Genomic DNA, 141,814 nt, shown 5'->3' with positions numbered 1-141,814 from the left:
TAAGCCAAAATCAGTGTTTTTCAACCTTTTAGATCAGTATTGCGTAATTGTACTGCGAACTAATTGTTTATAATGTACATTTTTTGAAGCTTTGACAAATGGTGATAAGAAACCATTAAAAATATAAGATTTCGAAAAGGTAAAAATATGAGTTTTTTTTTCACTACACTAAGACTTCACTTATTCCTACCATGACCGGTCAAATGATCATAGAATGTACATAATAGCCAAATAATAGTGAACAAATATAATTCCTTTTATTTTGTTTTTCTTTTCGCATTTATTTTTACAAATAAGTTTCTGGATTGCACATTTTCCATATACATATTTTTTTTACATTTTAGACAGATTTTGTTAGTTTTCTTCCCCCAATTGAAATACAAATGATCATAGAATACATAATAGTACATAATAGCTAATTAATGGTGAACACATATAGTTCCTTTTATTTAGAAATAAATAATGTACATTATACGTTTTTCTTTTCGCATTTATATTTACAAATGAGTTTCTGAATTTCACATTTTCTATATACGTATTTTTTTACATTTTAGACAGATTTTGTTAGTGTTCTTCTCCCAATTGAAATAAAAATTCTTGTGGTTTCTTTATACAAAACCAGGCTAAGTTTTTGATAATGAAAAATATCTGTAAAGGACATCTTCGAGATTTAAATTTTACCGTCTATTTTCTAGTCATCTGGTCGGTCACATCTACATCTGATTTGCTGTTATTATATAATCTAATTATCTCAACCTTTTTGACAAGTACTGCTTAATTGTACTGCGAACTAATTGTTTATAATGTACAATTTTTGAAGCTTTGACAAATGGTGATAAGAAACCATTAAAATGTAAGATTTCGAAAAGGTAAAAATATCAATTTTTTCTAAACACTAAAACTTCACTTATTCCTACCATGACCGGTCAAATGATCATAGAATGTACATAATAGCCAAATAATAGTGAACACATATAGTTCCTTTTATTTAGAAATAAATAATATACATTATACGTTTTTCTTTTCGCATTTATTTTTACAAATAAGTTTCTGGATTGCACATTTTCCATATACATATTTTTTTTACATTTTAGACAGATTTTGTTAGTCTTCTTCTCCCAATTGAAATAAAAAAAATTGTGGTTTCTTTATACAAAACCAGGCTAAGTCTTTGATATTGAAAAATATCTGTAAAGGACATCTTTGAGATTTAAAATTTACCGTCTATTTTCTAGTCATCTGGTCGGTCACATCTACATCTGATTTGCTGTTATTATATAATCTAATTATCTCAACCTTTTTGATGAATACTGCTTAATTGTACTGCGAACTAATTGTTTATAATGTACATTTTTTGAAGCTTTGACAAATGGTGATAAGAAACCATTAAAAATGTAAGATTTCGAAAAGGTAAAAATATCAGTTTTTTTTTCACTACACTAAAACTTCACTTATTCCTACCATGACCGGTCAAATGATCATAGAATGTACATAATAGCCAAATAATAGTGAACAAATATAATTCCTTTTATTTAGAAATAAATAATGTACATTATACGTTTTTTTTTTTATTTATTTTTACAAAAAAGTTTCTGGATTGCACATTTTCCATATACATATTTTTTTTACATTTTAGACAGATTTTGTTAGTTTTCTTCTCCCAATTGAAATAAAAATTCTTGTGGTTTCTTTATACAAAACCAGGTTAAGTTTTTGATAATGAAAAATATCTGTAAAGGACATCTTTGAGATTTAAAATTTACTGTCTATTTTCTAGTCATGTGGTCGATCACATCTACATCTGATTTGGTGCTATTATATAATCTAATTACCTCCGTTATACGGGCATCAACTTTTTAGGAATTATGTTTTCAATACAAGAATCGGTAGTTTTTTTATTTGGTTTAGTTTTGTAAATTGTCAGAGTGCAATTATTTGAACGATATAACTTTATTGAGAAACGTGTCCTTTTTTTGTTTCGCCAATTTCTTTAGCTCGCTTCCATTTGGACAAATTATTCCAACAATTCCTATCGTAGTTTTCTTTGCTGAAAGTTTCAAAATTAAGTCTTCGATAGAATTTTTATAAAAAGATATAAAACGATCAATCGTCCAAATGACCGGTAGTGGTAGGTAAGACTGTACATATTGAAATATATGTTGTACGTATATTATATGAAGTTTGAAGGCAATGCAATTACGTTAAATTCTAATCGAAATTTAATAAACTATCATTTGACCGGTCGTGGTAGGTTTAGTATTAAATATCCTAGTTTACTATTGTTGTAGAAGTTAGTGAATGAAGTTAATGCAATAATTGAGTTTGGAAATATGTGTAATTTGGTATATTCGACTTTTTGTTAATATAATTCAATTTTTGTTAATTTCATATTGAAACATGTTGTAAAAAAATTGTAATTAAAAAAAAAATGTTTATGAATTGAGCTGTAGAAAGTAATATTAGTGTGCGCTATATATTTTTTTAAGAGCTTGTACGCGCGTTTGTACGTGAAACCTTTTAGAGCACATCTACAATATTTACGAAATACAATAATGCAACTAACGCAAATATGATTTTCGGGATGCGCTTCGTGATGAAAAGGATGGAGAATTAAAGAAAAAAAAACAAGATTGAAACGTGCACGGAATTAAAATCGTACTGATGGAGATGACAAGTCTGGGTGTGTTGTAGGAAGGGGTGCACCGCTGTCGGATGGCAGCAGATCAGGATCGGAGGCGGCTGCTCCGGCGGTTGTTGGAAAGGGGTGTGGGTTGGAGGATGGCGTTTGATGTGGCAAAACGCGCGGGGCTTTCGGAGAGTCGAAGTGGGCCGTTGAGTGGTTGCGTCAGCCGCAGGGTTCCAAGTACCTTCTCCCGTAGGATAGGTACGAACCCGCGTACAAAAACTGAAACCACTCGGAAGAGTCGACGATGATGATGATGAGGATGAGGCAATCCTTGCTCACACATCAACACACCCGGAAGGTTTAGAGAGACAGACGACACGCATTGTCTTTTGATTGTTGGGATTATTGGGTTAAGTGATTCCCTTTCATCGCGTCAGAAACTAATATCAATACGCGTAATAAGGGATGAAAACGGAGAAAATTTGCAATTAGCCCTACTACATACACGACCTCTGCACTCTGCTGTTGCGACTCTGTTCTTATAATCGAATCAAAACCCATCGTGCGCCCATCGATTGATCTCAAGTATGAATGTATTCAGAACCTCCAATCCCTCCTCCCCCTAGGGTTTATGGATGTTCCAGCAAAACTAACGGCAACTTTATTGGACGACGTGGCATTTCCTTAACGCTGCTGCCAAATGTCGTCGTTACTGCACACATTACGCAAATACCAAATTTTATATACTCCAATACAAATAAAAAATAAGGAAATTTATCATAATACAACACAGAATTTTAAACAGTTTAAATCCAACATTTTTAAAGCATTATTTAGTTTATTCTCTTAAATCTTTCAGATATTTATATTTATATATGAGATAGCAATATTTATCAGTAGGCTGTAAAAAAATAAACAAGAAACTACTTTGGAAAATTCAAATTTCATGAAAAGAATGAACTAATGAAAGTAAAATAATTGAAGCTGCTTCATTTGACAGTAGGCTACGTGTTACGTCATACGATCTGTCAATTTGAAATTAAATGGTTGATTTTCTATACTTTTCTCAAAACACTTCTTATTACAAATTTTAGGAATACTACTAAAATATTTAAAATCATTCAATAAATGGTAAATATAATGAAATAAGCAACTACTTTGGAATAGTTAATTTTAATGAAAATATTGAACTAATGGAAGTAAAATAATTGAAGCTGTTTCATTTGAACAAAAACTATTACGAAATAAAAAGAAAACTTGGAAATAATGCAATATTCATTCTTTGAAATCGTTATAGAAATTGAAACTCTTTCATTTGACAGTAGGCTTTGTATTATGTCATACTTCAACTTCTTATGTCAAAATAGTGTCAGTGTCAAAAACATAACATATTCGTATCTATTAATTATATAAGTATTTTAGTTCAACTTTTTGTTCATTTGTCCAAAGCAATTTTGAATTTGATGGTAATTTGGAAGTCACAGGTAAATTTAAATTTTAGAAATCACATAGAAATAGCTTAGAAACTTTATCTTATAGAAATCCTTTAGAAATGGCATAAAAATCACTTAGAATATCATTAGAAATCCATGAGAAATTTCGTAAAAATCTCTTAGAAATATCTTAGAAGTCTCACAAAAATCTCATAAATCTTATAAAATGCAATTGCTCAGAAGTACCAACTACTGTTACGTTAATCCAATTTGGTGTTATCTAACCTCACATTAATAATTAGCAGTTGACAGAATCGACAGACGTCAAAATCTTATGTCAATTAAGTCAATCGATTTAATTGCTTTGAAATATTTGCAAGTTTCTTACAAACAAATATTTTTATTTTGATATATTTCAATTCTATAGAAATTCTACAATATGTATGCTGTCTCCAGAGTATTAAACCATTTAAAGCTTATTTAAGTTTAATAAGTGAAATCAATAAATCCCGGAAATGTTACACGAATCAAAAGGGGAACTTTCTGGTCCTCTCCCCTATCCGACACTTCGTAACTCCAAAGGTCAATTCTGAAGGATGATGCCTCGAGCTAGAAGTGCGGAACAACACTAGATAAACCATCCAAAATATAAACTGTAAAGTCTGCACGATTATAGCAAATAGTAATAATAAAACTGAAAATAACCAAAAAGAGCCTAACAAAAAAGTTCGGCTGCAATCCTATAAAAACGACATTGATTTCGCATAAAATATTTGTTGCACTTCTGAAAGTAATCCCGTGGGAACGTTGGGGGCAGATCCGAACAATTAGCTAATAAAACAGGATGTTTCATTATATATATATTTTTTCTTCTTTTGTTGAAAAATGTATATGAAAAAATATCGAAATCCCAACAACAATAATAATCCCGACAGTATCTTTTATTAATTGATGTCGGGATTTTGATTGCCACCGAATATAGATATATTTATTTACTTTAGAATAGTGAAATTTCCTGAAAATTAAGGATTTCAAAGTAAAAGTTATTTTTTGAAAATACAAAAGTACCAAATCGCAGCTTTTGTAGAAATTCTGTAAATATAATTGGAAAAGTTCTTGTATATTAATCCTAAAACAATTTTATATGAAAATATATGAAAGTAAACACGTGCAATCGATTCCACATTAGGTTTATTCCATTACTGTAGCTGTCGTTCCATTTTGAAGGGCTGGCGTCGGGGGTGTATGGTCTCGTAATGACGATGAGCATTAATCGAAGCAAACTGTGGAAAACATACGAACAAAAGGGTTTTAGAGAAAGAGAGAATGATGGTGTAACCGTAATAATAATAATAAATAAAAACTGGGTCGAAACTCTGTTTCTGATTAATTCAATGCGATAAAAGGAAGCGTTACGTAAACCTATCCGTCCACCTACGCACACCTCTTCCTCCTACACCCACCCCCCACAATATAATCCGACCCTTCGTAAACGTCGACTGGATTCGTGCATCGGACACATTTAATTGAAACAATTACGCAAAACCGAGAGCTCTTGATGCGTTTATTGTATTCGGATTACGTAAATTATACTCATTTCAACAACAACAGCGATGAAAACAGTAAATAAATGTATAAATAAAAGAAGGTGGAATGTGTATGTCTCTCGGTTTTTTTTTTGCCCTTTAGGCCCTTTCCGAAATGCACGGACGTAAGCGACGTTGATATTTCTCAAATGTCAATTACCATGAGCAGCGAGTGAGAAGCTCAGAAACGCGTACTTAATGCATCGATCAAAAATTCATACGCAGGGAGACCCACATTTACATTTGAATATATCAACGTTTCCCAACAGAAGGAGAAAAAAACATATATATATTTATATGTGTATGGGTGAAAAAGGATTTCAGAATGGGTTTTTGATACGTGTAATTCAATCATGAACACATTTAATCATGAATATGATGAACATTAAGTACTTGATGGAAATTATTCACAAGTAAATATTACTTTGGAATAGTTAAATTTCATGAAAATAATGAACTAATTGAAGCTGGTTTTTTCGAACTAAAACTAGTAACAAATTGAAAACAATCATTGAAATAATGCACAAAACTCTTTGTAATCTTTTATAGAAATTGAAACTATTTCATTTGAACTACAGTAATGTTGAAGGTCTTTAATGAAGTTATAAAAAAATATACTTTTTTGATATATTCAATTTTTTTTGATAAATTTATTAATCATTAGAAGATATTCAAAAAACTTATACATTTCAATATTCAGTTACTTTAGAATAGTCAAATTTCATGAAAAAATATGGATTTTAATATGAAATATTTAAAGATGTTTCATTTAAATTAATGTACAAAATCATAGCTTTTGTAGAAATTATGTAAATATAATGGTAACAGTTCTTATATTTGAATACTGAAACATGAAATTATGAACAACACTTTAGAAATGTTAATGTAATTGAACTGTAGTAATCAATAAAGTTTCAAAATAAGGTTGAAAGTAATGGACAGTCAAGTCCATTACTTTCCATTACATTACAAATTGTAGAAATTGTAGAAACAAATATAAAATTGTTTAATAAATAGTAAATATTAGTCAAACTTCATGAAATTAATGAACTAATTCGATTCATTCGAAATAAACTTTTTGGAATCTTTTATAGAAATTGAAACTATTTCAGTTGAACTACAGTAATGTTGAACAGGAAGGTCTTTAAAATGAAGTTAGAATTATAAAAATTCTATACTGATTCAATATAATCATTTTTTTGATAATTTTACAAATTAAAAAGTAAATATATTTCAGTTTAAATTTCGTGAAAATTATAGATTTTGAAATAAAATCGTTAAAAATATTTCATTTCAATCAATTTATTGAAAAAAGAAATGTACAGAATCACAGATTTTGTAGCAAATATGTAAATGTAATGGTAACAGTTCTTATATTTGAATACTGAAACATGAAATTATTAACAAGACTTTGGAAATGTTAATGTAATTGAACTGTAATAATAAATAAAGTTTCAAAATAAGATTGAAAGTAATGAACTTGACTGCACATAATCAATTATTACGAATTGTAGAAATTCAAGAAAAAAATATAAAACTCTTTAATAAATAGTAAATATTAGTCAAACTTCAAAAAAATAAAGAACTAATTCGATTCATTCGAACTAAAACTATTAAGAAATTTAAAAGAATAATGTAAATAATGCACAAAACAAACGGAATCTTTTATAGAAATTGACACTATTTCATTTGAAGTACAGTAATGTTAAACAGAAGTGTCTTTAAAATAAAGTTAAAATTATAAAAATTCTATACTGATTCGATATAATCATTTTTTTTTTGATAATTTTACAAATTAAAAAGTAAATATATTTCAGTGAAATTTCGTGAAAATTATGGATTTTGAAGTAAAATCGTTAAAAATGTTTCATTTCAACCAATTTATTTTCTGAAAACAATGAATATGTGCACAGCTTTTATAGAAATTATGTAAATATACTTTGAAAAGTTCTTGTATTTTAATCCTAAAATAATATTTTTTAAATATTGATAAAAACAGAAACAAAGCTTTATTATTTTTTATTCATTACATTATTTAATTACTTTAGCTTTATGTATGCTTTAAATTATAACTAATTACATTAATTATCATACTATTAACTAAATATAACTTGATTTTTACTATGATGAAAGACTTTCATTTCATAATTGTATGGTTATACTAAAAAAAATCTTTGGTATAAAGTCGGAGCGTTCTTTTGAGACACTTGTATTAAGTGATATTCTAAGAGACAAACCAGGAATAAAAAAAAATACATCAAAAGGAAAAACCGTCTGAAGGACCAGAATAAATCAACGTGAACAGTCCACATTTATCTGTAATCCACTTAAAGTCATAAACAATTTAACTCTGCCTGTTAATATAATTCCCTGTATTTCTTATCCATTCCTTTACAGAATACGTTTTTCTACTTTTATTAACTTAAATACAATATATATTTACTATAAAGTCCGATATAAAGGTGGATTTGTATCGGATTTTGTAGTTACAACTTTAATTTCATTTGACTGCTCGAAAAGGTAGTGTCTTCGTATTTTAATGATTTTCTCAGAAACTATAATAGATAGAATGAATCCAAAAGATGCATATGAAAGCTGAATGTTTGGGTAATGTAGCAAGTATTGATATATTACTGTGGTTTTATCCTTATGGCTGTAATTCAAAATTGCAGAAACGATAATTTAAGCAGTGTTTTCAAATTTCATTGATTTTCTCAGAAACTATAATAGATAGAAAAAGTTGCATATGAAACTGTGGTTACATCCGTTTGGCTGTAATTTGTTACTTCAAGAATTAAGTAACACTGTCATATAAGACTAATTTATTTGGTATAACTTTGAAACTCACCACCTTTGTATCGGATTTTGTAGTCACAACTTCAAGTTACAACGACAACTACAAACTGTATTTTTGTGTATGAAGGACTGCTTAAGTTGGTACACCTGTCAAAAGTTGTGAAAGTTGACGTCAATTCCTCAGTAACTAAATATAAAAATTTTGTGTTTCATATTTAAAAAAAATGTTTTTTTTAAAAACGTGGCAGACGATTGTTTTCAAATGATATGAAATGTGCATAGATTTTGCATTTTAATTTGAAACCAATTCCATCCCAGCCCGCAACGTGCAGCATTGTTGCGGAGCGCCGCACGTAAAACGCCTGTAATGCATAAAACATACAAATCCAATACGGGCAAGTTTCATATTTTTGGAGAACGCAACAGAACAAAAAAAAAACTAATAATACTAAAACAAACAATAAAAAAAAAAGTTAACGCACACAGCGCGAATTGTTATGCGCCGAGCGAACATCCAATTCGACGTGTGTTTATATTATTTATCCTGCATTCCCCGGTTATTATTGAACGGGAATTGGATGCAAAAAAAAGGAAAACCAGTCGAAGGAAGCACTGGTAAATTGAGAAAATAGAATTGCCGTGAAACGCTGAGAGTAAGAAAAAAAAAGTAATTAAAAGGAATATCCAAGTTATAATTCGAAGTAAAAAGGATAATCCACTTTTTACCCGGCGTCGGAGGATACGGATATTACCTGCATTCGCCTCTTCCATCCGACCCTCCTCCACCGTATATTTAATCAGCTTTGTGAAATGCGAATGGAAATTTCATTGGGAATCGATTGGATTCGAGACATTGCTTCGAGCATACAGGCATTTCATAATAATGTCGACATCCGCATGTCGCTTCTATTTTTTTGATTAATTTTTAGAATATATTGTACTTTTATCATGGAGAAAGAACATCCGGTGATAAGTTCTTGTTTTTTGTTATAATTGTAGCCTCAACACTGGATATACTGACGCCCCCTGACGCAGTTTTGCAACAAACAACTTCGTTTATGTAATTTAATTGAAGCGGAGAGACTTTATCTGCAACTGATTGGGAAATTATTTTACTAAATTGCTTTTGTGCGGAGGACGAGAAGGAACAAAGCGAAATCTCGACTATTTCATGAAAAAAAAAAACACTCAACAACAACAACAAAAAAATGTATTAATAAATTGCAGACAGATTCCATTTTGAACGGATTCGCAATTTTAAACAATATTTTACTGCGGTTTACTTTTCGTTCTACTTGTAATTGGATGCAACATAAAAACCTCCGCATTTTCATTTACTCGATTCAAACAAAACGTATTTAATTTTCATATATCTTCCATCAGTAATAATGTTTGTATTTTTTTTTGTTTTCCAAACTTTAGCCCAAAAATATTGTTTCAATTTTGTGAACTCAAATATTAGAAAATTTAATTAATAATTTGGATGTAAAAAAAATACCGCACTGTTTGAATCTGGACTAATCAAGGGGATTAAATTAAATCATCCACTTGGACCTATTTTTTTTAAACTTATCTAAGAAACAGATTTGAAGTTGTATTTCTTTTAAAGATACCGCACTGTTTTAAACTGGACTAATCGAGGAGTTTAAATTAAATTATCTAACGTTCGTCAACAAAGTGTACTTGGACCTATTTTTTAAACTTATCTAAGCAACAGATTTGAAGTTATATTTTTTTAAAATTTTATTGAAACAAAAACTTCTATAAATTAAAATTTTAATGTCAAAAGATACCGCACTATTTGAAACAGGACTATTCGAGGACTTTAAATTAAATTATATGACGTTCCTCAAGCAATAGTACTTGGAACTTCTTTCTAAACTTATCTAAGAAACAGATTTGAAGTTGTAATTTTTTTATTGTTAATGAAACAAAAACTTCTACAAATTAAAAAATGTATGTCAAAAGATACCGCACTGTTTGAAACCGGACTAATCGAGGATTTCAAATTAAATTATCTGACGTTCCTCAAGCAAGTGTACTTGGGCCTATTTTTTTAAACTTATCTAAGCAACAGATTCGAAGTTGTATTTTTTTTTAAATTTTATTGAAACAAAAACTACTATAAATTGAAATTTTATTGACAAAAAATACCGCACTGTTTGTAACTGGACTAATCGAGGACTTTAAAAAACGTCTTAAAATAAATACACAAAAAATGACTTTATACATACATTTTTTTAAGAATTTATTTAAATTGTTCTCAACTAAAATTTAGTATTTTTAGAAACTTTCAACACGCACTGATTGAAGCCGCATGAGAGGTATTTCCACATTTTGAAATCTACTACAAATTTAAGTGAATTTTGTTTAAATCTTACTTATTATAGTAAAAAATATTTCTGAGTTATTACATTTTTTGTGTGTTTATAATTTGAATCCAATAAAAAAATAGTTTATATATAAATTATTTATGTAATATAATCATTTCAGGTTAATGCGTGTACGTATTGATTTCGTACGAATTGTAGCATTCAATTATTCATTATTCACAGATAAAATTGTACTCATTTGTGTCATAATATGTATAATAAAGCAAAAAATTATTAAAAATAAAAGGACATAATGCATTTTAAATTACAGCATATAAAAAAACTTAATATTTTTATGCAATATTTCTGTATCGACAAAAATCTTAATTGATTAAATCTTCTTTTATATTTACTAATTCATTTAATTAACTAAATATTCTACAAGAAGTATAATTAATTTATTTAGTTTTTGCTCAAACAATAATAAAATGTAATTTATTTGTTTATTTCCAAAATAATTACAGAAATAAATTAAATAATCGTTATGATTTTATTTTGATTAAAAATTTTAATTAATCTTACATAAAGCACTAAACAAATTTTACTATTTCTATAAGTTTCCATAGAAATGCAATTAACTACACATTTGTTACACATTCTCCACTTTCTAAGAAAGAATAAAACGAATCAACAATCAAATTTTATTAGTAAATATTAAAATAAATAATTGAAGCATTGTAATTTTAATTATTCTTTAAGAAACTTTCGTTTTGCATTCAAGAAAGGTGAATATCCCACGATTCTCGTAATACCCACAGTTACACGCACTAATTTACAATGTATTTTTAGTTAAAAACCAGTTTCAAATAGGGTGCAAAACACGTTCAAACTAACGACTTGCAAAAAAAAACCTAAACTCTTTCTTATTATTTTTTTTTTATTTACATAATATTTCCAGTAGGAAAACTTAAATTCGTACGTTTTAATGATATAATCGATAACGAATTTGTTTGGTGAGTGCAGTTTGCTTAAGAGATTAAAAATTAAATAACTTAATTAATCGATAATACTTAGCCAGTCGGTTGTATAGTTTCTTTTTCTACAACGAATGTAATTACAGACTTTTTTTTTATATTTGTACAAAAAATTGAGATATTCTACCACAACAAAATATAGTTCTTATTGTTTCTATGGAAACTAGAATCACAAAACCTTTACTTTTCTGAAAACAACTGTTGTTACTATGGAAACAAGTTTTTTTTGTTGATTTTTGGAATTAACGCAATAATAATTGTCAATTTTGACAGATTTATGACAATCTGTCAAAATTGACAGACGTCTTCATAACAACGCATACTTTGTTATGTTGGTTGTTACGTAATTAACTTTTTCTCAAAACATTTATAAATCAGAGTTAATATTTTCATTTTGCCACTGAGTTTTCAGTGTCGGAGAAGACGATATCAAACTTCATAAAGTCTACTCTTGCTGCGAATAACCATGGTGTATTTCTTTCCATGGCTAGATTGAAATGAGCAAATCTGTCCCTTTCCTTCTCTGTTTTCATATATGAATACGTGTGTTGGGAGTAGAGTGAGAGAGAGAGAGAGAAAGGAAAGCGTGAAAATCTTGTGAGCTTTCGAGGGGCGGACGGGTTGAGCAAACATTAATTTTGCGAATTAAATTTCGTTTCCGCGTCGCAGAGACGATTATCGCGAAGGCGTCACGTTTTAATAAACGGATTATTTGCACCGGATTATTAATTGAATGAATGATTTTTCGAAAAATAATTGACTGCGGATGACGACGGTGCTCTGCATTTCTGTACAAGAGTTTTGTGGGTGTGTGTTTCTGCACATTAAATTTTTTTTTTGCTTTCTTTTCCTTCGTTCTTCCCTTCCAAGTTCAGCAGAGTTTTTGTTTCGCGACGCATACACACGTCTGTGATTCCATTATTACGTAATCGCGTCTGGCCGTCTGAAGATTAATATTCCAGTTTCAAACCCCCTTTTTCTACACTTTCCTCATTCTCAATCTCTCTCTCTCTCTCTCTTTCTATCACACATACCCTTTCCTTTTTTTTCAATTCAATAAACCAGAGTAGAATTTTCATTGAAACATTCAAATTTTCTTAGTTCTTATTTATTTCCTTATATTTAGTAAATTATATTTTACACTTTCCTCATTCTCTCTCTTTTTCTTTCTCTTTTCGTTATTTTTGTTCTCTCTTCATTCACATTTCAATAAACCTTACAACAATTTCCTTACATATTTCCTTATAAATCGTTCACTATTTCCTTATTTTTTATGTGTGACTCTTTTCTTTTTTCATAAACTAGAAGAAATTTTTCAACGAACTTTACTTTACTTGCTATAAAAAAATGGTTAAATATTACAAAAATTTCTATTTCTTATTTATTAATTTTTAAATCGTCCCATATATTCAAAATGTATTATTGATAAGTATTATTTAGTATTAATATTTAACTATTATTATAATGCCCATTACATTAGTTCACATATCTAATTTCATAAAGTAATTGAAATTTTGAAAAACTACAGGAAATTAGAAAAATAAGATATGAAAAATTCCAATCTAATTAACAATTATTGAAAATGATATAAAATTAATTGAACAAAAAAAGTATTAAAAAAAATATTTAACAAAATAGTTCATATTATTAATTTTTATAATAATGTTCAAAATCTGAATTGTTTTCTTTTAAATCTTTCACTAACCCAACGAAATTCTTATAAACTAATTAATATAAACAAAATTTATAATTTGATTATTTAAAATGCACAAAATATTTATATTTTAAGTTTTCAAATATTTAATCTGATAAATTAAAAGAGTCAAAATTTTCATCTTGTCACAGAGATTTTATGTGGAGATGAAGAAACACGATATCAAATTTTGCAAAATTTTGTTGACATAATCAAAGTTATTTAAAATGGTAAGAATTATGAATATTATAAAATAATTATAAAAAAATACATATTCTATTAGTAATTGGTTAAAAAAAAGTTGTTATTAACAAAAATACTTTATTGAATTTTTCAAATTATTATATGAAAATTGATGATTTTTTGAGTTATTAGAATAGTTTATCTTATGAACAATAAATTACAGTTTCTATTAGAATAGAAAACATAATTTCTTCATTTCATTAAAAACAAAAATGAGAAATAAAAGTTATGAGAAATGAATGTTATTTTTATTTTCAATTTGAGGGTTTTGCGAAAATATTAATTAATTATATTTAGCAAAAAAAAACAGCAGGAAGTAAAGACCCTCCCAATATGCTTCCTGTCGACAAAATTTGAACGCAATTAGCATAAACGGATGAAACATTGGAGCGAAGCGTGGGGTGAAAAATCGCTGTGGGGGAGGTGGTGAAATGGGGTTGTTGGTTTTCCAATTCGAATCCCGGCAATAAAAATGACGTTGCATGTATACAAAAAAACATGTTTGAGTGGATGATGTGTGTATATGTATGTATGTATGGATATGTGCAGAGTGCAGAGAGAGGCCGTGCATATTGGAGTGAGTAGCAGATACTTGACAAATCACGGGATCAATTAATTTTAATTGAACTCTTTCCAATTGATTATTGTCCCAACTTGTCACTGGCAGATGGAAAATATTAAATCGAATGATTCCCGTCCGCTCCAAAACTCATCTACACACATATATGTAATATACATGCATGCATATACACGTACGAAGCATTTGAATGCGAAGACCACAAAGGCACTACAAAACTCATAACCGACCTAAATAACTTGTAATCCCAACCGAATTGACCCCCCTAATCATCAATCGCTTTACCTTACATTCAAACTCGTAGGAGGCGCACATAAAAAAAACTGATGCACTGAAACTCAATCCCAGCTAAAAACTAAGTGCATCAATCTGGGTGTATTATAGATTAGGTGCGTAATTAGAGGCAGTTGGTTTGGAAATTCTATAGCGATGGGTGTTGTTATGCATGCACGTTATGTATGTCTTCTCCTCTGTGAATCATTGCGCGCGCAATGCTCTCGGAACATTTAAATACCACCGAATTGGAGCGCGTTTATTCAGTGTACGATCCGCGTCGCTTCAGTGATTTCAGTTCTTTCAGTGCGCTACAACAGTCCGTCCATGCTCAACAACCACCCAACTTCGAACATGGTAAGAGAACACCATTATCAATCATCGTTGATGATCTCTCTCTGAGAGAGAAATATGCGAACGGGCGGAGAAGACGTCCAGCTGAAGCATATACTTCAATTTACTCCAATTGAACTCGCTTATTTATTATCCGGCCGGGCTTAATTGGAAACACATGTTCTGGCTCTATGGAGATGTAATTCCTCTTTATTAAAATACACCCATATTTAATTTACATCTATTATTCACGAAACCAGACATATTTTCGAAACGTTTATTTGAATTGTTAACGTATCAATTTCCAATTTGATTATTTAGCAGTTTTTTTTATAAATTTCTATTATTTATTTCTGAAATAATTTATACAAATTATTAACACACAAATTTTCAATTGATTCAATTTTACTACTAAATTATTTTATATACTGATCATTTTTTAAACTATTGTCAATATTTATTCAAATTGTTACATCATCAATTTCCAATTTGACTAAAGCAAAATTGACGTAGAAAACTGATGAAATTTATTATTTTTCTTTAAATATTACTGAAATGATTTAAGCTCTAAAAAAAATGTTAATAAAAATGTTAGTTATAGTATAGTATGTAATATATTTTGAATATTTGTTCAAATTCTTAACACATCAATTTCCGATTTGGTTAAAACACATTTTTTGAATAATTAATGAAATAATTTATATATTGAAATAAAAATTATAGCCCTGAACATAATTGTTAATTTTTTGAAACTATTATCAAGAAATGAAACATATTTTCAATATTTATTCAAATTCTTAACACATAATTTTTTTAATTTCATTGAAAACTTGACAAAATTTCTTCTTTCTTTTAAATAATTATTGAAATAATTTCTCGAATCAAATATAAATTGAAACTCTTGAAATAATTGTTAACTTTTTAAACTATTGTCAAAAAATTAAACATATTTTCAATATTTATTCAAATTGTTAATACATAAATTCCCAATTTCATTAAAACAATCTATTTTTTCAATGATATTATGAAACTTGAAGATTTTCTTATCCATTTTTAAATAATTAAGGAAATAGTTTATATAATGAACCATAAATTACAGCTCTTAAAATAATTGTTATTTTTTTTAAACTATTTTTGAAAAACGAAACATATTTTACATATTTACACATAAAATAATCTATTTTGCAATTATATTATGAAACTTGAACATTTTTTATCAAGAAACGAAACATATTTTTAAAGTTCTATTAAAAAAAAACATATATTTTTTGTTTACAATTATGATAATTTCTAGAAATGTTAATTTAAAAAATGCTTTATTTTATTGAATTATTACATGAAAATTGATGATTTTTTACTAAACTTTAAATAATTCCTATAATATTTTATATTATGAACAATAAATTACGGCTTCTAACAGAATTGTTCATTTTATTACTATTTTTAAAAAACGAAACATAATTTCTTCATCTAGACTAATTGTTAACAAATTATGAGCACAGCATGAAAAAAGATACAAATTTTATTAATTTTATTAATAAACGTATTCAAACTCTAAAATAATAAATAAAAATAATAAATTTCTCGAGAATTTCTATAAATTTTATAAGAAAAATAATTTCCCCAATTTTTTAAAGATAAATATTTTTTATGAAACTTAACAAATTTCATATTTTCTATTATTTCATGATTAAAATTGAAAATTTATACAGAAATTAGCGTTATAATTAATATATATATATTTTCTAATTACAAAATATGCAAAACTAACATTAGAAAATACTTAATAAGTTTCTTATTAGAAAAAACAATGTTAATATTACAAGTTTATATATCACAGTTTAAGTTACATAAGAGACACTCAATACAAAAATTAATCATTGAGATGGAGTTGCGTAAGTTGAAATATGCATAGGCAATTTGCTCCAGTAAAATAGATTGTCGATCGCAATAAATTATCTTTGGATGTGCGCTTCGTGGAACTTAAACTAGCAATTATATGAGTTTTAAGTGTAACGAAAGAAAGAAAAAATGAGTAATAATATTCCGAGTGTATTTTGAACCTTCGCATTTACGCCTTTATTGCTTTCTATTTATCAGTTTTCTGATTATCTTTACTATTTCATTCCAATAATTATTTGTTATTGTGTTGTTTCTATATTTCTAATTAATAATTGCAATTTTTATCTATATTTCTTGTTATATTCATTGTTAATGATAATATAATTCTTAATTGTTTTGTTGTGAAAGAAAGTTTTAATTCATTCATTTTGTGTACGCAATATTTGCAATAAGGCATGATTAATTTATATTTTTTGGAAAAATCATTCATTTATTAGAAGAGATTACGTAAATTGGAGTAATTGAATGCGAAATCGTCAATTTCCATTCGAACGCAATTACGTTTCGGTTTTGTGGCGTTATACGAAATATGTTTGGGCGTTTACAGTGTGTGTTTATTGCATTTTATCAGTGTGAGCGGGGGATGGCCTTGCTTCCCTCGTGTAAAATTGGATTAAGGATGCCGTGATAAGATGAGGAAGTTCCTGCTTCGAACGTTTTTCCTTCAATTCCTCAGCAAATCGCATTTGCTCATCTCGCAGAGAGTTCCGCAAACTTCTCTCCGCTGCTGCACGTTATTATTTATTCATCCAATTGATATAACGCGATCTCCGTTCGATCTGACCAGAAAAAAGGAAAAATTAAAGAGTTTTCTTCAATTACATCATTCTTACTTACCAAAAACTTTGTTGATAATTGATAAACGCACTTAAAGAAACTTATGTAATAGTTATTAAGATAAATTCATATAGAAAACAATCCAATTTAGTAAACTTTACAATTTTAAATGTTCTCTCATATTTCAATTACTTATTTTGATGTCATATTTCACGTTTTATTAACAAAAAATTGGTTTGACAAATTATTTCTATGAAATATTTAATTTTATTTATTAAATCTTTGCAATTATTTCGTTTTATTAATAATAAAATCAACAAATTATTTTCAATTATGAAATTGTTAAATAATTATTGATATATTTGTAATTTATATTCTAAATTTTGAAGTTACTAAAATCTTCCATTTTTTCCAAATAAACATTTTTATTACAATTTCGTATAGTAAAGATAATTTTATATATAAGAAACAATTATTTCTATTGACTTTTCTACATTACCACAAAATATTTGCAATTTTCAATCAATTATTGATAACTTTGTCCAAACGTTTCAATTAAAATTATTGAGTTGAGTTCAGAGTCAAAGTTTTTAGTTAACTTTGCCGTTACAACGATTTATCTAAACGAAATGCGTAACAGAAAGTATTTTAATTAAGCCAATGCGTTTTGAGAGAATCCTTTTGATCGCCTTCTAATCCGATTTCGGATTAAGGTAATTGATTTAAACGCGATTTTCGCTGTTATTTCTCGTTCATATCGGTTTCTTCCCCCTTTTTTTTATTCTGTACTGTTATGGTTTGTTTGACGAGAGGGTGAATTCGAAACAAACAACCGCGGAAGCCGTAAAACCGATTGAGAGAAGTTTTCGTTTTCCGGATGTAACGTAAAACTTCGTGCGGCGAAGCCACACCTAAGCACATACGGTGTCCGAGCTTCGTTTTTGGTGTGGGTTTTGCAAAGACAACAACGATGGGATTAAATTTCCAACATTTGATTTTGCGTAAGTGGTAATGAATATCGGATTTTAGACGGTTTGATAATTATCTTAAAGTGCATTGGATGAGGAAAATTAAATTCTTAATAAAGTTCGGCGTTCTTGGCACACTTGATGTGGGTTCCTGCTGACATGTGCCCTTGCTTTTCCACCGCTTCGTCCTGAACTTTATTGGATTAATCGTAAATTTCGCGAGTCGTCTAATAGGTGTCGACGGTGGCCCGTCACATTTTTCCTTTCCCCATTTCGAAGGAGGAAAGGAAAGAGGAAGGACGACGCGTCGCAACGATCGAATCCTTCGATGCAAAACACTCTTGCATAATGTCGAGACATCATCGTGCTCTTCGTATCTTTTAACGACTCTGTTTTTCGCAGCTCGCAATTGCAATTATCGCTCGTTATGTTTCAACGTTACGCAATAGCGTTCATTTCTTCAAACAAGAAAATTTATCTCCTGAAATTAGATCGCATTTCATCAAAATGAAACGAACACAACAAGGATTCTTTCAATCTTGACTCTTGCTAACGTATTCACAGCAGAAGTCACATCCTGGAAATATATACAAAATAAAGACATTTTTCAGTTTAGATTCATTTGATTCACAATTATCACTCGTTCATTTCACTGTTTTTAACTTTCATTTCTTCAAACAACAAAATGTATGTCCTTAAATTGGATCGCATCTCATCAAAATAAAACAAACACAATAAGGATTCTTCCAATAAATTCACAATCTTCGACTCACAGCACAAGTCACACCCTGAAAATATATGCAGAATCAAGACAGTTTTCAATTTTGAATCATTTAAATACAATTATCATGTTTTTAACGTTATGCAACAACGTTCATTTCTTCAAACAAGAAAATGTATCTCCTGAAATTGGATCGCTTTTCACCAAAATAAGGCAAACAAACACAACAAGGATTCTTTCAATAAATTCACAATCTTTGATCCTTACGTAGTCACTCACAGCAGAAGTCACACACCCTGAAAATATACACAGAATCAATACAGTTTTCAGTTTTGAATCATTAAATTCTTTGCTTCTTTAATATTTTTCTTAAAAAATGAAGATACCAAAAGAAGTTTTATTTTCAAATTAGATAGAAATAAACTTTTTCAACGTTACAAATAAAATCATTTCTATTCTTGTATTGAAAAAACAATGTTTTGATTAACAACAAATTTCTTCATTTTTATCTAATTAACTATATTTTTTTTTTATAATTAGTCAAGTATAACGAAAAATACATTACAAATAATTTAGTTCACTTATTGTAAGTATTAGTCAAATAAATAAAATAAAATTTGTACAATTTTTTTTTAACAAATTTTTTAAATTTACATAAAATTTTTCATTTTTTATAGAAAATAACATTACAATTTATTATATACATATAACAAATTATATTTCTTTGTTTGTTAGCTTAATTGTTACATTAAAATTATTGTTTTGTTGGTTTTAATGTGATAAAAATAAAAAACCGACATTTGTCGGTGAAATATTATATTTCTTTAATTGCTTGTCGAAAGTAGTTTTAAATGGTTAAAGTAGAAATTATAAGATTTATATCTTTATTTAAGTAATAGTTAAATTACAATATTTTATATATAAAACATTTTTGTTTGTCACTAATAAAACTGAAAATTTTCTTTTAACTTTTATAATTTGTATATTTTTTTCAAATTGAAATGAAACATAACAGTTTATATATTTCTTGAATGAGAATGATAGAGTTCAGTTTATTGAAATTGATGAAATCCACTGAAAAAACTGATTGAAATATTTTGCTAAACTTATTGCAATTGAGCGAATTTATATAAATATTTTCTTTAATCTTTTTAAAATTTCTATTTTTCTTTTCTATAATTATAATTAGAAACTTAGATTAATCATTCAATTAGCAGATAATTATTTATAGAACAATAAATGAGAGTAGAAATCAATAATAATGAGACGAATTAAAAATACAGCAGAATACGAAGACGGTCGTGCGTCACGTCCTGAAACCTGAAGCCCTGATGTTATGACATAAAAATGGCTTCTCGGAGGTATCTTCTTATTTCTCCACTTGCGTATCCCTCTTTCACTCGATAATGTATACTATATACTACACTGCAACGATGAAACAAACATGCGGCATAAATTCGAGCCCCTTTTCCCAGTCGAATGGAAAGAAAAGCTAGAAGACTCTTTCACTATTTCCTCCTTTTTCGATATCATCCATTGTTGCGTCAGTTCGCTTCTTCGCGTATTGCTGCTTTCAAAAGCTTAACGTATTCAACCGTGTTTGCATAACATATTAAAAAAAAGAAAAGTAATTTCGATGTTAATCGAATTGGAATTAAATTACATTTTGATTGCTATGATTCTATTAGTAATTTAATTGAATTCACTTCCAAGTATTTGTAAATAGATGCAATTATTTGAGAAATTGCCGTAATTCATTTTATATAAAGGTCAAATAAGGGTGTGACATTTCCATTTTTATATTTACTTGTAAAAATGTAGAACGCGGATCAATATTCAATCAATTTTTAAACTAAAATCGTTATGTTGGTATAATTATATTTGTCAAATTTGTCGTATTTTACGTTGAAGAATTGTAAAACAGAATAAGAAATTGAAAATTTAAAAAAATAAACTGAAATTTGTTGATGTTGTGAGATTTCATTTGAGACTGTGTCCCGGTCAGCGTGAAAAATCGTGAAACGAAAGCTGGAACACGAACGACAATAAACGTCGAAATTTTTATCGTCGTCGAAAAGAGCGGTTTTTCGCAGAACGCGAACCGAGGAGAGAGAGAGACGTGGGAGACATTTCGCCCTTTGTGCATAATTCAGTCTCTGGAAGCGTGAAGCAAGCTCACTTCCAACTGGAAAAAAAAATGTATATGTATAGAAAGGATATGTAATAGGAACCGAGTGATTTATACTTCCAACGTTTCAAATGATAAAAATAAACGAAAAAACCGACATTTGTCGGTGTTGAAATATTATATGTTTCTTTAGTTGCATTTCCAATGCTGTTTAATAGAAAATGAAGAAATAAATGTAATATTTGTGTCTTTATTTCAGTAATAGTTACATTAAAAATAGTTTTTTTTTTGGGTTTAAAGTGATAAAAATTTAAAAAACCCACATTTGTCGGTGAAATTTAAACTTAATTTGTAATAAGAACATTTGTATCTTTATTTAAATAATAATTAAATTAAAATGTGAGTTTTTCTGGTTTTAAAGTTATAAAAATCAAAAACCGACATTTTTCGGTGAAATATTATATTTCTATAGTTGTTTATTATTATACATCTTTATTTGAAGAAAAAATGTTATTTTTCTTTATTTCAATTTAAACTTAAGTAGTAATAAGAACATTTGTATCTTTATTTAAGTAATAGTTAAATTAAAATGTGAGTTTTTCTGGTTTTAAAGTGATAAAAATCAAAAACCGACATTTGTCGGTGAAATATTATATTTCTATAGTTGTTTATTATTATTCATCTTTATTTTAAGAAAAAATGTTATTTTTCTTTATTTCAATTTAAACTTAATTAGTAAAAAGAACATTTGTATCTTTATTTAAGTAATAGTTAAATTAAAATGTGAGTTTTTCTGGTTTTAACGTGATAAAAATGAAAAACCACATTTGTCGGTGAAATATTATATTTCTATAGTTGCTTATTATTATACATCTTTATTTGAAGAAAAAATGTTATTTTTCTTTATTTCAATTTAAACTTAATTAGTAAAAAGAACATTTATATCTTTGTTTAAGTAATAGTTAAATTAAAATGTGAGTTTTTCTGGTTTTAAAGTGATAAAAATAAAAAACCGACATTTTTCGGTGAAATATTATATTTCTTAAATTGCTTGTCGAATGAAGTTTAAAGTAGTGATTATAAGATTTGCATCTTTATATAAGTTAAATTTGCAGGGTGAGTTTCTTGGTAATTTGAATGTGATGGGAATACGCCCACTGTTCAGTGAGTGGAAATAAGTTTATTCTATATACAATTTTTAACATCATGATGTTTTTTTCTTCTCTCTGATGAAGAAGGGCGATGAGTATATTTTCCGGTGGAGGAAATTAAAGGGAGGAGTGGAAAAGTCGCAGGGGCGACGCGAATCTAATTTTTGCGCCACGTTTCGCGCAATCTTATCCCTATTAGATGCTTAATGCGAAAACCGAACCCCTCGCAAACCACCTCCACAATTCGACGACGTCTGAAGAGGAAGTACGGAAATTTCAGCGCCTCCAGGGAAAATTCGGTTTATCACTTTAAAAAAAAAAGCCCATCGGTGGAGGAAAAGGATGTACAGATGAGGAGACCGCAAGGGATATAGGAATGAAGCAGCTGTCCGTCCGGTGACTCACTCAACCTGGGTGTGATGTGTCCTCTAGTGTCATCACAACCTCCTTGAGTGAGCGACCGGGTGGGCATCATCTACATACTAAAACAAAAGGCGACGCACTCGACGAACTACCAAGGGTGAAACCCTTCACGAACCCTACAACTCCCAACAAGTCTAACCCTCTTCGCAATCTCTTAGACACGCGGATGCGGAGGGTGTGTGTGTATCCGTCGTAGCAAAACAATGCAACAGCAGCAGCAACAACAACAATTGCAAGAGCATAAAAAAAAAACTCTCTTACACTGCACAAAACATCTTTCCCGGAGAGCGTAGAACGGTTTGCGATGGAATTTGATTTAGTTAACATGTGTAAGATGTCTGGTGTAATTAGATAGAACTCCTACATCCGAGGACAACGATTGCGGCGGCGACAAAGCTGCGAGATCTGCCATCATCCGACAATCTCAATCCCCGAAACAAAACATCCAATTTACATACGAAATTGTTTTCACTCCAACATCAAGTCACTTTTGTCAAGAGATGCAACCTCTTCAACATCATTTACCTTAATAAAATATCCAATTTTATATCAAAAAAAAATAAATAAATTTGATTCTTAATTTGTTTATATAAAATAATATATTTTGACCATGTATTGAAAACTGAATGTTAAGTAAGTAAAAACTTATATCAATAGACTTAAAAATTCAAAGGTTTACGACAATCGATAACCATTTAGGTGTAGAATACATACATATAGCGTTTTCATTTACTTAAAAAAACTGGAGTTCCATTACAAACTAATAACACTCAAAGTTGATTGTTTTGAAAGTATTTATTAATATTATACGTTGTCTAATGATAATGTTCTTACTATACAATAATAAATAAAGAAGCTTTGGAAACTTTGGGATTTTGGCTTAGAAAAAATGATAGATATAGATAGATTAAACAAATTATGGTAAAAATTTAAAAAATACAGTCTAATGTTCAACGCTTTTAAATTCCTTACATCAGTCTTCATAACTGAAGATAATAGCAAAACCATTTAGAAACCTAAAGTTATTTTTACTAACTAGATGATAATTTTGTCAAATTATTTAAACAGACTGTCTCATTAGAAACAAAACATGAATTGTCTGTATGGAAACAGTGTCCATAGTAACAAAACAAAAGTGTATAGCAAAAAGACAACTTAATAACAAAGTTTAACAACTATCACATGAGTAAAGAAATAATTTTGTTTCATTTAAATTAAATTATTTACATGTCTGCATTTTATTCAACGAAAAATGAATATTATATACATATTTTTACTGTTCGTGATTCAAAGCCTTCCATGAATAATTAAAAGTGAAGTGAGCAATCTGAAAAATAAATAAAAATGAACAAGAATATAATAAATAAATGAAAAGCAGAACCGGAAATATATTTTATTTTCGCATATTTCTGCGTATTAAATTACATTTTTTTTTTATCAGCGAACGGATAAAAATGCATGTGCTGTTTATCAAAACGCATTTCTAAATAATCAATTCCAGAGAACGGAGTATGATTTATGACCAGCTGGCGTTTCATAATTTTTATTTTGTTTCGTCGTAGTCCTGTTTTCCTACCCTATCCCATCGTGCACTTGTTATCATAGCGTGCGCATTATTATTTCGTTTTCTTTACGCGCTGTTTGTTTTTCTCTTGTATTTCGTGAGTGTTGTGCATGTAAATGGTCGATAGGCTCGAGTAAACCAAAAAAAAAAAAGAAAATGATAAAACGGAAGGCCATTACCCTTGTTGAAATGTCGGAGGTTCGTCTTTGATGTTTAATGTACGTTGGAAACATTTAGAAAGGGTCACACACACACGTCCGACCTACGCCCTCAAAATACACGTTCCAAAGAGACAGAGACACCCTTTGACGTGGTAGACCAGATCACCTAAACGACACTTAATTACATGAAGATATCCGACATTTATATGCGTTTATTTATAAGCTCTATATAGAAATCCCGACAATCAAATTCCAGACATTCGAAATCTCGACATTATCAAAATTCTTACAAGCATAATACCGACAGTATCGAAATCTCTGTAAGCATAATCCCGACATTATCAAAATCCCGACAACAATAAATTGTTATTATTTTATTTGATTTTGTTGAATTATTAATAATATACCGTAACAATAAGATTGTTAATAACAATATATTATTGTATATGTTTTCATTGAGTTTAACGATAACAGGATTTTGATGCAGTCGTGATTTCGATCGACAACGGTTTCATTTTTATTCTGCATTTCCAGAAAGTCGAATAATTTAGTTAAATTTATGTTTTTCTTCTATTTTCCAGTTTGCAGAGCTTGAATTTACGCCACCTGAATCCGTACGAAGTGAGGGTGGTGATTTCGAAGGCGCTGGATGTTTGGAGCAAACATTCAAAGCTCACCTTCACCGAGGGCAACAGCACCAAAGCGGATATTCTAATTTACTTTCACAGGTAAAACAAACAAAAATTACTTAAATATGTATTGAATAATAACATTGATATTGAAATATATAAAGTAATGTGTAAGTTTAGAGAAGCAGCACATCTCTGATAATTGAGCGAGTCGCAAACAACAAGAATATCCTATTAGTGAGAGCGCCATAAAAGCGGAGCAAATATTGTTTTTAGTCATGCAACATTTAACGAGCGCTCTCGGAAGTTGGATGAGAAAGAAAAGAAAAATGGAATGAGTGGATGAAAAGAAATATAACAGTTTGGGGGGTAGGACTTAACAGAAATCTGTTTGTTTTAGCGGTGAGCACGGAGACAACTTCGCCTTCGATGGTAAAGGTCAGGTTCTGGCTCATGCATTCTTCCCAGGAAGCGGGCGCGGAGGAGACGCTCATTTCGATCTGGACGAGACTTGGCTCACGCGAGAGAATCAGGATGAGGATGGAGGTAAAAAGAAAAAACTAATGCCTAGTACTTCTATTTAATGTCAATGAGGGGAAAGACAGATTCAAATCCTCAACGCTTTTGTCACAATTTAAACTACGTCTGTGGAATCCTAACGGAATAATGAATTGCGCGGAGGAGGATGCTTCCAAATTTGCCACAAGATAAGCTCGTATCTAAGAGCTGCAGTCTTCCTGCGTTCACGATAACAAACGCATCCGTTTTTATCTAGAATCCAGAACAATTCCAACATTATTTTAAAAAATATTTTCACAAAAATTGCAACAAACATTAATCAAGAAACTAACTATTTTTAGTTACTTCCAGTATATGATGAATTTCCATTAACAATAATGAAGGCAATTCATATAATTACTTTCATTTGATGTAATTAAATTGAAAAAAAAAAAAGGTTAATTACATGTTTTTCATTAGATTGCAAAAGTTTTCGTTATGGTAAAAATAATTTTATATATGCGGCTTTGCAACTCCGGAATAGGGCTTAAATGAAAAGTTTCCGTTGTCCGCCGATGAATGAAAAGCAGATTATTTTTGCATTGTTTTAATGTGAAGCGTGCAAATCACTCCAAATGGGTCAGCTTTTCAAATGCAAAGTTTACAAAATATATTTGTTTTTCATCTTGGGTCAATTTTATTTGTATATTTCGTTAATTAGTGTTATCATATTATTTGACAATTTTGAAGAAATTAATTAATTAAATGACTTTTTTCTCTAGTTACAAATGCTAACTTTTTTCATGATAACAAAACTAATTTCGTAAATTATAATTATCAGATTGTTTGTGAACAATTGAGAATTTTGATGAACTTTATTAAATAATTAAACTTTATTAAAATTTAATGATTTTAGTTACGAAATTAAGATTTGATAACTTTTCAAAATATAAGTAATAATGAAATAAAAAAAGACTCAATTTGTTTTCTAGTTACAAATTATTACATATAAAGCAAACTTTTTGATAAGACTGCTAAATTTAAAACATTCTTAACTTTAAAATGTCTATATAAATTTATTAAAGAAATTGTAAATTTGAAGGATAAATTGAATAATAGGTGTATGAAGCGTGTCGTAAAGTATTTTTTGGCAAGTAGTTTGATGCGGAAACGCACGTACGTACGTAGTGCCTAAATTAGTGTTGAGCTAATTTTAAAATGCAGTCGTGAATTCGCGAACGTCGGATGCGGTGCGATGGAGTTCCTGGTGTTTCTAGGTACGATCATCCGAATGTAATTGATGGAAATTCGAAGTTCTGAGGCGGTTAGAGGAAAAATGAAGGAAGGATATAATATTAAAGCGCACAAAGTTCTCTCTCTGTCTCTGTCTTTATCTGAGAAGGTTGGATGGGAGAAAACGGCCTTTGCCCTTTCGCTCGGCGGATTTCAGATTTAGTTCGCAAGTAATTAATCATTGCACGGACGTTCACTACTCGTACACACTCACACAGAGGTTCATACTTACTTTGGGAAATATCTGCACAAGTTGATTAAGTTTCCTTTATTTTCATAAATGGGTGGGGAAGTAAGGAAAGTGGTGAAAAGGGAACAGGGGATGGGTTGTTTATCGACTTTCGTTCTAATTCATATTTTGCACGTGCCTATTGCAGGCACCAGTCTGTTTCACGTGGCGGCTCACGAGTTTGGACACTCGTTAGGACTTCAGCACTCGTCCGTCGAAGGAGCTCTCATGTATCCATGGTACCAAGGGATTCAAAACGGTTTCGATTATGAACTGCCCGAGGACGACAGATTGGCCATACAGAGTTTATACGGTAATCCATCTGTTATTGACACTGATGAACTTGATAATCTTATCCTATATGTTTTATAGGTACCCATCAGACTAAGCAATGGGATCGGATACCGGTGTACCATCCGCAGCAGCCGCAGACTCCTCCAACTAGAAGACACACCACTACCACAACCACCACGACCACAACTACCACGACAACCACTACCACTACCCCGAGACCAAGATGGGAGCATCGACCAAAAACGTACAGACCTAGAAAACCAATGCATCCGGATCACAAGAAGGATTACTACCCGCACAAACATCCAAGCAGATACCCACCGATCAGGCACCACAACGACAAGTATCCCAGGTACCATCCCACCATGCCGAAGACGACTACAACCACAACATCCACGACCACCACGCAGAAACCGACGAGGAGACATACGTGGTACAAGGAGTCGACGAACAAGCATCGTCCACCGGACACGTGCAACACCAGCTACGATTCCATCGCCGTTATCCGCAACGAAGTATTCATCTTCAAAGACGCTGTAAGAACTATTAAACTTATAAATAACTTCAGAATTACGTAGCAACCGTTCCATTTATTGATAATTGTTGCTAAGTGATTTATTTCAACTTGTTTTCAAGTACTTTTGAATAAACAAAATATTGTTTTTCTTTTTCAGTATTTCTGGAGAATCGGAAACAATGGTTTACACTCAAATTATCCGGCTTTGATAAAGATGATGTGGCACGGATTGCCGGATGATTTCAGCCATGTGGATGCAGTGTACGAGCGGCCGGACAGCAAGATAGTGTTCTTCATAGGAAGAAACTATTACGTGTTCAATGGTACAACGATGGACAAGTACTATCCCAGATTGATACGGGATATGGGTCTGCCGGAGAGCCTCGAGAGAATCGACGGTGCGACGATCTGGGGTCACAACGGTAAAACGTTCTTCTTCAGCGGCAACGAATATTGGCGCTTCGACGAGGAATCGAAACGCGTCGAATTGGATTACCCGAGGAGCATGTCGATGTGGGCCGGCGTTGAACCCAACATCGACGCCGTTTTCCAATGGAAAGACGGTTAGTTAGTTATTTATTTAAAATGTGAAATTATTGTTGATTGAACTGTTGATGCGTTTCAGGGAAGACGTACTTCTTCAAGGGCACCGGCTACTGGGAATTCAACGATCTCAGGATGAGAGTGGAGACGACAGAGCAGATCGCCTCGGGACCACAATGGATGGGCTGCACCAAAAACCTCCAGAATCCGGGATTTAAGGCTCCCTACACCGACAAATCCGACGCCCTTGGGATCGCATCCCATCGTTTACCAGCACTGACCGTACTGACGACTTTTTTTGTCATACTTTTATACAACTTATAATACTTAGAATTTACTTTAATACTATTATAAGACTCATTTTATTCACCATTTTATTAAAGAGGGTCAGACTTAGGTTCGTCCCTCCCTTTCCTAAATACAAAGAGACATTGTTTAGAAAAGGGAGGGATCATTCTTAAATATTAAAACGAAACAAAAATCGGCCATCCACATAAATGTTTTCTTTAATATATCTTCGACTCTAACTTATCCATGGACCACAACACAACAATCACTCAAATCAATCAATTTACACGAGAAATTCTACATACTTTTCCAAACAAAATACAATCGGATTCTGCTTCAATGTTTGCAAGAAAGTGTCGAATACTCCTCAACCCCATCCCTTCTAACTTTTTATATATTTATACCAAACTTTACCCAGATGGTTCTTTCTCACGGAAAGAATTTGTATTCTTGGACATTAGTCAGCAACTCTTCTTTATGTAATATATCAAAAAAAAAGTAATTAATCATAAAGCTAAATCAGAACCAACATATAACTTTATCTTAACGTAAAGTTAAATTTCAGTTGAAAAAATATATCCTTTTTTTATAACGTTATTGTTTTCAGTATTATATCTTATTAAGCTGCACTAATCATTAACATACAAATCCGAGCGTACTAATTAAATATTAATCGACTAAATTGTACATTTATGTATCTTCATCTGTGATAGTCCGGTCGTTTCAACCGGATTTGCAATTCCCCGTTTGATCAAAACAAAAACATGTTTTTCGTTGCCGCAGCAACGCAGTTTGAATCAGTCGTTGCCAATAGTGCTTTTTGTCATGTTTATACATTTGTTTATCTGAACAATATTGTGATGTTATGCGACTGCCTGTCTATTTATACTGCTCATCTTTGATGTAAAATATATATATATAAATATTATTAATTAATTTGACAAGAAATGAGAGAAACAAACAAGAAATATATGTATTGCAAATATAAATTAACTTTGAATATAAACCATTTTCGAGATGATGCAGACCTCCAAATCCCCATTTAAAATGTATGTTTAGAATTGTTTAATTTTTTCTTTTGGATTGTACCAAATTTCAATTGTTTGTATTAAAAGCAAGGCAAGTATCGATTTTATTATTACCATTTACTCTTTATTAACAGGTTTAACGAATTTCCATGAATTATATAACATTAACAATTAAGTAAAAGACAATTAAAGAACGCACATTCTGTTAAACAGGAAATCCAATTAAAATTCAAATTAAAATAATCTTAATTGGAACAGCGCAGAAATAGCTGAACTATAATCTTTGCTCGATTGCCAAGAGATGGCTGATTTTGATTCTACCAAAAATTTGCAAAAATCTATGCTATGATAAATTCTAAAAGTCTATCGTTATTAATTTACATTTTTAATTGATTTATTTACATTTTATATTTGTAATTAATAATTAGAACAAAGAAATGAAACAAACATTATTCAAATTATTAATAAGTTTATTATGCAACTAACACTAAGAATATTACTAATAATTAATATTAAAATGATACATTAATAAAAATTAAAGTTTAGTACACACCATCAAATTGTTATGTATGCAACCAAACATACATGTATTAAAAGTTTTTTTAAATCAATTTAACCTCTGTTTATTTTCTTCATCTGTTCTGTGTTACTATAACCTCAATAAATATTAACATTCAAAACATTAAGATAAAATGAAGAAGTGCATTATTTGCAAGGTACAAGATGGTATATACAAATGTCCAACATGTTTAATCTATTAGTAAGTATTTTAATGATTGTTATTTCTTTAATATATGAATTAATTTAACATTTGTGTATGTTTTAGCTGCAGTGTAGTTTGCTGCAAGAAACATCGAGAGTCAAACTGTGAAGTTAATTCAGTTCCACCGGTGGAGGATGTGAATAGACAAGATTTTATTACGAATGATACAGTACCTGAAGACAAGCTGCTTTTGCTGAAAGGCAACGAAGAGCTGAAAGATATGCTTAAAAATAAGCATTTGAGAGATCTGTTAGTAGCCGTAGATAATTCGAAGGATGCTGAAGCTGTTATGTCAAAGGCAATGTTGGAGCCAATATTTGTTGAATTCGCTGATGAATGTTTGAAAGTTGTCGAGCCACAAGAAGATTAAATCAAGCTGTAATATTTAAATTTTGTAAGATATTAATAAATAAGCAAAGACTGTGTGTTTTCATGTTTATTTTTCTGGTAAAAGTCCTGGACAAGTACAGTTTATTTTTACCAAACACAAAATTAAGAAGACTTACATTATTTAAAAAAAAAAAACAAAAGAATAATAATAATATTTAGGGGAGGAAACAAACAAGAAGAAGGAAATTAAAGAAACAACAGTGGAGAGAAATCAATTAGTTACAGATTTTAAACTTATATTAACAATAGAAAGTGGGGAAGGAAAGAAAGAAACACTTAAAAAGACTTAAATCTAAAGAAAACTTGGATGTTTCAACGAGACCGCACGAGACGTCTCGACATCAAGTGATCAGGCGTCAAGTCAAATTTGGACTCTGACCGCACCTTCAGCTGACTAACTGCTGTTAATGTATACAATACCTTAGCTTACAGAGAAAACAAATTGAAGGAAGAAAAGAAAAAAACAAACTTACAATTAACAAAAAAAATTATAGAACATCGGGACACATTTAGTCGAAGTATTTATATATATATACGTATATAAATTAAGAAATCTTCCAACAGAATGCCCACACTCACTTAGAATCCACTAAAAGTATTGTATGCTTAACACTAAATATAATCTATTTTACTTAAACGCTAATTATAATGGAGGAAAGAACAAAACAAAAAAAATTCTTAAATTAGTCCAAAGATGACTCAAAGGAAATTCTTAAACTTACTGGCTAACTACAAACACTATGTTAAATTCAGTTTTTTTTTTTTGTTTTTCTTTTTTTGCAAGTATTTTTCAATCGTTTTTCGTCCTCGTTCGTCCTTAAATTTTAAGTTTCTTATACCATGTAGAGTGTAAAGCTTACGAACTAAAGAAGCCTAATTCAATCGCTAGAAGCCACCTATAATAAGTACCTAAGACCTAGAAAACTTTTTACAATCCACTCGGAACGACGCATAATAGATACACGTCGCCGTGACTTGAATAGGGTAGGTTCCAACCGATTCTTAATAATTGTAATGGTCTAAAAAATAGTTCCCCTTTTTCATCCCATCGTGAATATACGTTTACGGTATTAATAAGAAAATAAACAGCTTTGACTTCTCTCTCTCTCTCTTCTCTCCTCTCTTTTTTTTTCTGTCTCTCTATCGTCCTCTCAGTTATATAACACGTGTAAAAATCTCTTCTTCTTCTTCTTCACTTTTTGCACTCTTCCGACCAATAAGTGCACCGTCTCAATAAATACACTCCTCCCATTCCCTTCATCCTGTCATGCTTCTTTCTTCTGCTTTTTTTTGTTTGTTTTTTTTTTTGCAATTACTCATTTTCATTTTGGTTTTCAGAAATTTCCGGCTTCACTTCCGCATTTTATGGGAATTCCAAAATCAAGAAAACCGAAAACGACAATCGCCGGAGACGTCCGGGCGTCCCGAAAAAAAAAAACAAAAGAGAATCAAATAACAAACGAAAAAAAGATAAACAATCTCTTTTTTTCCTAACAACGCTACTTCCGGTTTATCTTGGATAGCACACAAAAGAACGGGTCCGGGGAGATTTATAGTTTCAATCATTTCTCTTTCAAATATTTTCTTTTACATATATATAAATATTAGTATTATTATTATATTCTTTCAAATCTTGTCTTAATCGGAGCTGAAGAATCCTCGAAGAAAGTCGCTCTTTTAACAGCGCAAATTTCCATCCAGATTCCTCAGCGTCATCGTTTCGCAAACAGTGGAGAAAAAACGAAAACCGTACAAACTAAACAAAGTAAAATAAATAAATCCAACTATTTCGAACTTCATTTAGAAAGTCAATAATTTCGTCTCTGTTTTACATCTCGTTTCTTATTAATGTCATCATTATTAATCATTACGTTTTTTTTCTTTCTTATTATTTTCTTTTCTTTAAATATTACTTCTTTTTTTTTCGTCGGCTTTTCACAATTACGCCGAGCTTTAAAAAAATATATTAAAATATTTTCAGTAGATCCCTGTCTGGACTAATCTGAAAAGGCACGGTACATTTTTTTTTCTTTCTTCTTTTAAACGTGTAGCACTCCAAAAAACCTGGCTTCCCCCAACAAAACACGAATATACATTTTCAAAATAAAAATTCAAAACACGAAGAATCTCTCTTCGAAAATACCCACGCAGGATTTTTGGTAAAAAATAAATTATATATGACTAGATTCAAAAAGAAAACGAAACAATTCAGTTACAATTTATGTTGATTTTTTTTTCATTTAATTTTTTTGAAATTTAAAGAGATTTCGCGAAACAACAAATTACCATGAATGATTACAATGTTTGTGTTTTTTTTTGTATTACTCTCGAACCTCGCCAGGCCTCTCTAGCCTCTTTCATCCCTTCAAATTGTTCTGTTTACTTATCAATATATAAAGTGCTTTTCTCGAAACTCAATCCAATCTTCGATTCGCGCCCGAAGCCGCGCGCTCTCTCTCCCAACATCTCGGGTATCCAAAAAGAAAGAACGAAGCAATAAAAAAAAATAAAGGCGTCTCTCTCTCAAATTCCGCCCACTCTTTTCACCCCCACGACCAATGAGAAACGCGCAGCCTTATCTTAACTTTTTGCACAATCGTTCGGCGAATCGCGAATTGTTAGTGTTTCGATAAATTTTACAAATCCTATCCTCAATCAAATACGCGCTACTTCTTAAGTAAGCGAGCATCATCGCAACAACACTCCCCCCCACACGTCTTGGAAACAAATCTAAATCTGCAAGTTTACATAGAGGTCAGTCCGTTTATAAAGATTCCCATAAAATTGAAAACATGAAGTGAACAGAAAACATGAATTGCACGCGAAACAAGATCGATAAATAGTTGTAGTTTGTTTTTTTTTAAGTAAAAGTACAAGAAAATGTGTAAATCTATATGCAAAACTGTACAAAAACAAATCTTGTTCAATGAAAGCATTAATAGTAATAACTATAGAGAGAAAACAAACTGTGGAATGTCGATAAAGAAAAGTAATTTAAGGAAAATAAACAATAATAGCATTTTTTTTTTCTTTCCTGTTCTCAATTCATTAGTTTTTTTTCTTCTTCATATATAAGGGCTTGTGACGATGACAGTAACTGTTACAAAATCTCCTAAACTCCTCCACGATTAATCTACGATTAAAATTGCATGTATAAAAGTTCAGTCGTTTGTTTTTTTTTTTCATTAAATACTTTGTTTTTCTTACTATACGAACCGCCCCCATGTATAAGAGGCGGTTTCATTAATAGGCGAAGACTCCTCTCGTTTCTCAACACAAAAACAAAACGCTCACGCCCACCTTTGCAAATTGCAGTGTTAAAGAGGCGGGCAGCGGCGTCTTATCATCAATTTCTCGTTTAAACCGATACAAAATTCATAAAAATCATAGTTAAGTAAGTAATAATAATCACGAAAAAGTTGTGTAACCAGTCGAATTACGGTAATAATGCTCTCTGTTGCAGCGAGAATCGCATTCAGTTGGTGTAAGAAATTTGAAGAAGTCAAAACAAAAGTCGTGTGGGAGTGGCCGATGAAACTCCGCCCTCGAGTGTGTGTGTGTATGTGTGTTTTGATTGGTTAAGTGTGTAACAAAACAAAAACAATTGTTGTTAATCAAGGGAAACGATTGGGGGGTTTTGAACAAAAAAAAATAAAATAATAATAAAATAAAAAAAAGAGTTACGTTTGCAAGAAAAAAATAAAGACATATATTAAGTAAAATATTCCTACACCAACAAATGCTGTGCTCAAAAAAAAATAATAATAATTAATAAATATATATATATTTAAAAAAAATATATATATTCCTTTCTTTTTTTTTTACTTGAATAAAAAAAAATTAATTACAGGTATTGTCTGCTTTCATTATTTACCAAAAAAACACATTAAAACCAAAAAAAAAAAAGAACGAAATAGACTAGTTGTTCGACGAATAAATAAAAAATAAATAAAACGAATTCAGTTAAATAAAACAAAAATATTAATTTTAAAGAAGTACATACAGTTTTGGAAGTTCGTTTTTTATTATATATCTCCTTATTACTCTCAAGTTTATCTTTATTTTTTTTTAGTTTAAAAATTAATATATGCTTATTTCGTTTTTCTTTTCTCTCATTTCTCTCTTTAATTAATTAATTAACCTTCATCATCAGTTTTTTTTTTATCAACATTGATTTTTTCTTCTTAATGCATTTTAGAGATTATTCTTTCTTTTTAATAATATTCAGGAAAAAAATGTAATTTGATTTTAAAATTATTAATTTTGTGAGCATATTTCCTCTCTCTCTCTCTCTCTCTAACATTCACTTTCTTCCATGCAAACCTGGCACGCTTTTAGAATCATCTCTTGCACGCACACAATTTTCCATCTTTTTTTTTTTAATTTAATTTTTATTCCTCTCTCTCTCTTTCTCTCTCTGTACCTCACATTTCAAGAAACCTTCGTTCACAAAAAGAAAACTTCTGCTACCTCCTCACACGTGGTTCATCATTCGCATCATGCTTTCCATTTTTGTTTGTTTTTTTTTTTATCATTATACTTCTCAAAAAATAAAATATACCTAAATTTACCTAAGCCTAAATCTGGGAAGATCCTTCTATATTTATTATTTTTTGTTTGTTTAATTAATGTGTTTATTTGTTGTTGCTTGCTGTTGTTATTTTTCATATTATTTGTTTTGTCAAAGAACTGGGCTGGCGGCTGGCAGCGTCGAACCGTGCTCCAGAATTTAAATATATATATTAAAAAGAGAAAACATATCGAAACATAATGAAACGCTAAATTTCACAAAAAGAAGAATAAAGTGTTTAATGAAAACTTACGAACTACTCAAATATGTATATAAAGATATAATCTCAACAACGCAACAGCGAGGAATACAAATCGCTCGCGAAAAAATCTTTAGCACAAAAATGTTTTAATCTCAATGTTAAAAAATCGCTCTCGTTCCTAGCCTACCTATTTACAGTAACCACTCTCCGCCGTCCATATTTTGTTTGATTTCATTTTTTTTTCCATAAAAAATAAATTCTCTCTCTCTCTCTCGACCAAAAAAAAAATGATATAATCCTACGCTTCAAATATATAAATATATGTGTAAATATATCAAACGAACAAATAAATTTGATGAAGGTATTTTCCCCGCTGAGAGCACGGTTGAACTCTACATGCCAGCCAGTTACTGCTTATTACTTCTTTCCTCTTTTTTTCCTCATCATCTTCTCTTCAATAAGTTAACGGATACTAACTTAATAAATTACTTAAAAACAAGAATGCCAACAGTATAACTAAGTGTTGTTGAAAACCATAGCGCGCCCAATGTTGTTGTGGTTGTTGTTTTTGTTTATGTATCTTGTTGGCACGAAATGTGTTTTTTTTGTTGTTGTTGTTTTATAAATTACTTGTGTGGGTCTACTTAGGGGGGTTCTGGGGGTAAGCCTGATAGGGGTCATCCGGACTTGCGGCGTTGGAGGTGTGCTCCGAGTCTCCCATGGGCATGGTGTGTATGATCTGAGGCGTGTAGTAGGGTGCGTAGGGGGCCTGAGAGATGTACGGTGCTGAGCCCAGCTGCATAGCACCCATCTGAGCAGAAAGCTGTGGATCGAATCAAAATCAATTGCATGGCATGGGTGGGACGAACGGCCAGCTCACCTGAGACATCATCGGATTAAAAGGAACTTCGGACATGATGACGGATATATTCCGGGGGGTCTGTCCGTCCCCTTTGTAGGAAGAGCCCATGTGGTTGGCCGAAATGTTGTAGCTGTCCTCCACGGAAGGCATGGCCGCCTGCGACTGGAGCATGTACGGAGTAATCCATGGGGTACTGTGCATTGCAAAGCCACCAGGCATCTAACAAATCCGAAATTAATTTAGAACCAATCGTCGTCAACGCACGAGCTCATAGCGTGTTTAGAAATAAAAGAATTTACCTGCTGATGGAAGGGGTGTCTGAAATTCGGATGCGTGGCTGGCATCACCTGCTGGGAGGCGAGGCCGTTCTGCGCCAACGGATTTGGATCGTAGGCGACTGCGGACATCGCGTCGGCCCCGTCCCTCCACATCTTATTGTTATCATTGTTCTTATAAAGACTTTTCTTCTTGTTGCCTCCATCGGCGAACTTCACGAGGAGCTGATCCTTGCTACCAGGCAGGATGGTTCCGTTGAAGTTGTTGATGATTTGCTCGCACTTCTCCTTGGACTCCATGCGAGCGAATCCGACTCCCTTTGATATTCCCACGGAGTCCCGCAGGATACGCGTCGATATCACCTGACCGAACTTCTGGAGTAGTTGATCCACGTCCGCCTCCTTAAAGTTAGGGGGCAGATTCGCCAAATACAGATTTGTCGGATCCTGTTCCTGTTGCTAAAGTGAAATCCAACCGGAAAAAAGAAAATAAAAAAATATCCACATCATTCCAATGAACTTTAAACTAGGCGACAGCTTAAACATTAAATTTCAAATAACTCCTTCTCCTCATCATCATTATAATTATTAATAATACGGCACTTGTTGCTGTTAGTAGAATACTCTTCGCAAATGTTTTCGCAAACTATTATTTTACAGGATTAGTGAGAGATATATATATATAATACCGGTTTTTACTTTGTCTTCATTCTAATCAAACTGTACATTTTATACAGCATGCACCAAATCATGTAACGTTTATCAAAAGAATTACATACTCTCCCGCCAAACTCTAAACATCATCATCGCGATATTATAACCATATATAATCAGCATCAAAGTACACTAAATTTCAAGAGTTCATATAATAAGACAGATATATATAGCGCTAATTTAAGATACACATTTAATTAAATCTCCACAAATCTCTCCAGCATCATTCAAATTATCCAAGAATAAGTGCATTATTTGAATTAAAATCGATTAATTAATTAATTCTATCTGTACTCATATCGATAATTGATTAAAAAACGTTGAATTTTATCAAGTTATTTGTTAATTTAGTTTGAAAAAAAAAAGAGATAATGCTTGTTATTGAGAATCATTCGCTACATGCCCATTCTTGCAATAATAAGATTTTCGATATTGAAAAGTACCGAGGATTTGTAAAGAATTAACAGAGAAACATCGATTCTTTAGGCACTACAATGCACTGAAGCTCCTCTTTTTCTTTAAATCAAGTTCATCAAATCAAAATCTGTTTTTTTTTCTTTAGTTGTTGTGTATAGATCAAATTGTTCATGCATCTACCGCCTTTTTCCATAACAACTACAAGTTATTTCATTTAACTAAACTCAAATCTCGGGACCCCCGAGCAAATCTAGAGGGGTTTTCGGGGACGCGGGCCCATCGCAATAGATTTGCTTTGAGTTACATGTTCAAATTCGCAACTGTTTTCTTTTTTTTTTTTTTTGCCTGACTGTATATGTAATAAATGAATGTACAAACTGTAATAAGATATTTGTGTGATTCTGGATGCTGCGAATTTAAAGTATGTCGGGATTTTGGTAGATAAGCTAGGTATTACTTGCATGCAAACGTACAGTGGGCCTACGATGTAACCAATTACCCACTTTGGCCATTTGTGCCTGAACGTTCTTCGCAGTCAGTGCCTTGACTGCGTTCTCTGCTGACGCCGGACTTTCAAAGTCCACGAAACCGTATCCTACAAAATTAAAATTCGTTGCATTAAAAAAGAAATTTCAATATAAAATCCAGGTAATCCTGGTCGTCTATTCACCTCTGCACTTATTTGTATTCTTATCTAGGATGGCTTTGGTTGAGATAATTGTGCCGAATCTGTAATGGAAGAGAGAGAAAAAAAAAACAGAATTAATTAATTGTTGCTGAATTTGTGAAGCAGCAAAACGTTTGGTCATTTTTTTGCAAGGACTTACTGAGAACACATAGATACGAGGTCCTTGTCGGTGGTATTGGGTGAGAGGCCACGTATATACAGATTGGTCTTGGACAACTGTTCGCCACTGCTGCTCTCAACATTATTGCTCAAAGAAGTAGTGACGGTACCGCTTTGGCTGCCCGTGTGACTACTGGAACTGCTGGTGTTGCTGGGCGATGCAGCTGTTGGCACTCTCTGGCTTCCATACTGAAAACACACAGATTATCAAAATCTATTTGATTTGAAGATGCAGAGAACTCTTACGCTCGCATATCTCATAACTCTGGACATGATAAAAACAATGAATGCACTTTAACTGCGACGAGTACAAAAAGGGAAAATTATAGACTATGCTTATCTAGACTGGCACAGGAAAATATGTTTCGCGATAACGTACATACAGAGATAATGTAACTCTCCTATCGATATTGCTGATTAAAGGACAATGCTAACATTTATTTTTTTTGTTTGGAATGTTAGTGTATTTCGAATATGCATTTTCAGGGCCTACAAGATAGCATTGTGCTATTATCTTTCCTACCCGGCGCATCCGGTTTATTTATTCCTATCTTTTATTAATTTTTAAAATATTCCTGTTGCTTACCGAATTAGATCCAGAGGTGTAGTTCCCGGTGCTATTAGGGGTGTTGTATTGTGTTGGGTAACGATAGAAGTTGGGTGGTTGGTTGGGCCATTGGGCACGAAAGCCAGTCTGGTGTTGGGTAGCCATTGGAGGCTTGACGCCGCCTGGGAACGGCGCTCTCGTGCCTCCGTTACTACTCTGCAAATTACACAAAAACAAATTGCTATTAGATACTTTTGAACACTTTAGAATCACCGAAGAGAACATCAAGAAACACCTCAACTAAACCATGCACATGAATCATTCCGTCGACTGACGAACCAATAACGAATGTATCGGTTGTACCACAGCAATCCTCCTGAACCGATCGTCTTTATTTACAAACAAAGCCGTTTCGGACCAGCTGCGCAATCGAGCGAACCATTAACTAACAAATGCGAAAAGTGAAAACAGATAAAGAGCAGTAGCTGCCCGTTCGACCTATAGTTTCCTATATACACGACCATAATCATTCGACAATCGCAATACTCGCGAGATTTACATAACAGTCGCGCGAAAGTCGCTCGCTCTTTCCTTCCTCCCAATCCGCAGCAGAAACTTATCATCAACACACTAATAAAAGTAAATGCCTTTGTTTAATAATAGATAAACCGAATTGAGATACTGATCCGTTTAAAAATAGCAGCACCGATTACATAATCCACAATTCATTCAAGAAACTGTCGAAGAGTATTCACAAATAATAAATTAAAAACAATTTAAATACCTTGACTAAAATACTAGCGAGTGTTGCTAGTGTTATTACTCAACAGCGCGATGCACACTAATCACTTGGAATATTAATAATAATAAGCTGCTCTTTTCGGTTGCTCAACACTGGTGTCTCTTTGATAACAGAGATGATTGTGACTGCTCAGGCGAATGACGAATGGGGCCTTGGAAGAATGCAGTCACAAACCGGGATTATCACGAAAAAAAAAATAGAAGAGGAGAGGTGGGAGTCAGTCACTAGCAGACGGAGTCCAAGAGATAAGATAGAGTGATAGAATGATTCACTACAGTCGCCCGAAGGATACTGATGTCAATATGCGTTAGCAATCCGGGTGCGCTTTGCTAATGTCGTTTGAAATGGTGGGGGAGGGTGGTTGTCGAAGTCCCCCCATTTTTTGGGGGCAGAACTTTCCAGGAAAAAAAGAAAACTGGTTGTTTGCAATTAGGAAAATGGTCATAAAATCACGTTCGCATGAATGGACGGTTCGACTAAACCAAATCCTTGCCTTGCGCGCGGGGCATAGATTACATTGAAACTACCTACCGAACAAATTGTCTTTAAATGACCTGCTGAATACTAGGAAAATATTTTCGGTCCAAAAACGAGTTTTCACCGTCTTGATAATAACCGCTGTTTACTTGTTTTGTACTAACGGTCGGTCGTCCAACCGAATATCATGAAAATATTTTTAGCGAATTTCCCGGAAAACGGGTCCCTGCAGTAAAACCTTTACAAATTGCTCCTGCAGCAATATCTTCCATCCGCACCAAAAGAGCAAATAAACACGAAAATTGCTTTCTAATTTCATCAGCAAATAGAGAGAGATTTAACAACAAGTTTACTAATCCACATACAAACATATTTTTAATCAAATATTAATATTACAACAATTACAGTGTTGTTATAGATTTTTGTGTTTGTGCAAATTTCAGTAAAATTGAGATTAATCACAAAAAAAAACATGCAACAATAATCGTCGCATTCATATAAATAATATTTGTACATGCTAATCGAGAATTCTTCGAAATTTTCACTCAAACCAAATGTTCAATTAAAAATCGCAAACCCAAACCTAATTCAACATTTCCATGGGCTCAATTCGAAATTTAAAAAAAAGAAAAACGAAAATCTACGAAAAACTCGAATATAATAAATTTTAATACTTGCCATAAAATGATTCTTAAAATCCTTTTGCGCATCGAGTGAACAAACAAAATATTAAAACATTAATATACACATATTATAAAAATGAACACAATTATCACAATGTTTAAAATAAAAACAAAAAATGCATTTCTATGGGGATTTGTTCAATGATGTGTAAGTAGGTACAATTGAGTAATTTTTTTAAATTATAATATTGATTAAACTAAGTGCGAGCGTGCATTTAATCGATATAATCAGATAGATTGCAATATCCGCAATGACTCAATTTGTTAACGGAACTAGGGAGTAGTCATCATTAATAATATTGGAGATCTTGCGAAATTGGCAATTGTATACGTTTAACCGTAATCCAATTTAAACTGGACCGGAACTTGGTGGACCATCAACGAAATTTGTTTTTGTAAATAAAAAGAAGCAATGTGTGAATATGAGAGAAGTTGATTCGCGGAGAATGAGCGATGAACCGAGGAGGACGTGGAAAGAAGAAGGTAGGAGAGGGATGTAAAAGAAAATATGTGTCTTGAGGAAGTTGCAAGTGAAGTAAACGAGTGAGAGGATGCGGAATGGTGTAAGCGACCTCAGATAACCTACATATTAGCGGCATTGAAGGCATTCTTACACGGACACGGCCTTTATGGACAGTCAGGGTCATGTAAAACGTTCATAAAAGAAAAACTATCTGAGAGGCACCATTTCATGAGCAAAGAGAAAAAAAAAAACTAATTCCAAAATTATAATTATACATTTGATTATTGCCTATTTGCCTCACACGTACAAGAATTGGAATTTCTATTACTATGCATTTCTTTTACACAACAGAAAAGAACAAAAATATGTAAATTTGTGTAGTTATTTGGAGCTCGTTAAAGTCAACATAAAATTTAATGAAGTTCGTCGTAATGCACGCAATAAATCATATTTTAGTTTACATATAATTACTAATAACTGCTTTTTGCTTATTAATTTCGAAAAACGTTTAATAACTATGCCTTTTCTGTTATTATTATATATATAAGTTCAAACTCAAGTCATTCTGTAATGCTGTATATCAATGCTGCTTTCAAATCAATTTCAATAATTAGGTTTTTCATTGAGATTATCAATAATGGCTTGTGGATCCGGTCTAGAGTTGTTGTAACGTTATTATTGGGGAACGTTAATTGATTTAGCAAGAGCAATCGAAGAAACAATTTAAAAATATCTGAATGATACGAGTCGATTGTTCAAAAGAAGAAACAGTTATATTTGAGGCAACTAGAAATGAAGAAAAAAACAAGACGATGTAAAACCGCAATGGTATTTAATGTAGCTTTCATTGAAATCGTGACGCTGACCACGACCATCCTAGATTCTCGGGATTTAATTGGGATGTAATGAATGGACACCGAGAACTTGAAGAGTCGTCGTCTTTTCTCTTTAGCGAGGAATCTCCATCCTCGCGCGCACGGCAACGACGACGACGACGAAGACGAAGAGATGAAGAAATAGCCGCCGATTGGCACTAATCCAAAGCGGCGTGAAAGCTGCGGAATTAGTTTGCGCGAATATGTGTGTCTCTTTGGAAGCGCCTACATCCAAGTCGTTGACCTTACCAAGGTCGCGGACCAGGACGTGAAGCGCGCGATTCGCGCCTCTTCTCTTCCGTTCCTCGAGCTGCACTTGCTCCACATTCCGCGAACCTTCGTACTCTCGAGGCTGCAGCACCGCACACGACACGACCATCACCATATTTCCATCCAATACACATACATTCTTCATCAATCCATCCATCCATCCATGATGCACATGCATCCAACGAACGAGAGCAACAAAAATCGAACATTTAGAAATTCAATTAGAAAGTTATATTGTTCATCGAGTACCGAGAGCAGAAAGAGACCTCCGAAGCTATTGTTTGAAAGTTCGTACCCTATAAAGTATCGAGCCAATTAATCTTTGACCTATAAGTTCTATCGGGATCAAATTCCGAAACAAACACACACAAATTGCAACAACGTCCATCATAATTATGCAACGGCGTATGCACATGTAATTCTAACTGAAGCAAAAAGAGAGAAGATGGTAACAGTATCGAACACGCCAATTAGGGTCCAATTTCGTGACTTTTTTTTAGTGACATTCATTGCACTAATTACCCCCAATTAGTGGCGTCTAGACGTCTGCCCGATCTAAATCGAATATCAATCTATACTTTATACAAGACAACTGAAAACTTGGCTTGATTTGGAACGGGAACGTTGCCCCCGATACTTGCTCAGGTGTATCTCTCTCAATCACAAGGTGCACCTTTCTAAATTTCCCATACTCAACTAATTACCAAAGGAAGAACCAATTAAGTATCGCAGGAACAACAAACAGCTATTACGAGTTTACTTAATGCCATATTCATAAGCTCATGTTCTAAAACTCACATCAATTCATATTCAATTTAGGAATTTTCAATAAACAAAAAAAAAGTAATTACGCAATAATGACTTTAAAACTACCAAATAATTTCAGAGCTAAAGCAATTATCTTCCGATTGTAGTGTAATTAATATTCATTAATCAGCAACTGAGCTGTCAGTGTTAATGATCAAATTACAAATCAGGTTCGCTCAAACAATGATCGCTCAATTAATATCAATTGCCCGAAGGTCGTACCCTGTGTCTCCTCTTTAAACTTTAGAAAAGATCGAAGCTCTCTATACGGTTCAATCACTAATAATAACTCGTGGCAATACCGACAAATAGTTGTAAATTAGCGGCGAACTAACCTGTTCCTAGTAAGATCGAGGACAATGATATAATCCTTGTTGCTGTTGTTTATTTATTTTTGTTTATTATTTGGATTTAGCACGTGTCACAGGAATGTCGTTCGAAGGGAAAACCGTGTTGAAAACTGATAAGGGCCTATTGTTGCCACATAGCACGGATTTCGGAGAGTCACTGCACATATCCGTAGAAGAGAACTCGTAATGCGAGAATGGGTGGGAAGAGGCCGCGGTGAAAGAAGAAATGGTACGTGATTTAAATAAAATTTACGTGTTGCTGCTGCTGCTACTACTATTATAGTCAAGCATGATGTTGATGATGATGAAGCACGAACGAGATGCAACTGACTGGGGCAAGAAGAGATCTCGCAGCAAGAGAAGAGAAGGATTGTAGATACAAAAAGGAATTCCGTTCGCTCAATTACGATCCATTCACGTGCGAACTGAGCGACGGAAGGAAGGAAAAACTGTGTTGTCGTGCGATGCCATCAAGTAAAACGGATTTACTCCACAGGACAATGGATTGCGGATTCCTGTGATGCGATTCAATTGGATCGCACTGGGTAAGGTCATAGAGAGACGAGGGATAGTTTTTCCCAATAAACAATTAAAAATCAGGTAAAAGAATCCATTTTGAGACGTGATTCATGCGCAGGTGTACAATGACACCGAAAGCGGGGAACAATGGCGCATAGCTGTTTAATTAATAATCGAGGCAACAACAATTTTGGACCTTGATTGGTTTCATTTGTGCGCAAAAAAAAAACTCTTATAACGTGCATATTTCATTATGAACGCATCGGTTTTAAAGGAAGGCACGAGGAAGAAGAAATACACACATTCGATTCCCCAAGTTGATATTCCAAGCGTCTATAATGTATGTGATTTCCGGCGCAGAAGGAAGCAAAGCATTTACATTTAAAAATGCAGCCACGAATATTATAAATACCCGAAACTAATTAAAAACATTCCTGATGCAAGTCAACTTTCAATCCGTTACTAAACATACTCAAGAGTAATTACTGCAGAGCTCATCAAACATTTTCAAATTGAAATTACAACTTTGGGTGTGCTTTGGAAAATGGAAAAGAAGATGTTGGAATGGGTAAATACAAACCGAATTGGATGCGCAAAAAGTATACCTAACATAATCCTAACAATAGTTTAACACCTGACCAACGACCCTGAGGTTTGTACCGAGAATTTTGTATTTAGTATTAAAAACTTGTCACTGTTGCAAATCTTCTCCGTACCTTTCTATTATTCACGAGCCAACAAAGAGGACCTGTAATCTTCTCATTCAGGTGTGCATTACTTCCCAAGAACACCACCGACGTTATTTTTATTTATAACAATATTTTAAATTGAAAAAAATGCACTCAACATTTCGGATTATAAATAATTAAGCACAGATCCAGTTATTTGTTAGTTGATAAATATTTATTAATGCTTTACACAAAAAAAAATATTTATAGAAAGATAAGGCAGATGTCCATAGTTCGTAGTTGGAAAATTAACCTTGAGAGATTACACAGAAGAGAACATATAAACTTTGTACGCGCAATTGTGTGTGTGTATTTATATAAATTCTTGCGATGATTGTGTGTATGCTCCGCTATGTTTAGAGATGATTCTTTTTTTTTTTATTTGGGAAAGTGAGAGAGGATCTAGAGATGGATTTCGGAGAGGAGAAAGGATTTTCGAGTTTTCAGAAAGCCTCGCAAAATAAGAAGGAGGAGGAGGATCGAGCGCGAGGCGTCCCAGAAAACGTGCAAATCATCACCATGATCGCCATCAGGCCAATCTAAAATTAGCAGAAGAAAACAGCTGCGTGCGTAAAGTAAATGGTATAAATGGGGTCGAGGGGGCACGCGCCCCCCAAACCGAAGGAAAGCGCATCCTAGAAGGGGGCTTCGAACGGGGCCAAATCCATTCCGCATGCATCCGGGTCAATCTCTTTTTCGCAATACATACTCACTCTCTTTCTGTCTCTCTCGCACTCACTCGCTCAAACGTACACTCTTCTCTGTGTTTCTCTCTTCAGCACGCGCGCGCTCTCTTTCTTTCTCTCTCTCTCTGCTGCTCTTTTTCTTTTCTGCACATCATTTATACACAACAAACTCTTTGCTTTTCCTCTTCCTCCGGCACTCTTCTCTCACCGTGCAGAATGTGCAACGGCAGCAGCAGCAGCACCAGCGCCGGAGATTCTCGCGAAACCGGTTCACCTTGCAATCACCACGGAGAGCCAGAATGTCGGTGAAGGAAGAATCATTATAAATAGAAGCAATTAGGTGCACGCTTTTTTTTTAAACTCTCCTACACCACAATGGAAACAATTCCATTTACACACACTGACTCTGAACAATCCTCGCACGGATTTCGGATGTCCAATTTGCACATCAATCAGTGATCATCTACAATTTTTTTGACTTCCCCTAAATTCTCCCATTAAAAGCTAATAGTTTTTAACTACCATTTCATTAACTCTTAAACACACTCAATTCTAGAATCAATTGTTTCTTGCTTTCACTTCATTTCGTTAAACCATTAACTAAAAACATAAAGTTACAAGCTTTTTTTATAAAATTACATAATTCCATAGTTACATGTTTTTAACTAAGTCATTACATAAAATGAGTAAACATTCGATTTTGCAGTCAAGTTTCCATTAACAATCAATCAATAGTTTTTTGTTTGAAACAGTTAAACTATAATTACAACAACATTTTTCAAAACTATTTTAAGAAATAAATTGAATGAAAAAAAAAACTTATTTCCTCGCTCGACTATTTCAAGTCGAATGTCTGCATACAACATTTTCCTATTAGTTTTTCCCCAAATGCAATTTGAAAATCGTTTAATATTATTTGTCTTGCTCGCAAGTAAACAAAATCAATACGTTCGAAGCGTTCTTGTATCTTTGACACGTGAAATAATCGCAGTTTGCATTGTCAATTCGTAAACATTTCTGCAAATGACCTCAATTCAAATACAAAACATATTTGCATTCAATTATTTATATCTACTGGACGTCAACAGGCGAAATTATGCAACAAAAGTTGATTAATTTACATATAAATTAAATTTAATACTTATTATTGAAAAGTGTATATTATCATAATTTAATAAATGCTTAATTTTTTTGAAAAACATGTTTAATAGTAAAATGTATTAACAGAAATAAAATTGTGTGCTTGCAAAACTGTTACACTTATCAATATTTACTTAACAAAGCGAACCTAATTAAGTATTTGATTAACAATTACATTTAAATAAATAAATGGAAATATTTTAGAATTGTTTAACTGTAATTTCGAGGATACGTTTTCAATAACAAATTTAATAATTTGTAATAGATATTATCATTATCTGCGTAATTCAATTGAATTTGCAAATACAAAAAACAATGTTTAAAAGCTTAAGTAACAATAACTTAATTAAGTTCAAATGCTGTTTGGATTACAAATTATTTAATAATGAAGGTTTTATGTATTAAATTCACATATTGCTTGAATTATTATGATAATCATGTGAATGTGAATTATCTCTACAATTCGTGATAACAAATGGGAAAAATATATAAATAAATTTTGCATCAAAACAGAAATTATTACCAAATCATTGTAATAAAGTTATTCGAATTATATAATCAACAAATACAAAATTTGATCGAAGATATTTTGTGTCAATTTTTAATAAAAATATGACTGAAAACAGACGATTTTATGAATATTAATAATCTAGTAAACTTGCGATAAAAGTTTAAATGTAAGAAATAAAGAAATAAATAAGTATAAATCGATTTAAAAGAATACTATTTGAGTTTGTGAAACGAAACGAAAATTATGGCAAATTAATCAAAATTTCTATTATATGCAATTAGAAAATGTATTGAAGTTATCTTCAAAATATTTTAAGTGTGAAGGAAAATACTGAATACTGAAAAAGTACAAAATATATTTTTGTCTTTGATGAAATAATTTCTAATTTGAATATCATTTTAAGCTAAATACATTTGTTTCTAAAGTACAGTGGAACTTCGTTTAATGAGTAAAATTTATTGTAAGAAAAATGACTCGCTAAACGAACGATGTTTCGCATAATGATGAGAAGAGAAGTCCTGGATTGCGCGCCTGCTACATCAATTTTAAAACTTGTGTGTATTTTTGTATATGTTTCATTATACGAGTAAAAATCCGAAAATTCTGGAACGTATTAAACTCGTTAAGTGATATATTCATTTAGTAATAAATTGCAAATGATTTAAAAAGTTTAGGTTTAAACAATGATCAAGTGTGTAAATTGGAAAATGAACAAATGAAAAAAAAAAGAAGAAATTCTTTGTTTTCATGAATGCGTATCGAAATGATTACGTTGTTATTCGGCATCGGCGTTTATTATACAATAGGCGTTGTTTAAATTGAAACATCCATGTCGCGAAAACGATCATGAGACCGAATAAACACAAAAGGTTATCGACACAATAACACCCAGATTAATTTGAATTTTGCGCCGTATTCCGAGTTTTCTCTTCATCTGTTGGAAGCAAAAAGCCGGCCGTATTTTCCTTTTTGAATCGAAAGAAAAATTCAGTTCACCTTCGTTTCCCAAGAACGCGCATAAAATACATTTCCATAAATATGATCGAGGCCCGCGGGCAGAGCGCACGGAGGTCGTTACTTAATAAGAAATTATTCTCATTACTCATTGGACACGTCCTCACGAATGCATCCGATGACTTCAATACTTCCCTTCGATTCCAGGAATCGCAAATGCAAAAATAGATGGATGAGAAGGAAAGCAGAGAGAGAGAGTCTGGATATCGATCAGTGCGCGAGGTAATGAGACTTGGCACAAGAAAAACGCACCGTAACGATTCGCAAAGTTGGAATGGTTATGGCCATATCTTCAGCTGCTATACTAACCTTTAGATCTTCGCGGTTAAAGAATTCGTCGCAATTGTAGATGATGGATTCGCGCGTCATTTGAAGTCGAACCCGAAATTTCGTAACCTTTTTCTTCCCTTATTTTTCAAATTTATTCGCACACTGTTGATCCGGTGTTTGAGCGCACTTAAGGGTGGTTGTTTTAGAAAGAAAAAAATTGGGTGAAGCACACGCAAAGTTAAGAATAAGTATGTATGTGGATGGTATGAGGAGTGCGAACGCGAGTGGTGCTCGCTACAGCCGACTCGACGGATCAAAGACTACTGACTATGGGCTGCGGCTACGTCACTACGACTTCCGGCTTCGAGGGGCGTAGACGTCTGCTCACTTCGATTTCCGATACAGCGAAGCCCACACGTACACATCTACACACACACACACATATATATATATAAACATATGGCTTATCATCATCGAGAGGGGCGGATTCGCAGGGCGCATCAACATCATCGCTTCCGAAGATGAAAGCTGCAGCTGCAACGACACTTCTTCTACAATTTGTTGCTAACAAACTCGCAACAATCGTGTGAATCATCTTGTGCTGGCTATAATCGGCCGTGACGCAACTCCGATAAATATATTATGGAATGATTAACTGATACTGCACATACTAAACTTGCAAGAACATCACTGTTAAATAATGAATCAATTTATGTAGCAAACCAACAACAGTTAATTACTTTCCAGAATTACTTATTTGCGTAATCATAACATTATAATTATTAATTGGTTCTATTTGTACTGAAATTTACGATATACCATTTTTCAATCTATAATATTTTCATTAAGACAAACCTCTGATTTTCTCTACATTTACAACTTTGTTGAAAAAAAAATAATTTTTAAATTTTGTTTGTCAATATTTTGTTTTAAATTAATTCCAAAAACTACTTAATTTGTTGATTAAACAAAAAAACACATACAAATGTTTTAATACAAATAGGATCAAGTAACAAATTTTGAACAACTAATTAAATTTGTTTAGATTTTTTTGTTTGATTAAATAAGAAGCATTCGAAAACATTTGAAAAATTTACAGAAGAATTGACATCAACAGATCGTAAATATATTTTTGTATTTGATGAAATAATTTCTAATTTGAATATCATTTGAAGCTAAATACATTTGTTTCTAAAGTACAGTGGAACTTCGCTTAATGAGCAAAATTAATTGTAAGAAAAATGACTCGCTAAATACAAATAGTATCAAGTAACAAATTTTGAACAACTGATTAATTTTTTTTAGATTTTTTTTGTTTGATTAAATAAGAAGCATTCGAAAACATTTGAAAAATTTACAGAAGAATTGACAATCAACAGATCGTAAATAACTCAAAACAGAATCATCAAAACAGAAATTATTACCAAATCATTGTAATAAAGTTATTCATACTATTTAATCAACAAATACAAAATTATATGACTGAAAATAGACGATTTTATGAATATTAATACTTTAGTAACGTTGGGTTGAAAGTTTAAATGTAAGAAAGAAATAAATAAGAATAAATCAATTTAAAAGAAAACTATTTGAGTTTTCTTTTGAGTTTGTGAAACGAAACGAAAATTATGGCAAATTAATCAAAATTTCTGTTATATGAAATTAGAAAATGTATCGAAGTTATCTTCAAAATATTTTAACTGTGAAGGAAAATACGACTGAAAAAGTGCAAAATATATTTTTGTATTTGATGAAATAATTTCTAATTTGAATATCATTTGAAGCTAAACACATTTGTTTCTAAAGTACAGTGGAACTTCGCTTAATGAGCAAAATTAATTGTAAGAAAAATGACTCGCTAAACACAAATAGGATCAAGTAACAAATTTTGAACAACTTATTAATTTTGTTTAGATTTTTTTTGTTTGATTAAATAAGAAGCATTCGAAAACATTTGAAAAATTTACAGAAGAATTGACAATCAACAGATCGTAAATAACTCAAAACAGAAATTATTACCAAATCATTGTAATAAAGTTATTCAAATTAATTAATCAACAAATACAAAATTATATGACTGAAAATAGACGATTTTATGAATATTAATACTCTAGTAACGTTGGGTTGAAAGTTTAAATGTAAGAAAGAAATAAATAAGAATAAATCGATTTAAAAGAAAACTATTTGAGTTTTCTTTTGAGTTTGTGAAACAAAACGAAAATTATGACAAATTAATCAAAATTTCTGTTATATGCAATTAGAAAATGTATCGAAGTTATCTTCAAAATATTTTAACTGTGAAGGAAAATACGACTGAAAAGGACAAAATATATTTTTGTATTTGATGAAATAATTTCTAATTTGAATATCATTGTAAGCTAAATATATTTGTTTCTAAAGTACAGTGGAACTTCGCTTAATGAGCAAAATTAAATGTAAGAAAAATGACTCGCTAAACACAAATAGGATCAAGTAACAAATTTTGAACAACTTATTAATTTTGTTTAGATTTTTTTGTTTGATTAAATAAGAAGCATTCGAAAACATTTGAAAAATTTACAGAAGAATTGACAATCAACAGATCGTAAATAACTCAAAACAGAATCATCAAAACAGAAATTATTACCAAATCATTGTAATAAAGTTATTCAAATTATATAATCAACAAATACAAAATTATATGACTGAAAATAGACGATTTTATGAATATTAATACTCTAGTAACGTTAGGTTGAAAGTTTAAATGTAAGAAAGAAATAAATAAGAATAAATCGATTTAATCGAGTTTGTGAAACAAAACGAAAATTATGACAAATTAATCAAAATTTCTGTTATATGAAATTAGAAAATGTATCGAAGTTATCTTCAAAATATTTTAACTGTGAAGGAAAATACGACTGAAAAAGTACAAAATATATTTTTGTATTTGATGAAATAATTTGTAATTTGAATATCATTTGAAGCTAAATACATTTGTTTCTAAAGTACAGTGGAAAAATGACTCGCTAAACACAAATAGGATCAAGTAACAAATTTTGAACAACTTATTAATTTTGTTTAGATTTTTTTGTTTGATTAAATAAGAAGCATTCGAAAACATTTGAAAAATTTACAGAAGAATTGACAATCAACAGATTGTAAATAACTCAAATAATCATAAAATGTGAACAAATTATCAAGCAGAGCGCACAAAACACAAATATTTGAACATTGTGTTGAAAAGATACGTTCACATAAATATTTACAAGTAAACATTGCTTTGAATATGTTCGAAATACAACAATTTATTGAATTAAATAATATTCAACAAATAAGATATGATTACAAATGTAATTGAAAATATTTGCTTTGTTTTTAATTTTTAGAAAAATGTGTTACAGAAATGTAGCCTTGTGACAAATACCTAGGTCAACTCATTTTTTTGTAAATCTCCACATTTGCAGCCTCAATTCAGACCTTTTAGATTATTTCTATAATATAACATCTTTATCTAACATTTCGATATAGACGATTTGTAACGAAACTCACTGAAATTTACAAATTTATAAACGATTAAACACGTCGAGACGCATCAAATTTATGTAAATTAATTAATTTATGACATTTAAAAACGTCACATGAAAGGCGTACGGTTAATTGACGCAATAAAACAACCGAACACGTTAATTACACTGAACGCAATTAGCGAAATGACAATATTTAAAAATAAACAAACATTTATGATTATATAGTAAACAAATAGATTCCAGTCATACTAAAATCTTAATCATCACTATAACAATTATCAAAACTAAAGTGCCCAATTTACATGGATCACGGATATTTTCCATAAATGAAATTGCAGTTTGGGTGTAATTGCAGTTCTGGCAATTCGGTGTAGAGTGGCCATTTGCGATGCTATTGCGGTCAACGTCGTTCATAATACAGCAGTTTGTGAAATAGCCTAAGCACTTCGAGTGCTCGAGAAGATAAGGAATTATATTTCCTGTTCTGTTACAATCGCACATTGATTTGATTATACTTGCTTTTTTTTTAAGGAAATAACTTGATGGTATTGGGTAGCAGCTATTAGCTAACAATCAATATTTTGCAATAAGTTGACACTAGAAGCCTGTAGGGTGCATTTACTTAACCATAAAACACACAGAGGGGGTGCCTATCTCCGGATCTCTAACCAACCCTTATCCAAAACGCGATCACCGTGGAATAACCCAACAATCCAATGAATATGCCAGTTCATTTTTACATTTAATTACTTAACACGATAAAAAAAACACAATAATTCCTAAAACGTTTACGTTTCGTTCAGTTTCCAACATACTGTTTTGTAAACAAAGTCGTAAACAGGAAATATCAAATTGTTTAAACTATAATAGTTTATGTATCTATGCTAATATTACTAATACTGTTTACATTTTGTTTCTATTAAAGTGAACAGAAGAACTTAGGTAAAACCAATTTGCTGTCACCTTAATACTTATGATATTAGCATAAAACCAAGTCTTGACACGACTAATGTTATAATCTGAATTAATATCGAAATGGAAAGAAACCAAGAGCAATTTGTCTTTTCAAATGGGACTTTTAAGGTAATTAAGTTGCGTTTTTTGCATGTCGGTCTGCATTTAGGGTAGGCCACACGTCGTTCAAGTATTTATCGGTTCTTAAAATGCAACCCTCAAACTTACTTCAAGGTAATTATTTCTCGTAAAGCAGAGATTTTAACAATAATCTAAACTTTCAGGAAAACTTTAAACAAAGGTTTGTATTTTTTTGTTCTCGATGTCCTACGATGTAATTCCGAGAAACAATTTGCTATAATTAGGCCTCAGACCGCGATAACGTTTCATTTATCGCCAAACTCTGCATACACATTTTATTTTCCTCACCAGATAAGAGAAGCAGACAGCGAATGTTGCTTTGAACCCCAAACGAACATTTAGTATGAAATTAATGTAAATTTGTTCACGCTTAGAAAACATGTTTCTCAGTAAGAAAACAAAAACATTAAAATTAAGATGCTTTTCGAAATTGCACTTCTTATTATGAAGAAGCGCGTTGACTGAAAAGAGAAACAAAACGTTTCATTGCTGCGCGCCCGTCGCTTAATTAAGTTTATATAATTTATTTTCGGCCGACGAGTGAAAATATTCGCCAAGGGCGAAAGGTCGCAAGGGTTACTCGAACGCGCAAAAAAAAAATAATGAAACAACAACGAGGAGGTTCATCAAACCCGCATGAAAACAATTAACAGCAGTTTAACCATCGGTTTGGGTTGCAGTTAAGTTGCTAATATAATTGAATATAACTAGAGAAAGAACGATCTCCGGGATTTCCTGTTACGCTTCCTACAATTTTAGATTTGCATTTACAATTATACGTGTGTGCACGTATTTATAGATTTGGCTAAAAACCTAATAACTATGACCTTTCGCGCACCGGCAAATACGTAATTTGTTATTAAAATGATTTCCACAAAAAAAAAACAGATTTTTCTAATATTTCCTTTACATTTTCGTTATGAATAAACATGTACATTTCAAATGAAAATTTACAATGATTAAACATATTTCATATTCATAGAAATCAATAATAATAAAGTAACCATAATTTATCGAATTAAAATTTAAATGAAATTATAAAAAAAAACTTCTGTTTTTGCACTTGGTAAAAATTGTTTTGAATATCTTTAAATTATAGATTTTACATAGTATAAAAATGGGATTTTTTTAAAACCCAAATGTTTTAAGTGCGGGTTTTCACACTTACTAAACATTTCTTCTCCAAACCAAATTTCACCTTTCAATAATAATTAGCACGTTATTTCCTTGGAAACAGAATGAAATCAATAGTGATGAATGGACAATTTATAGCTATTACATTTTCTCACTGCAAATAGAAAACAGTGCTAATTAATTAAACAAAGCAAACTTCTATTTCCATTTATCATTGAAATTTTATATTAATATTTGTGTCCATTTCATACTTTTTATATCTTAGCTAGTAAACTTGCTAGTTTATAGATTAATTCTTTGTACCCATACTTCTGTTATATGTAAATTATTTATTGATAATTTGACCATTAATTGTTTTGAAAGTCTTAATTAGTGAAATGGCAATAGTTATATATTGATATACAGACAGACAGAATGTTTCAATTTTGCAATTATATTAGTAAAATTGCATTTGGCTGGTCACCCCTGTTCTGTTTGAACGTATGCGTATAGTGCACGTAGATCACTAATTTCCATTTGGATCTGAAAAGGGGGTAGCATGTTAATTGATGACCCTTCGGTGTTGTGAGGCCTCAAGGGTGGGTTGGTTTCGGTGGCTGGTGAAAGAACAATGGTTTTAAATATCAATACAGCGGCGGAGGCGGCAGCAGAATATATATATATATATATTCCGAATATATTGCAATGGCAGTGAACTGATATTCTGAAGTCTTGCATTTCCCCGCGCGCTGATTACAAAATCAATAATATGCACGTCACGCAACCGAAACCAAAAAGCAACAACAAGAACGGTATTCAACAAAAAAAAAAGAATGAAAGAAACGAGACGTTGGTGTTGAGGAAGAGTGTGTGTAAGAGAGAAGGAAGGATTCGGGAGAGGCGTCGCGACGGCTATTTGCGTGCATGTGTGCGCCGGGTAACGGCCACATGAATGGGATTGACCTTGGGGGGCCGAGGGTGGCCGGACTCCGTGGACATGAAGAACATGCACGAACGTTGGGGGGATTGAACAAGAAGGGCGTAAGGCGTGGAGAAAATGGGGGTTATGCAATTGGGTGCGTGCGTGCAAATGTGGGGCCTGGCGGCGGGGGCGGTTCATTGACCCCCCCCCGTAAGATTCGGGCATGCGAAAAAAATAAAAACAATAATATAATAACAATAATGGTGAGAAGGGGTGTAAATGCGTTAGTAAACTAAACTAAAAATGAAACAATGGAAGAGCGTTGTCCTGGGGATTTGGGGGGCGGTGGCGACAAAGAAATAAATAAAAATGAAGTGCGAAAAAAAACAATGGTTCCGGTGATAAAGATGGTGATATTCTGGGCAACTAGACTTACAGTCATTTTGTAGTTAAATTTCCTATTGGCGGCGTTTTCCATACGAACGGCCATAGTTATATTATCACAGACAGTTGACAACTATAATGGGGTGTGTCCTATCTAAAACGTCATGGCACTAATGTGTTTAATGTCATATCACGGCACCTCGACGAGTGCTGCTACTGTATACTCTCTGATGCGACTCTCTTCTCTCTCGCGGAAAACAGGGCCACCACCGAACGAACGGATGGAGGATCTTTGGGGAAATCTGCGAATTTCTATGGAAACACGACTCTCACGACTTTGTCACGTTCTGAGCGAGCGGCTCTTCTCCTCCGTGCGGAATTGCAGGTGCGCACCGGCCGGTCGGTAGTTCTGCACTTTCGGGCGTCTGACAGCAGATTCTGCAGCAGACACGGAATTTCCAGATACAAATTCGTCCTCCCGTGTGCACCTTTTCTCTGCCTGCCTTTATTATTCTACTCTCTCTCTCGCTATCTCTTCTTCCCGATTCTTAACTCAGTTCTACTCTTTCTCTCCTCTTTAGGTTTCTTCGGTTTTTTTTTTTTTTGGTTTCGTGGTCTACATGCAGTGTTACCCCAAACTGTGCTAAAAACTGCCACTCCCCGCACTCGCACACTACTCGGACACCATCTTGCCTGTCATCGGGTTCGCGAATTACCCACGAGAGGCGCCCTCGTCCCGGACGCAGAGTGCGGTCGCGCCGCGCCGCCGCCCCGACCTTTTCAAATTTCGCACACTGCCGCCACCGACGCCCGCCGCCTCCTCCTCACCCTTCACCGCGACGCGTCATCGTCCGCTTCCCTCTCCGTCTTCCAACCGGTCACAACCATCTCGTCCTTTTGTCTTTCATCCTTGTCCTCTATCCTTGCACTTCTTACTTCAAACGTGTGAATATTCTATACTTAGACTCGACGGCGGCGGCGATTCCGCCCATGCCCACTCAATAAATAAATCAACCCCATTCATGCAAACTTAACCAATAGACTAATATATTTCTCTATGAGGCGCAGAGACAAAGACAACACCGCAAGGACACTGACATTGATCCTCAAAAATAATATTACTTCTTCAAACTTAATCAAAACTCGAAAATAGTTCTATATACTTTACAAAGAAAACAAGGACACTGAAAGACAAAAGAATAATCAATTGTTCATTAAATGGAAAAACTGAATTTTATACTTTTTTGCATTTTCTTCTAATTGTAGACTAATATATTTCTATAAGATGCGCAGAGACAAAGACAAAACCGCAAGGACACTGACATTGATCCTCAAAAATAATATTACTTCTTTAAACTTAATCAAAACTCAAAAATAGTTCTATATACTTTACTTCTATATACTTTACAAAGAAAACAAGGACAACGAAAAACAAAGTGATGATCAATTGTTCATTAAATGGAAGTACTGAATTATATACTTTTTTGCATTTTCTTCTAATTGTAGTAGATATTATTTATCCAATAAACTTAATAAATTAATCAATCTCATTCATGCAAACTTAACCAACAGACTAATATATTTCTCTAGGAGGCGCAGAGACAAAGACAACACCACAAGGACACTAACATTGATCCTCAAAAATAATATTACTTCTTGAAACTTAATCAAAACTCGAAAATACTTCTATATACTTTGCAAAGAAAACAAGGACACCGAAAGACAAAAGGAAGATCAATTCTTTTTTGATCAATGATTTTTTTTCTAATTGTAGTAGATATTATTTGTCCAATAAACTCAATAAACAAATCAATCCCATTCATGCAAATTTAACCAACAGACTAATATATTTCTCTAGGAGGCNAAATAGTTCTATATACTTTACAAAGAAAACAAGGACACCGAAAGAAAAAAGGATAATCAATTGTTCATTAAATGGAAGAACTGAATTATATACTTTTTTGCATTTTCTTCTAATTGTAGTAGATATAATTAGTCCAATAAACTCAATAAATCAATCCCATTCATGCAAATTTAACCAACAGACTAATATATTTCTCTAAGATGCGCAGAGACAAAGACAAGACCGCAAGGACACTGACATTGATCCTTAAAAATAATATAACTTCTTATTAGTATCTTCAAACTACTCTTGAAACTTAATCAAAAGTCGGATACAGTTCTATATACTTTACAAAGAAAATAAGGACACCGAAAGTCAAAACGAAGATCAATTTGTTCATTAAATTAACGAACTGATTTATATCCTTTTTTGCATTGATTTCTTCTTGTTGTGTGTCTAATAAACTCAATAAATAAATCAACCCCCATTAATACAAACTTCACTAACAGACTAATATAATTCTGTATACAATACAAAGAAAACAAGGACATCGAAAGAAGGAATGAATAAAAGTTTATTTCTTAAAATTAATGACTCGAATCCTTTTATCATTGAAATTAATATACTGCTATATTATCCTTTTTATTGCGATTTAGAGCAAAAACATTAATTTCTCGTAACTTAATCAAATATATTTATCAAATCTAAACAAAGAAAACTACAAAAAATCAATAAGAAATTTGTGAAATTTGTAAAATTGCGAATCAGCAACATAAATAGTATTGAAATGTAAAAAGTAGTACAATTTATTTTAGCAATTTACGGTTTCGATCAATAATGAAGAGTATTGAAATTTACGTACATTTATAAAGAAAAGCAAACAAAAAATTGTAATAAACTATCTGACGAAAATAAATAAAACTTTACTCTGTAATCTTTTTGCTATTACATCTCACTGCTTTTCAAGTATATTTGTTTATTTATTAAAAAAATAACATTCAATAGCTGAGAATCCTACGTTTTGAAATTCAACTTTTTTTTCTGTTGCAGATGACAATGCTGAAAGCAATATGCATATATCGAACGAATATCTACGAGCATATTGCATTTTTTTTACCCTCCGTCGAAGAATTCCGAGTTCATCCATATAGAAAATGCATTATTATTATATCACAGCAGCTGCATTCCTGTCGCGGGTCGCGTGCACGAAAATGAAGGAAGGAATTTGCATAGAAAGTTGACTAATTATCGAAAATTGTCAGTATGCTAATCTCCGCTTTTGACTAGGAAACGCGGTGCATGTATGGATGGATTATTAGTATTGGCCACGTGCTGGATGCAGTGCGTGCCGCACTCGCAATCATTTCGAAATACGCACACTTTAATTAGCGAAACACTCGTGACGTAATTAGCATTAGACACACAGAGAGAGAGAGAAAAGCCTCTACACGCATATCATAACAATGATTCGATGCGAGTCGTCGATATTTGCGACGATCATTTCGTTATTCGTTTGTGGATCATGTTGCAGGCTAAAAAATTGGTATATAATCCGGGATAAAATCAACATGGATAAATCCCGTTTTGCATGTAATGAACGAGTGAGAGAGCTCAAAGGTTCCGATGATTACTATGTACTACTCGTTCAAGCGAATTGTTTGCTCGTCGTTGTCATTGGGACGGAATTTGTTGACACTTGTTGTTTATATATGGGTTTTGGAGCCCAGCATTCACGCGACTTCTATAACGAAAGGCCTGAACAGAAACCACCCATTTCCATTTTAACGAATCATCAAAGTTACTTTGAAGCGTATTTCAAAAGAATGTTATTTCCGTTTCCCTACATATTCAATGATATCACATGTATTATACACCCAGTCAATGTCTACATTACACAAATTACTGTTACCTAACTGATTTTACCAATGATTTAAAAAAAATTGTCCCAATATTTTATTAGAAAATCGAAATTTAAATCACATTTTTCACAGTTTCAGTCATATACTTAAACTATCCCATTTTATTTAATCCAATTTTATAAACTGGATCATTGAATTCCGATGCGTTTTTTAAATTTGAAAACAAAAATCCGGTGGTTTTCATATGAAAAATGCCCATAGCCGAGGGACAATCGATCGTTTTCAATGTGCAAAACACATTTTCACAGAACGTACGTGACTAAAAGTACGTACACACAAAATGATTATGGTGTAAACTGTGCCAAAGCGAAAACAATTCACTGTTCGGAAAAATAATTAAAAAAAGCATCCACGCGGTTTCATTCATAACATTTTTTTTTGTTGTTTGAATGAGTATTTTTCGGGTATTTTCATGCCAGTCATTTCAATTACTAATATTTACATGAAAAAAAAACACAAACATATACTGCGAATTGTGACTGGACATTAATTAAAAACTTAGTTTGATTTAATTAAATATTATTTATTAGAAAATCGATTTATTGATTGATAGAACGACCAAAATGATTCATATTTGTCTTGTAAGAAGTTAAACAATTTCTAACTACAAATTTTCAAAACTAACTTAGTTAAATTAATATAGTTGTTAGAAAGAATACAAGAAGTATTAATGGAATTGTAGGTTTATGTATGAATGTAGAAAATTTCTTTGATTTATTTAAGTATTATTTATCAGAAAATTGGTTTATAGATTGACCAACGACCAAAATGATTCATATTTGTCTTATAAGAAGTTAAACAATTTCTAACTAAAGATTTTCAAAACTAACTTAGTTAAATTAATATAGTTGTTAGAAAGAATACAAGAAGTATTAATGGAATTGTAGGTTTATGTATGAATGTAGAAAATTTCTTTGATTTAATCAAGTATTATTTATTAGAAAATAAATTTATAGATTGACCAACGACCAAAATGATTCATACGTATCTTGTAAGAAGTTAAAAAATTTCTAACTAGAGATTTTTTTTCTTAGAATTTGTGTTTAGTCAACAATTTAGAAATCGGGAATTTTATATTATTTACATTGAGTAAGGATAATTTTAATGATCATTAAAACTAAAACATTTTAATTGTTTACTTTCTATTTTCGTTTTTAATTGAAATCAACGTTTAAATTCAACAAATCAAATTCAATTTAACAAATCTAATCGTGAAAGATTTATACAATTTCAGTTAAAGGGAAAATCTAAACTGTTTGTCTTATGAAGATTAACGCAATTAACTCATGAATGTTAGAAACAAATAAAACAATGTTTCCAAATCATGTAATCAATGATGATTGATATTGATGGACAAATTAGTGATGTTGTTAGTGAGTGAGTAATGTGACATCATTTGTATCAGATTTATCAAATTTGTTACATAAATTCAGAAGAAATTTACTAAAACAATTGAAAAAAAAGATCGTAATTTATTTCTTAATAAACATCTAGTTTGCATTGAAAATAATGAATTTTATGTTAAACTTAATATCTAAATACGTTTTCAACTATGAAATTTTTCCATAAATCAAGGGATGAGATAAGAAATTTGATGTATAAAGTATGGTTGAAGATCAAGAAGAAAAAAAAAATGTAAGAATTAAGACTGAAATTTCCGTGGAGACAGTTTACAACTGGATGCAGATGCAAGCAAAGCGATCTATTTTTAAACGTTTCTCATCCCCTTCAAGGTGATATTAGGCGAACGCGAGGCTCGGACCATTAATCAGTTGTCGCGTCAGAGAGGAAGATGTTTTTCGGGGATGTTTCGGAAACGCAGCATCTGTCCGTCCCACGAATCGCCATTTTGGGGGAAGAATCTCGCGAATGCAAGACTATTTTTAAATGCACGTATTCCATTGAAATTGTCATTATCTGCGAGAGCAGAGGAGAGAACTCTATAAAGTAAACAATAAGGAGATCGCGGAATGCGCGGCTTGTGTCAAGATCAAAGTCATGTGACACCTACGCACCGAAAGAGAAAGAGACGAAGCGAGTACCGAGATGAAGAGAGGACCGAGACGGGACAATGTATGTAAACATTATTTATGAGCTTTGTCGGGAATAATAATGATTTATAAAAACATCTCGGGAACGCGTTATAACAATTAATTAAATCCGGCGAGACCGTGCAGAGAGGAGATGCCCGCTCGATAAACCGGGAGGGTTAGATCTTCACGTGTGTTGAAAGAAAAGAGCAAGAACGAAAAGAGCGAGAGGAGGAAGAGGAGGAGAAAAAAAAACATGCACACCGGCTGAAAGGAAATCTTTGGGGGTTTTCGAAGGGTGCAGGCAGCGAAGAGTTTACGTGAGTTTACAATCCGGTCCGTCTGGATGGGACGGTGAAAGAAGAAAAAAAAAAAGGAAAGGAAAGAGGATGAGAGACGTCTGGAAGATGTCTCCTCTCTCACAGTCGCGCTAAGCGGGTTATTACTACGAACGTCGCGAATTCGCGGAGATCGCAATAATCTTCGTGCATTCGGCGCATTATTGAAAATAGCTTTCCCAACCACCTCCTCCCATCCATCCGCTCGATTCGATTAGTAATTAAAACCTGAGGAATTCTTATCATTCCGACCTACCAGCTCTTTTCCACCGGTCTCCTTCGATCGGCGCGACAGACGATTTCGAACCAACCTGAAAAACGAAATTACATTTTCAAATTAATTAAAGAGAACGATCCATCGCGTACGGTACAACAGTAGCGACAAGCGGGCTTTATGAAAATGAAAAATAAATGAACTCTGCTGCTCTTCGTTTGCTGCTGCTGCTGACGCTTTTGCAAAGGGTCAAAGTTGTGTTTGTTTCAAAGACGACTAAGAGCAGTAAACGAAAGATATTGAATAAAAGGGGGTGATATTGATGATGCGTGGGGTAGGTAGGTGTAGTATGGATATCATTATAATGAGGATAATAGTTTCGGCTAGACGGAACTGATTTATCTCCTCGCGTTTGCCATATTGATTTTCAGCAACGGTTCGCAGGCATGCGTGTCGGAACAGGGGGGGGCCCTTCACAGAATGCAAACCGCAAAGTACTTTTCCTACTACTACTACTACAACTACTACTACCCAGTCTACACAGCACGCTCTGCTACAACTCTCCTCCGCACTGCACAAAAAGGGAGCAGGCGGGCGGGTCGTTATCCTGGTAAATTCATTTTGCAAGCGAGGAGAGCAAAAGGACAATTTCTTCTACGCTCGAGCAACGCTTTTAACAATAATTAAATAAAAGTGCACTCATCTATCTTATTCTTCGTTTAAAAAAATTGTATTTTTTTAATTAACTTCACCGTTGCCTCGATAATTACATTAATATCTACATTTCTTTACTTAAGAGCATTACTTGTATAAAAATTGCATTAATTTTGAACAATGTAGGCAGAAAGACTTCGACCAATTACATAACAAAACGTCAATTTCGATTATAATAAATGGTTTTGTCGGTCTACGACATTGTCTACAAATGCGTATTACGTAAACGGAATCATTATAAAATATAAATAACGTTGCCTGCACGTGATGTTGACGTTGATGACTTTAATGCGAATTGGATTTTACGTAACTCGGATGTTAGGGTTAACGCGATCGTTAAACCGAACCTAAACATACCTGACCTAACCAGACTTGACCTGACTTAACTTTGCTATTACAGTATATTTCTTTGGACGAATACTCTTTACACAATATTTGCCAATTAATTTAAATGAATATTACTTGCATTATTATCATTACTCAAGTAACTTTTAAGGCTTTGACATACAATACTTGTAAAGTAATTCTGACGGCAGTCTAGTAAGCAGTTTTTTAACAAAAGTGTAGCCAGTAATTCAAGCTAAAGTTCTCAAGTTATGTGAAAAAATTGTCAGAAAGTATGGAATAATATAAAGACATTTAATGCAAATCATGGTATCAGCGCATTAGTTTTGAAAAAAATAGTCAAATTAAACACTGACTTTTTTGTATTTCTTTAGTATTTCCTCAATTATTTACTTATTTTTCGTTACATAACTTATATTTTATACGTATGTCGAAGTGTTAAATTTATGTAGATTCATTATAAAATGTAATTATATCAATAATTAATGATTTTCAAAAGTAACTTAGTTAAATTAATATAGTTGTTAGAAAGAATACTTGTTGTTGTTTTGTTATGATTTCTCAAGAAGTATTAATGCAATTGTAGGTTTATGTATGAATGTAGATTAATTACACAATGTAAATATATCAATAATGGGTGATAATCGTAAAACGATAGCAAAAGATTCACAGTATTTGAGGATGACAAAGTAAATAAGTACTTGGAAAATAAATAAACACTTTGTTTGCCGCGCCCGATAAGTCCAGACGAAACTACAAATATTATTGTAGTCGGATACGAAAACCGTAAATAATAATAATACGTAGAATTTAAATAAGTGCATGTTATTGTTCGCAGCCGAAATTCCGTGTGCGTCCGACGTCGGTCAAGTTCCCGTATTTGGTTATAACATAATACTCTTCGCTTCTCTTCGGTTATGGAAGGAGGCGGCGGTTGCGACGGCGACGGCCACGTCTGAAGGGCGTCGCACCCGAAGACCGGGGGCGGCTGCGGCGTCGGCGGCGGCAGCAGAAGTTTTGAAACTAATCGTTTTTCGGAAACGCCACACCCCACACACCGCAGCGAAGCTCCGAAACTTTCAATTCACCACACAGAAAATCGAAACAAAGAAGCAACGAAAATGAATGGAGAATTGAATCCAGAGTGGTTAATCTGTTTAAAAAAAAAGTAATGAAAATAAATAAAATTAAAAAGAAAAAGCACTGATTGTGCTTTGATGCAATGGGGGTCTCTATGTATTGAATCCAGCTTTTCTGGATGCAATTTAACGATTGCATTCAAGAGCCCGAAGAAGCCCACATAATCGATATTAGTTTGATTAAACTGTCGTTTATCGTTAAGGAGAGATGGCCCAGACCGTGCGCCTCTTGTATACTACTGTAATCCCAACATTGAATGGAGCCTTTTCATAAATACCCAAAAAAAAAATATTTTTCTTCTCTGAATGCGTGTGTTATGTAAGTTAAAAATGTGATTGAGAGGGAAAAGAACCAAAAAAAAAGGCGTTCGGAAATTGGCCCAATTCCCCCTAATAACTGGATAAGGTCGTTAAACCTGAGCTAATTTTATCTCGCTGTAAACCAAGACTTCCGCAATGCCACCACCCCCTGCTGATCTTCGACTGTTTTTGTTTTTCATGCTTCCTTAACTTCACACTTGATATTTATATAAATGCAGCTAGTATTTAGACACGTGTCGTGTCTACCTGAGGGGTTGTGTGTCCCACATGTGCCACCGCCGTCTTTGGTATTAATAGTAACCACCCTAAATGAAGCGGCATGGGGGAGAATCCACCGTCTAGACTGCGCTACTCCCTCCGGTGCTGCTGCTGCTGCTTCTTCTTACCCCACACACCAATAAAAAAACCCGACTTTTAACCCTGAAGATTACGGATATCCTCAAGATCATAATCAAGAGAAAAAAAGAAGTCTAGATCTCAACAAACAATCAATCGATCCTCAACTTTCACCGCCGCAACCAGTGTTTTGTTTTTCGCGCACAGCCAGTGGGATTTATATTAAATTTTGTGAGAGGCATTTCCTACGTTTCAGCGTTTTTCCGCCGTATCCCAACGGGCGTCGACGGAGCTTTCGCGCGAACACCCCCCCGCGTCGCGGCGCATCCGCCTTTCGAACTTTAGCAACCCCCCAGCGGCAGCCTCTCTCTTTCAACGTTTCTCTCCCTCTCGCACACACTGCATTTGTGTGTGTCTCGTCCTCTCCTGTGCCTTTGTCCTTTGCCGGTCGCGAATTGGGAGAGAACGCCGTTTATTTCTGTCTGATTCCCCAAAGTCTGGTCATCGACCTCGCAATGTACAACAACGCTCCATCCTCCTATATACCCTGATCTTGTACATGGAGAAAGCTGAATGGGATATGCTAGGTCACGTCGTAGCCCCATTCCATAGACCGTGCCTCTCTCTAATGTCATCTCATCTATTTACTATCATTATTATCATCATCATCATAGTCATTACATTACTACCATCGAAATAAAGGTGCATTACGCGCTGCTACTTCACAGAATCCGCCCTTTTCAACTCTTCACCGCACGTTGCCATCAAATTAAAACAATTGCATCCGCCAACTATTCGTTTTAATTGATGCAGCACAATGCAAAATTCGCCCTTTCCGCACTCTAAATTTATGATTAAAACAATTGCTTCGACACATCCGTCATGGTTACATAACAGAACTATCTCATTCTATCTTCATCATACAAACTTATATAATATGCACACATATTTCAATACGATTCAGTCTTGATAGTAAAATCATATATGCAGCGAATATCCACGGAAACAAATTCAGGGCATGAGGAATACTTTGCACACACTGTAGTGCACAAATTTTCAAAGTCTGCTCGTTAAAAAGCAAACACGAATAATAAAACTGAACCCAATTGCTTTTGCCCGAAATCATACAAGTTAATTATAATTTTGATACCGAAGTTTAAGAAAACTACTCGAGCTAACTTTAGCTTTCCAATACTTCATGATATACAAAATAAATTAGTGAAGTGCCATGTATACTTTATAATCAATATTTTATATTTATCATTGATTTATATATAAAAAACTTCTTTTAATTTTATAGAAACATGATTTGACTAATACTTAAAGTTATTACGATTTTCATTGAATATATACTAAATTAAGCAATGATGTTTAGAATGTTTTTATTTATGATTAACAGTTAATTGTAATTTGTATACCAAAGTTTAAGCAAACTATTATAGCTTTTCAATATTTCATAAAACACAACATGAATTATTAACGTGTATTTATAGAAATCAAGAATGTTGAAAACGTGTGTATTTATGATTAGTCTGCTTTTGGAATGTGTCAACATTCCTAAATACAATATTACAAAACAATAGATACGATTCGTTTACTTAATGCGTAGAGTAGTACAGATAACAACAATATTTGCTTTGCATTATTTGCATGAACAATAAACGTTTAGCAAATAATAAAATAATTTAAACAATAATTTAATTGCATTCAAACAAATCCCTTAAAAAAGATGCCAAGAGATGTATAGGCGTTTGTAAGTTTAGTTTCATTAAATCATGGCCACCTGGGATCCTATGACAGTTGAGGAATATGGAAAGACAGTTGAGGAACGTTACTATTGCGTTTATGTTTACGTCGGTGATCTCACGTTCGAAATCGGATGTACAGAAATAGAACTGAAATGGGGTGAGATCTGCCACCGATAATCGGGATGTTCCTACTCAGATGGTTACCACCTGTTCAGGTCACTCTCTGTGCGTCAATCGTAGAAATTTTTCAATTCCCACATGAAAAATCTGAATTTAACTGAAAACATTAACAGTATTTCAATTGTCTGATTCATGGTTGTATTGTTGTCTGATTATTCCTGAAATTGAGAAACAATTACGCAAATAGTAATAATAATGCTGGAGGGACAAAGAAGAGTTGTGTAAAGTAAGGCATAAATACCGAATGATTCATGCGTTTCATATATACACATGCATTGGGTATAAATAAAATGTACGTATCTCGCACTTCAGTTCCAGTTCCTCCTCTCTTATCACGCGATTATTATGACTAATTTCCACATAGTTTAGTACCCAAGGTAGTTGATTTAAGAAAACAACATTTGCAAAAAAAAACAAGAACAATACATAGATTTTTCCGATATTTCTCAATAAATTAAATTAACGTTTTCTCGAAATGATAATATTGAACTGTAATTATATATACAGCAAAAATAAACCTATTATCACAAACAGTTTCTGTACGAAAACGGTTTCATGTTTCTCCACGTACGCGCAAGGACAAAAATCTGTTTTCATGTTTATGAGAATTCGATATTATTATTAGTGTCTGTTTCCTTTAGTACTTATATCCAATTATGAAAAATAATACCATGACTTGTGTGTGTGTTCGTTTATTTTTCGAGCGCTTCAAGTTTTCAGCCCAACATTCGTTTTACAAAATAAAGAAAAAACTTACGTAATTTTTAAATTCTCAAGACCAATGAAACTTTGCAGCTCTAGTATCTATAATTCTTAAGCTGTTTCCATCACAAGTCTTCGTTCATTATTAAATGAATCAATTTAGTGAATTGAAATAACTTTTCACAGGTAAATTGTGTTCATTTTATTTGTCCTAAGTTCATTTTATTTACTTAATATTTTTTTTACAATTTTGAACGTTTTGAAGAAATTTAGCTAATAAAATACATCAGTTTAGTGAATATACAAAATGTACATCAATTTTATTTATCCTAAGTTCTTAAAGATATTTCTTCTCTATTTAATATATTTATAAAAGCAAACAAAAAGGATTTGGAATATTTCTCAAGTTGAAAATTTTGGAGAAAAAAAAAACTCTTGATTACATTAATTGTAGCAAATACACATAACTCGTTATACTTATTCATTTCAACTAATCTACTCTTCAAACGGAAGTTACGGATATTAATATTTTTTTGTATTCACACAACACGTTCGTCCATATTATATATTTTTTCGTTTGCAATTCTTCGTCCGAAGGCTGCACGAGCACAAAAAAAATATTCGATGACGCAATAACCACTGCACAAATTATGTATTCCAATTTCACAGTCGCTAGTGCGAGTAAACGTAAATCGGGATTCCATAGATTTCGAAAACATTCAGATTTCAATTTTATCCAAAAGAAAATCAATTGCATTAAACATTCTCATTTTTATATTCTCGAGAGAAAAATCAATATCGTCTGCATGGAAAAGAAGCTGTGTTTTCCACCAATTACTTTTAATAACTGAAATGATGCAATTATACACATTGTAAATTGAATTAAACATCTTTTTTGTAGTTTTTAAAGAGAACAATCAAGGAAGATACAGCAATTAGTTACTTGTGATGTAAGTAACTTATTATTGAAGTCGATTTATACATTAAATACGGAATGAGAATAGCAAGTAACACGTTGTAGAAAGTTGATCTCCGCAAGGATAGACCTGATTTAGTGGATGCCGTGCATTGTGAATGTAGGAAGGATGTCTCTCGGACCGAAGCAATTAGAAGCAAAATAGTTTTGCAAAAAAAAGAAAAAATTTACTGCTGCTGCTGCTCTTTCTCTAAAGATGGACACACACAGAACTGATGGAATTCCAACAGTTTTGCGGTGGCGGTGCGGCATAAGTCGCTGGCATGTTGTTACCTTCAAATTGGCGACCTTCGAGGAATACATTGCGAACGCGCAGACGGTGCACATTATATATATAGACATACACATGCAGATATAAATGTATATAAAATACATATATTAATTAAGTATTTATGAATTCGCGCCTCGGAAGGCAAAGGAATTGAATCGCATAGACCTCGTCGTTGTTATCGATTAATGCGATAGGGGATGCGATAGGTTGGGAAAGATTTTTTTTTGTAGAATGCACGGTAATATGGGTTTCTGCTTGCGTGTCAGGCGGCAGTGAAAATTGCGAAAATAGCGCTGGGAAAACGCGGATCGGGTTGAGGTAGGACACGGCGAAGGAAGGCTGGCTGCAAGTTTACCTTTTAGAACCCGGCGACTTTTCCTCTTCTCACCAAATGCGTGCACATTTATTTTAAAAGAAGGCACTCGATTTCTATTTTTGTTTTAGTCTTTTCCCAAGTGGATGAGATATATGTATGTGTATTTCGAGAAATGAAAGTCGACGACAAAGTAAAATAATACGGAATGAAAGGAGCGAAGTCGAAGAGATCAGCTGACACCGCCCTCCGTTCAGGGAGAAAAACCGAATCGAAAACGGTAACGAATACGAGAAAATCTATCGAAAATACACGTACACAATGCAATACAGTCGACGGGACGCAACAATAACCGAAATGCGACCGTACTTTTCGTGTGAAGAAAAAAAATTTACACACTTCGTCGTGGCCAAAAATTCCGCTCTGCCAGGAGATACCACCGTGTGTCTCTCCACCGCTCTCTCTAAACTACTTTTATACCTAAATCTGCCTTTTTCGATTCGTACTCCTGAGTGTCTGCGTGTGTAAAGCTGCTGCGATTCTCTTTTACATCCGAAAACGTTCCGTGATTTACTAAACTTTTTTTTCAATAATAAACACTAAGCGCAAAATATTCACGTCTGCTACGCGAATACACCGACTAATGTCAAGTCAACTTGACGTCAGTGCACAACATAGATCTACCAGTGCAGCGCAACCTAAAAAAAGAAGCAACAAAAGTAGAACCAGAGTAAAAATTATAAGCAAATCGCTGGAAAAATACGCGAAATTTGTCTGGCTTAAGCTACAGGTTAAATGCGAACGTAATTTCACCTAAAATCCCATGGGAAAAAAGTTTTTTTTCCAACCCCCACATGGATGTGGAAAAGTCGAACTAATACCCTAACACAGCTAGCTCCATCTGTAGAAATCATACAAAAACTTAATTTAAATTTAAAATTATTAAAAAAAAACACCTAATTACTAAATTCACTTAATTAACCAATAGAATTGTTATTAATACTTCTTATTGTTCTTAAAGATTCTTTACTTGCAGATAATTGATTCATTTCCTTAAAAACCAACAGTAAGTAAATAACATAACCTTAAATTGCAGAAAATTTGTGAGATGAATAAAATTCGTGGGTATTTGTTGAATGCGGCGAAAAATAAGAAGATAGAAATAACTGAAAGTCTCGTCAACATTCCGGACGATAAGAATTTGAAGTTGTCTCAAGCTAATAACAAATTAATTTTAATTTTGAAGGATTCCTCTGATACCACACTCAATGGTTATGCTTTGATCCCCAAGAAGGAATACAAATTGAGCGATGGCGATCTCATTAAAATTGACGAGAACATCACGTACTCTGTGTTCTATGAGCAAGGTAAAAGGAAATCCTTGGATAATCCTCCAGATCAAGCAAACAAGAAGATGAAAATAGCCTCAATCTTTAAAACTGCAAAAGCTTCACCTGCAATCAAAACTGCTGCTAAGCAAGGTGATGGTGTTTGGAAGAAGCTAAGACCTAATGTGATTGCATACATTCCTGAGAATATCAAGGAAACCAGTAAAGTGGCCAGCTTTGATTTGGATGGTACTTTAATTAAAACCAAGTCTGGCAAGAGGTTCCCAGTGGATGAGAATGATTGGGTTTTGCTGTTCCCAAATATCACAGAGAAACTGAAAGAAATCAGTGAGGATTTCAAGTTGGTCTTGTTCACAAACCAGAGGGGTCTTCACAATGCAGATGATAAAGTGAATGCATTCAAAGTTAAGGTTACCAATATCTTGGAGAAGTTGGGTTTGACTTTCCTGGTGTTCATCTCAACTGATTCTGATAAGTACAGGAAACCGTCACCTGGCATGTGGGATTTGCTCAAGAATGTAACTGAAGCTGATGTTGAGGAATCTTTTTATGTGGGCGACGCTGCTGGAAGACCCGGAAACAAGAAATTGAAAATAAACAAAGATCATTCTTTAGCTGATCGATTGTTCGCTCAGAACGTTGGGTTGAAATTTTATACGCCGGAGGAATACTTTTTGGATGCACCGAAATCCACCTACGATCCGCCGAAATTCGATCCATCTAAGGTAGAAACGGGCGTTTATACTATTGATCTACCCAAAACTCCAGAGATGATTCTGATGGTTGGAAGCCCCGCATCAGGAAAGTCGACATTCTGCAAGAAGGTCCTGATACCAGCAGGATACGTTTACGTGAATAGGGATACCCTGAAGACCGCACAAGCATGCTTGAATGCGGTGAAGAAAGCGTTGCAGGAAAAGAAATCAGTTGTGGTGGATAATACAAATCCAAGTGAAGAAGCCCGAAAGCAGTTTGTGCTTTGCGCAAAGAACTTCAAAGTGCCTTGCAGGGCTTTCGTGATGGACGTAAATACGGATATGGCGAGGCACAATAACAAATTCCGGCAGTTTACCGAAAACACTCATCAGCAGGTCAACGATATCATCATCTATACTTATTTCAAAAATTTCGTACAGCCTGAAAAGAAGGAGGGAATCGATGAGATCAAGAAAATCGAATTCAAATTGGACTTCGAGAATTCAGATGTTGGAAAATACTATAGAAAGTTTTTCCTAGAAAAGTAAAACTTAATAATTCCAACCATATAGTTGTTTCAATTACCTTTAAGTTATTACAAAATTGTAACAGTACAAATAAATACAATAAGAAAACTTATTAAATCCATATTAGAAGTATTTTAATTACAAAAATTCAAGCAATTTCGAAAAATAAATTTATTGTAATATATGCAACTTTATTTGCAGTAGTTCAAATGCATGAACTACGAACATATGTTTTTCATAATAATGTGAAATATCCTGACGTGAACCAAATAAGTAATAAAGGTGTAGTAATAATATGGATTATCTACTGCAAAATGGCTCTATTTTTAAAGTAATTATAGCTATAATATACATTTTTTCTATTTGTTAATATATTAATTGCAGAATCCGAATAGATTACCTTTAAATGAATTAAACTTGGAAATCAAATGTTGCAAGAAGAAAAAAAAGGTTGACAAGAATCAGGTAGTTATGTTACATCAAATCTGTCCATTGCATCCTTATTGTCAGGATGTATCATTTCTTTTTTTAATAGTTGTAGTCTCAATGATTTATTATAGAATTTATAATGTTTTGCAGGATTTGGAGAAACTGAAAGATAATTTGAACAAAAACTATGATGTTTATGTGGAAAAGAGACCAGCTTTGGTAAAATGAACAATATTTATGAATGTTTATCAATGTATTAACACTTGTCTTTTAGCACAAAAGTTGGCTTCAGCAAAGGACTTATGTGTTCTTCCAACCATATTACACAGATGTTCCACCAGAAGAAAACGTGGAATTTGGTAAAAACTCGCAGTATATAGCATGCTTGGATTTCCTTCTGCAATGCACTTACCAGCAGTTCTGGTGTTACGTAATTCACGATCCGCAAGTGAAGATTATGTTGGAAAGCTTCCTAGTTGACGCACTTGACTGGTACGAATTGAAAGAACTGAAACGCGATCATCTGGAAATGTACGAGGATATTTACTTTAAAGTCGCGCAGATCTATGGGAGAATGTTGACGTACAAAGAAACTGAGGTGAATTAAACGTAGATTTATTTTTGAAAATGTAATACATCTTCTGTTCTTTAGATGGAATATATGTCAGAGAGCACTGTCCATAAGCTGCTGAAAGAACAGCAATTGTTGTCATTTTTCACAGTTCTTCAGATAATTTGGGTATACAAATACTCCAATGATAACTTGGTGAAAGATGTAATCAAATTTTACTTCGCCGACAACAACAAGAAAACTTATGAGACTAAGTTGGACGATTTCGTGAACTACACAAGATCTGTAATGTATTTAAAAGTTTGAATGTTACTATTTGTTAATTAATATAATTTTAGGTGTTGGAAACTATCGGTGGTGTAATCTGCGGTTTCGACGGTAAAGATATTCTAATTCAACTGTCGATTGGGCCTAAGCCTTCCGTGTTTGATCCAACCTGGTACGAAGAGATGATCAATTACATAATGCACACCGTCGGTTATTTCAAATCGTTGATGACAGTCTGCGATCCGGCGATTGTTCATTCCTTGAAAGCAGGCATACCTTACAGGTTGACCTATTTCTACAATCGGGTATTTCCGACAATCTATCGGTTGGTAGAGAAATCCGGTTCGGCAAAAGAGAAGTTGACGGATCGAATCAATTTGGCCTCTTCGGAGATCTTGAGTTGCTTCCACGTTTACGTAACACATTTAACCGATGAAATATTGCAGTGCCAGTAAGTTGATTTTGTAATAATAGAAATGTAAGAGAAATTCATTTAATTATAACGTTGTAGACAGAACCCAATGAAACAAGATGCATACATGGAGCAGTTACTGCAACTGTTGTCGGCTACTTTGGAGGATGACTTCTTCGTTATTGATTACCACAACAGTTACCCTATTGATGAGCAATTGCAAATAATCTCAAGTTTCTATCCGGAATTGTAAATTAGCTAATTAATTTAATGTAATTAGTATTAACATTTGCTGTTTTAGAGATACAATGCGATCCGATTACATTTTAGAATGTTTAAGTACTTTACCAACGTTGAACGATATCCGAGCGAAACTTAAAGAGAAAACTCCTCCCGTTTCAAAGAATGTCACGATTAAGGAGGAAAGAGCTACTACGAGTAGTCATGAGGAAAAATTGAGCGAAACTGAAATTGAGCAGAGGATTGCTTCTGTGCTTGACATGCTTCCAGATCTTGGCGATGAATTTATCCTGAGGTGCTTGGAATTCTACAACTATGACTCGATGGAGGTGATCAGTGCTATATTGGATGATAACTTATCGCCCAATTTGCAAGATTTACCTAGGGACATGATTAGAGTACCTCCAGAACCTAAACCCGAGCAGCCGATTCTTGCTTATCGCGGAAAGAAACCCACCTACCACGACGCTAAAGATATGTTGAATGATAAGTCTAACCTGAAGGAGATTCGAGATTTCGTCCTGAAATCATCGAACGTAACGTACGATATGTATGATGATGAATACGATGATAGGGACGACGTGGAAGGTGTCAGAACTTTAGTTAACGAAGAGGACAAGTATATGGAAAATCGGTTCGAAGGCTACGATTTAGTAAGCGATCCCAGCTCAAGCGAGGACGAAGAAACGCCTAAACCCAATAAAAACTTCTGCGAAGATCCTGCTCTTATTAGGTACAGCAATCATCACTATTATTACTATCTAATCAAAGTCAGAGCTAAATGAAATATTTAATTTTGTGTATTTAGGGAAAGAAGGGAAGCTGCAAGGAGACAAACAGCCTCAAGAGGTCGTAGAGGCGGTGATGTGGTGGGAAAAGCTAAAGGACAAGGACAGGATAAGTCAGTTGTACAAAATCGCGACAAAAAGAACACGAATAAAAGTTCACGCGCTAATCACAATCGTAAAGGCGGAGCGCAATTCAAACGCAACAAGGGAATGATTCCATCTTAAATTTACTTCTGTTTTTCTTTTGCCAAATAAATGGTAATTTATTAACTAAATTTTTGCATGTATCTATACATTTTAAATCCATCATGTTCCCTAACTGCATTCCACTCCTGTGATTGTGTGGCAGCAGAGCAAGTGTATTCTGGCAATGTCTTGTGTCTGATGAAGTTCTCCAATTTAGGTTCTTTATCCTTCAGAGGTAAAGGTCCTCTGGCAGGATGAGCTATTACCTGTTCAGGTTTTGAGCAGACTGGAATCAGTTCTTTGTAAATGGCACGATCACAAGGAAAGTTCATTCTCTTTGATATCTGCAAATTAAACAAATCGTTATGTTAACTTTAATGTTTATGGTATAACAAAAGCAAACCTCATCTTGCAAAGCCAAATTACTTTCTTGGACTTTCCTCTGCTGCACACTCTCCACTGTTTTCATTGTTTTAACTAAATTTTTGCTGGAATTGATCGCCGGTAAACCCAGATTCAAAGTCTTCTTTTCTTTAGCCATGATCTGCTTGTCTTCTTTTCTGGAAGCATTGCCACTGGTCTTTGTTGTCACCACAGCTTTCGGTAGACTTTGCGTGGTGTTTCTCACCAGCGTTTTCTTAAAATCCGCTTTGGTAGATTTACTCATTTTAAACAACACATAAAAAAATAACTCAATAAAAATAACAACTAATTTTATTTACAACACAAAACCTTTACAATTTATTTTGAATTTTGACAGTTACACTTTTGAACTATTTTGTAAGAAGTTCTAATAAAAAAAAAATAAGTTTATCTTAAAAAGTTTAAAAGATATTATCAATCAAGTATGTATATTATCTGTGATTATATAAGTTATTTATGGATGCATTAAACACTTTTGAAATAGATAAGAGATTTTGATGTGACAGATGAAACAGGATGGAACGTCAAAGTTGTCAAAGTGACGTTTGGTGACATTTCCTATTGGTCTTATAGGTTATCAAATTTAGCAAACAAATAGTATCATAGTTTCACAGTTAGTTTGAAAAATAATAAATTTCTCTTTATGAGTTTGTAGATACAAGCGGTTCTTGTAGTTTAATGAGCGTAGTGAGCATCAACGATTACTGTAATTACATAATATGGAGGTTTGATTGATGCTAAGTAATTTTTTTTAGTGTCATTTTCAAGTTAGATAAATATGGAAGGTGTTGAGGAAAACGTCGAGGAGAAGAGTGTCGGTAAGTACAGTCTATTGAAGCATTGACTTTAATTTATTAATTGCTACTAAATTGTTTATAGAAGATGGAATAGTTAAATTGGCACAAGAGACAAAGAAGATGCGGGTGGAGTTTGATTGTCAGAGGGCTAAGATGAAAGAATTGTTTTTACAAAAAGAAGGTAATTATTGTTTAATTGTATTTAATTTGATTCTAATAATGTATGTGTTTTACACAGATGAATTGAACAAAAATAAAATGGAAACTGATAATTTAATTAAAGAACTGGAGAAAGTAAAAGCTGAATTGAATGAGTATCAAAGCAGATTGCTTGTAGCTGACATGCAATTGGAATCTAATGTGGAAAATGAGAAAAGAAAAGCTGCAGAGGAAATAGCTACTCTTCAGCAATTGGTGCATGGTAATATATAAATTTGCTCATTTTTCATTTACAAGATATATTTTTGTCTTTTTATTAGAAACCGTAGAGGAATCTAGTTCTACTAGATATATTTATGGTTCTGAAGTGAGCAGACTGCAGGTGATTATTAAGAATTTAGAGACTGAGAATACAGAACTGAAAACTGAGAAGCAGCAATCTCCACATCACACAGTTCAGGTAATTGAATAAAATGTTGTTTGATTGAACGAAAAATTAATGGAAGCAATTTAGGAGACGTCTAGTTTAGCGCCCAGCGTGATGCTGAGTGCAGTAACGAAGAAATTAGTCAAGAAATTGGGTGCTGACGCTTTCACATCACAGGACGATGACCATAAAGAAGATGAATTGCTGAAGTCTTTGCTGGGGCCGCTCGAGGAAGAAATTAAAGCTTTAAAGGATAAATTACGGTCAACGGATGATCAATTGCAGAAGTGCAAACAGTGCTGCACACCGGATCATGAAGTAGTTTATAAAACAAATAATTTATTTAATTAATTATGGATGTTTTAGAGTTCGTTAATGGATAAATCTCCGGTGCATAATATGGCAGCAGCGACTAATACTTCGTTTGATGGAAAGCTAGAGTTGAGGGCGTGCGATATGTGCAGCAATTACGAAGCCCAATTGGTTAATGAGCAGAAGAGAGCGTCGAGCATGGAACAGAAAGTGACCAACATGGAAAAGTTGTTGGAAAGGCAGAAGGAGGATCTGTTGAAGGAAATCGCTTTCAGGAAGGACATGGAAGAAAAATGGAATGAGAAACGAGAGGAGTATAAGAAGGAAACCGGAGAGTTGAGCACGAAGATGGAATGTTGCGAGCAAGATTTGAAGGAATTGCAAGAGATGTTCAATCAAAGCACCGATGAGATGAAGGAGAATCTAATGTTCGTTACTAAAGATAGGGAAATGATTCAGCAAGAACTCGACAGATTGCAAAAACAAAACGATAATTTGGTTGGGAAATACACTGCCCACTCGGAGCAGCTGCAGAGTGAATTCATCAATTTACCAAGTGTCGTCGATGAGTTGCAAGAGCTTTTGTTGAAATCTCACCAGGATTTGATTATTGCGAAAATTGGAAAGGAAGCCGCTGAAGAGGTGACAAACAGTTTGAGATCGGAGATTATGTTGTTGAAAGATCAAATAGAAAGCGATCAAATGAATACGCGTCAATTGGAAAACAGTCTTGTAGCTGAGTTGGATCAAGTGAAGTGAGTATGGAAATAAATGTTATGATTCATAAATTTAATTTTCGTTTCCAAGGCATACCAATATGAAGCTGGAAGAAGACAGAGGTAGGTATTTGGAGAATTTGGATAGGTTGAAGAAGAAAATATCTTTGGCGCAAGAGAGAATTGCAGCAGCGGAAAAAGAGTCCGAGGAATTAAAGAAACTGAAGGTAAGAATCTGAAGTTTAAGGAAAAAATTGAGTTTTTATGAATATGTTATTTGTAGAAAAGCGTCGATGATAAAAACGCAGAATTGAAGTCTCGTGTGGCGTCGCTTCAACAAGAGTTGGATAACAGCGAAGCCGTTCAAAAGGATTTCGTGCGTTTATCGCAGAGTCTGCAAGTGCAACTTCAGAAGATCAGAGATTCCGATGCACAAGTTCGGTGGCAGCACGACGAAGACGTCGACGATTGCCCTTCCTGCAGGTCCGGATTCACGTCTCATAAGAGAAAAGAACACTGCAAGCATTGCGGGCAGATATTCTGTTCGATTTGCTTAAACCGTGAAGTCCCATCTGGACCGCACATGAGACCTTCGAAGGTCTGCGACGTATGCCACACGCTTCTAGTCAAATCGTCTGCTCCATACTTTAGCAAAGAAGCACCGCACTCGCCGGATTAAGGAAGGGCGGTAGTTATTGAGGAATAAATTGTAGTCCAATAATGATTTCTTAATTTGTAAAACGAAAACGTTGATGATTAGATATTGTGATTTTTGAACGAGGCGGTATTTTATTACATTAGATCGAAAACATGTGGAGAAGGGTTTACTGTTTCTTTTTTAAGTGTTATACAAAAGTTTTTAAAGAGTTCTAGGTCGAAACAGGAAAAAAAAAAAACGAGTGTGTTGTAAAAGTTATAAGAAATCGTTACGGTTGTTTTCCTCGATATTTGTTTGTTGCGATGGTAACCAAAATGGCGCAAATATAAATATTTATATATTATTACTACTAGATTTGAAATATTTTATATTACATTTGTATTCTATTATTTTTTTTAAAACTTGTTGGTTTCTTTTTTCTATGTAAATATACTTCTAATATGGAATGGAAATAAATTGATTATAGATAGTGCAATACATATATATTATATATAAATTGCATTTCGATTTTTCACTTATCTCTCTCTCGATTAATAAATAATTCAATGTTTCTCTTTACACTTTCATTCGAACTTCAGTCTTCCTCGTATCTAGTTTAAAAAAAAAATGGAGATTGTCTTAATCTTCGTTTGCAGGATTTGGTTAAAATTAACGTAAAAATGCGAATATTTGTCAATTTATTTTTATTTACAATCGAACATTGAATAGACTCGATGAAGTAACTAAATCTAAGCCAAAAAACATTCATGTACGAATCGAGTCTACATCTACTTAGCTTTGCGCTGTTTTCTAAAAAAATATTTGTATTTGGTGACGAATTTCGGACATTTAATCTGTTAATAAATAATAAATCAAATTCTGTTATTAGTTCATTTTCAGTCTCATTTCGAAGAAATTTTTGTAATTGAGATTAAAAAGGCCAAACAATGCGAGTACTAAACGCAATAATTTATTAATTAAGAACAAATTTATATATGCATATTTCATCAAAATATATATATGCGAAATATATTTTTTTATATATATATTTAATTGTATACTTTATATATATATATATATATAAATAAAAAAAGTGTTAAATATATTTAAATAAATAAATGCCATTATTTAAACTATTACGTAATTGTATTGTAGAATAAAAAAATATGTAATTGAACTAAATATGTAAATCGAAAACAATTTTAACTGATCAACAGTAAAACAGAGGGTGTGTGTCAAGAAAGTAATGAGCTTATATTTATCAAGATTTCTTTTTCTGCGTGACGAGCCCAGCCATTTTGGTAGAATCTATTCCCAAGGCGGTCGAAAGCAGCGTGACGACGCTCTTCGTCTCGGTGTTTTCGTAGTCGTCGGACGTAATCTCCTTCTCCAGCTTAAGCTTCTCCTGCGTCAGATTCCACATGCCGTCTTCGATGGTGTCTTTGGAGATCAGTCTGTAGACCGTCACTGGTTTGGTCTGACCCATCCTGTGGCAGCGATCCTCGGCCTGACGATCGTTGTACGGATTGAAATCGATATCGTGAATGATGACGGTGTCTGCGGCGGTTAAATTGATACCGAGACCTCCAGCTCTCGTGCTCAGCAGGAATATGAAAATGTTTGGATCGGACGAGTATTGATCGATCAGCTCCTGCCGCAATGTGACCGCGGTGTTGCCGTCGAGACGTAAATAGGAATGATCGCGAATGTCCAAATATTCCTCTAAAACGTTAAGCATTATCACATATTGACTGAAAATCAGCACTCTGTGTCCGCCTTTCTTCAGCTCGGCCAGCTTCTCGTCCAGGAAGCTGAACTTTCCGGAGACGGTGATCAACTCGTCCGGAAGCTGGAACTTCTTCAGGCAGGCGAAGTCTTTGGACATCGTGTGGATCTCGAAATCCGACATGCAAGCGAGATCGTCCACAATATAATCGACAACAGTATCCTTGTAACCAGGATCTGCTGCCAATTTTCTAGCGATGTTTGGCAAATCCTCATACTTATAGTGGTATCTTAGCAAAAGCGGATGATTGGCAAGCTTCCTCAAGTCGGACATCATCGTCATACCATTATATTTACCTCCCTCCTCCTAAAAAAAACACACCGGTCAAAACACAAGTAAAAATTACAACACAAAAACCTAAACCTTTGTTCCAGCTTCTTGGAACGCAGTAATCAACTCCATATATTTCGTTTCTTGCGAAGGCACCATAGCAACGTTCAATTTCAAATCCGTCTTTTTGGGCAAATCCTTAAGCACGTCACGTTTTAACCGTCTCAGCACGAACGGCTTCATGATTCTCTTAGCCTGTTCCACCTGATCCTTCTCAAATGTCGGAATATCATCATCACTATCCTTATCTTTCTTCTACAAATCAAAATTATTAATACTAAACCAACATACAAAAGAAACGTTGTTTCTCTTACATTGTTCTTCTGGAAAAGGCTTTTCAGATCATCCGCCTTCTCCGAAAATATATTAGGCATGACGAATATCAAGAGAGACATTAACTCCAGCAAGTTGTTCTGGAGAGGAGTTCCAGTCAACAAGATACGTTTGGCTGCTTTGATCCTGGCCAATGTTTCGTAACGTTGCGTGTTCATGTTCTTCAACATGTGCGCTTCGTCAAATATTACGTAATGCATCGGAGTCACCCTGAACATCTTCCGTTCCTCCGGACTGCTACTCACCATATTATAACTAAAATTTACAACGATTTACATAAACATTTCAACTAAATTCAAAACCAATAGTTACGTAGTTAAAACGACATCGAAGTCTTTGTGCTTCCCCTCGGCGAACATAAATCTATAGCTCCTACGTTCCTCTGCGCTTCCATAGTAAAGCAATACTCTTAATTCAGGGCACCATCTTCCAAACTCGTTCATCCAATTTTCTTAAAATCGAATAATTTCAAATAAAAACAAAACTCAATTTTTAAATTATTAAATAAATTACCTAGAGTAGATGCTGGAACAACCACCAAGTGCGTGGTGATAGCTGCTTTCGTTTCCTTCAGATGCGCCAGAAATGAGATCACCTGAACAGTTTTACCCAATCCCATCTCATCCGCCAAAATACCATTCACGCCCTGCTGATGCAAAACAGCGAACCAATTTAACCCGACCATTTGGTAATTTGTTAACTTCAATCTACACACAAACAAAAAATTAAAAAAATAAACAAATAAATCCAAGAGAATTATATCTTACGATGAGGACAGATTAGAAGGTTGCCTCTTAACGCCTCCTTCATTCTTGATTGCACATTCCAATTGCGACGCAATACTTGCGCATTTCTTCATCAGCTGCCTAATATTATTTCTGGTTATTAAAACACGTTGCGCCGCGTTCAGAATATCTCCGCTGAGATTCTTATTTTCTTCCAGCTTTTTCACCTGTCGACGGAATTAATGAAATTTGCAAATTGATATAATTTTTCTTTGCGTCACTCACCAAGTCGATCCAACCGGTAAACGGTCTACTTGCGATAATCGCATCCACTTTCTTTTTAGAGCAGTTAGACATCAATTGCAGCTCGTTGGGTTTCGCCGTTTGCATGAACTCGAGAACTCTCTTTTTGTCACCAGTCAACTCGTTTGATACTTCGACATCGGAATCTTCGTCACTGTAAATTTTCATCGATTTATCACAATAACGCATTATTTTTATTTTATTTTATTACCTGTCAAAAACTCTATTATCTTTGAAATCTTTAATGCTATCATTACTGTCCTCATCATGATGATCAATTCTGCGTTTCTTGGCTATATTAAAATTATAGATATTAATTCAGTTTTGAATGAAATTAGATGAAGTGAAAGTATGAGGATTAGAAAAACAAACAAAATTGTTGTTACCTTTGCTTTGTTTCACTATGTGCTCAATTCTCTCCCGCTTTAAAATAGGCCTGAACTGTTTCACTGGCGATTCCTCTTTCCAATCTTTATAATCAATGATATCAACACCCTTCTCTAATGTCAGCTTAAGTTCATTAACAGCAACTTCCAGGTCAAAATTAACCTTGGAAATCAGTTCATAAATTTCCTGCAAACAGTTTACATTTAGTGTGAAGAACAATGAGTGGGCAGATGGTTAATTTACGAATGATTGAACATGGGGGAAGTTCTTGATGAGGTAGCGGACCTGGCGTTCTCTCTCCAGAACCTTGTCTGACTTCTTCTGGACAGGCCTGCTGCTGCAGCTGACAGAAGGCTTGTGGGCCCCGTTCGCGTGCATCTCGGAGTCCTCAGAGTCCGAATCTAAAATAGGAACTATTCTACGTCTAATAGGCGTTTTAACTGGGCTAACCTCGGTCGCTGCAATTTACCAAGCTTTGTAAGTAAACGAAAAACAAAAAAATTGACACTTACAATAAAATCAAGAGGCGGCTTAGCGAAACGAAATCTAAATGTACACTTACATGAGTTCAGTAGACCATTGCTGCTGGGTTTGTTGTGGGACAAAACTGGTTTCTTTTGCATGCGAAATTCGCGCAAATTGGTGGGACTGGAGCCTTCGTCTTGGGACATCCTCGGCAGCTTTTCTAAATCGAATTCAAGTGCGATAGGTCTTTTCACATGACATACAGCGAAAATATGAATCCCAATTATCGTGACGGCATGGACTCCTGTGCACTTTAATAATGAAGTCTACAAATGGCTACTAGCTGCTGTCACCTGCTCCTTGCAGGTTATACCGCCAAATTATCACACGCTCAGTGCGTTTCGTTCTTACACAAGGCTGAAGATATGTTCCATCTCGCTTTAAGTCGATTGATCTTAAAGAAATTTGCAGCCTCCTGTCGGATTTCGTAATGAATTATTTAAAATATCCTCCACCGTTGCCTTTCAATTCTAACTGTAATAATTCATTAAAATTGTTATTAATTAAAAAAAAACCTAGTAATTAACAAGGTATAAATAAATTAGCATCGAAATATTAGGAAATGTTAATAGATGAAGAAGTTTTCCTGTTAGTTATATTGTTATTTTTTTTTTATAAATTTGGCATCACCTAATTTCTTTGGTACGTTCAAACCACAGGGGGCGCCAGGGTCTGTTTCGACCATATTATTACATGAAAATACGGTGTGTGGAAAAGTGAGTGAAAATGGCAGGAATCGCGAAAAATATCCGCGCTTTGACGAGGCAGGCTGTGGTGCTGCGATCCTTCGCCCTGAGGCCCGCAACAGTCGCCGTTCACAAATGCTTAAAATCATCAAATAGCCTCGTTGCCAGTAACCAATTCCTCATTAGCAATCAGGTAAAATCACTAAGAAAAACATTTCCCCCTTAGTAGTTGAAAGTAAAACTTGGGACAAGCCCTTCGTATTCATCGAAATTGCGCACTTGGCAAATCGTAAATATCAATCGATTTCCACCGAAAGTTACATAATTTTTCCTAACCTACAAAAAAAATGGCGTTCCATGATCGCCCGTTTGTAATCAAAGTTGCTTTCCACCATTCAGATTCAAGCTCGTCTGTATGCGAGTCAGCCCAAGTCTAAGCTGACAGAGGAAGAGATCAAAGAGCGCGTACTGAAAGTGTGCGCCTCGTACGATAAAGTCACAGCGGACAAGGTATTTCAATTGTGTTCTTCTCTTGTACATTGCAGAGACTCGTGTCACCAGTAGAGCGGTGTTACAGCTCCAAGCCTCCGCTATCACTGAAATTAATCACTGACCGGGTGCTCTTGGTCCTTAAGCTTTATGACAAAGTCAATCCTGAAAAGGTATGGTAACATTTGCATTCACTTAATTATCACATCTATTGGTGACACTAGCTCTGCTTTTTATATTGAATGGAAGAGAGAAAAAAAAGAAGCTTTAACTGTTCTTTGTGTTGATTGTAGCTCACACTGGAGAGTCACTTCATCAATGACCTGGGCTTGGATTCCTTGGATCATGTTGAGGTCATAATGGCCATGGAGGATGAGTTTGGTTTTGAAATCCCAGATATGGATGCTGAGAAGCTGCTAAAGCCTAAAGACATAGTCAGATACGTCGCTGATAAGGAAGATATTTATGAATGAAGTCACCTTTGAAATTTGTAGCTTTAGCAAACATTGATTATTAATAAGAGTACATGTATAAAAAAAAAAAAATATAAAAACAAAACACGATGATACATATTGTAATTAATAGTTAAATAAAGTGTATTCGCTCTGTATTATTCCCGGTTTTTATTAAACAATAAAAAGCTACTGTTTTCATTAAATTCTTCCCATTACAATCAATTTTTTTTTCCTAAGCTTAATTAATATTTGAAATAAATCCCAGTTACAATAATGACAAACAAATAACAATTTAATCATTACTACAATTAGCTGAAACAATGAGATTTTACTAAGTCTATGCAAGTTTAGTTATACGTTATATAGATTATTTATTACACATAGTATCATCTTATTACTTTCTACAAGATATTAAGAATTGAATTGCGTAACATATTATGTGATTATAATTAATATTCCTAAACGTACGATTATTTCTTAAACAAATTTGTTGGGTTCTACTACACCTAAATGCAAATTATCCATTAATATTATTTTAAAGCGGCTTCCAAATTAATACATTTATAAAGATTTGTATATACAAACAATAACAATTTCGAATTAATAAAGAAAAAAAATGTAAAAAAGAAGCCCTTCTACTGGCTAAAAATTAATGTGTTGTTTTTGGATCAACCAATCCTTGGATTATACATATTTTCTTTTTTTTTAAAGTATTCGAATGCGATAGATTCGTTATTTTAATCAGAGCTGGAGCTGTCCTCATCTACCAACCTTCTTCTACGTCTACGTTCATCAAATAAGTAATTGAATCCAAATATCGGATCGTTGTCGTCGTCAGAATAGAGATTTATGGTCTCTTCGGCTTCTCGAGACAGCTGATGCTGTAGGAAATGCAGAAGCGAATGTTCCTTTGTCTTCGCCTCGTCCAAGAATTCTGCTTGGGTCATTACCTGCTTGGAGCCTCCAGACTCGATGACAACGCATTTGCAGCTCTTACGTCTCTTTATCCTTTTCTTAGCGTGCGACGGTCCAATGTAAATTCCCCATTTATCGACTTTAACCTTCTTCCGTTTACCCTCGCTATCGAGCGACAAAACCACCTCATCCTCTAAAGTCAGCTGCTCAGTTTGCTCGATGTCTGAAACACACAGAAAACGATTAACTTTTGATGTCCTAGGAAGTTATTAGTATAGCTACAATCTTTCCTTGGGGTCAACCAAAAGAAATCTTTCTGGCAGAGCATGGAGAGACCGGGGACTTCGAAGAAGCTGTTAGTCAATTCCGTGTTTCTAGAGATCTTATTGAGAGCGGTCAATTGCAAAGAAGGCTTCAACTTTTTAGCGCAAGTCAGTCGAACAGCGGATTGGGCAGCGGTCGAGCAAACCGTCGGAATCAACTTGTGTTCCTTCAAACCATTGAACGCAATACCCAACGGCTTTCTGTTCAAGTAATATTCAATGGTTCCACGGCACATGTCAACGTACATCCCAACCAAACTGCCCAATCCAAACTGCTTGCTGTACTTGCGCGTCAGCCCATAATAATGCAAATGACCACTGTATGAGTATCCCCAAGACTTATCATCATGGCCCAACATGCTGCAGAACTTTAACTGATACTTCTTGAAGTTGACATCAGGAGTTACCACACCAACCATCTGCAGGAAGCAAGAAACATATCTTTATTACAAAAAACATGTAAACATTTAACATGTAAACTTACAACATCAGTCCCATACAGAGTTGTTAGAATCTTCACCTCAAAATAGTAATGGAAATTTTTCTCAAAGACTTGGTCACCTCGAATTATGGCTGTACCAGAGCTGTAAACTGGATGAAACAACACCTCACATTTATTCTGCTTAGCAATAACGCAATCACTGCCTTCGCAAGATTCATCCCAGAGCCAATCTAAGGTTCCATTGCCTTCGCCACAATCGCAGCATAATTTTCCTGCGTACATACTCTCGCCGCAGCATTTGCTGCAGCACAGCGAATCTGCATTCCTCAAATTTATTTCTTTAGTTCTGCTATCAGTGGTGACGCTCATTACTCTCCTAGTGAACACCATTGTCACCGGTTCCTCTTCGGTCCAGTTGGAACTAGAGGCAGCTGAATTTGTAGCGAACACTGAAATATCGATTTTACGCTTGTTGCTGAAAAATAATACTAAACAAAACAACCGCACGAACTAAATGCATAATGACATATTTGAAATGATGCCAACGTAAAAGTTGCATATGTTACTTATGCAATGCAACCAGCATAACACTTGTGACCAACGTTACAAAATTCTTCGTCGTTTATATTAACCTCAATACAGGTAAATCCAATTTGATCCTATCCATTATCCATGGTAAAAGGTGATTTGTGCTTGCAGTGAAAACATATCACACCCATTTAATCCTACCTATTAATGAGAGCGAGTTTTGTAAGTGGTTTTGGTACTTGGTATGCGCATAACAACAGACTGTGTACATTTGCTACCAAGTATAATTTAATTCAAATATGATTGACGTACGTGAAGTGTCAGTGTCAAATCAAAGTTTATTTGTTTATGCGAGTTGTGTGCTTGGTGCAGAAGTTATGATGAAAAAATTGTAGTATTGCAGCTTTGGTGATGATAGGGTCGAGCTGATTGGGCGAGAAGTTGGAAATTTTACAATAGAAATCGGAACGTCCGAAGGAAGGAAGGGAAGATTCGCGAAAAATGGTGACCGCCGAGTTCATCAAATCGGAATACCCATTGCACTGGTTCGTGTGGTACAATGATTTCACGAAACTGGAAGAGGAGCTCCACATCAACGCCGTGAGTAAATCAGATAATTTCGGTCCCATTACAAAAGAGGAGAACAGCTTATAGGTCATAGTTTATTGATTTTTCACTCCTCCTGATAACAATTTGTTAATGTGTCATAATCCATCATTATCTGGGACAATTACTTAGTCATACTCTTTGATTGGTTGGTCAGAAGCCATAATTTAATAATTTAATTTAAAGCAGATGTGCAGAAGCCTTCTTAATGTTGTATTGATTCTAAAAATATGCATGATGTCAAGTTGGAGTTTACTGTTTGCAGTTTGAGCTCGAGTCAAGGGACAATCGTGGCAGGACACCATTGATGTTGGCTGTGACCCTGGGTCATTTGGAAGTTGTCAGAGTTCTATTGAATCATCATGCAAATGTCAACTGTGAGAATCCAGATGGATGGACTGGTGAATACAATATAGCTAACATGGATTAGTACAATTTTTAATTTACATATGATTTAAGTGGTGCAAGAGGCTGTCTCCACTGGGGATCCAGAACTGCTGCATATGGTCCTTCAGCGACGAGATTTCCAAAGATATTCGAATCGCATGGCCGGCATTCCTGAGCTGTTGCAGAAGCTGAAAGAAGCGCCAGATTTTTACGTTGAAATGAAGTGGGAATTTACAAGCTGGGGTATGTCCAACTTCAATTTAATTATTGAATAAGTTAATAATTGTTTTAAATTCTAGTTCCTTTGATATCGAGGATGTGCCCAAGCGATACATACAAGGTATATAAGCAAGGCTCGAATGTTAGGATAGATACAACGTTGTTGGGATTCGATCACACGAGCTGGCAACGCGGAAACAGGAGCTACATTTTCCAGGGTCACGGTAGGTGCAAAACCATAGCGTTAATTGCGAGATTATCATTAATGATTTAATTAGTCATACAAATTTGCGAGGCGATCAGAGGAAACCGGAGTTATATTTATTCGTTAGAGAAAACTGAGGGGAACGGTAAAATCATAAACGCTTTGCTAAGCTAGCACACACTTTGCAAGCTACTTCTTAAACGCAGTTATACTTTGTCCAATGTGTGATAACATCATTTAGATTAGTTGGATGAATGATAGCTGTGTTTCAATTATTATAAGACAAGGTACTATACAATATCAACACGTAGGATGTGGCTGTACAATAATTTTTTTTCTTATACTTTTAAGTTCGCTTATGATGTAATTGGGCTCGAAACTGAACATATTTGTAAATTATCTTAAAGTCTGAAATCTTATAGGAATCGAGTAATTTTACATGCAGAGCTTAACGTTTATTCATGTTGAGCTCTGGTTTTAGTTGTAGCTTTGATTAAGATGTTTTAAGTGTATGTTGATTTGTAGATGGTGGTGCTACGATGATGGAGGTTGATCATGAAGCGAAGCAGGTGTTTTGCGAGCAGATGCGAGCGCCGGACGAGGCCCAAGGTTTGCTCTCGCCGTCCGAAGAAGCTTTGTCTCAAAGACTCACCACTCCAATAGTTACGACTTACGTAGACACCGATAAGATTAGCTTCGAGAGGTAATTAATCTTCAATTAGTTTTAAATGTATTTCAATGCATTTCGATGTAGGAACAAAGCTGGTATGTGGGGTTGGAGGTCTGATAAGCAGGAGGCAATCAATGGGTACGAATGCAAAGTCTTCGGGGCCAGCAACGTGGAACTGGTGACCAAGACCAGAACCGAGCATCTAACTGAGACGGATAAGGCTATAGCCAAATCGAAAACGACCAAAACGCCGTTGCAGAACTTCTTGGGAATCGCGGAAGTCGAGGAAAAACAGGCGGCCGCTGCGCGAAATGTAAATAATTACTCTAAATGAAGAAATATCAATATCAATGTTATTTTTTTTTTTATAAAGGAGGAATATTCCAATGCCGGTAATCCATGCAACATAACGCCGGAGGAGTATTTCGATGAGAATGTTAACTTGAACGGTAGGGATATAGGTAGGCCGAAGGAGGTGTACACGAAGATACAGAAATTTAAGGCTACGCTGTGGCTATCGGAGAACTACCCGCTCTCGCTTCCAGAGCAGATACTGCCCATCGTCGATCTGATGGCGATCTCCAGTTCTCACTTTGCGAAACTCAGGAACTTTATACAAATGCAACTGCCATCAGGTTTTCCTGTCAAAATAGGTATGCACATACTTGAAAACTAGGAAACATTATTTTATTTTCACGTTTACACTCTCTTCCATCTATTTTTAATTATTCTCATTGCTAATTTCGTATTTGTTCGTATTAGAAATTCCATTATTTCATGTGATTAATGCCCGCATTACATTTGGAAATATATTCGGTATGGATATGGATATTCCCTATGTAACTAGGATAGAAGAAGAGGATAGGTTAACTTGCGCCCTCGACGACGTCATCTTCCAAAGCCCACCCGGATACACGCAGCTCGGTAATGGTAATACACGAACACTGAGTTTTCTTTTTTTGTTTTCCAACGATTTCTTTAATTTACACATTGAGATACTTTCCACTATTTTCCTCCATTTTTTTTACTAATGGTTTATGATAATTTGGTTAGTCGGGGCCGACGGTCGTAGACAGTACAGCATCGAAGAAGAGGATGACTTATTGCAATTCGCGATCCAGCAAAGTTTGATTGACGCAGGAACTGAAAAGGAAGAGGTTGGTATCTTCATATTGTTAAGAAAACTCTAGTAATCTTGGAATTGTTGTAATTTTGCAGGTGGACATATGGGAAGCATTGAAAGCCAAAAAACCGTCTCGTCCAACCACACCGAATTTCATTGGTGAAGAGGAGAGGCAATTACAAAAGTGAGTAATCCATTTGTTTTTTTTTTAATGTTGTTTTGATATAGTGAGAGCCCTCATTAATTGAACTGATTGATATTGATGCAAACAGGAAACGTTTATCATTCGCGCCGGAAGCCGTTTCTGATGATGTCGTCAAGACTGTTACAAGGAAGAAAAAGTTTTCAATTTAATTCGCTTTCAAATTAGGCTAACGTAGTTGAAATTTGAGTCATATATATATATAGTGTATATCATTCGGGATTTGTCCATCACCGTTCTTGCTTCCATCCGTCACGCATTTATACATATATTATAATCTGTCCAACTGCTCACCGTCCGCTTGATCTTAACTAATCTTTGGATTTTGTATTTCTAGAGCAATACAAGCTAGTCTAGCATTATACCAAAACCCTGGCCAGGTCCTTGTAGATTCTAGCCCAGACACCGATTCCGAGCTGAACATGGCTCTGCTGCTGTCAGAGCAGCAGAGAGAACAGGAAGAGGAACAGCGGCTCGAGGAGCAACGCATGCTCGAAGAAGTTTTGCAATTATCATTAACCGATAAATAGGGAATTTTAATTGAACGAAGGGAACTCAAAAAAAACATCAACGGTATTTTAGTTAAACTTATCAACTAATTTATCAAGTCATATTTATTTTGTTGATGTGAAAGCAACATTCGTTTATTTCATTGGTATGGTTATTAATCGGTATATGTGTATATACAAGACATATACACAAACGTATTTTGTTTGATTATTGAAAATTTTTATTAGCTTATATATGTCTTATGTTAAATTTATTACTTAAAAAAAAAATTATAACAATAACGAAGAAAACAATGATTTATTTATTAATTTTATTTTACAACAACAATTAGAGCACTGTATGCATTTTGGTTCCTAAATTACTGCTGATTTTTTAATTAATTTCACGATCCGAAAATACAATCAAGTTATTTTTCAATTATATTATTTTTAATTAATTTAAACTAGACAATTCTATCTTCCAAATATATATAATATATGTACTTCTCAATGTAATCAATTGAAAATTTACCGAATTGAAGAAAAAAAAAGAAAAAATAACTTGAATAGAAACTTTATTATTATTATTTACTTACTATAAAATCTATACAGTAACAAAAAGTGTTTGATTTATTCACCCATGATACTTTCCTGAGCCCTGAAATTAAATAAACATAATTATTATGTTTATTTTTACTTGATTTTTTTATTTACCTTGAATATATCGATTGCAAAATGTGTTTGCTCATTGCATATCTCTCCTCATTCTTGGCTGCTGTCAAGAACCATTTCTTCTTTATTTTATTCCACCTTTGCAGATGTTCCTTCAGAAGTTGATGCTTCAAAATCACTGGTTTCTCCTCACTGTTGGATTTATCAACTGGCTCTGTTTTTACCATCTGTTCTGGTATTGGTGAAGGCACTCTGCTCACAAAAGGTTTGCTTGGTGGAGGCAAGTGGTAAGTGTCACTATCACCTGAAGCACTCCAAGAAGCCTGAGGTTCAGGAGATGATAATCTTCTCCTAAAATTACAATTTTGATATAATACTGATTAATTAACATTGAATAATTATATAAAATTACTTGATGACAGTTTGTGTTTTCTTGTTGTTATTTGCTATCCAAGCCCTGCAGATTGGGTACAGTGGTGTGTCTTCTTCAAATCTTGCCAAATCAACACTCCTATCATACAGCTTCATTAAGTATGTGCTTCGTACAGCAACATCAGCCTTCTTCCTTGCCAACTCTTGACTAGGAAACAAAAATAATGTAAGTATCATGTCTTATCTGCAAGTTTTGTTAACTTACTGCTTCCTATGCTTGTAACTTCTATTTTCCTCTTCAGAATCCTCACTCTCAGACTCTGACTGTTCAGTGAGCTGTTTCAGAACCCCCTGAAGTCTTCCTTTGGCCATCAAATAGTCATTTCCCAAAGTGTTTTCTTCCTTCACCTCCACTTTAATCATGGTTGGGCTACTATCGGTTTTCCTTCTCTTGGCTGAATCCTCCATGTCCACTAAATTATTCGCTCACCAATGTTGTTTACACACAAATATGTTTGATAGCGAATTTCAGACTTCTTAAGCAGCTCAAATTTTGAAATGAATGAAGTTATCTACGAATAATTTAACGTTAAACACTATGGGTTGACCATTATATAAATAGATGGCAGCATATTTAACTTAATTTTTAGATGAATATTCGATGTTATGAATAAAAATCATAAACACTATTGTTTGTAAATGGATAAAGGCTTTTAATTGTATAATCATTATTTAAAAATGTATCTATATTTATAAAATAAAAGTAAATAGTTCTGACAAGCATGTAACAGGTGTGGAAATGGAATGTAAATATTAAAAATGGTGTTGTGGTTCTGATGGTGTTTTGTCTTTTTTGTGTGTAGAAAAGTAGTAGTGAATCGAATTTTAACCATTGGTAAGTCTATTTCTTCTTTTTGCCCTTCTTGCCTTTCTTTCCTTTCTTCTTCTTGTCACCTCCGGCCACCCAGTTTTCGAAAATAGCCATGAACAGGTCTTCGCTAGCTGCATCAGCCAATGGAAACATGTACACTTTATTCTCCAGAATCCTTCTCCTCTCTGCCTCCAGCAGAGCCTCCTCCTGTCGTTTCCGAGCTAACTCCTCCTTGGTCATCTTCTTGGGTTTCTCTTTCTTCGCCTTCTTCCCTTTCTTGGATTTCTTATCCTTCTTTTTACGTTTCGGAGACTTTGATTTCTTCCTCTTCTCCTTCTTCCCTTTAGCCTTCTTCTCCTTTTTCACTGGGGAAGCTTTTGGCCTCTTGAAATCTTGCTTGATGATTTTTGGTGTGTGCCACTTCTCGTTTAATTTTTGTGTAATCAGATTTGGTGTTGACCGAAAAGCCAACTTGATTAGAGTGAAATGGAAGTTCTCATAAAAACTGCAATTGAAATTGAATATAAACATTTGACAAGACTGTGAGAAACTTAAATTACTATTCGAAGACAAAGTCAATTATAGCTTTCATCATCTTAAACATTAACTCAATGCTATCATCCTCTGGATCTTGCTCAGTTCCTGCAGTGGAATAACTCCTGATGGATTCTGTCTCTTCAGCAACCTCTTCCTCATGTTCTTTTAGAAACGAAGTCCAAGGTACCCAACCGACGCCAGGATTATCCATGTCCATTCCTCTTTGTTCCATCAGTTTGAAATAGGCCCATTCTTTAAGGACTTGTATATCGCTTTCGTGTTCACCCAAATCTTCAGAGTTTAATTCCAACTCGGTTTTAATCGAAGCCTTATGAGTCAAATAATCTATGATCATTTTCGATTCGGATTTATCGTGCACAGCTAGTGGTACTACTTCCAACTTGCTTTGCTCCAAATTTACACTCGATGGAGTCTTGTAATCTAAAGGATCCAATCTAAATGAATCCCAATACTCCCCCGAGCAAGACGAATCATCCACCCAGCTCTTCGGATATTTACATTGACACGTATCTATAAATCCAACGAATCCTTGGTAGCTAGACCTAAATCTGGGTGGTGTTATTGTGTCCGGTTTATAAAACGAGGTGCTGCTGAAATCGCGATCCAAATTATTATCAACTTGCTCCTCGTCGCTTATTTCCAACGTCTCAAAGTATTCATCGGAATGCGAATTAACTGAAAGTTTAATAGTAAATTTTAGTTTAAAGAAATTTACTTTTCCGAACCTACACAGATTGTTTAAAGGATTGTGCGTTTTCAAAGCTTTAATATGCTCTTGTATATTGAAGTTTGGCACGATTTTCAGATTGTTTTTGGTAAATGAAGACATTGTCGTCTCCGAACACGAAGAATCGTCGTCGGATTCGCTTTCATCATCTACATCTTCGACATCATTGAAGCATTCGTTCACCATTTCATGGATCATATCAGTTGTAGGAAAAGATTCGCAATGCTTTGAAATTTCCCCGTACATTCTCACGATTATGAGTTTGAAGATTTTCAGGAAGCCTTTTCGAGTAATGTTTAGGCTTTTATCTGTAATTGTAATTTTGAGGGATAATGAGTGAAAAAAAATACAATTTGTTTAATAACCGGCTATAATCTTGAAGATTTCGGTCACCCATTTGAGGATGATTTTCTGCTCGATGGATGTGAATTGGAAGATGTCTTGGGCTTTCCACATGCAGTCGGTGAGTATGTCGAGGAACCAGAACTGTATCAAATCGTATTCGTAGTTGTCGCATCCCAATCGTCTACCTAGATTTTCTATGGTGAACTTGATGCCCTCTTCTTGCACTTCAGGGATTTCATCTATTTGACCGACGTTTATCACCGGGATCTCCAAGTTCCGCTCGAAATCCATGTCGTAGGATGGAGTCGGCGGTGGGACTTTGCTTCTGCCCTTCTTGGGTTTTGTGTAGAAATAAATTGCTTCATCCCCCAAATATTTCACCTCTAATTCGGGGTTTTCGGGTTGCTGCACACCGGCGTCTGACATTTTTTTTTTCGTAAAAATCGTTTTGTCAATTTATTTACAGTAAAATAAAATAAAAGTAGATCAACGTTTTGGGTATAAATAAATTAATTTTTTGTTTGTACATATTGTATACAAAAGGATTCAGTCGTAGATTTTGTCCCAAGCCGGGTAGCAGTTCGAGTCGACGCTCCAGAACTTTTGCAGATCCTTGTAGACCTTCGGTTGCTTCTTGTTGTAGTTCATCGCTTCGCAGACCCTGCAATAATGGTAGGAGAGACTCTGGAAGTAGCCGTGCTCGTTGAGGACTTGGAAATGTTTGCGCCATCGGAAGAATCGCCTGAATTCGCTGGGCGTGTTGAACAAGTAATTCAAGTAAGTGGCCAAGTCTCGGGGAGTGGCGAAATCGTCCACGTTTATGAATGAATTGGGCGGAAGCAACGAAGTGTAGTTATCCTTCGGGGCACCCATGACAATGGGAATCGCGTTCTTCGCGTAGGCGTTCCACCACAGCTTCTCTGTTACATACTCGTCGCAATTGGAATTCTCGAACGACAGGTAAAACATGTATCTGTTGATGTCCGGACAATCCATCCTGAAGTGCCCCATACATCTGCAATTAGTTTATATTATATTAAGAGAATTAATCAAATCGATGATGTTGATTACTTTAGAGTTCCGCAAGCGCCGTACACGTCGACGGACATGTGATTCTGCAATTGCTTCACGTATTCCCATCTGTGATTCTTGGATCCGCAATTGGAACCCATTATTGCTACCAGCACGTCGTGCCTCTTCGAAAGGAACCACTTGTAGAGATCGAATTCTTTACTGGGATCCTCGTAAGGACGCAATATTGTCCGGCCGTAAGGAACCGGAATATCAGAATCCATTCTAAAAAAAATCAATTAATTCCTGACATAAACTTGATAATGTTGTGAGATTTACCTGTAGGTCATCGACCAATTGAAGATTCCGTTGTATTCGATGAATTTATTCTCTTTGGTGTGCAGGAATGTGTGAAAAGGGCTTTCGTCAGTCATGAAGGCCCATATTTGGTTGGGCGATCTCTTGTCGTTGGGTGGTAAATCTTTAGTACCAGTCGTTCGATGCAAGTGGATCAGAACTATATCGGCGTTAGCGAGTTGATCACCATCGTACGTCAAGATGCAATTTTTGACCGAACAGTATTCGAACGGATCATGGCTACAATTCTTCAATTAATATTTTATTACGTTAACTTGATTATCTGTAAATCTACTTTTCGCTCGAGTATCGTTTGATGTGTCTATCGTTTATCGTGGATCCGTACTTCCACACCAGGATTTTGAATTGCTTCGCTGTCTGTATCAACTCAGGAAGCTCCTCATCCAAGTACAATATTCTTCCTAGCTTTGATAAGCTTTGAATCTAAAATAGGAAAAACCAATGTTATTAGTAACGATTTCTAAAAATAGTTTGTTTTTTTCTTTTGAGCGCGGTGAATGTTGCATATTTGCATTAGGAATGTGCTTCGGAGGGCGTGGAAGCAATAATACCTTATCTTTGCTCAAGTTCCTCCAATTCGCAGCGTCGTAGTGGCCGTAATCAAAGTTCGGAGAGTCGTCTTCGTCGATGGAGATGACTTGATGGGAAGGCGGAACGGCCTGATTGTATATAGCCAAAAGCGTGGTGGTTGTTATCACGGTCAGGAGGAAGACGACTCCCGTTTTGGTCGTCCTTCGCGCTTTAATCATCACTTATATTCTTATAGAAACCATGTAGAAAACTTCATCTGAAACATGAACAAACATGATTGGAAAGTCGCCCAAATTGTATACAACATGATATTTAAAAAGTCGTTTAAACTGCTTTAGCCCGTACAAAACCAAAATCGACTTATTTTGTGTACGACCTTGGCACTTTTATCTTCAGACAGAAACTGCTTGGTATTAAAAACCGCAGGAGCAAAAGGAAACGATTCAAAAGAAAAAGCGTAATAACATTTAATATTTTCAAGATGATTTTTTTTCTTAAACCCGAATTGTTATGCAAATGCCTCGACTTATGTAATTCAGCGGCGTGGGCGACTTTTACCAGAACTTCATTCATTGTCCGGACTCGACCCAATTAATCAAAGAATCAAGACACACACACAACATTAACAAAATCAAGTTACGCAACGATGATTGTTCTTGATTCCGAGGCGTTTATTAATTATGATTTATGAGTTGAAATCGCGCAGCTAAAGGTGTAATTTAATTATTACGCATTCTGCTTTACGCTGGATGTTTTTTTTTTACCTTCTCTATAATATAAATAGGTCAAGATTTGTTACGCATTGGATTTTCGTGGATCGAACGACTTCGGATGATCTTCGGTAATCAATAATATGGAATGGCCGGCGACTAAAAATAACTATCTAAGTCGTAATTACTACAAGGAAAGCAAGCGATAAGAAAGCTTCAGCGGATCGCGAAAACATCATCAACTTTGTCTGTCTTTTCCACGACTCCTCCATTTCCATCTATTTCGATCGCATGCACAAGATAATCGTTATTTCGATATGTAACGCGCCAATTGAATGCAATTACTCTTTAAGATTCCGCATGCAAGAAAATAAATAAAACGTGTTTGCTTAATTGGAGAGGAAATTAAAAAATATGTTTCTTTTCTCCTCGAGCGTTGCTTAATTACTGTACGCGTTGTAATTAACATCTGTTTTAATTGCCGTTCAAAATAATCTATTCTTGCTAAATACATTTACTTATTTGTTTTTTTTTAAAGGTAACTTCTGTTAAGTTCAAATTAAGATTTCTTAAAGTTTGATAGATGAATTAATTGAATGATCTAATTCGATGACGAAATTGTTATTCATCAAATCTATTAAATGTTCTAGTTTGAGTAGAGTGTTGTTGTTTAAAAAAAAAACAGTGGAACAACAACAGAAAACATATGAGTTACGTTTAAAACAAATAGTTAAACGAAATATCTTTTGAACTGAAGAAAAGGTTATCGAACATTAAGTAATTTAACTTACTTTTCAATTTATATATACACACATGTATGCATTAAGCATTAAAGTCCTTAAATTCTAATCAACAATGTTTGTAGTAACTTTGTTGTTGTTGTTGTTGGGGCACTGAAAACATTGCACTGAAAATTGTAACTTTTATTAACTTGAAACTCATGGAAATGTACGTTTTTTTGTCATTGTCGTGGGTGTTTGCGGCGTTTGCGAGCGGACAACTGGCGGAGTTCGCGTAAAATGGATTGTTTTTATTTTCTTGCCGCAATCCGACGACTCCCACCAGCTGCAACAAAACAAAAAAAAATACGGAGGAAAATAAAAATCGCTCCGTCGATGATTTTTTTTTTGTTTTGCGACGAAAACGACGCGTTTCTCGTTTTTCCACGTACCGCACTTTGCACTTAGCCCATGTTACCTTTGTGTAAGAAGGCGAACCTCGTTCTATTAACTTATCGCACTACGACATGTATGTCACTGTTATTTTTTCAGTTTTACTTATTATGCAAGAACGTTTTCATCTCGAAGAATACGCAGTTCGAAAGTTTTACTTACAGTCAAATAAATTACTACATTACTAACGATGATCACGAGATCAAGAGATTTATTTACTTCTTGGATACACATATTTCTAATCTTGTTTACATTTGATAATTGTTAATGTGTCTGTCTCAGACGGTCATCGAACCGTCTTTTCCATTTACCCGAAATTTTCTTAAGATTTATGTTGTTAAGCAATCTTTGATCTACGATCACCAATCCAACTACCACTCGCAACGTATTCTGCTTAACTCTTCTCAACTGATCATTATAATTGACTTATTTTGAATATTAAGCTTCACTTAAGCATACTTTCGAAGCTGAGTCTTAACATTTAGCGTGTCTTTGATCTACGATCACCAATTCAACTACGACCCGCGACGCATTCTGCTTAACTCTTCTAAACTGATTATTATAATTGACTTATTTTGAATATTAAGCTTCATTTAAGCATACTTTCGAGGCTGAGTCTTAACATTTAACGTTACGTGCGTGTCTTTGATCTACGATCACCAATTCATTTACGACCCGCGCCGCATTCTGCTTAACTCTTCAAAACTGATTATTATAATTGACTTATTTTGAATATTAAGCTTCACTTAAGCATACTTTCGAGGCTGAGTCTTAACATTTAACGTTACGTGCGTGTCTTTGATCTACGATCACCAATTCAACTACGACCCGCAACGTATTCTGCTTAACTCTTCTAACTGATTATTATAATTGACTTATTTTGAATATTAAGCTTCACTTAAGCATACTTTCGAGGCTGAGTCTTAACATTTAACGTTACGTGCGTGTCTTTGATCTACGATCACCAATTCAACTAGACCCGCAACGTATTCTGCTTAACTCTTCTAAACTGATTATTATAATTGACTTATTTTGAATATTAAGCATACTTTCGAGGTTGTGTCTTAACATTTAACGTTATGTACGTGTAATATTATTGATCTATTTAATGCAGATCTGGATTACCTTGGTCCATTAATATATACTTTTTTGTTGTTGTCGATGGTTGTGACTGTGAATAGTTTATTATGCAAATCGCGAGTTAATTACTTATACGAAACTTATCTAATGAAAGGTATTGCATTATTTTTGAATTATAATCTCGTAATTTCATATAAATTAACATCTTCTTCAAGGTTCAAATTTGTTCTTCCAAATCACGATGAAAAGCACGAGATTTTTTTTTTAATTGAATCAAAGAAGAACCTTGATGTTTTAATGCATCTTACATTAATGCATTTGCTGTTACTTAACTAATTTTATACTTGATATTATACCTGATTTTTTTTTAATTAACTCTCTCAGTTACAGAAATCTGCATAAATGTTTTATAAAATTCGTAATGCAAAAAGTAATTTAAATTTATTTATAGCAACAATTAATCTTTTTTGTAAATTAATTTATTATTATTGTACTGGAACGGAAAAATATTTGTTTTACGTGATTAAGATTATTATTTTTTTTATCTTTGAAGTGTTAATAAATATATTAAGTATTGAAGTTAATTATAGAAATTGAACAAAAATAATAAATTTTGTAGAATTTTATTTGACTGTGCGTGAGTGTAAACTATAAATTATTCATTTAAGAATCATCATTTTTTTCTCTCTAAAACTTTCAAGTTTTTTTTTAATTGTCAATATAAGAAAGTTTGATTTACGCAAAATTTGAAGAAATCTTAAAATAAATCGTCGTGTCTTATTTTTTAATGGAATTTAATAAATTCGCTAGATGAATTATTGTAACTTGAAATGAATAATGTAGACTGTGACAAAACGAACTGTTGTAATGCAAATATTATGGATTTCGCAATATCTTTGTTTAAATGAAAGCAAAGCAATTCTATAGTCGAGGTAATTCGATATTCCGTCCAGGAAATGGTATTATTATTACTAGAAATTGCATTCATCGAAGATAATTTAAGAAACAGATGTAATTTATTTCAAGCCTAATCTACAAAATTATATAATTAACTTTATAAGTGTTCTTCAAAATTAACTCAAGGCACACTTAAAGTTTTACTTAAACACTTATTATGACTTTGTTAGAAAATAATTGAATCTTGAATCTATTAAAATTTTCATAGCACACCCAGATCATCTCACTGGTTGAAAATCACTGAGTTTAATAAACATAATTAAATAGTGATGATAGTTATAATTAAGTATGGTAAATTGCAATTATGAAAAATAAGTAAATTTGATGATATTTCATTATGTGGTGAGTTGAATTTCAAATTAAGAGATAAAACAAAATTTTAGAAGAAGAAAAATTATGTAATTATAAGAAATGATGATAATTTGTGATGCATTTTGTGCGAGTTGACAAACGGTCGTTAAATTTTAATAGTCGGTTTACAAACATGGACATTTTAGTTTAACGGATTGAATAACGCGAATTTCACTTTTCCTTCTCATCTTCTAGTACTCATTTTTTCGAGTCTACATACTTTTGCTACATCCAGTTTATTGCATGAAATGTGCGGCAATCGTGAGAAGCGCTTCTTCTCCCGTAAATCTTGCTTCTTTTTTTTTACATATATGTTATGAAATTCATCGCTGCTCGTTAATTATTCTTTTTGATTACGTGAATTTTTCGGTATTCCCGTGCTTAAAAATCGTTGCGATTATTTCGATCTTCTATTTCACGTCACGGTAAGAATTTGATAGTAAACTAATAAAATGAAAAGAAATGCTTCGGATTTGGGTTTGAGTCACGTTTTACAAGTTTTATATATATAGTTATCAGACTGATCCGTGTTTCTTTTACACGACGCGCTGTAAAACGCTTAATGGATTTGCGAAATCCGTCTCCGGTAATTGCAGAGATTGGAAGCAAACTTTGAAGAGATCCACGTGATGCAACGAGGAGGAAACTCGATGTGTGTATGTGTATGTGCATGAGTAATTGGTTGCGCTCGTTAAACAGCGGATTTCGAACAGGAGAAGATGATTGTGGAATTATAATCGCTTTTGGAACGCGTTTAACGCCCGAGCGCAAAGTAAATCATCCGATGCGATCGAACGGTATAGGTTTGCACCTTTGGGGATTTGGAAACGTAGAAAGGTTTTGCTAGATAACACCCGAAACCGGGCAGGAAATAAATCCAGAGCTAATCGTGAAGATGACAAATCAGATGTGCCAGACGTGACGTAACTAGGAAGAGAGATAGTATAAATCTTGTAGTCCTTTTTATTTTTTGTTGTTTTATGAGTGTGAAGATGTGCATGTAATGATGAACTATGGGATTTGGTAATGGTCTTTTGTCTCTTCTGATGATTGCGAAGACGCGCAACAGTGCAAAATGTTAATCTCGTTGCTGCTGCTGCTGCTGTTGTTCCTAATGAGCGTTTCGCGAGATGCAATCCGTTTGGAAATTTTCCAATGATTATTGAGTTACTTGCAGTTTTGCCGGGCGATTAACGTCGATCGCTAATTAATGTCGAGCGGTATAATGGAATTTGCATGTCGGATGAGCAAATAGTTTCTTGCGAAATCGACCAGTGAAAGTGTGTCAAAAAATTATTGTGCATCGACTCCGCATTATATCAAAAACAATGTAATTTGTTAAAATTTCATAACATGAAAGAAATGCATACAATTTTAAGTTCAATTTGCATCACCTTTCAATGAAAAATTGTTAATTAGTAAATTTTAGTGAAAAAACCGACTTTATTAGTAAGAAAAATGTAATTCTTAATTCACATCAACTTGTGACATTTCACTGAAGAATTGTTAATTATTAAATTTTTGTAAAAAAAAGTCACTTTTTTAGCAAGAAAAATGTATTTCGCGTTTCTTTTTGATATTTCAATGAAGAATTCTTAAATCTTTAGTAAAGAAAAGAATTGTTAAAAAGTTTTATTTGGTAAAAAAAAAATATTTTCAAAAAACGAAAAATGTATTTGATGACTATGTCACTTTATAATTTGATATTTCAAGGAAGAAATGTTAAATCGTGAATTTTGATAAAAGAAAAACATTTTTATAGCAAGAAATCTGTAATTCGCAGTACAATTCAATATTTTAACAAAGAATTGTTAAATAGTTGTACAAAACGAAAAATGTATTTGATTCATGACCAATTCGCTTTATAATTTGATATTTCAACAAAGAATTGTTAAATATTCACTTTTATAGCAAGAAAACTGTAATTCACAGTACAATTCAATATTTTAACAATGAAAAGTTAAAAATTGGTAAGTGGAAAAAAAAATATTATCACAAAATGAAAAATGTATTTGGTTCATAACGAATTTGCTTTAAAATTCTATATTTCAACAGAGAATTGTTAAATATTGAATTTTAGTATAAAAAAAATACTTTTATTAACAAGAAAACTTCAATTCGCAGTACAATTCAAGATTTTTAGAAAGAATTGTTAAAAATTGGTATTTGATAAAAAATATTTTCGCAAAACGAAAAATGTATTTGATTCATGACGAATTCGCTTTATAATTTAATATTTCAACAAAAAATTGTTAAATATTCAATTTTGATAAAAGAAAAACACTTTTATAACAAGAAAACTGTAATTCTCAGTATAATTCAACATTTTAACAAATAATTGTTAAATAGTTTTACAAAACGAAAAATGTATTTGATTCGCTTTATAATTTGATATTTCAACAAAAAATTGTTAAATATTCAATTTTGGTAAAAGAAAAACACTTTCATAACGAGAAAACTGTAATTCTCAGTACAATTCTACATTTTAACAAAGAATTGTTAAATAGTTTCACAAAACGAAAAATGTATTTGATTCATGACTATTTCGCTTTATAATTTGATATTTCAACAAAGAATTGTTAAATATTCAATTTTGATAAAAGAAAAACACTTTTATAACAAGAAAACTGTAATTCGCAGTACAATTCAACATTTTAACAAATAATTGTTAAAAATTGGTATTTGATAAAAAATATTTTCGCAAAACGAAAAATGTATTTGATTCATGACTAATTCGCTTTATAATTTGATATTTCAACAAAGAATTGTTAAATATTCAATTTTTGTATAAAAAAAATTATTAAAAATTGGTATTTGATAAAAAAAATATTATCACTAAACGAAAAATGTAATTGATTCACGATTAATTCTCTTTATAATTCGATGTTTCAATGAAGAATTATTAAATCGTGAATTTTGATAAAAGAAAAACACTTTTATAGGAAGAAATCTGTAATTTGCAGTACAATTCTCAAAACGAAAAATTCATATGATTCATGACTAATTCGCTTTATAATTCGATTTTTTAACGAAGAATTTTTAAATAATGAATTTTAGTATTAAAAAAACACTTTTATAGTAAGAAAACTGTAATTCGCAGTACAATTGAACATTTTAACAAAAAATTGTTAAAAATTGGTATTTGATAAAAAAAATATTTTCGCAAAACGAAAAATGTATTTGATTCATGACTAATTCGCTTTATAATTTGATATTTTAACAAAGAATTGTTAAATATCGATTTTTTGTATAAAAAAATACTTTTATAGCAAGAAAACTGTAATTCGCAGTATAATTCAACATTATAACAAAGAATTGTTAAAAATTGGTATTTGATAAAAAAATATTTTCACAAAACGAAAAACGTATTTGATTCTCGACTAATTCGCATTATAATTCGATTTTTTAATGAAGAATTATTAAATTGTGAATTTTGATAAAAGATAAATACTTTTATAGCAAGAAATCTGTAATTCGCAGTACAATTCAACATTTTAATAAAGAATTGTTAAAAATTGGTATTTGATAAAAAATATTTTCACAAAACGAAAAATGTATTTGATTCATGACTAATTCGCTTTATAATTCGATATTTCAACGAAGAATTGTTAAATTGTGAATTTTGGTAAAAGAAAAACACTTTTATAGCAAGAAATCTGTAATTCGCCGTACAATTCAACATCTTAACAAAGAATTGTTAAAAATTGGTATTTGATAAAAAATATTTTCACAAAACGAAAAATGTATTTGATTCATGACTAATTCGCTTTATAATTCAATATTTCAATGAAGAATTGTTAAATTGTGAATTTTGATCAAAGATAAACTCTTTTATAGCAAGAAATCTGTAATTCTCAGTGCAATTCTACATTTTAATAAATAATTGTTAAATAGTTTCACAAAACGAAAAATGTATTTAATTTAAGAGTAATTCGCTTTATAATTTGATACAAAGAATTGTTAAATATTGATTTTTTATATAAAAAAATTACTTTTATAACAAGAAAACTGTAATTCGCAGTACAATTCTACATTTTAACAAATAATTGTTAAATAGTTTTACAAAACGAAAAATGTATTTGATTCATGACTATTTCGTTTCATAATTTGATATTTCTACAAAGAATTGTGAAATATTGATTTTTTGTATAAAAAAAATTACTTTTATAACAAGAAAACTGTAATTCGCAGTACAATTCTACAATTTAACATATAATTGTTATATAATAATTTTAAGAAAGAATTATTAAAAATGGGTATTTGATAAAAAAATAGTATCACAAAACGAAAAATGTATTTGATTCACGATTAATTCGCTTTATAATTCGATGTTTCAATGAAGAATTGTTAAATCGTGAATTTTGGTAAAAGAAAAACACTTTTATAGCAAGAAATCTGTAATTCGCCGTATAATTCAACATTTTAATAAAAAATTGTTAAAAATTGGTATTTGATAAAAAATATCTTCACAAAACGAAAAATTTATTTGATTCATAACTAATTCACTTTATAATTTGATATTTTAACGAAAAACAGTTAAATATTAAATTTTAGTAAAAAAGAAACATTTCTTGTTAATTATTTCATCATATCTAATTCATGTTAAAATTTGAAAGAATTCGGTTCAAATCTTTTTCCTCCTCGATTCGCGTGTGTCTTCGAACTTCAATTCAGGTTGTCGGTACCCTCGTTATGTCTACGATTAAATAAACAAAACCGGCTAAAAAACCTATACTCACTCGTACACATCGGTAGTGGCAGCAGCAGCAGAAGGAGGAGGACGTTAAATAAAAAAAAATATATTAATAAGCGGCCTTCAACCCTCGTTTCGCTGGATGGTAACTCGTTCAATTATTTATTTTCAGAGCTCGCTGATGAATTATTATTATTGTACCACTCGGGACCGAAAACGTAATACAATTACGAGAGGAAAATCGATTTTTGTTAGCTTTCTACATGAATATTCAACAAACAAAAGATAAACAAATGTTATTGTTTTTAATCGCGTTGGTATTTCTAGTTTGGTATTTCTGTTGCACTAAATATTCGAAACGTTTTAACGAATATTTAATAAGTAGGAAAGTTACGTGAAAACTAATGCATTTTTTACTATAAAAACTGCATTGAAATATCATTTAAAAGAAACTAGATTAACTTTATGAAAGGAAATTCGTTTCAATTACAATTTCATTAATTCTAAACGAACGAAAATGAATTCAATATTGCATAGAAAATTTGAAATTTAAATTTACTATGTTGTTACACATTTTGAGCTTGAGTAAACAATAACAATTAAAACTTATAAGTGAAGAAATATATAATTTTAAAAAAAAATGAAAAATTATGTCTCATTGTTTCAGTCAGAAACTACTAAATCATAATTTCGAAATACTTAAAAGATTTGCTACAGGATAAATGAATGAGCAATTTATATAAATATAATATATCCGTTCACTTAACTAGGCCATACGTTCGAACATATATAAAGTAAAAAAATATATATAAAAGCTTTATTGCGCAATAAACTCTGTATGCGTTGTATTTATGCCATCAATTAACTGAGTATATTTATAGATAATTGTGATTAAAGTGCGTTAGCAATGTAAATATTATCATTATTGTTGCCGCTTTAATAATATTTATAGTTTCAACAAAAAGAAATATAAAGCGCAATAATGTGTGACTGTGAAAATCGGAAATTAGTAGTAATTTTTTCGAGTAATTCGAGTAAAAAAAGAAATTATTTAATGGTACCATGATGTAAATATTAAAATTATTGTCGTTGTTACAAAAGAGATACATTCATAATATTTATGGTTTTACAAAGCGAATTTGGGCAAGAAAAAGTGTACTAATAAATCGGAAATTGCGTCAGTGTATAACAATTAGTAGTTATGAAATAATAGATTTGTTGTAAGTATAAAAAAATAGGAGTAATTTGATGTTACTTAAGATATAAATATTGTTATAAAAGAGATACATTAATAATATTTATAGATTTATGAAGCAAATATTGAAGTTACTGAAACAGAAGTTACAAAAGTATTTGATCTTTTTGAAGATGTAAGCAAAAAGTGAAATTTTTTGTACTAAATATTATTGTTACGGATGAGACAGTTTTAATAATATTTACAATTTTACAAAGCGAATTTAGGCAAGAAAAAGTGTACTAATAAATCGGAAATTGCATCATTGTATAACAATTAGTAGTTAGGAAATAATAGATTTGTTGTAAGTATAAAAAAAATAGGAGTAATTTAATGTTATTGGAAATATAAATTTTGTTATAAAAGAGATACATTAATAATATTTGTAGATTTATGAAGCAAATATTGAAGTTATTGAAACAGAAGTTACAAAAATATTTGATCTTTTCGAAGATGTAAGCAAAAAAGTGAATCTTGGTACTAAATATTATTGTTATAGATGAGACAGTTCTATTAATATTTACAGTTTTACAAAGCGAATTTAGGCAAGAAAAAGTGTACTAATAAATCGGAAATTGCGTCAATGTATTCAAATTAGTAGTTAGGAAATAATAGATTTGTTGTAAGTATAAAAAAATAGAAGAAATTTGATGTTACTTAAGATATAAATATTGTTATAAAAGAGATACATTAATAATATTTATAGATTTTTGAAGTAAATATTGAAATTACTAAAACAGAAGTTACAAAAGTATTTGATCTTTTCGAAGATGTAAGCAAAAAAGTGAATCTTGGTACTAAATATTATTGTTATAGATGAGACAGTTCTATTAATATTTACAGTTTTACAAAGCGAATTTAGGCAAGAAAAAGTGTACTAATAAATCGGAAATTGCATCATTGTATAACAATTAGTAGTTAGGAAATAATAGATTTGTTGAAAGTATAAAAAAAAATAGGAGTAATTTAATGTTATTGGAAATATAAATTTTGTTATAAAAGTGATAAATTAATAATATTTGTAGATTTATGAAGCAAATATTGAAGTTACTGAAACAGAAGTTACAAAAGTATTTGATCTTTTCGAAGATGCAAGCAAAAAGTGAAACTTTTGGTACTAAATATTATTGTTACAGATGAGACAGTTTTAATAATATTTATAGTTTTACAAAGTGTTAATATGAATACGATTCTAGAAATGTGAAATTGTAAAAAAAATATGAAGAATTTTATGTCAGTGTAAACTGTAGTTTTATGATGTGGATATAGAGGCTATACTCTAAATACCATATAAACTATAAAATGATTTATAGACTGTTAATTATGTAAACGTTAGTGTTTATTTGCGTTAAGTGTAATTAAATGTTTACACGTTTATTATTCCAGTTATAAAATAATTAATATTATGTCTTTTTACAATTAAATTTATTAATTAAGCAACCTATTACCCGCACTATGCGAGGTACTTAAAATTTAATAAATGCTGAAATGAGGAAATTTCATAGACAATTTTAAACATTTTCATTACAATTTCATTAATCCTAAAAGAAAATTAAATTAACTTTATTAATTGATAAATCATAAAAAAAAATCAAAAATGCTGTTATAAAACGATTCATATTGTGACTTTTTACAAATAGATTTATTAATTTTGAATAAAACAACACCTCGCATAGTGTGGCTTCGATTAGTCCGGATTTACTACAGACAGGTTTGAAATGTTCAAAACAATCTTAATTTTAATTTCAACAATTTAAAGATTTTTTTGTGCGATTTATTTTTGTATGTGATTGATCGGGTTTCAAACAGTCCGGGATATTGGCTGAACATATTATCCGCACTATGCGAAGTACTTAAAATTTAATAAATGCTGAAATGAGGAAACTTCATAGAAAATTTTATTAATTGATAAATCATAAAAAAATATTAAAATTGCTGTTATAAAACGATTAATATTATGACTTTTTATAAATAGATTTATTAATTAAGGATACAGCAACACCTCGCATAGTGCGGCTTCAATTAGTCCGGATTTACTATAGTTCCATATTCTCAAAACAATTTAAAGATAAAGAGTACACAAAATTATTATTTACAGACGTGTTTCTTTTTGTGCGGATTATTTTTGTATGTAATTGATCTGGTTTGAAACAGTCCGGGAAATTGGTTGAACAATTGCGTTTATTTTAATTATAAATTGAACTTTCGAGTAAAGATGATTGTTTCATTCGAAAGCTTAATGGAAATAATGTTGATGATGGACTTGCATTGTGCGTACGTACCACAACAAACGGTTCAATTAACCGAAGTCTTTAAGGGCCATTGTTAGCATCCAAGGCCACAATTTCCAATTTTCTTCACTTCACGTCGAGCGGAGGTTGTGGCCGGTGCCCAATCGTCCGTAGCCGTGTGGAGAAGACGTGAAGAGGAGAGGAGAAGACGGTAACAAGGATGGACGTTATGCAAATGGGGATGGTCCGAGAAGGAAGGCAGGTAATTGTTTGTTTACAGTGCGGCTTTTGTATGGCTCGGAATGTCGGCCCTCTCTCGTGCGCCCAACAGATCCGTAGAGATTAGAAGAAAAGGAAGAGAGAGATGAGGAGAATCTCGTTAGCATGACTTACGGCCCCAGTGGCGGCTCCCATAGCCGCTTTTTTCACTCTACACTTACACTCTTCTTCAAGCATCAGAAGAAAAAAAAGTGTTTAGTATAAATATAATAGAAGCTAAAAATAACCGCAAATTGCATAATCGGGCAATTAAGACGTGTACGAACATAACTGGAGAGGAAAATAAATGAATAAGAAAGAACAACAATATAACAAGAGAAGCGGAGGTCGCTCATTATTAGCAAGGAATTAACAGCTCAAGGATGTGGCCTTGACGGAATGCAACCGGAAAACCTTAAAATTTCTCATTTCATTTGAATCTTTCGAAATTTGCGTTATCGAGTTTCCTGCAATTTCTGTTTTGTTACGTTCCACTGATTACGTCTGTATCATTCAACATTGCAAATGCTGATGACCAGCAAATAACAGTAATCAGTCAGCAAGAAATAATACACAATTTAATCATGTAAAATTAGAATTTTAGATTTACTTGTATTCATATAAATTGTAAACGAAAGAAAAACTTATTTCTTTTTAATTGAAATGATCATAATAACAATTTGCTTTCTGTTAAGTTCAGGATTGTTGAAAGAAATTGTGTTTATTAAAAGTTACACTAAGTTTTAACACGATTAAATCTTTTGTGTAAAGATATAAAGTACAAAGCAATAAAAAATAACAAGCATGTTAGAGTAACGCTAAGAAAGGTATGATTTAGATTAGAAATTGTACATGTTGTTGGACAAGGACGAAATAGGATTTCTATCTTCTGGTTTATTAAAGTATTGTCCTTTTGGTCCTAAATATTTGTTAATAATGTTCAACAAATGTGACTTTTTGGTCTTTATAAATGAATTTGTATTGGTTTTTAATACGTAATTCAAACTTTCTCCAAACTACAATTCAATCTTTCTTCAAAAGTTTACTGAGAATGAGTGAGCTTTACAAATGTTTAGTGGTTGCGATTCATGGAAGGTTCTCGTCGTGAAAATCGTATTCATTACTTTTTTCGTTTTTCCTCTCCTCTTTTGGAGGGATGACTATGAAGAACGATAGAAGGAAGGGCCGTAAAATCGTGTACGAAGTACCTGCAGTTTATTTGGTTAACAGTAAATTCGGGGAAGTCTTCGGGTGCGCCACTGTGTTTGAGACCAGATGGACCAAAGGAGCGTGCAGCAGTGGGATAGAAAAGGAAACACCCTCGGGTTTTGTTCTGTGTATGTGTGAGAGCCTTTGGTACCCGACGAAATCCCAGTTACCACAGTCGACAACCTACGATAACAACGTACAAGTGGTCTCTCCGCATCTCCGAAGAGACCCAAAAAAAAAAGGAAAAGAAAACTTTCCACGTTCGTCGTTCATTTTTTCCCGTCTCGCGTCTCCGCACAGTGATTACGTTCAGTTTTAATTTATTTATTTCGTTCGCATTCTTGTCGACGTTCGAATGCCGCGATCTTAATTATAGATTAGTGATGAAAGTGATTCACGTCCGTGGAGAAGTAATTGTTTAAATGTCGCTGCTAGCATCAATCGTAAGTTCGCATCAACATTGGATTTTCTTTTCAACCCTTCAAAGTTACGAATCGTTTTAGTCCAACAAAAATCTTTCAATTTAGAATTGATTATTATTAGATTGTCTAACAATTGATTTTTTTTTCTATTATATAAAGAAACTGTGTATTAGTATTAGTTTATACTAATTCTAAATAAATTTACATGATTTACATTTGAAATTTTAATATTTCACTATAATCAATCCAAAATTTACAAGATTTACAACGTTATTCGAATAATGCAATAAAACTTCTTCTAAACATTTGAAACCTACGTTGATTCATTGTTTTTGGTATGAATTAAGCACCTACTACTATTTTATTTAGTAAACATCTGCGAATCTAATGATTCATTCATTTTTTAGATAGTCTACATACAAAATTGTGTAATTGCAAAAAAAAAAAACAGAAAGTTTTCTTTTGTATTAGTCATGGATAATAACATTTAAAAATAAATATGTTCATTTTACCTAAAATATCTACATTTATTATTAAATGACCATCGACCAAGAGGTTCTTCACCTGTGAAAGTCTGTAGTATTTAAGATTGATTTTCTTTAATTTGTTTATGAAAATATTGCGTTTATGTAATTATAATGTTGTTAAAAGCAGCAGGCGGTCGTTAACTGGTTGATTTTTTAGGTCAAATCTGTGGAGAAGATTCCAGTTTTCTATTAATTAATGAATTACAAAAAAAAGAGAGCACGCATTGAATTTGTATTGATGAATGTAACGACGTCTTTGATTGCGTCCGCTCGCAAACATAAATAAGTTTGTTTGTGAACAGTTGTTTGTGCATTTAGTGTGGGTGGGATACGAAATGATTAATGCATTAAGAAAGTCCGAACGGTATTCGAGACGGTGGGCGGAAAATGCCGCCACGCATTGTAGAGAAGGTCTCTAACCGGAACTACTCCGAAAATGCCATTTCCGGGATGCAAATATCTCTATTGTCGTCAGTTGCGTAACTGTGTGTATGTTTTCTATTATGGTTTTTATTGGTTTAAAGTGTGAATAGAACCGTTATAATATTTGTGAAACGCGTTTTCATGTGGTAATTGGTTAATAATCTGTGAAAACGATGAGCAAACTTGGCCTCCTCTCTCTGCGAGAGCGAATCGCTTGGTGCTACTAGTTTAAGCTGCTGCAATGCTCAAGAAAAGTGCATTATAATAAGAATCTAACTGCGATGACCCAATTTAAGTAATTCTTTTCTTCTCTTTTGCAGAGCTCCTAGACATGTTGAGTTACCCTCATGTCTCGCCAATTTGCACCGGCGCAACGCCCGCGCGTTCCGTCAACCTCAGATAATCCTTACTTGGTAAATAGAAACTGTTTTCATTTATTAATTTGAACATCTTTCTTGATGTCACTTCCTCTTCCGCAATACTTAATTGTTTCATTTACGTGTAGGGTACGACGAGCAGCTTACCACTGGGTCACTCCTACGTGAAGCCGAAAGAGGTGAACTACCATTTGAAATGCACCGGGTCGATTCGCGGAGCACCTTGTCCTCTGGAGCAGGACGCCTGCTTCACGGATGAAGCGTTCACGGAGCACAGTTACTACGATTTCTACGATGATCACGGTTACCAGACGAGCCCGAACAGGGCCAAGGAGGATTCTAGTTATTCCGACGACGATTCGGGATCCACGAAATTGCCCTGCTACGATTACGATAACTACTCGAGCAGTAGGAGACACTCGAGGAACAATTACTCGGAGCGGAGTATCGGAAGGCCGATTCCGCAGATCGTTAAGAAGGATTCCAGGAGAGTCTACCCCAACGACAATGAGCACATACAAAGGTGATTCGGTTCATTCGATTGAGTAAAAAGTATACTCAATTTAAGTTCTGTAATTTTAGGTGCGTTGAAGCCGTGCCTCAGATCATCCCAGCCAGGGGTCAGATCTCCAGGACTTCGGATAGACCTTCGAGCTCACACAGCTCCGGAGTTCCGAGCGCCATGGTTCATGGATGCGGAGGCAAATGCCAGACCTTTGAAAGTGTCTGTTATTACTTCCTTCAGGTAAACATCATAAAAAACATATTCATTAAGACTTTACATATACCATTTTGACAAACTCCATAACAACCATAGCTTGTGTTGTCATGGACACTAAACACATTACTTGACTTAAGTATTAAACATAATCGAATTAACGTCAAATCGAATTGCTACGATTCTTTCACAAAACATAAAAATAAGTTAATTAATATTTTTTACAATTATTGATGAATAATACGAGTTGTATATATAAATCAGATAAGTTATAGAAAGTTACTAAAGTAACAAAGTCAAAACTCTATTTGTAACATACGTAATACATGCACACAAAAAAATATGTCTAAAAATAAATGTTAAGGTCATATGTGAGTGAAGAAGATTTGGTGCACTTTCATTCATTCCACTAAACATCAAGGACGAACTTAGATATATATTTTTTTTTCTAAATCAACTACTTTTGTGTTATAAACATATAACAGCAACAACATAAATGTTATCTTTCAAAAATGATCTATGTATAAAGCAATTGTCCTAATCTAATTCTCAAGAAAGTAATGTTACATAAAACTTTGGCGGTGATGACTCACTCGCCACTTACCAAGCAAACCCATTCATTTATTTATGCTTTAACAAGCACAATATTTTTTATTTAAACAATTTTAGAACATCTTGCATTAAAGATGATGAACATTGCGTTACCACAAAAAGTGTAATATTTACATTTTCACGATTATTGTGTAAACATTTGTGCAATTGCTGATTACAAATTCAAATATTCATTTTAGCACGTTCGCCGCACTTACGTCTATATATAAATATTGTTGCAAGTCGACGCAGTTTGAAAACAAGTTTGTTATAGTTAATTGAATTTTATGGAGGAATTCCCGTTTTGATCATTACATGATTTTACTTCTGCAACTTTCAAATCACATTCATTTTTATACTTAATGAGAGAATATACAAGTTATCACTTAAATTTTATCGTTCCCTTTTTGCTAATTCTATTATTCAACTGCAACTTATAACTCGCATTCATTTTTCGTTTATCAAAAGAATTCGAAAGAAATACCCGTAATAACATTATGATTATATAAGATTTTAGTTAATACTTACTTCAGTTATAGTTAATTTATCCGTTTTTTACAAAACAGTTTTATCGAGAATTCCCATTTTGGTAATTCCATGATTCAACTTCTTAGACTTTCAATTCATATTCAATTATGTTGGATGAATATGTGTGAAATTTAACCATTTTACATATCATGGTTGGGAAAAAGTGAGATTAACTGTGGTTGTTTTTGGTAATTTGCAGGTAGCATTCGCTATGGGTATTTTAATTGGAATATCCTTGGGAGTAGCAGGATGGGTGTTGCGTAAATCTGCGGCGAGAAATCTGCAAGTCCTGCTGTACATTGGTGCGATGCTCTCCATCGTCTGCGCTCTTCTGTTGAGCATCCAGTGCAGCGCTCGGAATTCCGCAAGATTACGACAGAAATCGCTGAGGAACGCGAAACGCGCCCCCATCCCCATGGAGTTCATACCAATCAGGGCGCCGGTCCCGGTGCACCATCAGCAACCCCTAGTAGACAATAGCACACTGCAAAGGTATAAAACCAATAACACCTAAAACTTTTATAAAAAGATTTGTAATCGTTCACATCTTTTGCAGAGGAATTCCGGTGACTTTGGTCCAGATGCCCACGAGGCCGTTGCCCGAATTGCATTTACAAAGATCGACCATTGAGAGGCATCAGCATGTTGTTGATCAGCAAGGAGTGCCGTGGTGGAGACGCAAGGACCTCCACTGACGTTATTTATTGATTATTATTAAACCTGTAATAAAACTGTACATAGGGTATAAACGTATACATATATAAGGACGAAGACTGATTATGGAAAATGAAGAGTAATAATGGGAAGCAGAAGCGTATGAACGGAACCGGCTTCCGGAACGTCCACATTTGGAGACGATCACTTTCGTCCGTTCTCTAGTCTAGTGTACATTGCGGATTAATTCATTCTGTAAATACTCAATCAATCAATTGACTGTAATTGCAGCATTGCAATTGTTGAGAGGAAATTAAACAAAACGAAAAATGTATTTTTTTTAACAAATAAAAACGCACGTGAAGAAAGTATAATTAGTGTTGTTTCTATTATTTAAATTTCGGTCACGATCCTGCTGTTATGCAAGCGTGTGTATAATAAATATGAACGGAGCGAGCGGAGAATGTTAAGTCGATTGGAGCGGAACTGTTGTTATCAATGGGATGCAAAAATTAGCACGTTTCTTTTTAAAAATTTCAATTTATTCAAAAATCGTGCTCGAAATGATGCACATTAACGTGATTTTAAACGCTCGTTAATATTTAACCAATAAAGATATCAACATTAATGTTGATGCTATAAAGATACTTTTTTTTATAGAGGAGACCTTACATAGGGATCACGGGTGGAGTCGTGGTACTGTGGGATTCTTACCGCACTAAAAACTCTCCTCTTCTTCGTCAGCATACAGGACATGTAACATATTACTACTCTGCGATGCTGATTGTCAGGCCATCTGCCAGCCTCCGCTCGTCTTCTTCTTTACTCAGTAGTACCTCTATTATGTATGCTATAAGAGCGTCATTCTACTTGCGTGTTAACATCTAGTTGACAACTATTTCAATTTTATAACTTTAATAGTGCTAAACATCATTTAATTTCTGAAACAATTTCTTAAAATCCTGCTTTGGAAGTTGATACAGAAGATATGCAACCATTGAACTAATTCAAGAAGCTCAGATTGTTAATACTTAAGTGAAAGTTAACCGAAAAAATAACTAATTTCAATGTTAACTATTAGTAAAATTATACATAAAGGACTTTAAATAAGGACTATAGGTAATTAGATTTAAAATATTTATTTCCTATGGAGTCATACATTAATCAAAAATAATATATATCATATATATAAAAAGAAACAAACATAAAATAACATTATACTTCAGCATTTATGTTTTGAAGAACGCTCGTGTAACCTATTTAAGTACATAATTTATAATAATAATAACATAATAATACAAGTTAATATATATATATAATCTCAATGCGTAGGGAATGTGGTGTGGAGAATCGCGAGATTCACGAATGATCAGTCAACAAAAAAAATTAATTAAATCAGTTTTTTTTTCGTTTGAAATAAACGCGTCAAATTTGATTACAAGCTTCTCTTGTTAGTAATTACGTCCCTAAAAAAATATATTCATATATGTTTATAGATATATCTTTAGCTTCCCTGATATAATACTATATAAATTATCAAATAAATGTCTTTTTTTATCCCCCAAATATATCATATCAATATTTATGTATAATAATCATTTCATAGATTCAATGAACAAGTTTCATAAATCACAACATTAATTCTCGTAGAACTGTAATTAAATTACTAGAAATCTGGTTTCAACGAACCGTAACAACATCTCTCTACTAATACTTATCCTCTTTTTTTTTTCTTCAACTTCTTCTTCATCATTTAAAGCCATACATTTAAAACCTATAGATTATTTTAAAGAATCGCGGAATTGCGATTTGTCATTATCGGGAATGTAGTAAGTGGTGTTTCTTATCCTAAGCGACGGTTTTGTTGTTTTTTTTTTGTTATTGTTGTTATGATAACCCAACGTTGTTTATAACAAGCGCTTGAAATAGAAGACGCGTTGTTTGGCAAGTCATCACTCCAATTAAGTCTCTTCGTGGACGTGAGGATTCAGTGGACGAAGAACTATGCGAGGATCGGTCTCAACCATGCGGTCAGTATCCTCTATCCTGTAGGATTTATATGATTTTTAATTGGTTTTCTTATTAGATTTGATTGCGCTTATTTACGTGACATCCTTGTTTTCTTGGGGCATCAACTTGCTCTGCTCTGAGTCCTCGCTTCGCGGTTGATAGGCCACCTCGGAGATGGGGCCGTACTGCGCGGAGACAAGCAGATCCGTCGATGGATTCACCGTCAGGGCTTGGGCCCCGCTCGTGTCCATGTGGTCCTTGTTAGTCCTGAAGCACAACTTACGCGTGACACGTAAGTACAACACTTCAAAAACATAGTTTGTATTAATTTACTATATACGCATTTTACTGTAATAACTCACCGAATAACACGAATGCGAATATAATACCAAATACCCCAGTGCATATGAAGATTGTATAGAAAGAGTCATCTGCTTCCTCTTTCGAGTATCCTATTGCACCATGGATCAGCAGTGTGACCCTGTGTGATTTCAATTGAGATTTTAATTAATTCAATTATTCAAAAGTGAAATTTGTTTTTTTTTCATTACCCAATTGCGAAACAGGCTATGCCAGATGTCAAGTGGACCATGGGCATGACCCGTGTCAGCATGCAAGGCCTCCTCGCTGCATGTGACAGGTAACTGATGGGTCTCTCTGCCCAACGATCTGAAGCCCCATTGCTTGCCTCGTATGTCACAGTGGTGGGCTGATAGACAGGCCCGCTTGCTGGCATCTTGATGGAATAATAATACTGCCTGCAACAATCGGAAGCATATTAGAAAAGGTCACACCTGACAGAAAAACAAAAGGCTTTTAGCTGAACGCAGCTAATGAGCAGTAAAAGTTTTATTGTCTTTGCAAAGTAAGGTTAGAATTGACGCTTCCAAGGCCAGCTTGTTTCACCACCGCTCGATCACGCTTAATAATTTCGGCCACATGCGATGAAAACTCCCCGTTTGCTCTAATTCCAATTTGAGAATGGATACAAACCCGTTGTCCTTTCCTTTGTCCGCTTATTTTACTAATTCGATGCTAATGAGAAATCCAAAGAAAACTCTCGCACACTGTTACTTCTCTTCTTTTTTTTTCTCTCTTACTTGTTTGTTGTTATTGATTTGTTTTCTTGTGGGAATGCGACTGGCACTTTCTTTCACTTGCTTCGCACTGGCTCGTTTGATTCCAATATTGAATTCGTACCTGGAGATGGTCTTTCCGTTCGATGCATCTACCAGTTGCTATCGTGTGCTGCCTCGACCAGCGACGACCTTCTTCCGTTTCTTGACTGATTCGTCCGCGCCAACACGCAGCAGACCTTCCACAAAAGGTAGTCCGCTTCCTGACTGGTCATTCCGACATGGGCGTAGCGCGTGGGCGCACGATAGGGCACTTTTTCAAACATTTGTATGCATCTAATCGTCTTTGCAACTTGGAAAATGTTACAATTTTATACTTGAGTGTTTCTATCATTTGTAAACATAATTTGAGTACTATTCTAAATCTTCAATAAAGTAACTTTAAAACTTAGTTTTTACTTTAGAAAACTTTGGTAGAATTGAAGATTTATCACTTTCATATTCCATGTACTTAGTGAAATGTTTCTGTAATGCAGATTTTCTTACTATGGTTCTTACTACTTCTAGAATATCTCATAATACAAGAGTTATTATCTTCTGAACAATTTACTATTATAATTGCTCTATATATTAGAGACTGTTCTTTGATCTTAGCTTAATAAGAATAAATATGATAGATTTGTATGCATCTAATCGTCTCTGCAACTTGGAAAATGTTTCAATTTTATACTTGATTATTTCAATCATTTGTAAACATAATTTGAGTATTATTCTAAATCTTCAATAAAGAAACTTTAATACTCCGTTTTTACTTTAGAAAACTTTGGTAGAATTGAAGATTTATCACTTTCATATTTCATGTACCTATTGAATGTTTCTGTAATGCAGATTATCTTCCTATAGTTCCTATTTCTCGAATATCTCTTAATCCAAGAGTTATTATCTTCTGAACAATTTACTATTATAATTGCTCTATGTATTTGAGACTGTTCTTTGATCTTAGCTTAATAAGAATAACTATGATACATTTGTATGCATTTAATCGTCTCTACACTTTGAAAAATGTTTCAATTTTATACTTGATTGTTTCAATCATTTTTAAACATAATTTGAGTACTATTCTAAATCTTCAATAAAGAAACTTTAAAACTTAGTTTCTACTTTAGAAAACTTTTGTAGAATCGGAGATTTATCACTTTCATATTCCATGTTATTATTGAAATGTTTCGGTAATGCAGATTATCTTACTATAGTTCCTATTTCTCGAATATCTCTTAATCCAAGAGTTATTATCTTCTGAATAATTTACTATTATAATTGCTCTATGTATTTGAGACTGTTCTTTAATCTTAGCTTAATAAGAATAAATATGATAGATTTGTATGCACCTAATCGTCTCTACACTTTGAAAAATGTTTCAATTTTATACTTGATTCTTTCAATCATTTGTAAACATAATTTGAGTATTATTCTAAATCTTGAATAAAGAAACTTTAAAACTTAGTTTTTACTTTAGAAAACTTTGATAGAATTGAAGATTTATCACTTTCATATTCCATGTACTTATTGAAATATTTCTGTAATGCAGATTATCTTACTTCTTGAATATCTCATAATACAAGAGTTATTATCTTCTGAACAATTTACTATTATAATTGCTCTATATATTAGAGACTGTTCTTTGATCTTAGCTTAATAAGAATAAATATGATAGATTTGTATGCATCTAATCGTCTCTACACTTTGAAAAATGTTTCAATTTTATACTTGATCATTTATAAACATAATTTGAGTACTATTCTAAATCTTCAATAAAGAAACTTTAAAACTTAGTTTTTACTTTAGAAAACTTTAATAGAATTGAAGATTTATTACTTTCATATTCCATGTACTTATTGAAATATTTCTGTAATGCAGATTATCTTACTTCTTGAATATCTCATAATACAAGAGTTATTATCTTCTGAACAATTTACTATTATAATTGCTCTATATATTAGAGACTGTTCTTTGATCTTAGCTTAATAAGAATAAATATGATAGATTTGTATGCAGCTAATCGTCTCTGCAACTTGGAAAATGTTTCAATTTTATACTTGATTGTTTCAATCATTTGTAAACATAATTTGAGTATTATTCTAAATCTTGAATAAAGTAACTTTAAAACTTAGTTTTTACTTTAGAAAACTTTGATAGAATTGAAGATTTATCACTTTCATATTCCATGTACCTATTGAAATGTTTCTGTAATGCAGATTTTCTTACTATGGTTCTTACTACTTCTCGATTATCTCATAATATATACTGAGACTCTACACATCTTACCATGTGCTAAACAAGAGTAATTATCTTCTGAACAATTTACTATTATAATTGCTCTATGTATTTGAGACTGTCTTAATCCTAATCGTCTCTAAAATTTGGAAAATGTTTTAATTTTATACTTGAATGTTTCAATCATTTTTAAACATAATTTAAGTTCTATTCTAAATCTTCATTAAAAAAATTAAAACTTAGTTTTTAGTTCCGAAAACTTTAGTAAATATTGTACATTTATTATTTTCATATCCCATGTACTTAATTCAGTAATGCAGATTTTCTTAGAGATTTGAGACTGTACTTTGATCATAGCTCAATAAGGATAACTATGTAATAAAGTATAAATATGATCGAGTATACTCGAATTATTTAATTTTATTTGTCAATTTTGAAACAATAATAACTGTTACATCAATCATAGCAACGTTATCGCGTCTTTAGAAACCACAAGGCGTCCGTAACAACGTTCACAATATCCTTAGTAACTGGAAGGCATTCATAGATAACTGTTATAATCTTTGTAGAAAACATTCACATACTATACATATACATATATATAATAATAAAGTTTATTGCAACAGTCATACAAAAGTAAACACTAACAAAATAAATACTCATTAATAATAATAATCATTGCAATCAGGTTGCAATTTAATTGACTTATGTAAATATCAACTGTAAATTCCTATAAATAAACCACACACATTAATTGATGTAGGTAGCATTTTTACTAATTTAAAAGTGTAAAAATATTACAAAGTGAAAGCGCAATTAACAACTAAGATTATTACATGATAACAGTATTAAATTTTAGAGTTCCTACAAACTAAGAATATAAATATTTTTAAACAAAGTTGTGATATTATTTGGTATTGCTAATAGCAACACATACTAAAATAGTTTGCTTTAAATATGAATCTAATACTGTGTGAGAGATCTAAAGAAAACTAAGCAGTTGAAGGATTACGCTCCTGTAGTTGCGCCAAGGATAAGTACTAGGTATTTATGTTTCGGATTGAAACCGTCATGTTATCATATAAGTTGGTTTATTAAGAAGTACGAACTAATCTCCTCGTTGTTAACGTCATTTATTATCTCCACTACACAAGGCGGGATTTTGCGGCTTAGGAGATTTTAGCGATTATGTTTAGAGTCTGCGTGCTCTATTGAAGTAGTCAGTGTTAAATTTACAATGAAAATATTAGATTCACGATACTTTTGAGTAAGGTATTAACAAAAAGATTAGTAGAGTATGATTTCGATACAAGGACTTCTGGGTTATGAGCCCGGCAAAAAATAACTTTATTTACAAACATAATTATTGACCCTTTTACAATTTGCAAGGGCACAAACATTTATCTTATTACAAATCTCTCAACATAGTTGTTTTGGGTTTGCTTCTTACAGTTTTAACAATATTATGGAGATAATTGCCGAAGCAATTATACTTAAGACTTTAAACTATGGTTGTATATACAATTATTTCTATATTAGAGCGAAAAACGTGGGAAATTTTTTATCTAAAATGCATTAAAAATATATTAGACCTCTAGGGCCTTATCAATTGTGTTTGCAGGAGAGGAGTGATGGTGTTGTAGGGGGTGATAGAAAGTATTTACATGTGGAAAAGAGAGAGGTTTTGGTATTGGAGTTTATGTACAGAATCCTCATTCCATTGTCAAATGATGAGGGTTTACGGCCATTTTTGGGTTATAAGTGCAATAGTTCTATGATTTATGAGACATAATTCTGTTTGTTCTTCTATGGTTTTGTTCCCGCACTTTTTTGATATCCTCCTTGTACCCATCGAGTCCTCGTATCTCCTGCCAGAAGTCACTTATTTCACTTTCATTATCCTCATTTTAGTATCGTTCCCTTGATTCTATTGTATTCATCACTTGTCTCATTGTCAGGATCGATTGGGCCTCAGCTCGGGATTTATTCCTTACATCCCATATGTTGACTTTTGGAGATGGTGCTTCCACGAAACTCTGTTCCCACCACGCTTCCACTGCGCCACTCTGCTCTTGCTGAAAAAGGGCGCGCGCGTGTGTGTGTGTAATTTGTTGCATAATTGATGGGTTTGATTTGGTATTGATCTGGCGTGTTGGATTAATTAAATTTGTAAATTAAATTTTGGAGTCGCGAGTTGTTGCACAGTAGTTAGTTTATGGACGGCAATTTGATTTATGTTTTGGATGCGTCGGGTTGATTTGAAGTTTCGGAACCATTAATTACAAGTTTGCCGTTTTCAAAGCTCGCTTTACCCACTCTCCAAACAATAATGATTGTAAACTCGTCTCAGCAAATTGTTCCGATCAAACGTGCGGTCAATTATGTGCGGCCAATAATAAAATGGGTAATAATTAATTTTCGACTACTTTGGGGGTAGATTTTTTCTTTTCTCTCTCTCTCTCTCTTTTAGAGGGGGTGAGTGAACAGGGATGACGCGCATTATCTTAACGTTAAGTAATTGCGTCAGAGCATGTTAATGTGAATTATTAAATTGTAATCCGATCGTAATTTATGGTATGGAACGAAATTGGATCATGCACGGAATTGTGCGACAGTTTTTTTTTTTGTTTATTTCTATACTTACGCCGAATATATTCGGTGTTTACACAATATAATCGAACTACTACTGTCTAATGACTTATATGTGAGGGGGACACATGATTAATTTCGTTTCCGACTTGTCGTTAAAGTGTAGCTTTTCGATTTATTTTTAGTGGTCGCAACTTGTTGATAATATACACGAATCGATATTATTTCTTTCGCCATTCAATCAAACTCGTATTATTAGAAAGCCAATAACCGGTTTAAAAACGTTTCATATATTTATTCCGTTTGAAGTATTTTATCCTCGATATCACGAAACGAAGAAACCGTTAATTTTTAACGTGCTCAATCATAAGATCTAAATAATACATATATTGATTGCAGTGAAACAAGAATGTAAAGTGTCATAAAACAAGCGTTACTATTTTTATTTTGAAGCTATTTTCAAAATCTTATTATTAATATTTATAAAATTTATTGATCCATCTAAACTTTTATTTAGTTCATATTACAAAGATATTCTTTATCCATGACTTACAAATAAAATTCTAATTCGATCAAATTCTCATTGGTTCGATCTAATCGGGCTGTGTATTCAAAACCACAATGGTTTTCACTTGATAATTAAGTTCAAGGCTAAATTTAGTTGTGTAATTTCCGCATATTTTATATCAATTTAGTATATTTCTTATAGATTTTATAGATTTTTGATATTAAAAACAACGTGATTGTATGTTAATGCTATAGGATTTGTCCTAGTAATAGAATAGACAAAGCAATTCATTTTTAATTGGACAAACTCGATTTTAACCCAGTTTACTATGTACGCGGTGGGAAATATAACGCGATGATAATTGTCTGCAGATACATCGATATGAATAATTTTGTTTGTTTCGAACGAGGACAATTTTGTGTGTTTTGAAATGGAGTTTTACGAATGGTAATGTCCTTAAACGTATATTGGTTGAGACGTGTATTTACGTCTATGTGCGTCAGTTCTTGATAGTAAAAATTGCGATGCGGTGTATATAACGAATGACTGTTCCTTCCATTATATGTATATAAAGACAGCCATGTACGTAAACCACGATGACTCATAGTTGAAACCATTGGCGTTCGTCTTCTCGGTATTACTTACTTTCTAAAATGAATACATACATTTCATATATACATGATTACAATGTACCGTTACATAATTTTCATGTTATTTTTATCATATTCTTTATTACAAACTTCTACGTATGAAATATAATAGAGATTTTATGTTGAAGAGTAGTTAAATGTTGTAGATTGTACAAATAATTAATTAGGTAATACCTCAAATTTTTAGGAAATAATCAATTGTAGTTAAATTTTCATAAATTTTCAGTAAATGTACTAGAACAGCGTTTCTCTACCTATTTACAATGCAATCAATACTTGTTCATAGTTGTACCGAATTGCTAAGTGAAGCAGTTTCTTGCTTTGACACAAGGTGACAGCTGTCAATTCGTAACCAATTACAAATTTTAGGCAACCCAATTTAGGGTCTTACCTGTAAACTTAAATTTAACCTTTTCCAAACGGAGATATTTGAAAGTCGCATTTTCGCCGGTTCGATTTACGCCGATTCACAATAACGCCTCTGTGAAACGTTTATTAATAGCTAATTTTACACATATATAGAACTAAATCCTATAGTAAATACTATCTATACTGTAAATATGGGTTCATTTTACGCCGATTCGATTTGCGACGACTTTTGTACGAACGGACCTCCAGCGTAAAACGACGTTTACCTGTATTAAGGTAAAGGATATGGCGGATATATCCGCCGCTCATCAGAAAATGGTTAATATAGACTAGCTTAGATATAGAAGGTGCAAATTGTATAATATTTTGTGTAATGATAACAATTGTTTGCACATGTAAATTATTTGAAATAAAAACTAAATATTTCATGACTTTTATCAACAAGGACAAATTAACTTGTTAAATGAAAATTTCACTTTGTGAATAACGTTTTGAATTTGCAATTATTCTCCATCCAATTAAAGCAATTGAAAACTAGAAGATGTATTACTCGAGATTTCTTGTGCGGGCGAGTGGCGAATTTCAGATAGTAATTAAAGTTTTTAATTAAACGTATATTATTTTGTTCACGATTTCGCTTGAACAGAAAAGGAATCTTTACGGTTGAAAGACAATCTGTTACGAAAAGAAAAAAGTGAATATACATTCATTCGGTATTGAAGTTATGGAAATATGCTCAGACATTTGAATAAAATATTCATTTTTAATGGACGTTTATCAACGTTGGACATAAATAATTTTATGTTTTTATTAGTTTTTTTTTTCTCAAATTTTATTATTTCTCAAGTTTTAATTATTTAATTTATGTAAAATTCTTAATTAATTAAAATCTTGTTATTTTTTTTGTATAAACACATAATTGCAGCGTTTTGTAAAGTTTGAATAAGACAAATTAAGACTTATAATTGAATTAATTATATAATTTATTGTATTAATTAGTGCAATTAATGAAAATAAATGGAATATTTTTTTTATAAATTATAAATATTATATAACAATTATCTAAAAATTTACATCTAAAAATATATATAAATATATATTTTTTTTATCCTTTATTTTTATTCACAATCTGCCATAATTATGATAATAAGTTTTTTGACATAGACAAAAAAAAAAGAAAATAAAAACAGAAAAAAATAAATCTTCCTATAATAAATATATTTAAACTATGTATATACCAAAGGATAGAACTGAAACCATATCAACACACGACTTTTATGTAAATTTTTTCTTTTTATAGTATACTTTCCTCTATCTGGAAGACAATAATTCCTGTTAAGCAAATTAAAATTCCGCGAAAATATTTCATGATAATGAATGGGTTGGGAACGTACCAAATTACGACTTGCTATTTACTTGAGCATGAACGTTTTAATATATGTTCCGGCATATTTCCTAAGATGCTTTTGCTATAGTTGCATAACTGGAATCTTTGTGCAGTAAATTTTAAATTTATATAATTTATGTTCTTTCTTATATTTTATTATTTTTGATATAATGCAATTGCTGTACTTTCTTTTAGAGTATTTATATGCATTTATTGTTCTATTTTTTAATTAAATATTTTGGTAAAATATTTAAGCAGAAAATTTGTAAAATGCATTTTTGTGCTTATGTTGATTATATTTTATAATTATTATTACATAATTTAATGTTTTCTTGCTTAGTGAATTATTATAATTTGCATTGTATTGATTTAGAACGTTTTCAATTAGAGATAATTAAATATTTATTTTAATTAATTTCAATTAAATTTGAATATTTACTTAAAAATATCAATTTTTAATGGCACTTAATATCAATTTTTGTTTCTACCCAAACTGGACTTGATAAATTTAGATGTAATATTTGTCGGTGACAATCGAAATCCCGACAATCAAAATCCCGACATAATTCGAATTTGTTCATAATAAATAACAACATTTAATAATATGACTTTAGAGTATTTCTTATTTTTAAGGTTTATTATTAATAAGTCTATATCAAGTAATAAAAGGTACTTTCGGGATTTTGATACTGTAGGGATTATGGTTGTCGGGATTGTGATACTGTTGGGATTATGGTTGTTGGGATTATGATACTGTCGGGATTTCGAATGTCTGGTATTTGATTGTCGGGATTTCAATATAGACCCAATATTTGTATTATTTTGAAGAAAATACTCTGAGAAATGACTCTTAGAATTTCACTCTGGATTTGTGAAGTAAACGTGATTAGAGATAATTAAATATTTATTTTAATTAATTTTATATTAATTTCAATTAAATTTGAATATTTATTTAATAATATCAATTTTTAATGGCACTTAATATCAATTTTTGTTTCTACCCAAACTGGACTTGATAAATTTAGATGTAATATTTGTCGGTGACAATCGAAATCCCGACAATCAAAATCCCGACATTCGAAATCCGGACAACCATAATTCAGACCATTTAATTGTTCATAATAAATAACAACAATTAATAATCTGATTTTAGAATATTTCTTATTTTTAAGGTTTATTATTAATAAGTCTATATCAAGTAATAAAAGGTACTTTCGGGATTTTGATACTGTCGGGATTATGGTTGTCGGGATTGTGATACTGTTGGGATTATGATACTGTCGGGATTTCGAATTTTTGTATTTGATTGTCGTGAAATCCCGATATATATTTGTATTATTTTGAAGAAAAGTAGATTTAGTTTCAAGAAGAAATGACTCTTAGAATTTCACTCTGGATTTGTGAAGTAAACGTGCTGGAATGTGTATTTCTTGTTTTGTATCGATGAAATTGGTGTTGCTTTTAAAACATAAATTATTGAGGAGAAGACGTTTGGTTTGTTGGCAAAAGTCAATTCGGTTCAATTTGAAAGGCGGCAATGCGCCCTAAATAAATTACGCCGAAAATCCGTGGCACGTGTTCCTTGGGCGTAATTCGCGTAGTCCTGCATATATGTTTCGTAACGTGAAGAGTGTAGAAACGAGAGTAGGATCTAGAGTACATACATACATGCATAAATAAATAGATTAATATATAAATAAATCGGGGTGGTTTGTAGTGGTGGCAGTTCGACGTTGGCCTCGAATAATTCACTCTGCTTTGTCTAATTCGAAATTAGTAATGATCCTAGGGTATATGGTGAGCGGCGGGCGACCTTTTGGATTATAAATGCGATGTGCACCAGACCGGAGGCGCAGCAACACTAAGATTATTGTTGTGTAACCTTAAACGTTTCTTTTTCTTCTTCTTTGTTACGTCGTTCGGATAGGTCAGGGGAGGCTATTTTCATCGTCATCAATGATGATGACGCTTTTCGCGTAGATTAAAAAGCATTGAAAAATAAAAACGTGCAGATCGTTGTGAATATGATGTGCGAAGGGTGGTGAAAGCGTGTGGAACTGAGTTCTGAGCATTGCAATTTAACACACCATTGTGCAGGGACGAACTTTTCATCGCGACAAATCATTTCTGCTGCACGGAAAAGTTTTGTCCCTCGAAAAAGAGGATGAAAATAAAAATTTGCAGACACACACAAAATAATAATAGCTAAAAGTTTCCTCTTCATCCTTTAAGACTAGAAATTAAAATTATAATTGAAAAAAATTGCTTGCTTTGACATAAGGTGACAGCTGTCAATTTGTAACCAATTGTCTTGACTGTAAACCTAAATTTAAGCCTTTGTGGACGAAGATATTTTAAGGTTCAACTATTTCTTTTCAAAAGTGCTTTGTAGTGTTATGTTATGCCATATTTCGCTAATACAATTACAGTTTCCTATGAATAAGACCAGTGGCGCCTCGTTTAGAACTAAGATTCGATAAATATAAAGGATAGGGCGGATATATCCGCCGGTAGTCCAAAAAGGGTTGATATCTACAGACTAACTTAGTTATAGAAGGTGCAAATTGTATAATATAAATGATTTGAAGCATTGAAAAACGTACAACATCTAGATCGTTGTGAATATGATGTACGAAGATTCTGAGCCTTGTAATTTAATACAACATTGTGCAGGGACAAACTTTTCATCGCGACAAATCATTTCTGCTGCACGGAAAAGTTTTGTCCTTCGAAAAAGAGGAAATAAAAATTTGCAGAAACACAAACACAAAATAATAAAAGCTAAAAGTTTCCTCTTCATCCTTTAAGACTAGAAATTAAAATTATAATTGAAAAAATAATGCTTGCTTTGACAAAAGGTGACAGCTGTCAATTCGTAACCAATTGTCTTGATTGTAAACCTAAATTTAAGCCTTTGTGGACGAAGATATTTTAAGGTTCAACTATTTCTTTTCAAAAGTGCTGTGTAGTGTTATGTTATGCCATATTTCGCTAATACAATTTCAGTTTCCTATGAATAAGACCAGTGGCGCCTCGTTTAGAACTAAGATTCGATAAATATAAAGGATAGGGCGTATATATCCGCCGGTGGTCCAAAAGGGTTATATCTACAGACTAACTTAGTTATAGAAGGCGCAAATTGTATAATATAAATGATTTGAAGCATGGAAAAACGTACAACTTCTAGATCGTTGTGAATATGATGTAAGGAGATTCTGAGCCTTGCAATTTAACACAACATTGTGCAGGGATGAACTTTTCATTGCCACTAATCATTTCTACTGTACGGAAAAGTTGTGTCCCTAGAAAAAGAGGAAATAAAAATTTGCAGACACACAAACACAAAATAATAAAAGCTAAAAGTTTCCTCTTCATCCTTTAAGACTAGAAATTAAAATTATAATTGAAAAAATAATGCTTGCTTTGACAAAAGGTGACAGCTGTCAATTCGTAACCAATTGTCTTGATTGTAAACCTAAATTTAAGTCTTTGCGGACGAAGATATTTCAAGGTTGCATTTTCAACTATTTCTTTGCAAAAGTGCCTTGTAGTGTTATGCCATATTTCGCTAACACAATTACAATTTCGTATGAATAAGACTAGTGGCGCCTTAGTTTAGAACTAAGATTCGATAAATATAAAGGATAGGGCGGATATATCCGCCGGTGGTCTAACTTAGACTAACTTAGTTATAGAAGGTGCTAATTGTATAATATAAATGATTTAAAGCATTGAAAAACGTATAACATTGAGATCGTTGTGAATATGATGTATGCACGGAAAAGTTTTGTCCCTCGAAAACGAGGATGAAAATAAAAATTTGCAGACACACACACACACATTATAATAAAAGCTTAAAGTTTCCTCTTCATCCTTTAAGACTAGAAATTAAAATTATAATTGAAAAAAATTATAATTGAAACCAATTGTCTTGATTGTAAACCTAAATTTAAGTCTTTGCGGACGAAGATATTTCAAGGATGCATTTTCAACTATTTCTAAGACTAGTGGCGTCTCGTTTAGAACTATGATACGTTAGGTATAAATGATAGGACGGATATATTCGCCGATCGTCCAACCAGGGTCATATCTACAGACTAACTTAGATATAGAACGTGTTTGTATAATATAAATGATTTGAATTATTAAAAAACCTACAACATGCAGATCATTGTAAATATGATCTGCGAAGGTTCTGAGCCTTGTAATTTAACACAGTATTGTACAGTAACGAACTTTTCATCTGCAAATCATTTCTGCTGCACGGAAAAGTTTTGTCCCTCGAAAAAGAGGATGAAAATTAAAAATTGTAGACACATACAAAACAAAAAAGTTTTCTCGTCATCGTTTAATACTCTAAATTAAAATTATAATTGAAAAAAAAAATTAAGTCGAGTTTAATTCTTTATTTTGGGCAAAATCCGCGTTAATTACGTTGTCAGCCCTTCCCGCGGGGCTTGAGACCTGGGGTCGCATAAATCCTTAAACAGATGGAAACTTCTGCACTTATTACGTATCCTCCCCTGACTATAACCCAGTTTTACAAGCGTCCAATTCGATTCGGTTTCTTTATACGTGTGTATCGGAATGATCAACATCCGAATAATTGATTTAATGTGTATCGTAAGGGGCTCCAAAGTTGAAATCTTAATAAAAGTGTTGTTTCACGATTTCAACTGTATTATATTTGCTTCTAGTACTTGTTTCTTTTTTTTGTTCCTTCTGTTTGTTTTTAATCTACACGAATTGTGATGGGAATTGATCGATGCACGGAAGGAGGAAAAAAAAAATAACGAAACAAAGCGGACGTTTCAATTACATTAAATGTCGATGTAATTCGCTCTCTCCTGTTTTTTAATTAAAAAATACATGAATTGATATTTATTCAATTTTCGTTCAATTTTGTTTTTCATCAACAGTTGACAAATATATAAAAAAAATATAGGGCTTCAATTAAAATTGTTTCGATGAAAATATTTATTTGTATTAAAATTTGTAATTTCAAAATATACAACTTTTTCGTTTTAAAACATCCAATGTAAGTAAAAAAAAAGGTGAAATATGAGTTGAAAGTTAAGAAAGCTTAGAAAAATAAGACGTTTGGATAGAACTACATTTGAAACAAGAGTAAACCTGAGTTAAAAGCGAAAAAAAGGGTAAAAAATAAAGAAACTTGTTGAATATTTGTTAGAAAATTAAAATTGTATAGTTTTCATAGGAAAAAAAGAATCTAAAATATAAAAATTTGAATATTTAATATTTTGATGATATTAGTGCAAATTCAATATTCTCTAAAAACACTTAAATTTTCTAACATATATTTCATAGAATTTTGATTATTAGTATTTTTTTTGATGTTTTGCTTTATAATGTATACATTTCTACAACAGGATTAACAATTTTATTCAATGTCTTTTAAATATTTTTTTTTGAACAGTTTCCGAATTTGCTACAATAAATGATAGATATTTTTTTAAAACAACTATGCGTGTTTGTATTTCTTTTGTCTTTAGTTAAATTTCGCTATCACCTGTTAGCTTCAATACTTATGCAAGAGCCTAATTGTGTTAGTCGCGTTTATTAGATCTGCCGTGTCCCATCCATCCTCTGTTTCCTTGATTTTAATTTACATGCTTTTCAGTCGTTAGTGTCGAGTTAAAAATGGTCACAAAAAGCGAATAAGTGTCATTATTAACAAAACGCATGCGACGATTTAGATTTTATCGCGAAAATAATGGAGCTTCCGGTAGAATTGTGCTTGTAAGTGTATTATGAGCTATTAAAACTAAGTATTGATGTTACTTGATTTGGAATCAAAATATTATTGCCACATGTATATTTAATGAATGTATTTTTGTTACTATTATATGTTGAAATATTGGATGATTACTAAACATTTATAGTTGTGACATATATAATAGTTTATATCAGACTTTTTGCAGCAAGTGCCGTACATAAACTTTTTGGTATAATAATATTTTTAAAAATCAATTTTTGTACCACAACAAGAATCTTGAAGAGCCGCATGCGGCTCGCGAGCTACAGTTAGGCCACCCCTGGTTTATATGTTATTATTATAAAAGGGAAATTAAGTCAATTTGGAAACAATATTGAGTTAAAATCACAAAATAAAATTCTATTAACAAAAAAAAAGGATTAGCCTTTATTGAATATTAATAAGAATTAGCAAATACTTTAATTGAAAAAAATAATATAATGATTTAACATCAGATAACATTAGAAAATTGAAAATATAATTCTATTGATATTCGCTGAGAAATCAATAATTATATAAAATAAAAGGAAAGAAGAAGCCACAATTTACATAACTATTGAATTTGTGTAATCAAAAATGAAATAATTAATAAATTATGAAAGTGGTCTAAGTGATATAGTTTTCTTTCGACATATTGAATGGTTTGAGTTTGAACAAATTGAATAATATATTATTCTGAAATTATTTATTCATGTAAAGTAAACATAAAGAAATGTGACTTCTCAAGCTTGAAATGAGTTAGACCATTTTCAAAATTTATCAAAGAGACTCTGAAAGTATTAATTTACATTCATTATCAAATATTTTTGATTATTTCTGGATTTGTTTAGAAATGGGATTATTAATTTTAGTATTTTTTTAAGTAATTTAAAATATAAAATAATACTAGTAAATCCTTAACATCTTAAATTTCTCTTCTGTTATTGGTCTAATCGTTGTATATAATCCCGAAGTAAAGGTGGAAATTTTTGGCAATCTTTTTTTGGATGAAAGATCTTAAAAAATTAGTCTAAAGAGGATTTGTACAACATCTAATATGGAGCATTTTTGAGAAAATTCATCCTCAACCTAAAGATAGATACTCTTTCAGTATTATTTTTTTTACTTTTGTTGTTATTGCTTCTTCCAGTTGTTTTATTGAAATAAAACCTTTTTGTATCATTTATGGTAGAAAATGGATTATTTTTATTGGTTCATAATAATACCAACCAATTTTAGCAATACTTGAAAGTATTTGTATTGATACAAGTTATGTTGTGATTGAATGATTTAACCCTTTGTCCTCTGACGGTACTTATAAGTACAGGAACATTTATGTCGCTATTTAAATTATAAAGAGATGAGAGACAGACATAAATACTTGTTGGTACTTTAATGTAATCTTTATATTGTATATATCTGTTTTGCAATTGGAATCACCAAGTGAGTACAAAACTAGATTCAAGTTTTTGTGATCTAAATCACTATAATTCACTTATTGAAAATATTGCTGAAATTCAATAAAAATTTATAGGTAACTTAATTTTAATGTATTTTAAAAGAAATCCAAAGATTTTTTTTATTTCATCTACGTTCAGGTAACGAAGTTTTAAAATTCTGGTAAATTGGTAATATTTGAAGTGGTCAATCCATAACATCTTATTTTTTAGTCTAATTGTTGAATATAATCGAATATAATCAAAGTGAACGAAATTTTGGACAAAAGATCTTAAACATTTAACACACAACACAAAATCACGATCGATCGGCAAAAATGAACCAATTATTACAATTTTGCAAATATTATAGACTTTTATAATTATCGACATATATGTATATTTTGAAAACTTATTGAAATTGAATAATCTTAAATTAAAATTTTCATTTAGTTATTTCTAATTTATTTTTATTGTAGCAATGTTACTTGCTTAATTACTTTGACGATTGGTTTTGATTGATAATTCACATTTATTTGCAATTTTAGCACTACTTAGTTATGTTGTGAGTGGATGATTTAACGTGTTTAATTGTGATTATTATAAACGCGTTTATTGTGAGTATGTGTGTGTATATTTTTTAATTAAGGTCCACTTAGATGGAGTAGCGGCTATAAATTTTTGTTAATTTTCCTGTTCCGGTCGATTTAGCGGGAAGGCAATTGCGGATCCGGAGGCGGCGGCTTCGGACGCGAATAATTGGGCTTATTCGTTAAGTTTTCGGGGTGGGCGGCGGCGTCGTTTCCGGTTTTATCGATGTAACTGTTTTACTTCAAAGTATTTTTTGTGTGAGTCGGTGAGGGACGGTGGGTGATGGTGGTGGCGGTGATGGGGACGTAGAAGAGTAGGAGGAGGACAACATTCCGAAATGGTAATAACAACAAAAGTCCGGCGTCCGAACGCCGAAATTTGGAAGTGGCGCGCGCGGTATCGACTTTCGGAGGCGGCGGCGGTGGCGGCTTCGGCCCCCGACAACGCACGCGCCCCTTCGAGATGTGCCAGAACTACCCCTCCCCTATTTATACCGACTGTCAGTTTCACCCTCTAGTCGGCTGTTCGGTCACGGCCCATTTTTTCATTTTCCTCTAACACACATATTTGCAACTCACTGAAAGAAAATTCGTATTTTTACTCCACCCCCCCGAACTACCCATTAACTCGACCCACTCGAAGCTGTTGAAAGAACTACTCTTCATTTAACTGATTGTTCCTGCAGAAACGCCGCCGCTCTTCCCTCCTTCGACTGGCAAAAAAATAATAGAGAATAAAATAATACACCTCGCGCGACGACCAAACCGCCCCCGATTCGCATCCCACTAAATCACGTGCCCATGGAACACTCTCTTCTTCGTCTACGTACACTCTCATACACCAAACACACTCACTCTCTAACACAACACACGCACTCCAGAACCTCTCTCGTTCTCCGCCAAAGAGAGGACCAATTAAAAATTTAAACAAGAACTTTCTCGCCTTCGCCTAAACTAATCTAACCGCCTCTTAATTCACTCTGTTCTTTCATTTTAAGTTTTTTTTTTTAATTTTTGTTTTAATTCGCTCTCCTCTTTAAAACGCATGTGACTGTTAAAAAAAATAATAATAAAAAAGCAAAGAAAAAAGAAGCATAAATAGAAGTACCATAACAACAGAACATTCCCTCTTATAATCTGTGTGATTCTGTGTGGTTCTCCTAAGTGTAACAATCTGTGCGCGACTCATTTTACTTCTCTTCTTCAACCTCTATTCTCTTCACCACAAACAAAACAGAATGGGGACCTCGATGATGCTCTGCACGCTTTGCATTCCCATCGACCAAACACTTTAAGGTAAAGGAACAAGTGAAACCATATGAATATGATCAAATTTTAGAAACGCTTTGCCCACAATATATAAACGCAACGTACGGTACGTAAATCGAAAATTATTCCACGATAAATCCAATTAAACATTTAAATTAAACGCCGATAATTTTAATTAATCATTTTTTTCCGACTCATCAGAACCGAAAATTTGTGACATTTTAATCAACAGTTGGTATTCTTCTATTATTTCATTCTTCTCGCGTTTCGCTTTACACCTCTTACCGAAATTCGATTTTGCTTTAATTTCCATTTATATTCCAACCAATATTTATTTTATTAATTAAATGTAATCGACGAAATAGTGGGAAAATATGCTTTTTCATTATTGTTTGGTTAACTTTTATTGCCGCAGTTTCCAATATCTATACGAGTTTATTAAAATCATTTTAATTCTAGTGAATTTACTAGATTTATGGCAACATAACAATCATATAACAATACAAAAATCATGAATTTATCAAATTTATAAATCGTTTTATTTTAGCAATAAATTTCTTTTTAAATAATCTAGAATTATAATTTTTATTAAGATTTTGTTTTTTTATTATATCAAAACTAAATTTATTTTGAAAATTTTAAGTTTGATATTGTAATTGTAATAATGGGAGTTGTTGAGCTAATATTTCCATGCAGGATTCTTATATTGATTCGTGCAAGTTTCTGTTAAGAAAATCGTTAGTTAATTCGCGTAGGTCTGGAACGAAAGGCTCAAACAGCCGAGAAGATTTTCCTTCCGGCACTTGCCGGAGTTCACTAAAATCCGTTTATATAATAATATCTTATAATGTTCGCACAATGGAATCATATAGCTTCTTTTAATAATAAATATGAGTTATTCCAATAGTATTTCCACTTTAAATGGTTGAAAATGAACTAATTTTAGTTAACTAAGATTTGAAATACTCAATTTATAAACGTTTTATTATTACTACAAAAATGGATTTGTAATACGTTTGAATAAGAAAGAAATTCTGTCTAAAACGTAATACTTAAAAACGATAATATTATTATGTATGTTTTGATGAATTTCTGATCATAGGAAATTTTTGATTTTGCTGGTGAATCCGGTGCTGCGTTTCAGGTGTATAAATATGTGGGTTACACACAACATAAAAATACGCTGGAAAAGGCGAGAAAATTTGCATGCAGGAAGAGAAAAAAATAAATAAACGATTTGCCTTTAGATTGTGCCTTGTTCATTTGTAATTCCGCTTTCTGTTCTGATACGAATGTATATTTGAAACTGTTATTTTTAGAAAATTGCAGGTTTCGTTTTATCGCAATTTATTATATAATTCATACGTAAATTTTACAAGTTTAATCTACTCTTATTTTCTATAGTGTTACAAATTGTAGTAATCTCTTAATAATTAAAAATTATAAGAGTTTATTTGAAAAAAACAAAGATTTTCTGTGTTAAATTATGTATTAAATCTCTTATTAATCTATATTAAAACTTTTCATTTCTGTGTAAAACAAAGGTTTTATAACTTTAATTTATTTAAAGATATTTAAAGAAATGTTAATTACTTTGAATTTGGAAAAGTTAAAACTTTTTTATTGTATTTCAAATAAATAATTGTTGAATCTATATTAGACATAATGAATAGTAAATAAATCAATGTAATTTGATTACAATTTGTCGAGAGGATTAATTAAAAGCATTAAAAGCATCATTTCAATTATAAGTATGAGGTTGTGTGCTCATTGGTGCGGCCTAAATATCAATTAAAAATGTATTAATCATAAAAATTATAGGTTATACTGTCCAAACATGGAATATCGATGGTAATTACCGTGAACTATTTTCCCGATGATTTTCCCCATGCAAATTGATTATTTAACACTACACCATGTAATCATATAGAATGTATTGTCTCGTGTCCTTGGTACATTATAATCCATAATGATTAGAAATGCATATTTTTTGCTGTTATTAATCATATTTGTAGCTTTGATTTATTAAGAAATATTTGGCTTATAAAATTTACATAGGCTTGACTTGACGTCGAAAACCGATGTCACTAATCTTGCATTTTCTCTTATCTATTCTCAGCGATCTTCTTCATATTTGATATGAAATATCGTTAGACTTTAATAAATTGACTTAGCAAACTTTTGTTAGACCGTTCGTAAATTTAAAAAAATAATAGGCATGAAAATACAACATTTGTATAAGCTTCAAATATTAGGTAACAAAGAAGTATTAATATTATATATAAATGTAAAATGTAAACATTTTGGGTAAAGTTTAGAATTATTTACATTAAGAAAATTTTGAATTAAAACGATTAAATTTATTTTCTGAATGAAACATTTACTAAGAAAAATTAAAGGAATTTTGGAATTATGTTTTTTTTATTGTTATATTAAGAATAATATGTTTTACAAATAATGAATGAATGTGTGTTAATGAAAAGATATATTAAGCTTTTATATTAGTGTTAAATATTTTGAATTGAGACGTTTTTTTCTTTTAAATTTATTTTATGAATAAAAAATTAAAAGTGTGTTTTAATACGTAATTGGGTTTTGGAAATTGGTATATTAATAATAATATGTTTTACAGTCAATGAATAAATATGTTAATAAAAGTTTCTATGAATTTTATATAAAGCTTTGATGTCGGTGTCAAATATGAGTTATAAAAACGTTAGCGTTGTAACTTTGATCTGGTTTTCATAGATGTTATTTATATTAATTAATTTTGAAATGTTTGAAATTCAACGATGTGAATTTTGCAGAATATTATTTGGTTTTGGAAGTGAACCAGGGTTTATAAATTACATTTTTTAATTAATAAAAAAAAAATGATGTTTCTATATGTGTTGTTTTTATTAATTAATTATTTTAAATGGGTTTGAAATATTTAAAATCAAATAATTTGCATTATAAAAGAATAATGAAAAAAAGTTTTTTTTGTATTTTATTAAAATTGATTTTTAAATTTGTTCATATATTTTCTGAGTACAAACTTTTAATTCCATTAAAGAATGTAGAGGAGAAATGATTGAAATTAATATTTGTTAAATATATATTTTGATTATTTTTGGAAATAATGTCTTTACATTTTTTACTATAAATACTGTGGATTTCATAGAATATGTAAATTAAACAATTTTTAAGTACATTTTTTTGGAAGAATAGTAGAGGAGGAATGGGTATTTCTATGTTAGTTGTTTTCACAATTAAATTTTGTGCAGTGTTTATAGAATAATTTCTAATGTTAGTGGTGACTAAATTTATATAAATGAAACATTTTTCAAGTAGAATGTATTGGTTTTATTGGAAAATCGTAGAGAATCGTAGAAATCCATATGTTATAGAAATATTTTTTTTTTAGATATTTTACAATTAAATACTATGGATATTATAGAATGATATTTGATGGTAAACATATAGAAATACTTACAAATTAAACATTTTTAACTCGGTGAAGGGCAATAAATTCCTAGGCCAGACAAAAAAACAATTTTTGCACTTAAGTTTGTAAAATGTATTTGTAACAATAAAAATTGATATACATACAAATTAATTTGCTGATTAGAATGTGGCTTTTCCTCTTTCTTGGTATTTTTTTTAGAGAAACAATTAATAAGGTGGTGCAATGGTAAAAGAGTTAAATAAGTATGTTTTTCCTTTTTATAGAAATAGTTATGTGCAAAAAAAATTGAATCAGTATTATTTTTATTAATTTATTTTTTGATATTTTTACAATTAAATATTGTACTTTTCATACAATGATACGTGGATGTTAGGAGAAACGTGTATAAATGAAATATTTTCTAAATAAAATGTCTTACATCTATAGAAGAATGAATAACTGAAATAAGAATTATTTTTTTTTGAAGTTTTGCAATAAAATAATTTGAATTTCATACAAATTTGATCTCAGAAGTAAATAGGGACGTAAATATGATAAGTAATATGTCTTAATTCCAATTGAAATTGTTTGTTGTTAGTTGTTGTATGTAAATAAGGATTATAAACAGAATATTTTCTAATTAGAATGTCTTAGTTCCATTGAAAATGGCAGAAAATGAATAATTGAAATGACTATTTTTTAAATTTTTGCACTTAAACACTGATACTTTTATATGCATAGTTTTAATCAAATTGTTGTTTAGAATGTGGTAATTCCTCTTTCCTGGACAATTTTTAGAAAATTAAGATATAATTATAAAGGTGATACAATGGTAAAAGAGTTAAAGAAAAAGGTTTTTCCGTATATAAATTAAATATTTTCAAGGTAAAATGTTTTAAATCTTTATAAGAATGATAGAGTTCGAATAACTGAAATAAGAATGTGTTATTTAAAGTAATTATTTTTTTGAAAATTTTGCGATAAAATAATGTGAATTTCATTCAAATTTGATGTCAGAAGTAAATAGTGACGTCAATATAATATTTTTTTCAAATAAAATGTCTTTATTTCATTGAAGAATTGTATAATTGAAATGTTGTTTGTTGTTATGAGTAAATAAGGATTTTAAACAGAATATTTTCTAATTAGAATGTCTTAGTTCCATTGAAGATGGTAGAAAATAAATAATTGAACTGAGTATTTTTTTTTATTTTCGCCCTAAAATATTGATAATTTTATATGAATAGCTTTAATCAATATGCTGATTAGAATGTGACAATTCCTCTTTCTTGGGCATTTTTTTAAATTATGATATAATTATAAAGGTGGTGCAATTGTAAAAGAGTTAAAGAAAAAGGTTTTTCCGTATATAAATTAAATATTTTCAAGGTAAAATGTTTTAAATCTTTAGAAGAATGATAGAGTTGGAATAATTGAAATAAGAATGTGTTATTTAAAGTAATTTTTTTTTTAATTTTGCAATAAAATAATCTGAATTTCATTCAAATTTGATCCCAGAAGTAAATTGGGACGTAAATATGAAATTCCATTGAAAAATTGTATAATTGAAATGTTGTCTGTTGTTATGAGTAAATAAGGATTATAAACAGAATAGTTTCTAATTAGAATGTCTTAGTTCCATTGATGATGCTATTATCTATGATGCATAGTTTTAATCAATTTGCTGTTTAGAATGTGATGATTCCTCTTTCCTGGGCATTTTTTTTTTAGAAAATTCCATTGAAGAATTGTATAATTGTTGTCTGTTGTTATGAGGAAATAAGGATTACATACAGAATAGTTTTTAATTAGAATGTCTTAGTTTCATTGAAGATGGTAGAAAATGAATAATTGAAATGAGAATTTTTGCACTGGTAATTTTGATGAATGGTTTCTGATGTTTAGTAGTGCACAAATGAAACATTTTGTAAGTAGAATGTATTGGAAAATGGTGTTGGAATAATTGAAATGGATTTGGTAACGGGAAAGCGATGGTGATTCATAACATTAAACGGATGTATTGGAATGTAGTTAGGGTTGGAGGCTTGGAAGCCTTATCGTGTTCCGATCTGCACGGCAACACACAAAGAAACAAATGGGAGGGAGTCGTAATGAGTACACAGTGCATGTGTGGTTGGGATGAGGAGGGCATAGCTCCAAGAGCAAAGATACAGACAGAATGAGAGAGTCGTCGTCTCACAAAGCCTCCCAAGTTTCGGCAATTACAATTGCAAATTTCGACGCCGGATTAGCCCTTCCGAAATTACCCTTATTATACAGCGTATACCGTTTATCCGGTCTCTGCCTGTACACACAACAAAATTTCCACTCTTCATAAATTATAAAGAACGTCCTTTATTTTCATTCATCCCGTATGGTGATGCAACGTTTTTTTTAACAGTCCCAGTCGGTCGAAGAAGAGCTTAGCAATGCGATCACGTAATGCACAAAGGGGTGCGAGCTGTCTCATCAAACATACATGCGACAATCGTAAACTTGTAAGTTGGCCCTGTGCATCCGACGAAATCCACCTCCCCCATAATCTCGGGAAGGATTATTATTTTCACATATTTCGTAATGCTTTTGTAGAGGTGGGAGGGATGAAGTGCTTGCTGCACGCATTCATTTTTATTTTCTTCAAATATATATACACTTTTTTCGTTTGCCTCTCCAGAAACAAAGAGGGAACAAAAAAAGAACTTTCATCCCTTCTGTCGACAGGTCGTGGGATCGCGTGCGGCCACTCGGATAAAAAAAAAATTATATATATATATAAAGAGAGAGAATGGAATAGACGTGAAAGGGAAAGCGGGAGAAACAAACATGACGTGAGGGGTGGTCCTTCTGTGGAAAATAATATGAAATAGAGTAAAAGCAAACCGGATGGAATATGAAAAGGGGGTGTCTCGAGCGCCATCGATTGCAGGTTTTTTTTTTTGCTACATTTTTGAGAGGAGAGGAGCAAAGCCAAGTTCGAAACGGTCAGATTTAATAACTGTTTGTTGGGGGGCTGTTTTCTCTCCCTCTCTCTCTTTATCTGTATGTGTGTGTGTTTAGTCGGATGGGATGATGAAGGGGGTTGGTGGGGCGACACGAGTGGGGCGGTCTCAAACGTCCTAAGCAAACACATCAACTCGTAAACCCGGTCGAGGACGTCAGTTATTTCTTCATTGCAAGCAAATCTGAACGGGTACACGGACATACACACACCTACTTACCTACTACTAAATGTAGTCTTCTCTAATGAAATTGCTACTTAATTACACCCCAATCAACATTGAAACTATACCGTAATTGCTTGTATTGCTTACATAGAAGGATTCAATCCACATTAGAAAATGTTTAAGACTAACATTAAATTAAGTACTAAATCTAGAAAAGCAAGTATAATAGTTTTGGCTAAAAATCTAGAATCAAGCAATGTAGAAACTACATTGTAATAGCTTATATTCATTTAGGGGGTAGACGAATTCCAATATTTATTATTTATACATAAAATTTTAATTGATAAACTTTCTTTTTACCCCCGAATTTACTTTTACCCCATTTGGGGTAATTTACCCACGTTCTGGATTCTATGTAATAATAATTCAATGCAATTCCAATTCCACACTAGAAAATACTAACTAAAATAAGTATTTTGATTCTTTCAATAAGTTTCAATTAGGAACTGAAACAATCTAATCTACAAGTATAATAATTGATCTGTTTAAAACATATAATATGAAAATCTGTAAGAAAATTGTGGTTTAAAAACATCATTAATAATTTAATTATTAGACAATTTAAATTCTACATTTACAATTGATTATTTTATCACTTTTTTTTAGTATACAAATTTACTATATTAAAAACTGTAAGTGGATATTTTGAAGAATTAAGTTTTTGAACATAAATAATAAATGAATTATTTGAGAATTGAAATTCTATTGTATTTGAAATTTTATAATTAAGATGTAAATAATATAAATATATGGTAGAAAATGTAACATAAACGGCTGAAACAAGTATTTAAAGTCTTTAGATAGAAATCTGGGACGTTAATGGAAAAACTAACAAGACGTTAAACAAGTTGATTTTATCTTTTGACAACTGAAATTACACCCTAATCAAAATTGAAACTGAACTACATAATATGATAGAAATCTGTTAACTGAATCAACGTTGAATAATGAAATCTTATCTATAATAACCAACATA

General features: G+C 32.6%; 16 protein-coding genes and 1 long non-coding RNA gene across 38 annotated transcripts in view; 8 read left to right on the top strand and 9 right to left on the bottom strand.

Moving 5' to 3' along the window:
* LOC108565441 (matrix metalloproteinase-2) overlaps positions 1-29,590 on the top strand; it is a gene marked incomplete at its 5' end in the record, with an annotated part of 32,475 nt that extends 2,885 nt beyond the window's left edge. The window contains 6 exons of the mRNA XM_017924898.1: positions 25,283-25,429; positions 25,731-25,876; positions 27,499-27,663; positions 27,723-28,180; positions 28,319-28,724; positions 28,787-29,590. Coding sequence (XP_017780387.1) covers positions 25,283-25,429; positions 25,731-25,876; positions 27,499-27,663; positions 27,723-28,180; positions 28,319-28,724; positions 28,787-29,028 — 1,564 coding nt within the window. The remainder of the gene's footprint in view (positions 1-25,282; positions 25,430-25,730; positions 25,877-27,498; positions 27,664-27,722; positions 28,181-28,318; positions 28,725-28,786) is intronic.
* A 1,057-nt stretch (positions 29,591-30,647) lies between these two features.
* Positions 30,648-31,202, top strand: LOC108565456 (zinc finger HIT domain-containing protein 3). Its single transcript, XM_017924936.1, has 2 exons — positions 30,648-30,780; positions 30,847-31,202. Exons 1-2 carry the CDS (start codon positions 30,713-30,715, stop codon positions 31,151-31,153), a joined length of 375 nt encoding a protein of 124 aa, XP_017780425.1. The 5' UTR covers positions 30,648-30,712; the 3' UTR covers positions 31,154-31,202.
* Positions 31,203-35,573: 4,371 nt separating this feature from the next.
* Positions 35,574-49,503, bottom strand: LOC108565445 (protein alan shepard). 5 transcript variants are annotated; one of them, XM_017924904.1, is made up of 9 exons: positions 49,242-49,503; positions 41,565-41,585; positions 39,647-39,823; positions 39,041-39,249; positions 38,884-38,942; positions 38,687-38,808; positions 37,107-37,541; positions 36,826-37,026; positions 35,574-36,768 (listed from the first exon to the last, which is right to left on the bottom strand). In XM_017924904.1, the coding sequence occupies exons 1-9, from the start codon at positions 49,299-49,301 to the stop codon at positions 36,586-36,588; spliced, it is 1,467 nt and encodes a 488-aa protein (XP_017780393.1). In that variant the 5' UTR covers positions 49,302-49,503; the 3' UTR covers positions 35,574-36,585. The 5 variants fall into 5 exon arrangements, with proteins under 5 accessions (XP_017780393.1, XP_017780396.1, XP_017780398.1 ...); XM_017924907.1 differs by having other exon boundaries at positions 37,107-37,535; XM_017924909.1 differs by having other exon boundaries at positions 38,717-38,808.
* Positions 49,504-61,568: 12,065 nt separating this feature from the next.
* On the bottom strand, positions 61,569-70,174 carry LOC108565446. Its single transcript, XR_001891177.1, has 3 exons — positions 70,092-70,174; positions 62,609-62,663; positions 61,569-61,901 (listed from the first exon to the last, which is right to left on the bottom strand). It is a non-coding gene; the product is annotated as an uncharacterized LOC108565446 (long non-coding RNA).
* Positions 70,175-70,319: 145 nt separating this feature from the next.
* LOC108565444 (bifunctional polynucleotide phosphatase/kinase) lies at positions 70,320-72,264 on the top strand. Its single transcript, XM_017924903.1, has 2 exons — positions 70,320-70,401; positions 70,648-72,264. Exon 2 carries the CDS (start codon positions 70,720-70,722, stop codon positions 72,202-72,204), a length of 1,485 nt encoding a protein of 494 aa, XP_017780392.1. The 5' UTR covers positions 70,320-70,401; positions 70,648-70,719; the 3' UTR covers positions 72,205-72,264.
* Positions 72,265-72,433: 169 nt separating this feature from the next.
* On the top strand, positions 72,434-75,165 carry LOC108565451 (activating signal cointegrator 1 complex subunit 2). The gene is made up of 9 exons (XM_017924923.1): positions 72,434-72,514; positions 72,568-72,648; positions 72,763-72,831; positions 72,887-73,210; positions 73,265-73,468; positions 73,522-73,901; positions 73,962-74,111; positions 74,164-74,835; positions 74,911-75,165. Exons 1-9 carry the CDS (start codon positions 72,479-72,481, stop codon positions 75,113-75,115), a joined length of 2,121 nt encoding a protein of 706 aa, XP_017780412.1. The 5' UTR covers positions 72,434-72,478; the 3' UTR covers positions 75,116-75,165.
* LOC108565452 lies at positions 75,122-75,818 on the bottom strand. The gene is made up of 2 exons (XM_017924925.1): positions 75,480-75,818; positions 75,122-75,420 (listed from the first exon to the last, which is right to left on the bottom strand). Exons 1-2 carry the CDS (start codon positions 75,741-75,743, stop codon positions 75,157-75,159), a joined length of 528 nt encoding a protein of 175 aa, XP_017780414.1. The 5' UTR covers positions 75,744-75,818; the 3' UTR covers positions 75,122-75,156.
* A 195-nt stretch (positions 75,819-76,013) lies between these two features.
* LOC108565450 (rab GTPase-binding effector protein 2) lies at positions 76,014-78,915 on the top strand. Of its 3 annotated transcripts, none has more exons than XM_017924921.1 (9): positions 76,018-76,186; positions 76,255-76,317; positions 76,379-76,477; positions 76,535-76,717; positions 76,776-76,915; positions 76,970-77,200; positions 77,249-77,949; positions 78,002-78,137; positions 78,194-78,915. In XM_017924921.1, the coding sequence occupies exons 2-9, from the start codon at positions 76,278-76,280 to the stop codon at positions 78,587-78,589; spliced, it is 1,926 nt and encodes a 641-aa protein (XP_017780410.1). In that variant the 5' UTR covers positions 76,018-76,186; positions 76,255-76,277; the 3' UTR covers positions 78,590-78,915. The 3 variants fall into 3 exon arrangements, with proteins under 3 accessions (XP_017780411.1, XP_017780410.1, XP_017780409.1); XM_017924920.1 differs by having other exon boundaries at positions 76,018-76,205; XM_017924922.1 differs by having other exon boundaries at positions 76,014-76,317; positions 76,382-76,477.
* A 765-nt stretch (positions 78,916-79,680) lies between these two features.
* Positions 79,681-83,300, bottom strand: LOC108565457 (SWI/SNF-related matrix-associated actin-dependent regulator of chromatin subfamily A containing DEAD/H box 1 homolog). 3 transcript variants are annotated; one of them, XM_017924939.1, is made up of 11 exons: positions 82,974-83,054; positions 82,655-82,884; positions 82,411-82,597; positions 82,236-82,317; positions 82,007-82,178; positions 81,764-81,948; positions 81,510-81,703; positions 81,309-81,447; positions 80,978-81,251; positions 80,697-80,918; positions 79,681-80,639 (listed from the first exon to the last, which is right to left on the bottom strand). In XM_017924939.1, the coding sequence occupies exons 2-11, from the start codon at positions 82,787-82,789 to the stop codon at positions 79,809-79,811; spliced, it is 2,421 nt and encodes an 806-aa protein (XP_017780428.1). In that variant the 5' UTR covers positions 82,790-82,884; positions 82,974-83,054; the 3' UTR covers positions 79,681-79,808. The 3 variants fall into 3 exon arrangements, with proteins under 3 accessions (XP_017780428.1, XP_017780427.1, XP_017780426.1); XM_017924938.1 differs by having other exon boundaries at positions 79,682-80,639; positions 82,655-82,812; positions 82,974-83,300; XM_017924937.1 differs by having other exon boundaries at positions 79,683-80,639; positions 82,655-82,869; positions 82,974-83,298.
* A 274-nt stretch (positions 83,301-83,574) lies between these two features.
* Positions 83,575-84,755, top strand: LOC108565449 (acyl carrier protein, mitochondrial). 2 transcript variants are annotated; one of them, XM_017924918.1, is made up of 3 exons: positions 83,575-83,815; positions 84,168-84,284; positions 84,405-84,755. In XM_017924918.1, exons 1-3 carry the CDS (start codon positions 83,663-83,665, stop codon positions 84,582-84,584), a joined length of 450 nt encoding a protein of 149 aa, XP_017780407.1. In that variant the 5' UTR covers positions 83,575-83,662; the 3' UTR covers positions 84,585-84,755. The 2 variants fall into 2 exon arrangements, with proteins under 2 accessions (XP_017780407.1, XP_017780408.1); XM_017924919.1 differs by lacking the exon at positions 84,168-84,284 and adding an exon at positions 84,022-84,132 and having other exon boundaries at positions 83,576-83,815.
* A 509-nt stretch (positions 84,756-85,264) lies between these two features.
* Positions 85,265-86,748, bottom strand: LOC108565448 (SPRY domain-containing SOCS box protein 3). The gene is made up of 3 exons (XM_017924917.1): positions 86,289-86,748; positions 85,764-86,223; positions 85,265-85,704 (listed from the first exon to the last, which is right to left on the bottom strand). Exons 1-3 carry the CDS (start codon positions 86,634-86,636, stop codon positions 85,304-85,306), a joined length of 1,209 nt encoding a protein of 402 aa, XP_017780406.1. The 5' UTR covers positions 86,637-86,748; the 3' UTR covers positions 85,265-85,303.
* Positions 86,749-86,842: 94 nt separating this feature from the next.
* On the top strand, positions 86,843-90,889 carry LOC108565447 (ankyrin repeat domain-containing protein 13D). 5 transcript variants are annotated; one of them, XM_017924911.1, is made up of 12 exons: positions 86,843-87,374; positions 87,646-87,781; positions 87,840-88,010; positions 88,067-88,210; positions 88,265-88,336; positions 88,717-88,894; positions 88,946-89,174; positions 89,235-89,514; positions 89,624-89,791; positions 89,915-90,018; positions 90,080-90,168; positions 90,524-90,889. In XM_017924911.1, exons 1-12 carry the CDS (start codon positions 87,276-87,278, stop codon positions 90,714-90,716), a joined length of 1,863 nt encoding a protein of 620 aa, XP_017780400.1. In that variant the 5' UTR covers positions 86,843-87,275; the 3' UTR covers positions 90,717-90,889. The 5 variants fall into 5 exon arrangements, with proteins under 5 accessions (XP_017780400.1, XP_017780401.1, XP_017780405.1 ...); XM_017924912.1 differs by having other exon boundaries at positions 89,624-89,785; positions 90,524-90,888; XM_017924916.1 differs by lacking the exon at positions 90,524-90,889 and adding an exon at positions 90,257-90,505.
* A 343-nt stretch (positions 90,890-91,232) lies between these two features.
* Positions 91,233-92,264, bottom strand: LOC108565443 (protein lin-37 homolog). The gene is made up of 4 exons (XM_017924902.1): positions 91,984-92,264; positions 91,759-91,926; positions 91,389-91,697; positions 91,233-91,332 (listed from the first exon to the last, which is right to left on the bottom strand). The coding sequence occupies exons 1-4, from the start codon at positions 92,184-92,186 to the stop codon at positions 91,305-91,307; spliced, it is 708 nt and encodes a 235-aa protein (XP_017780391.1). The 5' UTR covers positions 92,187-92,264; the 3' UTR covers positions 91,233-91,304.
* Positions 92,265-92,496: 232 nt separating this feature from the next.
* LOC108565455 lies at positions 92,497-114,633 on the top strand. 4 transcript variants are annotated; one of them, XM_017924931.1, is made up of 6 exons: positions 92,497-92,613; positions 111,727-111,819; positions 111,912-112,306; positions 112,366-112,528; positions 113,820-114,112; positions 114,177-114,633. In XM_017924931.1, exons 2-6 carry the CDS (start codon positions 111,754-111,756, stop codon positions 114,313-114,315), a joined length of 1,056 nt encoding a protein of 351 aa, XP_017780420.1. In that variant the 5' UTR covers positions 92,497-92,613; positions 111,727-111,753; the 3' UTR covers positions 114,316-114,633. The 4 variants fall into 4 exon arrangements, with proteins under 4 accessions (XP_017780420.1, XP_017780424.1, XP_017780421.1 ...); XM_017924935.1 differs by lacking the exon at positions 92,497-92,613 and adding an exon at positions 108,476-108,825; XM_017924932.1 differs by lacking the exon at positions 92,497-92,613 and adding an exon at positions 108,477-108,829.
* Positions 92,620-94,149, bottom strand: LOC108565453. 2 transcript variants are annotated; one of them, XM_017924927.1, is made up of 3 exons: positions 93,877-94,149; positions 93,150-93,822; positions 92,620-93,094 (listed from the first exon to the last, which is right to left on the bottom strand). In XM_017924927.1, the coding sequence occupies exons 1-3, from the start codon at positions 94,118-94,120 to the stop codon at positions 92,620-92,622; spliced, it is 1,392 nt and encodes a 463-aa protein (XP_017780416.1). In that variant the 5' UTR covers positions 94,121-94,149. The 2 variants fall into 2 exon arrangements, with proteins under 2 accessions (XP_017780416.1, XP_017780415.1); XM_017924926.1 differs by having other exon boundaries at positions 93,150-94,149.
* Positions 94,227-111,973, bottom strand: LOC108565454 (galactoside 3(4)-L-fucosyltransferase-like). Of its 3 annotated transcripts, none has more exons than XM_017924930.1 (6): positions 111,931-111,973; positions 96,160-96,395; positions 95,883-96,031; positions 95,570-95,827; positions 95,291-95,515; positions 94,227-95,234 (listed from the first exon to the last, which is right to left on the bottom strand). In XM_017924930.1, exons 2-6 carry the CDS (start codon positions 96,355-96,357, stop codon positions 94,766-94,768), a joined length of 1,299 nt encoding a protein of 432 aa, XP_017780419.1. In that variant the 5' UTR covers positions 96,358-96,395; positions 111,931-111,973; the 3' UTR covers positions 94,227-94,765. The 3 variants fall into 3 exon arrangements, with proteins under 3 accessions (XP_017780419.1, XP_017780417.1, XP_017780418.1); XM_017924928.1 differs by lacking the exon at positions 111,931-111,973 and adding an exon at positions 97,641-97,872; XM_017924929.1 differs by lacking the exon at positions 111,931-111,973 and adding an exon at positions 96,904-97,119.
* An 814-nt stretch (positions 114,634-115,447) lies between the features above and the next one.
* Positions 115,448-117,652, bottom strand: LOC108565442. 3 transcript variants are annotated; one of them, XM_017924900.1, is made up of 5 exons: positions 117,385-117,651; positions 116,836-117,042; positions 116,647-116,765; positions 116,381-116,588; positions 115,448-116,320 (listed from the first exon to the last, which is right to left on the bottom strand). In XM_017924900.1, the coding sequence occupies exons 2-5, from the start codon at positions 117,018-117,020 to the stop codon at positions 116,236-116,238; spliced, it is 597 nt and encodes a 198-aa protein (XP_017780389.1). In that variant the 5' UTR covers positions 117,021-117,042; positions 117,385-117,651; the 3' UTR covers positions 115,448-116,235. The 3 variants fall into 3 exon arrangements, with proteins under 3 accessions (XP_017780389.1, XP_017780388.1, XP_017780390.1); XM_017924899.1 differs by having other exon boundaries at positions 116,230-116,320; positions 117,278-117,652; XM_017924901.1 differs by having other exon boundaries at positions 116,230-116,320; positions 117,485-117,652.
* Between the last annotated feature and the right edge of the window lie 24,162 nt (positions 117,653-141,814).

This window comes from Nicrophorus vespilloides, unplaced genomic scaffold, assembly GCF_001412225.1.
Source record: "Nicrophorus vespilloides isolate i.1.1-1 unplaced genomic scaffold, Nicve_v1.0, whole genome shotgun sequence".
NCBI classification, from domain to species: Eukaryota; Metazoa; Arthropoda; class Insecta; order Coleoptera; family Silphidae; genus Nicrophorus; species Nicrophorus vespilloides.
This window is presented reverse-complemented; position numbering and strand designations above follow the sequence as displayed.

Bases quoted from the DNA above. Each gene is read 5' to 3' on its own strand.
- LOC108565455 (XM_017924931.1), top strand. From the start codon at position 111,754: ATGTCTCGCCAATTTGCACCGGCGCAACGCCCGCGCGTTCCGTCAACC. The intron at 112,529-113,819 runs GTAAACATCATA...GGTAATTTGCAG, and splicing joins TCTGTTATTACTTCCTTCAG to GTAGCATTCGCTATGGGTAT. The intron at 114,113-114,176 runs GTATAAAACCAA...CATCTTTTGCAG, and splicing joins GACAATAGCACACTGCAAAG to AGGAATTCCGGTGACTTTGG.
- LOC108565448 (XM_017924917.1), bottom strand. From the start codon at position 86,636: ATGGTGTTCACTAGGAGAGTAATGAGCGTCACCACTGATAGCAGAACT. The intron at 86,224-86,288 runs GTAAGTTTACAT...TGCTTCCTGCAG, and splicing joins CTCTGTATGGGACTGATGTT to ATGGTTGGTGTGGTAACTCC. The intron at 85,705-85,763 runs GTAGCTATACTA...TGTGTGTTTCAG, and splicing joins GTTGACCCCAAGGAAAGATT to ACATCGAGCAAACTGAGCAG.
- LOC108565451 (XM_017924923.1), top strand. From the start codon at position 72,479: ATGGATTATCTACTGCAAAATGGCTCTATTTTTAAA. The intron at 72,515-72,567 runs GTAATTATAGCT...TATTAATTGCAG, and splicing joins AAAATGGCTCTATTTTTAAA to AATCCGAATAGATTACCTTT. The intron at 72,649-72,762 runs GTAGTTATGTTA...AATGTTTTGCAG, and splicing joins AAAAGGTTGACAAGAATCAG to GATTTGGAGAAACTGAAAGA.
- LOC108565450 (XM_017924921.1), top strand. From the start codon at position 76,278: ATGGAAGGTGTTGAGGAAAACGTCGAGGAGAAGAGTGTCG. The intron at 76,718-76,775 runs GTAATATATAAA...TCTTTTTATTAG, and splicing joins TCTTCAGCAATTGGTGCATG to AAACCGTAGAGGAATCTAGT. The intron at 76,916-76,969 runs GTAATTGAATAA...GAAGCAATTTAG, and splicing joins CTCCACATCACACAGTTCAG to GAGACGTCTAGTTTAGCGCC.
- LOC108565443 (XM_017924902.1), bottom strand. From the start codon at position 92,186: ATGGAGGATTCAGCCAAGAGAAGGAAAACCGATAGTAGCCCAACCATG. The intron at 91,927-91,983 runs GTAAGTTAACAA...TTTGTTTCCTAG, and splicing joins AGTTACAAGCATAGGAAGCA to TCAAGAGTTGGCAAGGAAGA. The intron at 91,333-91,388 runs GTAAATAAAAAA...ATTTAATTTCAG, and splicing joins TTGCAATCGATATATTCAAG to GGCTCAGGAAAGTATCATGG.
- LOC108565453 (XM_017924926.1), bottom strand. From the start codon at position 94,120: ATGTACGGGGAAATTTCAAAGCATTGCGAATCTTTTCCTACAACTGAT. The intron at 93,095-93,149 runs GTAATTTAAGTT...TTTCAATTGCAG, and splicing joins ATTGACTTTGTCTTCGAATA to TTTTTATGAGAACTTCCATT.
- LOC108565445 (XM_017924904.1), bottom strand. From the start codon at position 49,301: ATGACGCGCGAATCCATCATCTACAATTGCGACGAATTCTTTAACCGC. The intron at 39,824-41,564 runs GCAAGTATTAAA...TGTAATTTGCAG, and splicing joins ATTTTAAGAATCATTTTATG to AGTAGTAACGGAGGCACGAG. The intron at 38,809-38,883 runs GTGAATAGACGA...TTAATTTTGTAG, and splicing joins GAATACAAATAAGTGCAGAG to GATACGGTTTCGTGGACTTT.
- LOC108565452 (XM_017924925.1), bottom strand. From the start codon at position 75,743: ATGAGTAAATCTACCAAAGCGGATTTTAAGAAAACGCTGGTGAGAAAC. The intron at 75,421-75,479 runs GTTTGCTTTTGT...TTTAATTTGCAG, and splicing joins ATTTGGCTTTGCAAGATGAG to ATATCAAAGAGAATGAACTT.
- LOC108565447 (XM_017924911.1), top strand. From the start codon at position 87,276: ATGGTGACCGCCGAGTTCATCAAATCGGAATACCCATTGCACTGGTTC. The intron at 88,211-88,264 runs GTAGGTGCAAAA...TGATTTAATTAG, and splicing joins CTACATTTTCCAGGGTCACG to TCATACAAATTTGCGAGGCG. The intron at 90,019-90,079 runs GTTGGTATCTTC...GTAATTTTGCAG, and splicing joins CAGGAACTGAAAAGGAAGAG to GTGGACATATGGGAAGCATT.
- LOC108565456 (XM_017924936.1), top strand. From the start codon at position 30,713: ATGAAGAAGTGCATTATTTGCAAGGTACAAGATGGTATATACAAATGT. The intron at 30,781-30,846 runs GTAAGTATTTTA...TGTATGTTTTAG, and splicing joins CCAACATGTTTAATCTATTA to CTGCAGTGTAGTTTGCTGCA.
- LOC108565442 (XM_017924899.1), bottom strand. From the start codon at position 117,020: ATGCCAGCAAGCGGGCCTGTCTATCAGCCCACCACTGTGACATACGAG. The intron at 116,766-116,835 runs GTAATGAAAAAA...GAAATCACACAG, and splicing joins ATAGCCTGTTTCGCAATTGG to GGTCACACTGCTGATCCATG. The intron at 116,321-116,380 runs GTAAATAAGCGC...TAAATCCTACAG, and splicing joins CAAGAAAACAAGGATGTCAC to GATAGAGGATACTGACCGCA.
- LOC108565444 (XM_017924903.1), top strand. From the start codon at position 70,720: ATGAATAAAATTCGTGGGTATTTGTTGAATGCGGCGAAAAATAAGAAG.
- LOC108565449 (XM_017924918.1), top strand. From the start codon at position 83,663: ATGGCAGGAATCGCGAAAAATATCCGCGCTTTGACGAGGCAGGCTGTG. The intron at 83,816-84,167 runs GTAAAATCACTA...TGTACATTGCAG, and splicing joins AATTCCTCATTAGCAATCAG to AGACTCGTGTCACCAGTAGA. The intron at 84,285-84,404 runs GTATGGTAACAT...TGTTGATTGTAG, and splicing joins ACAAAGTCAATCCTGAAAAG to CTCACACTGGAGAGTCACTT.
- LOC108565457 (XM_017924937.1), bottom strand. From the start codon at position 83,082: ATGTCCCAAGACGAAGGCTCCAGTCCCACCAATTTGCGCGAATTTCGC. The intron at 81,704-81,763 runs GTAAGATATAAT...GTTTGTGTGTAG, and splicing joins CCTTCTAATCTGTCCTCATC to ATTGAAGTTAACAAATTACC. The intron at 80,640-80,696 runs GTTTAGGTTTTT...TGTTTTTTTTAG, and splicing joins TCCAAGAAGCTGGAACAAAG to GAGGAGGGAGGTAAATATAA.
- LOC108565454 (XM_017924930.1), bottom strand. From the start codon at position 96,357: ATGATTAAAGCGCGAAGGACGACCAAAACGGGAGTCGTCTTCCTCCTG. The intron at 95,828-95,882 runs GTAGATTTACAG...GAAGAATTGTAG, and splicing joins AAACGATACTCGAGCGAAAA to CCATGATCCGTTCGAATACT. The intron at 95,235-95,290 runs GTAATCAACATC...AACTAATTGCAG, and splicing joins GGCGCTTGCGGAACTCTAAA to ATGTATGGGGCACTTCAGGA.